We start from the raw sequence: 143,685 nt of genomic DNA, 5'->3' as shown, positions 1-143,685 counted from the left end.
TTTTAGACAGTACTTCGTGGATGCATGAAAATCTCATTCTTCTCATGATGTTTTTCAGATGTTTCTCAACCACTGGAGTTCAACGTGAGCCTGTTTTCAGATTTCCTGATACATGGAGGGGAGCTGGGTCTCAAGGAGATCTACACAGACTTGGCCATCTTTCTTCTGGTGGTATACATCATGGTTGTCATCGGCAACGCCATGATCATCACTCTGGTGTTGCTCGACTCCAAACTTCACACACCAATGTATATTTTCCTCTGTAATCTGTCTCTCATAGATATAGTGATCACCACCAGCGTTCTACCTAAAATGATATCAGTGTGTTTGTGGAATGATGTGTCCATTTCATTTGCAGGTTGCTTCTTGCAGATGTATACCTATTTGACATTCCAAACTGCAGAGGGATTTCTCCTATGTGCTATGGCCTACGACCGCTATGTTGCTATCTGCAATCCTTTACGCTACAACAGCATCATGACATTCAAAGTATGTGTGATCCTGGCCTCAACAGCATGGGCTTTGGGGATAATTCTTCCAGCATTGAATGTCATTCTTGCATCACAACTACCTTTCTGTAGTAATCAGATAATGTATTGGTTTTGTGATTATCCTCCGATTGTTACATTGTCTTGTTTGGACACAACACTGTTGATAGATCTAGCCCTCGCATGTGCTTTATTTGTGATGTATGTTCCATTCACTGTCATAATTTGGTCATATTGTAAAATCATCAAATCTGTTTGCAAAATTGCCACATCTGAAGGGCGGAAAAAAGCTTTCTCCACCTGCTCCTCTCATCTCATTGTTGTCCTTACCTTCTACACTGCTCATTCATGTGTCTACATCAGTGCTAAATCATATCATATTCATCCCAATGTTCTCATCTTGATATCTATTGTTAACTGTATTTTAACTCCTCTTGTGAACCCACTTGTTTACAGTTTCAGAAACAAACAGATAAAGGATTCTGTCCTGAAACTCTTGTTCTCCAATAAAGTTATTCCATAACGCACCATGTTTGGATTTTATTATTTAAAGGTACAATACAGCTGTTCTTTTTCATTCTTTTTTTAAAATCTCAAAATCAAATCATTTCTGGGTAACAATTAAGTACCTTACTGTGATTGTTTTCAATTAAAATTGTAAAAATCTTAGCAAAATTTCTCAAGCAATACTTTTGCTAGGACAGTCTGGGACTGGTCTGAGTGGGAAGGAAAAACTGAAAACTAGCTGTTATTGGCAGAAAGGTTTGGAACTCTCTTTCTTATAGGTCTATTAACAAATTTACTGCCTGGTGAGGTCACCAGACAGGCCAAAACTCCATCTCACCAGAACAGACTGAAATTTCAGGCAGTCTTTAAAAAAAATTCTTATACTAAAATGGCATTATCAATTTCACAGTATTATTCCAACCTCATTGTGTGGAAATATGTATACAACACAGGTAAATCACGTTTTCACATTTATATACACTGCTCAAAAAAATAAAGGGAACACTTAAACAACACAATGTAACTCCAAGTCAATCACACTTCTGTGAAATCAAACTGTCCACTTAGGAAGCAACACTGATTGACAATAAATTTCACATGCTGTTGTGCAAATGGAATAGACAACAGGTGGAAATTATAGGCAATTAGCAAGACACCACCAATAAAGGAGTGGTTCTGCAGGTGGGGACCACAGACCACTTCTCAGTTCCTATGCTTCCTGGCTGATGTTTGGGTCACTTTTGAATGCTGGCGGTGCTTTCACTCTAGTGGTAGCATGAGACGGAGTCTACAACCCACACAAGTGGCTCAGGTAGTCCAGGATGGCACATCAATGCGAGCTGTGGCAAGAAGGTTTGCTGTGTCTGTCAGCGTAGTGTCCAGAGCATGGAAGCGCTACCAGGAGACAGGCCAGTACATCAGGAGACGTGGAGGAGGCCGTAGGAGGGCAACAACCCAGCAGCAGGACCGCTACCTCTGCCTTTGTGCAAGGAGGAGCAGGAGAAGCACTGCCAGAGCCCTGCAAAATGACCTCCAGCAGGCCACAAATGTGCATGTGTCTGCTCAAACGGTCAGAAACAGACTCCATGAGGGTGGTATGAGGGCCCGACGTCCACAGGTGGGGGTTGTGCTTACAGCCCAACACCGTGCAGGCCATTTGGCATTTGCCAGAGAACACCAAGATTGGCAAATTCGCCACTGGCGCCCTGTGCTCTTCACAGATGAAAGCAGGTTCACACTGAGCACATGTGACAGACATGACAGAGTCTGGAGATGCCGGGGAGAACGTTCTGCTGCCTGCAACATCCTCCAGCATGACCGGTTTGGCGGTGGGTCAGTCATGGTGTGGGGTGGCATTTCTTTGGGGGGCCGCACAGCCCTCCATGTGCTCGCCAGAGGTAGCCTGACTGCCATTAGGTACTGAGATGAGATCCTCAGACCCCTTGTGAGACCATAAGCTGGTGCGGTTGGCCCTGGGTTCCTCCTAATGCAAGACAATGCAAGACCTCATGTGGCTGGAGTGTGTCAGCAGTTCCTGCAAGAGGAAGGCATTGATGCTATGGACTGGCCTGCCCGTTCCCCAGACCTGAATCCAATTGAGCACATCTGGGACATCATGTCTCGCTCCATCCACCAACGCCACATTGCACCACATACTGTCCAGGAGTTGGTGGATGCTTTAGTCCAGGTCTGGGAGGAGATCCCTCAGGAGACCATCCGCCACCTCATCAGGAGCATGCCCAGGCGTTGTAGGGAGGTCATACAGGCACGTGGAGGCCACACACACTACTGAGACTCATTTTGACTCGTTTTAAGGACATTACATCAAAGTTGGATCAGCCTGTAGTGTGGTTTTCCACTTTAATTTTGAGTGTGACTCCAAATCCAGACCTCCATGGGTTGATAAATTGGATTTCCATTGATTATTTTTGTGTGATTTTGTTGTCAGCACATTCAACTATGTAAAGAAAAAAGTATTTAATAAGATTATTTCTTTCATTCAGATCTAGGATGTGTTGTTTAAGTGTTCCCTTTATTTTTTGGAGCAGTATATATATATATATATATATATATATATATATATATACTTATTTTTTCACCTTTATTTAACTAGGCAATTCAGTTAAGAACAAATTCTTATTTACAATGATGGCCTACTGGGGAACAGTGTGTTAACTGCCTTGTTCAGGGGCAGAACAACAGATTTTTACCATGTTATCTTGTGTCACGCCCTGACCATAGAGAGCCCTTGGTTCTCTATGGTGTAGTAGGTCAGGGCGTGACTAGGGGGTGTTCTAGTTGATATTTTCTGTGTTGGTGTTTTTGTATGGTTCCCAATTAGAGGCAGCTGGTAATCGTTGCCTCTAATTGGGGATCATATTTAGGTAGCCGTTTTCCTACCTGTGTTTGTGGGATATTGTTTGTTTGTGTATGTGACACTACGACTTCACGGTCTTTGTAAGTTTTGTTGTTTTTGTTCTAGTTTCACTGAAATAAAGATGTGGAACCCAACACACACTGCGCCTTGGTCCACTCATTTTGAAGAGCGTGACAGCTTGGGGGTTCGATCCAGCAACGTTTCGATTACTGGCCCACCACTCTAACCACTATGCTACCTGCTGCCCCTTTATAATTATACTCAAATATGATTATGTTACTTTTAAATGGTAAAAGGTTACACAGCGAGGAAAAACCAATGTCTATACATTCCGGGTTGAGATTGACTGGAGCTTCCAGATTTTAAAACTGTCACACATATTTAAGTTCCATAGAGGTGTACAACTCCCTGCTGGCAACACAAGACTGTTTGCTGCATATCAGCGTTTGCAGTTAACACCTAGCTAGCCGATGGAGTTTGTGAAGAGTTTGTTGAGCATCTATCCATGCATATAAACATTTTAGAGGATCAAAGTGATGTGTTGGACATAATTAATCAGAAACGATTTGCCCCAGTCATAAGCCTACGTAATGATGCAACATGGGAAGGGAAGCACAGTAGAGAGTAGTAGTTATTATTATCCATTTTAGCTCTGCACTCGTTTGCCATGAATTCCATGCACGTATTACCAATCAATGCATGCTTGGGAGTTATTAGGCCTACTGTTGTGTGAAATGCTGATTGGCTGGAATAATCCCAGGAAACCAACTATGTTCTGAACTAGGAGAGAGTCTGCAGTTAGAGGAGGTGTGTGGAAGCCCCTGGGTACTGCAGGAGGGCCATAACATAGACAGGACAACAGAAACACAACACTTGGTGTCTAGATCAAGTCCACATGATGACCTGTACATTGAGATAAACTAGTCATATTGTCAAGTCACTTTCAGGAGATTGATATTTTCTTCTGTAAATGCAGTCTTGTTCATGTAATTCTTTTTGCAAACTGTATTAAGCATCATTGTTTTGTGCACACTACACAGACGGTAAGTGTTACTGTATGGTGGGCAGGCATGTCCAATCATTGGTGTTATTGGGCTAATTCAATACCAGATTCATCAATTCATCATTTGCATCAATGGCTATTCAAAATTGTTGATTTTAAATGTAGTGTTTGCAATAGAGATTAATGATTCATGTTTGTTTGACTTTTTAATGTGTCTTTTCACAGAAACAGTCCAAATAATATCCAAATCTGGAGTGTCTACAGCATAAATGCCCTGAACACATCTTTCACAATGTAGAATCTAAGTGTCTCATAACAAATAACATTGTCTCATAAATAATGTCTCATACCAAATCAGATAACTATTTATGTCTTTCTCAAGCAAATGCTGATATTGTGCACCTTTGTAAAATGATCTTCCTTGACCGCCAGGTGACTCTTGCCTTCAAGCCAATGTGACTGTTGTGACTGACTTCTTCTTTGTTGGGGGTGAGAGAGGGCTGAACATCTTCTACCCAGAGCTGGCCATCTTGCTATTGGTGGTCTACCTGAGGATACTGAATGGAAAGCTCATCATACTTACCCATGTGGCGACAGACCCAAGCTGCAGTCTGCCATGTACATTTTCCTCAGCAACCTGGCACTGACAGACACTGTGATATCAACCAGTGTTTTCGCTAAGATGATAGCAGTGTGTTTGTGGAATGACATAACCATCTCTCAGTGTGTTTCATCCAGTTGTATGTGTCATTTGAAACCATTGAGAGGGAGCTGCTGTGTGTCATAGCCTATAAGCGCTACGCCGCCAGCTGCATTATTGTAACACTTTGGGCTTCGTGGGTGTAGAGTCAGGCGCAGGAAGCAGGAAAATGTTTGGTACAATATGTAATTTAATAAGTACTGAAAACCGAGGAAATATGTCCAAACACAACAGGGCGAAACAATAACCCCGAAGTCCAAAATACATGTACCACAAAACATACAAAGTGACGACACGTAACAAGCCCGCACACAGAACAGGTGGAGAGGCGGGCTTAAATAATAAAACGAATTCCTAATGGGAAACAGGTGTAACTCATAAAGACATAACTAACAGAAAAATGAAAAAGGGATCGATGGCAGCTAGTAGGCCGGTGACGTCGACCGCCGAGCGCCACCCGAACAGGGAGAGGAACCGCCCTCGGCAGTAGTCGTGACAATACCCCCCCCCCCGACGCGCGGCTCCCGCAGCGCGCCGACACCGGCCTCGAGGTCGACCCAGAGGACGAGGTGCAGGGCGATCCGGATGGAGGTGATGGAAATCAACTAACAATGATGGATCCAGTATGTCCCCCACCGGGACCAAGCACCTCTCCCCTTGACCGTACCCCTCCCAGTCCACGAGGTACTGCAGGCCCCCCACCCGGTGTCTTGAGTCCAGAATGGAGCGTACTGTGTACGCCGGGCCCCCCTCGATGTCCAGAGGGGGCGGAGAGACCTCCGGCATCTCACCGTCTTGTAGGGGACCAGCTACCACCGGCCTGAGGAGAGACACATGAAACGAGGGGTTAATACGATAATAAGAAGGGAGTTTTAATCTATAACACACCTCGTTTATTCTCCTCAGGACTTTGAAGGGCCCTACACGCTGCGGACCCAGCTTCCGGCAGGGCAAGCGGAGGGGCAGGTTTCGGGTCGAGAGCCAGACCCTGTCTCCTGGTGCGAATATGGGAGCCTCACTGCGGTGGCGGTCAGCGCTCCTCTTTTGCCTTTCTCCTGCTTGTTTAAGGGATTCCTCCACAGCTCTCCAGGTGTCCTTGGAGCACTGTACCCAATCCTCCACCGCAGGAGCCTCGGTCTGACTCTGATGCCATGGTGCCAGGACCGGCTGGTAGCCTAACACACACTGGAAAGGCGACATATTAGTGGATGAGTGGCGGAGTGAATTTTGCGCCACCTCAGCCCAGGGTAAATACCTCGACCACTCACCTGACCGGTCCTGGCAGTATGACCACAGAAATCTACCCACCTCCTGTTTCACTCTCTCCACCTGCCCATTGCTCTCGGGGTGATAACCGGAGGTCAAGCTAACTGAGACCCCCAGACGGTCCATAAACGCCCTCCATACATGGGATGTGAACTGGGGACCCCGATCAGAGACGATGTCCTCCGGCACCCCGTAATGCCGGAAGACATGGGTGAATAGAGCCTCCGCAGTCTGTAGGGCCGTAGGGAGACCGGGCAACGGGAGGAGACGGCAGGACTTAGAAAACCGATCCACAACTACCAGAACCGTGGTATTCCCCTGAGATGGGGGAAGATCGGTAAGAAAGTCCACCGACAGGTGAGACCACGGCCGTTGTGGAACGGGGAGGGGTTGTAACTTCCCTCTAGGAAGGTGCCTAGGAGCCTTGCTCTGGGCGCATACCGAACAGGAAGAGACATAAAACCTCACGTCCTTAGCCAAGGTGGGCCACCAGTACTTCCCCCTAAGGCCTTGCACTGTCCTCGCCACCCCAGGATGACCCTGACGAAGGTAGCGTATGAGCCCATCGAATCAATCGATCACGAACTCCAAGCGGAACGTATTTACGACCGGTTGGACAATTTGAAGGCGCAGGCTTCATTTACAACGCCCACTCGATGTCCGCGTCCACCTCCCATAATACTGGTGCTACCAGCTTAGAGGCTGGAAGGATGGGAGTAGGATCGATGGGCCTATCCTCAGTGTCATAGAGGTGGGACAGCGCGTCAGCCTTAGTGTTCATAGAGCCTGGTCTATATGACATCCTGAACTGAAATCGGGTGAAAAACATGGCCCACCTTGCTTGACGCGGATTCAGTCTTCAGACTGCCCAGATATACTCCAGGTTCTGGTGGTCAGTCCAGATGAGAAAAGGGTGTCTAGCCCCCTCAAGCCAATGTTTCCACACAGTCAGAGCCTTAACCACAGCTAACAACTCACGGTCCCCCACATCATAGTTACGCTCCGCCGGACTGAGCTTCTTAGAAAGAAAGCGCAGGGGCGGAGTTTCGGTGGCGCACCCGAGCGCTGTGTTAGAACGGCACCCTCCCCAGCCTCGGATGCGTCCACTTCCACTATGAACGGCAAAGAGGGATCCGGGTGCGCCAACACGGGCTCATCAGTGAACAGCGCCTTCAACTGGTTGAAGGCTCTGTCCGCTTCAGCCGACCACCGCAAACTACCGGTCCCCCCTTCAAAAGTGAGGTAACGGTAGCCGCAACTTGGCCAAAACCCCGGATAAACCTCCGGTAGTAATTGGCAAAACCCAAAAACTGCTGCACCTCCTTCACCGTGGTGGGAGTCGGCCAATTACGCACGGTTTTAACACGATCACACTCCATCACCATCCCTGAGGTGGAAATGCGATAACCCAGGAAGGAAACTGCTTTTTTGAAGAACTCACATTTCTCAGCCTTGATTTATAGATCATGCTTCAGCAGTCTACCAAGCACTTTGCGCACTAGAGACACATGCTCGGCGCGTGTGGAGGAGTAAATAAGGATATCATCGATATACACAATCACTCCCTGCCCGTGCAGGTCCCTAAGAATCTCATCCACAAAAGATTGAAAGACGGCTGGAGCATTCTTCAACCCATACGGCATGACGAGGTACTCATAGTGGCCCGATGTGGTACTAAATGCGGTTTTCCACTCGTCTCCCTTCCGAATACGCAACAGATTGTAAGCGCTCCTGAGATCCAGTTTCATGAAAAAACGCGCTCCGTTAAATGATTCCACTGCGGTAGCAATGAGAGGTAGCGGGTAACTGAACCCCACAGTTTAGGATCAGGACATACAGTTCAGGATCAGGACATACAGATCAGGATCAGGACATGCAGTTCAGGATCAGGACATACAGATCAGGATCAGGACATGCAGTTCAGGATCAGGACATACAGTTTAGGATCAGGACATACAGTTCAGGATCAGGACATACAGTTCAGGATCAGGACATACAGTTCAGGATCAGGACATACAGTTCAGGATCAGGACATACAGTTCAGGATCAGAACATAGAGTTCAGGATCAGGACATACGGTTCAGGATCAGGACATATAATTCAGGACCAGGACATACGGTTCAGGATCAGGACATACAGTTCAGGATCAGAACATAGAGTTCAGGATCAGGACATACAGTTCAGGATCAGGACATACAGTTCAGGATCAGGACATACAGTTCAGGATCAGAACATAGAGTTCAGGATCAGGACATACAGTTCAATCCACCGTAAACAGAGAGTAAAGCCTGGTTTACAAAACAGCTAGTAATTAAAGGGATAATCTTTGTTTCTCTTAACATTATCACATGCATGTTAAAGTTAAATTGTCCCTTTTAGTATGTCAGACATACACTGGATCATGTACTGTGAGATATTGTGATGCTGTAATTTATTATTTAAATGTTTTGAAATGTCAGAATGGATTTTAATGTTTTATTAAATGTTAATAAATGAACTCAAAGAGCTTAAATCAACTATTCATTTCTGTTTAATCATTCCTGAATGGTAATTTAAAGGTATTGCAATTCCCATGTTCTAACATACACGACCTGTAGAGATGTAGGATCTAAATTTGATCAACCTTTTGCAGGAGAATTGCAGGACATTTACAACTGTGTATGTGTAACCGATGTGAAATGGCTAGTTAGTTAGCGGTGGTGCGCGCTAATAGCATTTCAATCAGTGACGTCACTCGCTCTGAGACTTGAAGTAGGGTTTCCCCTTGCGCTGCAAGGGCAGCGGCTTTTGTGGCGCAATGGGTAACGATGCTTCGTGGGTGTCAGTTGTTGATGTGTGCAAGGGTCCCTGGTTTGAGCCCAGGTTGGGGTGAAGAGAGGGACGGAACCTACACTGTTACATTGGTGCCGTGACCTGGATCATTGGTTGCTGCGGAAAAGGAGGAGGTCAAAGGTGGGTGAGTGTAACCGATGTGAAATGGCTAGTTAGTTAGCGGTGGTGCGCGCTAATAGCATTTCAATCAGTGACCTCACTCGCTCTGAGACTTGAAGTAGGGTTTCCCCTTGCGTTGCAAGGGCCGCGGCTTTTGTGGCGCGATGGGTAACGATGCTTCGTGGGTGTCAGTTGTTGATGTGTGCAAGGGTCCCTGGTTCGAGCCCAGGTTGGGGCGAAGAGAGGGACGGAACGTACACTGTTACATATGGGAGGTTTAAAAAGGCTTCTGAAGTTTGTAATTTCCACTTTGAAATTTCAGACTTGAGTTTCCATAACGAAAAATGTATCAATCCCTACAAAAATGTCAATTAATTATAATCCACATAATAATTCTATTTATTTTTCTGCTGTAGCAAACTTGCTCAAATTAAGATCCGACATCTTTAGGTAACATACACACATGAAAAGGATTTGGAATATCAAATAATTAAATAAAACTGGTGAAATCTTTATTAAATCCTTGTGTTCAGATTAGGCCCTCGTGTATAAAAACGTGGGAGGTGGAAACTGATCATTACAAACTTATTGCACACGTCGCTTTACCTGTTCTCTCATTTTGGTTATACTCAATAGGTGTAAAACAGAAAACATTTTGATACACAATTTCAGGTAACACCTCCTTAAGTTCAACATATTTTCTCCTGTTCCGTACCTAATGAACACAGCCCAGGTCTGAAGTTAGATGGCTTTCCCCATGATGAGCAGGCTCATGGAAAACACCATGAAGAAAAAGATCCACATGAAGAATCGGTCCAACACCTTCGCCACCTTCTTCCACTCCCCAGTCCTTTTCGCTGTGGCCCTCGTATCTCTGTAACAGTTGACAGTGTACTCAATATTTCGGAGGAGCTGCTGCTGCTTCAGGTTCACTGGGTGTTACACACCTCCTCTCTCCCTCTACTCTGCTGCTTCAGGTTCACTGGGTTTTACACACCTCCTCTCTCCCTCTACTCTGCTGCTTCAGGTTCGCTGGGTTTTACACACCTCCTCTCTCCTCTACTCTGCTGCTTCAGGTTCACTGGGTGTTACACACCTCCTCTCTCCTCTACTCTGCTGCTTCAGGTTCACTGGGTTTTACACACCTCCTCTCTCCCTCTACTCTGCTGCTTCAGGTTCACTGGGTGTTACACACCTCCTCTCTCCTCTACTCCATCCTACTCCGTTGCTCACTTCTGGCTCCTCCTGGCCGCGACCGGCCCTGGTGAGTCCCCACAGTCCATGCTCAGAAACGTGACGTTTCTCTAGGCGCTGTAGTGGTGGGTGGGGTTCCTCCAGATGGAGCCGGTGGGGCTCTTCAACTGATACTCTTGTCTCCTCAATTATTTTGGGGGCCATGCCGTATTTACCTTTTTCCACCTTCAGAATCAAGTCCTCTCGGACTACTTGTCCATTCATGGTGTAGTTGTTACTGCTCTGAGGTGTAGATTGAGGTGACGGGTCCTGTTTCTCAGGCTGGAAAGACATGCAGTTCTCCCCTACTTCATACACAAAGCACAGCCTGGCCATGTACTGCAGGATGAAGATCTTGGCCCACTTGGGCACAGGCTTGGCATCTGGGCCATAGTGGTGGATGTTCGTGATAAAGATGGTCAAGGCCGTGGAGGCTGTTATCATGGTCATGGTGGTTATGTAGTACTTTCCTGTGGTACGTTGACAGGGGAAGATACATGTATTACTAACACTATCCTGATGTCACTTTAAGGTCCTGTTTTCCCCTTGGCATAGACAGTGCATTGAGTTCAATCAACTACAGAGTTACAGACATGTTCATCACTAGCTATATTATTACCCTCAGGGGCATTTCGGGCAAATGTATTTATTTATTTATTTATTTCACCTTTATTTAACCAGGTAGGCAAGTTGAGAACAAGTTCTCATTTACAATTGCGACCTGGCAAATATCAGATGGGCTGGTCCATTTTTAGCCCAGTGGGCCTGTCTCACTTGGTGTTTTTTCGCTAATAATAGTGGACCCTCTGGAGGTCCATCTGGTTACTGTTGTAGGTCCAGGAACCATCGGTGAATCTGCACTGCTGGGCATCGAACGGGAAGAAGGATACGTCTACCTTTCAGGAGCTCTTGGTGATGACAGAGGAGTCCCACATGATCTGCCATCATGGCTGATAAACACATTAGTGTCCATGGAGCCTGTGAAATGGCTGTCAGCACTGAAATACATACAGAGAGAGTAAGAGAGCGAGGGAGTGAGAGAGAGAGAGAGAGAGAGAGAGAGAGAGAGAGAGAGAGAGAGAGAGACAGAGAGAGAGAGAGAGAGAGAGAGATAATTCTACTAGTTGTGTAGTATTGGTTTAGTGCTAGACCAACAGAGGCTGAAGTCCATTCATATGAAGACAGTGACAAACAATGTAAATAAGAAGGACATGCATTATCCTGTTAGAATAACAGACGGGCAACCAGGCATGACAGGATTAGCCAAAGGCACAAGAAAAGCAATGGAAGAAGAGGGAACTCCTCATGAGAAGAGCTTGCACTTCTTCGGTTGCCTCCACTTTGTTTCTGCATTTTATTGTCACATACACGAAGTTGGTTGCAGTGAAATGTGTTGTTCAGACAAATCTTTCAGCAGCTTCTTGGTATACTTCCCATGAGCACTCCAACAGACTAGGACAGGGCAGAAAGAAGAGTGTCTGCTAAATGACTAAAATGACTTATTAGTCATATAAAATGTATAAGAAAGAACATGGAGAGCAATGTTAAACATGGAGAGCAATGTTAAACATGTTCAACATCGTTCTCACCTAAACACACCAGAACACAATGAATTTAATTACATTTCATTTCATTTCATTAACTTGTAATTTAGTGAGCGCTTGACAATTTTCATACATTTATTCAAAATGACAATCTGTCACAATCTGATGTCATCCAGAGCAAATTCTCTGGGATATACAGATAACTGCCTGAATAAAGGAAACACCAACATAAAGTTTCTTAATAGGGCTTTGGGCCACAAGGCACCAGAACAAGTGTCTGGAGGAAGTGCGACACCATTCTTCCATGAGTAATTCCATCATTTGGTGTTTAGTTGATGGTGGTTAAAAACACTGTTTCAGGCGCCGCTCCAGAATCTTCCATTAGTGTTCAATTGGGTCTGGTGACTGAGACACACACAAACACACACACACACACACGCACACACACACACACACACAAACACGCACACACACAAACACGCACACACGCACACACACATGCACACACCCTTTAAACCCCCTATGCTGTTTTCAGACCCTTCTTTCAAAGTCACTGAGATCTCTTCTTCTAGCGAAAATAAAGGGCAACTGGGCAATTTTATACATGACCCTAAGCATGATGGGATGTTAAGTACTTTGTGGAAGCACCTGCTTTCAATATACAGTATTTTGTATCCGTCATTGTTTCCTTTATTCTGGCAGATACCTGTACATGGGTAAAAATCTTAATGTGAAAGGACACGTGAAGATTCAGATGATTCAGAACACTGCAATGATTTGGGAGTAGATTACTGATGCTATAGCAAGAGATCAAGCAAAGCTGCCATTAGGAGCCAGCAGATGCAACTGAGGACTTTAAGGAGAGATGTGTTGATACACACCCTAATAAACATGCAGATGGCTGTAGGGCCGCAGTCACACACACTAGATAGGTGCAACGTAATGTGTTATTTTACAGGGTCAGCCATTAGTATGGCGCCCTGGGAGCAAACTAGGGCTACGTTCCTTGCTCAAGGCTACAATCAACCATTTTTTCACCTTGTCGGCTCAGGTAGCAACCTTTTGGTTACTGGGCCAACGCTCTAACCACTTGGCTACCTGCCACCCTAAAGTCCTCTATCCTTGTGCTTTTATTCCCCCATTTGTGTAGAAAGATCTATCAACATTTGCATGAGCTTTCAACAAGATACATCTGGACAAATCCTCTGCATACTATGAATTTACTTGACCATTTCACTTTCTCTCCAGTCTTTGAACCGGTTTAAAATATATATATATATATATATATATTAGAGGATATTCCCACATGTTAAAGAATATGTTTTTTTCCAGGAATAAATGTCCAATTCTTAAACATAATGGAGTTCGGAACACTGCCAGAAGCAACTGTTTAAAGTGGTCTCAGTGGATTTGAGTGAGCCAGATGTTACCCTGCTTCGCTGTTTCAATAAAGCCGTTTTGAGAGGGATGCAGAGAAGGGCCACAGGATTACATTATATAAGACGACCCCTAAATAACTGGATCCTGCCTCCTACTTGGGAAACAGCGGTGAAGGTTATCTAATGAGAATCTAACTGGTATAGAGGAAATAATCAGTCACTGTCACAGTGATTCATCATTAACTCTTAACCTACAAAATCCGTCTCCTCACAAAATCGTATGTTGCACCCGAATGGTTTGGCCTAAAAACTATTACTATGACCATTCTATAGAATAGATGAGACTCCCGTTTTGCTCTAGGACGCCCAAACCTGAAAACCATTGTCTGAAGGTCTCAGGTACCAGTTTAAAAACTTAATGGAAGTATATAGAGAGATTGTTTAGTGCCTAAAATAAGGGGATAAATACACGTTAAAAAAAAATTCTCTCTCTCTATATATATATACATACACACACATACACAGTGGGGGGAAAAGTATTTGATCCCCTGCTGATTTTGTACGTTTGTCCACTTACAAAGAAATGATCAGTCTATCATTTTAATAGTAGGTTTATTTGAACAGTGAGAGACAGAATAACAACAAAAAAATCCAGAAAAACGAATGTCAAAAATGTTATAAAATGATTTACATTTTAATGAGGGAAATAAGTATTTGACCCCTCTGCAAAACATGACTTAGTACTTGGTGGCAAAACCCTTGTTGGCAATCACAGAGGTCAGACGTTTCTTGTAGTTGGCCACCAGGTTTGCACACATCTCAGGAGGGATTTTGTCCCACTCCTCTTTGCAGATCTTCTCCAAGTCATTAAGGTTTCAAGGCTGACGTTTGGCAACTCGAACCTTCAGCTCCCTCCACAGATTTTCCATGGGATTAAGGTCTGGAGACTGGCTAGGCCACTCCAGGACCTTAATGTGCTTCTTCTTGAGCCACTCCTTTGTTGTCTTGCCATGTGTTTTGGGTCATTGTCATGCTGTAATACCCATCCACGACCCATTTTCAATGCCCTGGCTGAGGGAAGGAGGTTCTCACCCAAGATTTGACGGTACATGGCCCCATCCATCGTCCCTTTGATGCGTTGAAGTTGTCCTGTCCCCTTAGCAGAAAAACACCCCCAAAGCATAATGTTTCCACCTCCATGTTTGACGGTGGAGATGGTGTTCTTGGGGTCATAGGCAGCATTCCTCCTCCTCCAAACACGGCGAGTTGAGTTGATGTCAAAGAGCTCCATTTTGGTCTCATCTGACCACAACACTTTCACCAGTTGTCCTCTGAGTCATTCAGATGTTTATTGGCAAACTTCAGACGGGCATGTATATGTATTCTTGAGCAGGGGGACCTTGCGGGCGCTGCAGGATTTCAGTCCTTCACGGCGTAGTTTGTTACCAATTGTTTTCTTGGGGACTATGGTCCCAGCTGCCTTGAGATCATTGACAAGATCCTCCCGTGTAGTTCTGGGCTGATTCCTCACCATTCTTATGATCATTGCAACTCCACGAGGTGAGATCTTGCATGGAGCCCCAGGCCGAGGGATATTGACAGTTCTTTTGTGTTTCTTCCATTTGCGAATAATCGCACCAAATGTTGTCACCTTCTCACCAAGCTGTTTGGCGATGGTCTTGTTGCCCATTCCAGCCTTGTGTAGGTCTACAATCTTGGCCCTGACATCCTTGGAGAGCTCTTTGGTGTTGGCCATGGTGGAGAGTTTGAAATCTGATTGATTGATTGCTTCTGTGGACAGGTGTCTTTTTTACAGGTAACAAGCTGCGGTTAGGAGCACTCCCTTTAAGAGTGTGCTCCTAATCTCAGCTCGTTACCAGTATAAAAGACACCTGGGAGCCAGAAATCTTTCTGATTGAGAGGGGGTCAAATACTTATTTCCCTCATTAAAATGCAAATCAATTTATAACATTTCTGGCATGTGTTTTTCTGGATTTTTTTGTTGTTATTCTGTCTCTCACTGTTCAAATAAACCTACCATTAAAATTATAGACTGATCCTTTCTTTGTCAGTGGGCAAACGTACAAAATCAGCAGGGGATCAAATACTTTTTCCCCCACTGTATATATATATATACACCACATGTTGCTGACAGGTGCATGAAATCGAGCACTCAACCATGCAATCTCCATAGACAAACATTGGCAGTAGAATGGCCTGACTGAAGAGCTCAGTGACCTTCATTGTGGCACCATCATGGGATGCCACCTTTCTAACAAGTCAGTTTGTAAAATGTCTGCCCTGCTAGAGCTGTCCCGGGCAACTGTAAGTGCTGTTATTGTGAAGTGGAAACATCTAGGAGCAAAAACGGCTCAGATTCGAAGTGGTAGGCTACACAAGCTCACAGAACGAGACAACGGAGTGCTGAAGCTCCTAGTGTGTAAGAAATGGTCTATCCTCAGTTGCAACAATCACTACCGAGTTCCAAACTGCCTCTGAAAGCAACTTAAGCACAAGAAATGTTCGTTGGGAGCTTCGTTAAATGGGTTTCCATGGTCGAGCAGCTTCACACAAGCCTAAGATCACCATGCGCAATGCCGAGCGTCAGCTGTAGTGGTGTAAAGCTCGCCACCATTGGACTCTGGGCAGTGAAAATGCGTGCTCTGGAGTGATGAATCACGCTTCATCATCTGTCAGTCCGACGGACGAATCTAGGTTTGTCCGTAGGAGAATGCTAGCTGCCCGAATGCATAGTGCCAACTGTAAAGTTTGGGGCAGGAGGAATAATGGTCTGGGGCTGTTTTTCATGATTCGGGCAGGCCCCTTAGTTCTAGTGAAGGGAAATATTAAAGCTACAGCATACAATGAAATTCTAGACAATTCTGTGCTTCCAGCTTTGTGGCAAAAGTTTGGGGAAGGCCCTTTCCTGTTTTAGCATGACAATGCCCCCGTGCACAAAACTAAGTCCATACAGAAATGGTTTGTCGAGATTAGTGTGGAAGATCTTGACTGGCCTGCACAGAGCCCTGACCTCAACCCCATCGAACACCTTTGGGATGAAAGAGGAGGAAGGGAAGCACTACTAAGGTACACAATAGTCCATTTTGGTAGACAGAATGTGCTCTTTGGTAAAAGAGCACCAATTAGGGCTAATTGGAAAAGCTGTTCAAACGAGGACATTGTATTATTTCTTTGTACTCCCTGACGAAGGCCATGCAGCCGAAACGCGTCGGATTTTTAAAACTTTGTTTCTATTGAACATTCCATACAAATAAAGGCATTTTAATTAATTATATGAAGAGTGCCTTGGTGCCCCTTTCTTTCTGATGACATTTGGGATGAATTGGAACGCCAACTGCGAGCCAGGCCTAATCGCCCAACATCAGTGCCAGACCTCACTAATGCTCTTGTGGCTGAATGGAGGCAAGTCCCCGCAGCAATGTTCCAACATCGAGTGGAAAGCCTTCCCAGAAGATTAGATGCTGTGACAGCAGCAAAGGGGACTAACTCCATATTAATGCCCATTATTTGGGAATGACATGTTCGACGAGCAGGTGTCCACATACTATTGGTCATGTAGTGTATATCTCTCAGATAGAGGACAGACAGTTCAGTACAAACATCCTTTAGATTTTCTAGGGGACTATCTGTTTTTCCATGTAGTGAATCTGTTATTTAATACGTTTCTTTTGGCTAATAGCGGTAATGCCAAATTCAATGTTTCCTCTAATAATTTCTTTATATATTCTTTTGATACCTAAAGGGGTCTTAAAATTAAAAATCAAAAAGCTAAATTATCCTTGGTATGACCATCTTAAAATAATTCCATATGTTAGCTAAGACCCCCCCCATCACCTCCCCCGGGAGACCAATAATAATGTAGTTTACATCAGTTACATCAGTAACCCTTGTGTTGTTTCAGAATCCCCCCCAGAGGGCACTGTGGGACTAATGTGTAGCGTGTGTGTTGTTGTTAATGTCTGGCTGAAGCCACGCTGTCTGACTCTCACCCATCCTCACACTTATCCCCCTCAGGTGAGAGATCGATATCTGGTTTCAGCCAGTCGGACAATAGCCATGTGTCTCACCCCTGTGCACACTCAAGCCACGCAGTCTCTCCAGGTCCTGAATGGCTAGCCAGCGTGACCCACACTCTCCAAGGGATTAAATATTGCCATACCTGAGCGGTGTTATTCCAGTCTGTGAGTGTGGGTGGACATATGTGCATGGGATGCGTGAACACAGAGTGAGTTGTTATTGTTGTTTAGCTTGGCTTTGTATATCACTGCGTATCTATTACAATGTTATATGCTGACGTTGTATTAGTATGAGCTACTATTACCTTTAGTGTAATGCTTGCTATTTATGTTGCCCATTTGTATAGACTCCCTGTATGGTATTTGGTAAGATGTTTACATTAACTCTGCTGTTGGTATTATTGTACTATTATGTCATTCCTGGTTATTAGATACTGATCTCACCTATTGTGCTGTTGCAGTTCTGTTCCATTTTTATTCTCTGTTGTAGCTCCTTTGATATGCATACATTCATCCTGCTTTACTCATTGCATTCCATGTGTATATTCATTATCTCTCAGTTTCTGTATCTTTACAGAACCATACATAATAATGGTGGGAACGGAGCAAATGGAATGGCATCAAACACCTGGAAACCATGTGTTTGATATATTTGATACCATTCCACCTATTCCGCTCCAGTCATTAACACGAGCCTGTCCTCCCCAATGAATGTCCCATACCTCTGAGATTCAAACCAGGGTGTCTGTAGTGACACCTCTAGCACTGAGCTGCAGTGCCTTAGACCGCTGCGCCACTCGGGATCATTGACTAAATTCAACCGTGGGCCGATTTTTTCTTGAGCGGATGGTCAGGTGGCTGGAACATACTGTACTTACAAATAAATTGCAAACTGACAGCAAGAAGCCCAAACAGATATATTGTTTAACGAAAACATAATCATTTCAAACCTTGCTTACATTTGTATATGATCACGTGTCTCTTTATTATGCGTGGGAACACTTGGGACTAGATTTCTTAAATAGAAATCACCTGGAGCTGATTTCCTGGTGTTTTAAACAGTCTTTTATGGCCAACAACGAAAATAAAAACACTTTTCTTTTTCTTTTCATTTTTTGCTCAGAAAACTCGGGAGGCCAAATAAAACTATCTCCGTGCCAAATTCTGCCCACGGGCCGCCAGTTGGGGAACCTTGGCATATACATTCCTAAATATGTACATTGTGAATTTACTATTTTCAACTGTGCATAGTTCAGCAAAAGAGAGAAACTATAGCCTACCTGGAATAATATTCAAGCAGAGAATTCAACTCAGTGAAGATCGAATTGCACAGAGTTTCATCTTGCTGTTACAGGTTACATTTATCTCGATCCAAAGATATGCCAAATGATCATTTGAATGACGAAGTTGCAAGCATGGATAGCGGTAGACTGCTCTTGTGCTATGACCAAGATGATTGTTAGCGTGCCATGAATACCGAGGTAAAGACAGATTCAGGTTGGATATTCAACGGATATTTGCCTGTAGTTTTCCTTTCGTCCACCAACAGCAGATAGGGACTGTCAACATAGTGACAAATCTAATTTATCAAATTTCAATAGCTCTTTAACCATTAATCCTAAAACTTTCAAAATTGGTTGTAGCTAACCCGATGGCAAAGTGCACACACTTTTTTTTTTGTAGATTTACTTCTCACACTATTTTACATTATTCATGTAAATTTCTGAATTTCAATAGCTCCTTGGTCATGTCACCTACTGACTGCAAACAAGGTTCAGAATGTACACTCAGTGGGCCTACACATTGCACACCCTTTAGTTTGTCTATTTTTATCTCACACGTTTTTACATACATTTTTCAAACTTTCACATTTCAATAGCTCCTTGGTCATGTGACCTACTGACTTCAAACAAGGTTCAGAATGTACACTCAGTGGGCCTACACATTGCACACCCTTTAGTTTATCCATTTTCATCTCAAGCAATTTTACATGAATTTTCAATGTTTTTCAATGTTTCTAATTTCAATAGCTCCTTGGTCATGTGACCTACTGACTTCAAACAAGGTTCAGAATGTCCACTGACTACCCTTCTATATTGCACACCCTTTAGTTTGTCCATTTTCATCTCACACGTTTTTACATCATTTTTTTTAACTTTCTAATTTCAATAGCTCTTTGGTCATGTGACCTACTGACTTCAAACACAGTTCAGAATGTACACTCAGTGGGCCTACACATTGCACACCCTTAGTTTGCCCATTTTCATCTCACACGTTTTTACATGAATTTGCCTGCTCTTTCCCCCTGAAGGAAATTGTCACTCACACACCTATTCACTAGGGCCTTCTCCCTGGGACCTTCCTGACCTCCAGGCAGGCCCCCATTGACCTGGTGACCTCTGACTCCTGGCCTCTAGACCTACACTCCCTGCCTGCCTGCCTGCCCTTTCCCTGGGCCTGAGAGTGTATAGCTTACTCCCTGGAACTACAGACCTCCAGTCCTCCACACCTACTCTCCCTACCTGGTCAACACCCCTCTCCCTTGGCCTTAGAGTATAGCTTACTCCCTGGAACTACTAAGATGTCTATAGTCCCGCTGTCAGGATCCACGTGCACCTGGTAACCCGTAACAGGCTCTGAACATGTGGTAATTCGAAACAGGCTTTGTGCACCTTTTAACCCGAAATAGGCTCTGTGCTTAGATCGAGGGCTGACTTTCAATAGATCGCAGCGAGTGAGCTGCTCTGCGACATATGACACCCTGACCCAGAATCAGGTCGTCTACGAGTGATTTAGCACCAGGTTCCCCACAAACATCCGGTGTGCATCAGGAGAGGGGCAGCATCTCATCCAGCCAAACCCCAACCCCGTCACGAACGGCCCTACTCTCCTGCCGCGGAGCTACGGTATCATTACGTTTAGGGGGATTATGACTTAGAGGCGTTCAGTCATAATGGATTTAGTCTCGTGAGCATAGAGGAGACCTCCCCACCTACAATGTGTGGAGCCGGCAAGCGCCGTAGCTGGGAGATCTGCGAGAAGGCCACGCCGTGTGTCCAGAGTGGAGGCCACCAACCGCCGGACCCAACCACCCACCAGTCCGCCTTCGTCCCGCCAACGGACACCACCCCGACTAACCCCCGCATGCAGCCTTTGCGAGATGGGCCGCACAACGAACTTCCAATGGTGGCGAGAGCAGGGCGACGGAGCGACTGCTCCCCCAGCCGCGGTTCGAGCCCAGCCCCACTTCGCTCCCCAGCCTGACCGACCCAGCCCTAGAGCCGATCCTTATCCTGAAGTTACAGATCTTTTTTGCCAACTTTCCTTACCTACATTGTTATAGCATACAAGGGGCTGTTCACCTTGGAGATCTGCTGCGGATATGGGTACTTCCCGGTGTGAGATTTACACACTCTCCCCCAGATTTTCAAGGGCCAGGGAGAGCTCACCAGACACCGCCGAAACCGCAATGCTTTGCAGGGCTTGGGCCCCTCTCTCGGGTGAACCCATTCCAGGGCTCCCTGCCCTTCACAAAGAAAAGAGAACTCTCCCCGGGGCACTGGATGCCTCGCGGTGCCCATCTCCGCCAGTCCGTGGACATTCTGAAAGTAGTTTGAGGTCAGTAGGTCACATGACCAAGGAGCTAATGAAATTTTAAGTTTGGAAAAAATGAATGTAGAATTGTCTGAGATGAAAATGGACAAGCTAAAGGGTGTGCAATATGTAGGCCCACTAAGTGTACATTCTGAACCTTGTTTGAAGTCAGTAGGTCACATGACCAAGGAGCTATTGAAATTCAAATGTAAAACAGTTTGCACTTTGTTTACGCTCCCTAAGTAATAAAACCAGGAATACAAAATGCTGCTCACATTTAAACATGTTTAGAAGCTTTGCAAAGTTGGAGTCTGTGGCTCAAGTGGTTTAAAAGCTATTGATGTTTGAAAGCGCGAATATCCGTTGAATATCCAACCTGAAACTGACTTTACCTCGGTGCCATGACTGGGGTTAGAGGCACGGCAGAGGCTCATCTTGTCCAAAATAATCATCCTCAACAACAAAAAACATTGATTTGAGTCCTTCCCAAATAACCACATTTTCTCAAAGTATAGTATGTCTTATGGTTATTTCATGAGGCAACTTGCATTGCCATGCTGTCAAAGAGTTGCCAGGCTGTCAGAGTAAACTACAGTCTTTGGTGATGGGTGAGATCAGCACCAAAGACACCTGCCGTGGTAGAAAGTTGTCTCATCAATGAATTCAAACAGTTTTACACTTCATCGTGGCACTTGAGCTACCAATGATTTTTCAGTGAAAGAAATCGCGTAATATGACTGGTTCTTGATATGTCCACGATTTGTTGTTATAGGCTCCTCCCACCCCCTCAGTACTTTGCTTTCTCTTCCGGGTGTCGAAATACATTATTATCCGATCTCTTCAATACATCTTTCGCATTCCATTGATACCACATTTATTTTCAAACATTATTGAAGATATTTATAATATGGTTGCTGGGGGAAGATTCAGGTTAAACGCGTTTTCTGCATCGTGTTCTTGATGCTCAGTGTTCATGTGCTGTGCTGAAGAGATCATAAACAGACGCGAATGAATTAGAGATCACATTACAAACTTGTGAAATACCTCATCAAGATACATCTGAACATAGTCAGTAGCCTATATGCGACGATGCACAGGCGTATGTAGTGACAGTCCAATTTCAAGCCAACAAAAGCCATTTCTTTCTCTGACAATGCAAGAGCTAGAAATAATTGACCTAGCTGTAGCCTACAAATTGGAGGTATGGAATCATATTCAGATCATTTTTATCCATGTTTCTGATTAAACTTAAATAAAGTCCTGCCTTATTGTCACTGAAAACAGCAGCATGATTTTGCAGGAAGCATGTCAAACTCTCAACCCTATTTATTAAATGCAGACTATTAGACTATTTCATTATTATAAATATTTTTGTTAATATCTAAACATTCTCACAGTTTTATTATTTAGTGATAAATATTGCCCTGATGTCCCAGTCTAGGATGCTGCAGGGTCCACATGTCCTGGGTCATGACAAGCCTCTGATCAGGCAATCATTTACCTCCTGTGTTGTGGGCACGTCAGTCTGCCACTGCTTGGCGTAATTACCTGCATCTTCATCTCCTCCTTGTTCCATTTTCAAGACTCCACTTACACTCTTTAGCAAGATAATCAATCATGTCCCTGTTATTAAAAACATAGCATGCAAATACATGGTCTGCCCCTCTTTTTGTTTTTGTTTTAGTTTCCCAATGATCTACATTCCACTAGTGCCTCCATAAGCCTGAGCCCAGAGTGCCATATCTGGCGTTTCTGCATTTACCTGCACTCTGCTCCCAGGCTCCTGGTGGCAGTGGCATATTTTAACTTCTATATATAAGGGCCTCTTCTCCACAAGGTTCCTAGAGTGGCTGCTCAGCTGCCTCAACTTTATCTGTGCCATCACTGAGAACTTTGGCCTCCTGCTGCTCACCTACGTGTCATCCAATGAGACGTACCGTGAGTGACATTTGACAATTAGTCAGCTGAAAATAAGTAGGCATAAGGCCTCCCCTACAGGAGTGGTTCCCAACCAGGGGGCTTATTCACAGGAGGTACTTGAGAAAACTCATGAGACCATAGGCCTACACATGAGGGGGTACTTCAGGGGTACCCTGGAGAGAGCAACATTTAGTTGGTGGAACAGTAAACAAAAAAGGTTAGGAACCACTGCCCTGCAACATACTATGCTGCTCATTTACATGGATTCATTTGCTGCATGATATACAATTAGGATTTTGAAAAAATGACAGAATTCCTGTTTCTTGCTGTTATAAATAGGGCCCTGAGTTTTTCCGGATACATGGCCCGACCAGGAAAAACTATGGACCCTAGTTATAAACCATAAAACCTGTATCAGTGACTGTTATGACTAATACAGTTGTACTTGTATGGTTTTAGCTTTTATGCCCTTCTTTGTCCCATAGTTGTCCACAAGGAAGGTTTTGTCCTGTTCATTGCCAGTTATCCACATGGTGTTAACTTCTCGACTGTGGCTGGTTATAAATAAGTGTCACTGATTCCTGAGGTAAGGCATCGTTCCTTCCCTTCAGCCCTGTACTTGACCAGGAAATGTAGAAAGTGCATGAAAGACAGAAATGTAAAGTGAAGTTAGTTGTTCATTCAACTGAATGACAAAGTGAACTAACTCTAAAATTGCAGGTTGTGCTCATTTGGTGGTATGATGCAGTTTCCTGTTAGTAGAGGGGCTTTTGGTGACTTAATTGTCTCTAATGTCGACAAAGTTGACACTAGAGCCCTCTAGAGTAAAAACCAACTGCTGCAGCCCAATGAAACTGCATTGTCAAGTGCAATTCAAAGCTGTGGTAGATTCTCAAATGATTTTGCTCGACTCCTCGTGTCTTCTCTTCCATCCTCGCCTCATCTCCTTTTGAGAAAAGTCAAAGGTAATCAAGGAGGGGAGGAAACGTGGAAACAAATGCACTTGTATGAAATTAAACTGTGGAAGGAGTTCTCCACTAGCACATCATTTGCAAATGACATTTACAGGGGTGGAATCCAAAAATGATTTAGCATTGTTGTGTGGGACATTTTACAGATAAAACGGTAAAAAGTATATCATTTTTAAATGTTTGTTTCTTCTTTGAGAAAACATCAGCTGATTCAAGGGGTGTGGCGGATTTCAAAACACTTTGCACTACACATGAGTATCCTCGACTGTAGGAGAGGAGCAAACTCTTCCCGTTCACCTATTAACGAATTGACACTCTCTTCAACATGGCGACTGCCTATCCGTTTGCGGGTCATGGAGGAGAGGAGGATGGAGGAGTCGAAGAGAGACGACAGACATACCTAATTGAGAAGCTTCCTGTTTTCTTTCCTTTCACTCACACTGATACAGACTACTGCCAATCTGTTGTATTTAGCCATGTCAATCATTTTAGCTAAAAACAAAATTACAATCTTATTTATAGAATCTTTCATTTTCAGTTTCTTACTATATTGTTGATGGACTTGGACCACTGTTATTCTGTGTTAGGACTCTAGGAGAAAGAGCAGCCTTTTTAGCCCAACCAGATCAGTGGTTCAGGGCGTTACTGAGGGCCTGTTGAGTCAGACTTGGAAGAAGCCTCGGGCTGTGTTCACCCTGTCAGGACCTGGGCCTCTGTCCTGGAGGAACAGCTGTTTCCTGACTCAGTCTGGGGCTGTGACCAACACACCCCTCCACACCACACACAATTCACTGGGAGTGTAGGCTGTCATGTTCACGAAACGTGCACACACACACATTGTAGCAAGCACAAAGACATTAACCGTGCTCGCCCTTGGCTTGCACTCTTACACTGACACATATTTATGGCATATAGAATATTCTTGCTGAGCCTGAGGACCAGTATCTTTAGCTAACATTCCACTCCTTGCCACTCGTTGTTATTGCCAAAGAGATTGTCTTTTCTGCCATCTTCAAATATGAACATTCTATCATTAATGAGTTCAAGGTGAACAGATGAGGGGATCCTGTTTGATAACCCTCACAGCTATCCCCCAATGCAAATATTAGAACTCATAACTTTTTTTTTCCAAAGAAGATGTTGGTAGTTTTTTGTTTTGTCCAGACGAAACCAGTCTCAAAAGTTGCTAGCTCACGTCTGAATTTTCAAACTAAATACATACTGCAATTCCAAACACAAAACCTATTTGCTTTGATTTTAAGCATCAAAATCCCAACACTTGCCTAGCTAACAGCTAAATGTTTGTTTTTGATTAATTATATTTTTTCTAGGATCCACATGTTGTCATGGAAAATATGAATGTTATTACCAACGAACAATAAGCAACTCTGCTGAAATCCAGCTTCATTGCGCACTCTTGGTCGTCACTAGTTACCACAGCCACAAAGTCATAATTCTACTATTTTCTTCTTAAATATGATTTTAAACCTAACCTTGACATTAACCACACCGATAACCGTATGCCTAACCCTAACCTTACAATTAAGACCCAAAAGCATATTTTTCTTTTCATGAAATAACACATTTTGAATGTGTGGCTCTGTTAACTAGTGGACTCCAGCAATTTTTTATTTTTCCTTTATTTAACTAGGCAAGTCAGTTAAGAACAAATTATTATTTTCAATGACAGCCTAGGAACAGTGGGTTAACTGTCTGTTCAGGGGCAGAATGACAGATTTGTGCTTTGTCAGCTTGGGGATTTGAACTTGCAACCAATGCAAAAGTCCAATGCTCTAACCACTAGGCTACCCTACCACCCTACCACCCCAATTACATGTAGTGGCAAGGTGGCAAGGAGTGGAATGTTAGCTAAAAAGACTGGTACCCATAAGGGTTGCTGGATATCGTTTGGAGATTACAAGCCTCATACAGAAGTATTAGGCTGCCACTACTGTATGTCATACACATTGTATTGGCAATTGCAGTTGGATAATAGTTTGATATGGAGCTTGTAATCGTTTTTCATGATAACCTACTGTGGGCATTTTAGGGTAGGACCAGTAAATCATGTCGCTTGTTACACATACTGCAAGTGCTCTGCAATATAAATAGTATTTGTGGAAGGATGTGGCTGAAACTGTTTTTACAGCAGCTGCAATGTGTTACTTGATGTCTCATCTCAACAGTTTCCCAGAAGGCTTAATTAAGCAGGTTCATTGTGTTCCTCATCAAGTCATACTAGCTAAATTAAATGTTTTAATTGTTCAAGTTATAAAGTAGGAAATTACAATCGCATAGTACAATTACACTGTAGTTAAGTCGAGCAAAAACTAAGCCATGAGGTCGAAGGAATTGTCTGTAGACCTCCGAGACAGGATTTTGTCGAGGCACAGATCTGGGGAAGGGTACAAGAAAATGTCAAATCAAATCAAATTGTATTGGTTACATAGCAGATGTTAATGCAAGTGTAGTGAAATCCTTGTGCTTCTAGTTCCGACAGTGCAGTAATATCTAACAAGTAATCGAACAATTCCCCAACAACTACCTAATACAAACAAATCTGAAGGGGTGAATGAGAATATGTACATTTAAATATATGGATTAGCGATGGCCGAGCGGCATAGGCAAGGTGCAATAGATGGTATAAAATACAGTATATACATATGATATGAGTAATGTAAGATATGTAAACATTACTCAAGTGGCATGGTTTAAAGTGGCATTGTTTAAAGTGACTAGTGATCCATTTATTAAAGTGGCCAGTTATTGGGTCTCAATGTAGGGAGCAACCTTCTGAGTTAGTGATTGATGTTTAGCAGTCTGATGGCCTTGAGATATAAGCTGTTTTTCAGTCTCTCGGTCCCAGCTTTGATGCACCTGTACTGACCTGGCCTTCTGGATGGTAGTGGTGTGAACAGTGGAAAAAGTCAAGCGGTCTGAATACTTTCCAAAGGCACTATATATTCATTAGCTCACCTTAACTGAGCTCTTTGAAACACCCATGTCAAGCAACTTGGATCCAGCGGACAGTGTTGCAATAAAATCCTCTCAAGCAAATTTGGTGATACACAAAGCAACTCACACATCCTTTTTTTTTATTTGAGCCTACAGTTTGGCATGTATCTTGTGATGCGGTTCACAGCATCACTGACAGATGTGTTGATTTGACAACTGCGTCAGGGTTTTGAACAACCCTTCCCCCCCTTTTGTTCCAGGCTGGTGGAAGACCTAGCTAGCCACTAACTAGCTAACACCAGACACAGATGAAGACCTAGCTAGCCACTAACTAGCTAACACCAGACACAGATGAAGACCTAGCTAGCCACTATAGCTAACACCAGACACAGATGAAGACCTGGCTAGCCACTATAGCTAACACCAGACACAGATGAAGACCTGGCTAGCCACTATAGCTAACACCAGACACAGATGAAGACCTGACTAGCCACTATAGCTAACACCAGACACAGATGAAGACCTGGCTAGCCACTATAGCTAACACCAGACACAGATGAAGACCTGGCTAGCCACTATAGCTAACACCAGACACAGATGAAGACCTGGCTAGCCACTATAGCTAACACCAGACACAGATGAAGACCTGGCTAGCCACTATAGCTAACATCAAACACAGATGAAATGGGAAGCATATAAGTACCTTTGCCATAGATGAATAGGGTAAACTTTTAATTATATTTGCTGACATTCTACAGTCACATTTTGGCACCAGTAGACTAGTTATCTAGCTATATAAACCACGCCCCTCTGCAAACACACCTTCTCCGATGTTGGTTACAAGGCGGTCATTTTTTAAATTAGGTAACAGAATATCATGTTACCATTGGTGTATTAAAATGAGAGGTAAGGTGATGTCACCTTTTTCCCTTAATAATGAATCCAAGTGTTTGACATGGGGAGGGGGCCAGTAACTTTATGATCATACTTTGGTGATCATACTTTGAACTGGTTTCCTTCAAACATCATCCAATTTCTTGACAAAGATTATTTAATAATCATTAGATACAAAAGTCTGTTTTCCTTTTATATGTTTTTGTTAAAGTGTTAGTCTCCTGTCTTTCCTAACCTCTACAGGCTACACTTTTTTCCCCCTCTTCAAGTATTGTGTGGTGTTCTCCAACATGGCCTTCCACCTAACAGCCTTCTGGGACTTTAAGAGCAGAGAGATGGTGGTCATCTCCCAGAGGAGGGTAAATACTTCAGACTGGGCAACAGAGGGTCAGGTGACAGGGGTTCAACCACTCAGGACACACCTAGCAGAGATGACACTGTTACTGAGGAGGAGGAGCAGGAAGAGAGCACCTTCTCCCATGTATTTACATGATGGTGGATGTCATAACTGTAAATAATAACTTTATTTATCTGGACTGCAACCTATAATTGAACCCCACTGTACCAACACTTTGATAATGTTGATATTTAACATACTGTATAATAAATGACATACTTAGAGTGCTCTATGATTTGGGACAGTGGGGCCACTTCGACTTGATCACCTTGACTTATGAGTATGTGCATATGTAGTCATGCTCACATGTCTATTACTTGTCACTTGTGAAATTTCAGAGATTTTATTTTTATGCCTCTCCTGTGAAGTAGTTACATGCGATATACATCTAGCTTTTTGAAACGGGTCACAAATGCTGACTGTTGCCAATGATGTGATCTGAAGAGTGTCTTCAGATCTTTGTAGAAAGGACTTTACCTGCATCATGAACTGTGGACAAATGCCAATATGAAATTGTATACTGAAAAAATAAATAAACACGACATGCAACAATTTCAATGAGTTTACTGAGTTACAGTTCATATAAGGAAATCAGTCAATTGAAATAAATTCATTAGGCCCTAATCTATGGATTTCACATGACTGGGCAGGGGCGCAACAGTGGTTACACGTCGTCTACGGTTGTCAGGCCAGTTGGAAGTACTGCCAAATTCTCTAAAATGACATTGGAGGCGGCTTATGGTAGGGAACTGAACATTAAATTCTCTGGCAACAGCTCTGGTGGATATTTCTGCTGTCAGCATGGCAATTGCACACTCCCTCAACTTGAGACATCTGTGGTATTGTGTCGTGTGTTAAAAAAGGCACATTTTGGAGTGGCCTTTTACTGTCCCCAGCACAAGATGCACCTGTGTAATGATCATTCTGTTTAATCAGATCCTTGATATGCCACACCTGTCAAGTGGATAGATTATCTTGCCAAAGGAGAAATTCTCACTAACAGGGAAACAAATTTGTTCACAACATTTGAGAGAAATACGCTTTTTGTGCATATGGAACCTCTCTGGGATCTTTTATTTCAGTTCATGTTGCATTTATATTTTTGTTCAGTATATATTCATAGGCAGAGAGAGATATCTTAAAGGTAATAATAGCCTAATAGTGATTTATTTTGCGTAAACATTTAGCTTTATTAAACAATTATTGCAGAAATGTTGAGTTCCACCATTACATGCTTAGTGAGTCAGTCAGTCAGTCAGTGAGGTCCACAACCTAAATTAAGGAAGTTACAAATAAGTGTTCTTCCTCATTTGTAGAGAGAGAGAGATTGAGAGAGAGAGAGAGAGAGAGAGAGAGAGAGAGAGAGAGAGAGGGGTGTGTGCGTGAGAGAGAGAGAGAGAGAGAGAGACTAGTAGATTGGGGTGTTGTATACAGTAACAATATATACTGTACTAAAACAGTAAGGAGATCTATCTGTATGTCCCTCTACTGTTCTCACACAAAGAAGTGTCTGTTATCCAGCACAGCATGCAGAGCACAGGCCTTATTTCACTGTCAAATGAGTCCAGTGGCCTGAAGTATGGGAGAGGACAGTGATGTTTGGGCATCACATGAAATAAATCTTTCACAACTCTGTAACAGCCAGCTGGATAATTTCACTTCCAAATCATTCTCAGGCAAATCAGGGACTTCATCGTTGTTCAGCACGCTGGTTCTATCACATCCCATGCCTCCCTTGGAAAGGTATTGGTATTCTTGAAGTATGAATTTAATTGTATGCATTGATCAATGGGTTTGTTTCTTTCAATTTGAGACACATTTATTTGCTGTTGCTTATGATACGAATAAAGATATGTCACATTAATCTACACTACAGTTTGTACCCAATTTCCATCTCTCATTTATAACAGTAGATGTAATAATAATCATTTGGTGGGTGCTTATATTTGTCCTATTTCACACATGTAAAATGTTGTATTAATAAGCATGTGTGAATTGGAAATGTGTTTTTTGCATATCCCAACTCTCCCTGAGAAACCCTCAGAGAGTGGGGTCACGGCCAGGCCTTCTCAACATAGTTACACAATCTTAAAACAACCAGAACCCCAAAATAACAAAATAGACGGCAAGCTATGGACTTTCAGAGGGAAGTTACAACCAGGTTCCCTTTTTTGATCTCTCTCTCTCTCTCTCTCTCTCTCTCAAACACACACTGACTAATGACCGCAATAGGAAAATCAGCCTATGCATTTCTTATCAAAGACCTCTCTGCATTTCCTCTTTTGTGTCCAGTATTCAACATAATCAGACAGAGTAGACAAGCACTATCTTGGTGGCTTGATAGTCACACACAGCACACAAAAAAAATGATGGTGTAGAAAAACCTTCTTCTATGTTAGCTTACAAAAAAAGTATGTTTTAAACCCACTATACAGTACATTGTAAAACAAATATAATGGGAGAATTGGTATGTAGCCCTTTCCTGCAGTCAAATGACATAGTGGCTTCATGGGAGGAATGATATAAATATTTTTCATAATTAATAAACATTCTTTTTTTTTAAAGTTGCCATTATTTTTAAAAAGCAGCCGAAAATCCAGTGTTTCTATGTCAAACGGTTTTGTTATATTCAGTCTTCTGTGATGTATATAAAATGTAATATTGGGAAGCAAACTCAAAATGTAATACATTTCAACTCTATATCTGCCATGGTACAGGTGTCTTCTTTTGTTAAGCCCATAACCATACTGTATTTGTGAGGTCTATACTTATGTTTGAAAGTAGATTGGTTTAAGACTACCAAGAAACACTGTGTGATCCTGTTTTCGCCCACTGCAGTAAATTAAATTCCTGATATCATCTTTTTACACGTGCATTATTTAATTATTTTTGTAAAGGCCATACATGTCCAAATTTGACAATTATTCGAACACAGATAAATGAGAGAATGTATCTCCCATCAAGTCTCAGGTTTTGTTTGTCAATTGCTTTAAAGGAAGAGGGTAAAATAATGGATATACAAAATAAAAGATTCTGACAGACAAAGTTTGAGCAAGGCCCTTCTCGCCTACCTAACATTGGGTCAGTTTTGAAGCATGCATCTTGAGCCAATGCCTCAAAGATCCCCTTTTTTCTTAATGAAGTTTTGATATCGCAGTGTGTTATTGGCAGTACAACAAAAACATATTTCACGATAAAATCAATTCCAATGGTTTACACACATTAAATTAATATTGTTCTATTGGATATGTATCTGTGATAGTATCTCTACTGCCTTTACAATAGCACATAGGGTTTCCTACTGCCTTTACAATAGCACACAGGGTTTCCTACTGCCTTTACAATAGCACACAGGGTTTCCTACTGCCTTTACAATAGCACACAGGGTTTCCTACTGCCTTTACAATAGCACACAGGGTTTCCTACTGCCTTTACAATAGCGCACAGGGTTTCCTACTGCCTTTATAATAGCACACAGGGTTTCCTACTGCCTTTATAATAGCACACAGGGTTTCCTACTGCCTTAATAATAGCACACAGGGTTTCCTACTGCCTTTATAATAGCATACAGGGTTTCCTACTGCCTTTACAATAGCACACAAGGTTTCTTGGTGGCGACAGGTTGTGGGTTGAGAAAGGCTCGCACACCCTCAGCGAACACTTCTTTGATTCCATCTTGGTTGAGGGCAGAGCATTCGAGGTACTTGATGGCTTGGATCTGCCTGGCCAAGGCAGTGCCCTGCTGTTGGGTGATGGTTGTCTGGTTCTGATCCTTAAGCTTCTTCAACACCTCTGGGTCATTACGCAGGTCCTTCTTGGTGCCCACCAGCAGAATGGGTGTATTGGGACAGTGGTGGGTGACCTCTGGGTGCCACTTGTGCTTGATGTTCTCAAAGGAGGGGGGGCTGGCAATGGAGAAGCAGATGACAAACACGTTGGTCTGGGGGTAGGAGAGGGTGCGCAGGCGGTCGTACTCCTCCTGGCCTGCTGTGTCCCACAGGTTGAGGCTAATAGTCCTGCTGTCCACAGTCACCTGGGCGCTGTAGTTGTCAAACACAGTGGGGATGTACTCCTTGGGGAAGGCGTTGGTGGTGTAGGAGATGAGTAGGCAGGTCTTCCCCACTGCACCGTCTCCTACCACCACACACTTGATGCTCTGCATTCTGGCCCCTTCACTGTCTCAGACACCTGGACATGAGAAACACAGGGAGAAATGCACTTTATGCTACAATGTTCAGATGCACTTTACACCAAAAGAGACACTGGCTAGGGCCCAACAAATGTAAACTGTTGAAAAGTAAGGTTTGTGGTTTAAATTGCTCTGACACTTTATCAGATACGTACATCACTTTCACACCCTAGATATCACAGTACAGTTTGACACTTTCTACCCATATCCGTCTTTGTTGATCTATTGTCTTTCATTTCGACTTGAAAATAATGTTTATCTGTGGGCCTACTTAATTTATAGTTACAGTATGAATTCAAGTGTTCCCCATGAATTCAAGTGAGAAAACCGAAACTACAAAATATGGGTGGAGACTGGATAGTATGAAATACATGCAGTAATTGTAATTCATTGTGAGAGAGGAGAGCTGGACTCTTCCCACTACTCTCTGAGAATGTTGGAGAAAATGTGAATATAGCTCAACCCAGCCTACAGGGACCTGAGACTGGGAGCACTGAAATGTACTGCTCTGCACACTGACTGGGGATATTATATCAAATCCAATAAACCTTTGTATTCATATCACCACTGCCACATACCATTGGCCTATCCACTGAATATCTATGATAGGTGCATTTCACAGTGTAGGCCATCAACAAGGCCATAGTGTTCTGATCACATATTTTTCTAATATAATTCACCTAGATTATTAGGCTACAATTTAAAAAAGCGCTATGCGTAAATAGGGCATAATAGTACCCCTGAAATTAGAAAATATTTCAACATGAATTACAGTAAATGTTCTTCACCATCATCATCATCATTTCATAGAAAAAGAGCCAAATATAATCACTAGAGACAGTTATAACTTTGAGCGGGCTAAATGAAACACAAAATAACTGTCACAAATAAGTATTACAATAGTGTATTTTAACACCGCTTGCCTATGGTAGGCCTTTAGTGTTTTGATATAGAATAGCGCCTTCCAAAATTATAACAGCAGTAGGCTACCTCACTTTATGTTGCGTCACTCAAGTGCTTCCATACGATTGTGTTCTCAGCCTACATATCTCTTATACAGTAGTAGCACATAAAAAATATGCAAAGGTTAAAAACAAGTCAGACTCACCAAACATACTATCTTCAGTGGCAGGGTTTGTATGAACATATAGCCTACAATCTGTCCGAGAGCGTCAAAGCAGTCAAGCAAAGTGTTGCTGTAGTGGAGGAAGTGTGAGTGTTCGCTGAAGAGGAAGCCGCTCGAGCAATAATAGCACTGTGAGGAAGTTTGTCTTCTCGCCATGACAGCCTGAGCTATTGTTTTAAATAGACGTTGCTGGTAGAATATTAAACAGCATTTTTACATACAATTGTTACCCAATGAATTACCTTATTTGACATTCAAATGTACAGAATAGGAAAAACCACATAGTCGTTAGAGGCCCATTGCAGTCAAAATTAGTTTTTTCTGTGTTTTTTATTATCTTTTACAACAGCTGATGAAACTAACACTGCAAACGTGTGATTTTTTTTATCAGTGTTATTCCTGATGTAGTTCCTGGTTGAAAATACAATCTACACAGGACCTTCTAATCAGCAGGTTTGCATGGGTGGGGATTTCTACTTGAATGGTGACATCACCAGTCTGTAAATTGGTTAATAGACAAATAACAGAGAGTTCCGAACCTCTCTGCCAATAACAGCTAGTTTTCAGTTTTCAGACCACTCCCAGACGGTCCTAGCAAAACCTTGCTTGAGAATTTTTTTGTTGCTAAAAAGCTATTTTTTGTACATTTTTATGGTAAACTATTACAGTAAGGTGCTTAATTGTTACCCAGAAATTATTTTATATTGATATATATATGGTTGCATTGGGCCTTTAAACTTAGAATTCGAGGATGTCTCATTTATGATATATTATCAGATCAAGGTGTATGATACACCTTTATTATAAAAAGTTGGGATTTAGCATGATAATGCCTACTGGCTATCCCCGTTAGGCTCAGATTTGTTCTGATGCGGGCATTAAGACCATCAGAAGATGTACCCCCCCTTCTGATGGTATGCCTCCCCATAAAATCATGTCTCCCCTCCTGTTTTACTGTTAGCGTTGTGTAGCCCACAGCCTCAAGGTGGCATGCTTGAGCTTAGTTGTGAGGAACTGATGAGTCAATGAGCTCCACCGTTCGTATGTTGTAATAGCCTACATCCACACACCTTTAGGTTGAAGTATAATATCAGAATCAGATTGAAGAAGTGAACAGCATAGGCAGCAGTCTTCCAGCTATCGTTAAAACGACCTTCCTGTAGTCGTGACCTTGGATCCAATGCGCTGCTCATCATGACTGCACTAACCATAGACTTAGACAGACATCGCATCATTGTATCTGTTCTTATATGGCATCTTTGGGAGCACAGGCACTGCCATTGAGGCCATATCCATTTTGAAGTAGTAAGTGTTCTTATTTTACAACTTCTAAGTTGGCAAACAAACTGAAAGGGTGCACACTGCCGTCTATAGTGTTTTGTTTGAACAAATATAAGGCCAAGGTTGGCGAAATACTGCCACCTGCAGTTATGGTTTCCTCACAAGTATAATTCATTGGCTGAACCCTCCTGGTGACCTGGATGGAATAATGTGATCCTTCCTTATCTCATACGAAAGTCCCACCCACATGCTAAAACCAAGTTTTGGGCACTAGAGCTCTCTATCTATCTCTATGGCTCAAACACATCCGAACTAATATGTGTTTGAAGCCAGCATGAGCAGCAGCTAGCAACATAAGGCCAATGCGATTTCCTTAAAAATAAAAAAAGTTACGTGTTGATATTGGTACAAATGTAGGATTCAATGGTCGGAATGAATTTCTTATATATTTATATATAAATATATATATATATATATATATATATATATAGAGAGAGAGAGAGAGAGAGAGAGAAAACGTTTAAGTAGTAGCACTAAATAAAATCAAAAACATGAAAAGTGCATTAAAGCCCTCCTGCTCTGCTATTTGTATCTATATATATGTATCTCTCTCTATATATATATATAGAGAGAAAACGTTTAAGTAGTACTGTGTGTGTATATATATATATATATGTATATAATATATATACATATATATAAATGTATTACTTAAACAGTACTACTTAAACGTTTTCTCTGCTACCGCACGGCAAGTGGTACCGGTGCGCCAAGTCTAGGACCAAAAGGCTCTTCAACAGCTTCTACCCCCAAGCTGAACAATTAATAAAAATCGCCACCGGACAATTTACATTGACACCCCCTTTTACTTGAGTAAGTTTTTTTTTTAAACGTTTACTCAAGTATAACAATTAGGTACTTTTCCACAACAATGCATATATATATATATATATATATAAGATGTATTATGTGAATATATTTTTACCTTCATAATTCGTTTACACCATTTACAGGGCGGTACTCTTATTTTGAAGGATTACTAAAAACACGTGACAGGAAGTGATTCACTAATATTGCTTGATTCACAGGTGAAGCAACCCAGTCCAGAGAATTGAACGAGTCAGCTCCAAAGCCAGGAGTTTAAGCTTTTTTGAGTGTGAGGGGGGGGGGGGAACCAGCTGTAGCAGACATGTAGTTAGTGGATGACAACCGCTCTGTGTTTGAATCAATCATAAGTACTTTTCTCCTTACTCGAGTGTATTTTATCCAGTAAATTGACGTAAGAGGACGGATTGGCTCGCGTTCTGTCATTGTGTATAGCTCGTGTGCTATGATTAGCTGCTGACAATGATCTGAAGCCTGCTGTGCAAGTGCGTTGGTGAGCTAGCTGAAGACGCGGCCCTAACCATTACGTTACTTAGTTATCTTTATCCTAGTGTCTGTGTTAGTCGACCACCTCGGCCTTGCCTTGGATTGCCATTAGCGGGCTAAACAGAGCGGAAAATCATTTGTCATATGCAGCTAGCCAACTAATTTAGCTCTTTATCCATGGAGTACAGAGGGGTTTCTCTTTACAGTTTGGACCTACGATTGATGACGTGCCTTTGATTCTACTGTAACCACGAGAGTTGTAATAAGAGCATCAAATGCAAAAGTCTTGAAAGGTAAATAACTACAATTGAATGCCTACTTAGAAAATCATGAAACAACCGACCCGATTATGATCGCTATTCAGGCCTGGCTGTCAAACTCATTTATGTTTTGATAAGGTTGGTTAGCCAGCCATTTTTTGCTGTTAACTATGATTCCTTGTGATCCATATCCAGCTAATATTGTCTTGTACTGATTTTATTGAAATAGCTAAACATGTTAATTGTTTGCTAGTAGTATTATGGTCATTTTGTTAGGGGCTGGCGGCAGATAGTACAGGCTCTGTGACTTCTATACTGAGTAACTAGCCAAGTTAATGTCCCAGATATGGGCTACCAACCCTCCTTGTCCGATGATAGTTTGCTTGTCAAGTTTCCGATGTGCTCTCATTTGACACTTTTTAGCTAGTTCTTTTAGATTGTAATAATAATTGAAGTCATTGGTTTGAAATCTGAAGTTCAGTCATAGTTAAATCACTAGGCTAGTACAGTATCTAACGTTATACATGTGAGATGTCACAAAAACTTTTCTTCTCCACCCTCTTCCTAGCAAACCTCCATTATGGATTTCAGCAAATCTTTGACCTTGTGGATTGTATGCTTATGCCTCCTGAGTGAAAGTTGGACGGTCCAAGCCAGCTCAGACCACCATCATATTGATAATGGTGTGTCAGGTATGTAAATATAATTGAGAAATGTCCAAACATTATGACACGCCTGCAAGTACAATACACAAAATGATCAAAATTGGTCACTTGTCAACTTTTGTTGCATTATCAGTGCACTAGAATCTCCTGTACCAGTTTTGTATTAAGAAATTGTGCCAGCTCTAAATGCAGCCATGCTGAGAATAGTTAGGGTATGCATTCTCCATTAAGCTCTGTCCTCGGGTGGTCAGGGCACAGTCACGTCAGGGAGTCGTGCATCTTGGTAGTGTTTTTTTTCTTGTCGATTTGACAAGTCAGTCAAAAATGTATTTTACTCATCGTCACTAGTTTTGCCACAGCATTCAATGTAATTCCAAGGTGGAATGTGTGAAACTATTGTCATAAGTTATTTCAACTAAACAAAGTGACACTGAAGATGTTTGGGACTTAGCAAAATGTAAGGAGCATCATATAGGTGTCTAAGCCTCATGTCGGCTACAGTAGTATGCTCCACCTAGCCTATTCATTGTTAGTTTTAGACCAAACCAGTCTCCTCTTCTGTTCCATTTTGGGCGCGTATGTATAATAAAGTCATATCATATTTATACAGCTGTGGGTGAATTGGGTGCCTGCCCATCATTTTATCATCACTGTTTATACAGGGCTCCTATGATTGCACATGAACAGTGTTGATGTTGAACTTGTGGCATTTGTAGTTTATCATGTAGTGCTATGCTTCCTGTCCAAGGAGCCCTTAACTATTGTAGGCCTATTCCTAAAAAATGGAGACATTTAGAAATGTATAACAATAGCTTTGAAGACAACTCTCGGCCATGACTTTTGAAAGTTAGCCTATTCTATACCACTTACAGTAATTGTGCCTCTACTTGAGAGGTCTTTTGATTTGACGTCATGCAATGAGGCCAGACTGTGTAAAGGCTTCAGCTGAATTGGACAGGCCCAGTCATGGAGTGATACATGTTGGCTGTCACAGTCACCCATCTCCAATAAAGATTTTATTTGGGGTAAAACATTGAAGACTGTTGTAGTGGTCTGCTGGACCTGTTGGTGGTGAGACATTCAGTGAACGTTGCCTAGCTACCCACATACATAATGTATAGGCTATTGTCTGTGCTCAGAAACAGTTTAACTAGCTTGTGGCATTTGTGTGATGAAGAGACTCGGGGCCTGGAGAGGGTTGTGTGATGAAGAGACTCGGGGCCTGGAGAGGGTTGACTACTGCCTGCTACAGTAAGCCTGGTTGGGCATCCTCGAGTCAGGACGGAAGCAGTGATTACACCAGTGGAGTGGTGCAGAGGGCAAGTGTGTGTTCAGTCTTCTACAAGTGAATACACAGAGGGTTAGATAACTTAAACCTCTTTGAAAAGGTAGTCTAGTATGTAAATATTTAATATCCATCTTGTTTGCAAACCAAATGAGGAAGAGGGGGTGTGAGAGCTGCAGGTGATAAACGTCATTCGTTTTTCAATATGGCCGTGTTTGCTGAAGAAGTACTGGGTTGCACTTCTGGAATGTAGACACTCTGGTATTTTCAAATGCACAAAAAACAACAGCCCAAAAAGTTACTTTTTAACCAGCACCACCACACCCTTGGGTTTTAGACTTAAACTTGTATCTAATAGGCTAGCTGTGTTCAGCATACTGACTTACGTGGGTTGATTTGGACCCCCCAGCAAGATTTATGCTGTTAGATTGTTGAATTAAAGAACAGGTTGACCTGAAAAGGCTTTGTTATTTGGTAATCTGGAGCCATATTAGCCAGGAGGCTTTCATTTAGAGCTGCATTGTTATTGTCTAAGTAGTAGGCCTATTAGCTTCGGTTACTCTGTTTGCTAAAGGCTGTACGCGAGCACAAGATTGCTCAGATAGGATACTCATTGCACCTGAAATGGGGACCGATAGGGGTGTGACTTTAGTCAAGCTGCCACTATAGATGTTTGAGATTCGGTGCCTTCCATTGCAGTTGTAGAGCCTAGTTATGGCAGAGGAAATACTGTTTTTGATCAGAAATGCTCCACCCCACTTTCTGCTGCAGTGCAGTGGCACATTTTTGTGCCATATGCTGCTGCCTGTATGTGTTGAAGAGAAGGCTTTACAGCCAAAGAATGTTAACATGTCTTAACAAGCAGCTATGGACAACCTGACAGAACATCAGTTGATGGATTAGCAGCTTGTTGTAGCCTACTTACACTTTTTGATTAATTTCTTTATTTTCTTGTTGGAGTTCCCAGTAGAGTGGGAGGGTGTGTAACTAAGTTGGCCGTACCCTCCTGCACATAAAGGCTTCTTGAAGTTAGGAACAGTTTTACTCCAAAATTGAGCATTTATTTGAAAAATAGATTGTTGTATACATCTATGGTTAACATCAGGATTTGAGCTAAAACAAGGATGAAAAGGTAAGAGCATAACATGTTCTCTATTCTTGCTTTCAACTACTCTCACTGCCTCTCAGAACCACATATACCTGTATTCAATCAACTTAAATGGGTGGGAGTGGCTACAATTATCTTATTCGCCAATCCTGACTCAACACATTTCTCACATATAATTACACACAACTGTAGCAGAATATACGTTTGACTGGTAGGATATGAAAAATGACTGCAAAACTGGGCGCTTTAACAAATAAACATGAACAGTCTCACACACACACACAATGGGGAATGTATGAGTCTTTAGGTGAGGATGTGCCATCATCCTCACAGGGTGTCAGCTGTGGTGCTTGTTGATATGCCTGGGTATTATAGAATTGATTCCACAATGGCCACCTGTCATAGCCTCTGGCTGGCTTGCTCTAGATCTTGACCGGTCGGGGTATAGTGACTTTTGTGGATCCAAACAAGTTTAACAGTTGACCACTTTTCTGTAGTTGCCTACAGCTAGGCTGCTTGATAGAGTGCAATTCCACAGCTTCACTTTTCTGGCTTTGTTGCCATTTTCTGTTCAGCCCTTGCTGCCTTAATTAAGTCTTTGTCATAAATAAATCTGCAGCAGTATTCCATGCCAGAGAAGCGCCTGGCTGCCTTGTCCTGTGCTGTGCTATGCTATGCTGACTCATGCCTGTAAGTTGCACTCTGCATGGGCCAATCGGGGTAGGTCTTGCCTAATGCCTAGTATTGTAATACTACGAGTTGCCTTGTGCAGCAAATGGGAGAGCAAGCTGGAAATAAACACACACATGCACTCTTGTGTGCTTCCTCATGATAGATTGCACCACACAGGAATAAACCTAATATCACGTTTCTTAGTGTGAGAACTGAAGACATTGTACTAATCTAGGCCATGCCCTATTTCATTTCTGTTTTGGGCTGATTTCTGGGCAGGATAACCCACAGTCATACAAGCAGGAATATTTAGCAGACTCTTTGTTTTGGGCTGATTTCTGGGCAGGATAACCCACAGTCATACAAGCAGGAATATTTTGCAGACTCTTAGCTTTGCTCTATCTGGTAAGCTTTTTCCCATTTAGGGACTATGCTATGAATTCTTTCAGCCATTTTGCATGCTTTTTAAAAATTATTTTTTTACCCTGCTGTTTCATCATGTAGACTACATTGCAAAGAGATAGAAGGTACATTCTTTTGACCTGAGATTGTGAACTTGAAACTTAGAACATTGACGCTTTCTGAAATGACACTTGGCTACACTGAAAATCTCTGTGGCTTAGAGGCAGCCTTGGTCATGCTCCTGCACACAGCCCAGAATGTCTGCAGACAGCAGCTCAGGCCAAACAAGGCTTTCCTGTGACTTGAAGCAAGGCCTTATCTGTGATCTGCTGAGGGTTTTTAATCCCCCAGGAGAGGGGGGAAGACTGCAGGCCAGGCAGGCTTAGATGCAACACAACAATTTCAGAACCATAACGACACCCAGAGATACTCCCAGCATGTAACACGATTTTATACAACTTTCAAACGACTAAGTTGTTTTTGGTGACAGGGTTTACGTGTTATGCTCTACAAGTTTTCCACTAGAAAGAGTAGAACCAGCTCAAATAACACTGTTATTTGTCTATTAGATGTTCAATGTTTCTTTTGAAAAATCATTTAAAAAAGGAATAGGCCTTGTCTCACCATATTAAAACCAGAGTTCAGTTCATGTAACAGGGTTGACCTTTAATGAGGGACGGACTTAATCACTATTCACATGACAAAGTTATTTCTGAAGATTATTATTTATCAAAGCAAGAACATAGCTTGGGCTTTACAATGAGGGTTAAAACTTGAAGATATGTTGGGGTTAAGTGCGTAAAAATCTTCCTCGTAGTCGGGAAAACATGACGAGGGACATTTTTTACACTTTCACAAGTCATGTATAGAATCACATTTTTATAGAATTTTTCCATGTGCTCTATATTAAAGGACACTTAATTTAATAGGCCTACTAGTAGGCTAGGGAAAGGAAAATGACGTCAGCCTAGTAATGAATCATGATTTGTATGTTTTGCCCTCATAGTTCCCCCTGGTCATTGACTTCCCTCACTAGAACTCTACTTCCCTACACACGTGTTGCACTGGGATTGATGACATATCAACACCCTTGTCACATTGAGTGTAGGCAACACTCAGGTTACACTGTTGAAAAGAAAGCAAACTCCTACCCTCACCACCATTCTCCAATGTAACCATACAGCTGGACACAGCCTGGTTATAAATAACCTCTTGCTAGGTTTAGTTAACGCTCAGCTAAATTTAGCATCCCTATGGTTTTCTGCTGTGAGCAGCAAAGCTCCCAGGTTACTATGGGTATTTGAACAAATGGCTTGGGATGGTTTCAAGGTGGACAGAGTTTTGGCTGTTGGCCTACCCATAAGCTGCGGTGTGTTACAGGTCGATAGCCACTAGTCCTACTGTATGATGTAGGGTTGGGCTCTATCCAGATGTTCATATCTTAAAACCGTTCCTGTACCATACCGGGGAAACGGTATTACCGACAGTACACATGTGGCACTGCTTATTTCCCCCCCAAAAGAACTATGTATTTTTGTTTTGACACACAAAACTAATTTAGGCAGCAGGGATCTTGATCCGGGAGGGTTGATTGTCTCTGCTGTAACCAAGAAGCTTGATGTGGATGCTAGGGCTTAGCTAGCAAGTTAGCAAACCAAATGCATAGCTGGAGCCCTGAGTTGGAGATTATTTATTTGGTACATCTTGGATAGTTAACTTGCAGTTATAAGCAGTGGCGTAGCTTTAGGGCACCCCAAACTGTCATACCATCGGTCTCTCAAAATACCCTGTTATACGGTTTACCGCCCTAGCCTAGTATGATGGAGAAAATATCAGGTGTTGTTGGGAGCCCTGTACAACTGCTATCACTTCAAACTTCAGTACGAGCTCTGACTCAGGTTGAATTTGTCTTTTCTCCCTCAGAACTCTGTCGCATCGACGAGCCTCGGTGCCACGATGAGAATACCATCCTCAGTTTCGAGGCGATCCGCAGTATCCACAAGCAGATGGATGATGATGCTAATGGCAATGTGGACGTGTCAGAGACGGATGGGGTGAGTAATACTACCAGGTTCCCTACTCAATGTGTTGTCAGACTGACTGGGTGAGTAATACTACCAGGTTCCCTACTCAATGTGTTGTCAGACTGACTGGGGTGAGTAATACTACCAGGTTCCCTACTCAATGTGTTGTCAGACTGATGGGGTGAGTAATACTACCAGGTTCCCTACTCAATGTGTTGTCAGACTGACTGGGTGAGTAATACTACCAGGTTCCCTACTCAATGTGTTGTCAGACTGACTGGGTGAGTAATACTACCAGGTTCCCTACTCAATGTGTTGTCAGACTGACGGGGTGAGTAATACTACCAGGTTCCCTACTCAATGTGTTGTCAGACTGACTGGGTGAGTAATACTACCAGGTTCCCTACTCAATGTGTTGTCAGACTGACTGGGTGAGTAATACTACCAGGTTCCCTACTCAATGTGTTGTCAGACTGACTGGGTGAGTAATACTACCAGGTTCCCTACTCAATGTGTCTGTCAGACTGACTGGGTGAGTAATACTACCAGGTTCCCTACTCAATGTGTTCTCAGACTGACTGGGTGAGTAATACTACCAGGTTCCCTACTCAATGGGTTGTCAGACTGACGGGGTGAGTAATACTACCAGGTTCCCTACTCAATGTGTTGTCAGACTGACTGGGTGAGTAATACTACCAGGTTCCCTACTCAATGTGACGTGTCAGACTGACTGGGTGAGTAATACTACCAGGTTCCCTACTCAATGTGTTGTCAGACTGACGGGGTGAGTAATACTACCAGGTTCCCTACTCAATGTGACGTGTCAGACTGACTGGGTGAGTAATACTACCAGGTTCCCTACTCAATGTGTTGTCAGACTGACTGGGTGAGTAATACTACCAGGTTCCCTACTCAATGTGACGTGTCAGACTGACTGGGTGAGTAATACTACCAGGTTCCCTACTCAATGTGTTGTCAGACTGACGGGGTGAGTAATACTACCAGGTTCCCTACTCAATGTGTCTGTCAGACTGACTGGGTGAGTAATACTACCAGGTTCCCTACTCAATGTGTTGTCAGACTGACTGGGTGAGTAATACTACCAGGTTCCCTACTCAATGTGTTGTCAGACTGACTGGGTGAGTAATACTACCAGGTTCCCTACTCAATGTGTTGTCAGACTGACTGGGTGAGTAATACTACCAGGTTCCCTACTCAATGTGTTGTCAGACTGACTGGGTGAGTAATACTACCAGGTTCCCTACTCAATGTGTTGTCAGACTGACTGGGTGAGTAATACTACCAGGTTCCCTACTCAATGTGATGTCAGACTGACTGGGTGAGTAATACTACCAGGTTCCCTACTCAATGTGTTGTCAGACTGACTGGGTGAGTAATACTACCAGGTTCCCTACTCAATGTGACGTGTCAGACTGACTGGGTGAGTAATACTACCAGGTTCCCTACTCAATGTGACGTGTCAGACTGACGGGGTGAGTAATACTACCAGGTTCCCTACTCAATGGGTTGTCAGACTGACGGGGTGAGTAATACTACCAGGTTCCCTACTCAATGTGTTGTCAGACTGACTGGGTGAGTAATACTACCAGGTTCCCTACTCAATGTGTTGTCAGACTGACGGGGTGAGTAATACTACCAGGTTCCCTACTCAATGTGTTGTCAGACTGACGGGGTGAGTAATACTACCAGGTTCCCTACTCAATGTGTTGTCAGACTGACGGGGTGAGTAATACTACCAGGTTCCCTACTCAATGTGTTGTCAGACTGACTGGGTGAGTAATACTACCAGGTTCCCTACTCAATGTGTTGTCAGACTGACTGGGTGAGTAATACTACCAGGTTCCCTACTCAATGTGTTGTCAGACTGACTGGGTGAGTAATACTACCAGGTTCCCTACTCAATGTGTTGTCAGACTGACTGGGTGAGTAATACTACCAGGTTCCCTACTCAATGTGTTGTCAGACTGACTGGGTGAGTAATACTACCAGGTTCCCTACTCAATGTGTTGTCAGACTGACGGGGTGAGTAATACTACCAGGTTCCCTACTCAATGTGTTGTCAGACTGACTGGGTGAGTAATACTACCAGGTTCCCTACTCAATGTGTTGTCAGACTGACTGGGGTGAGTAATACTACCAGGTTCCCTACTCAATGTGTCGTGTCAGACTGACTGGGTGAGTAATACTACCAGGTTCCCTACTCAATGGGTTGTCAGACTGACGGGGTGAGTAACTCTAATCCCCTGTCATCCACCAGCAGGGACTCCTTCCCAAGATGGGCAGAGATAATGAGATTAGTTCATGGCTGCCTGGTAATGGCCTTTATTTTGCTATTGAAGTAAGTGGTGGATTTGTGCTTTTCCTGGCCAGGCATTGGGCGGTCTAAGGCACTGCATCTCAGTGCTAGAGGCGTCACTACAGACACCCTGGTTCGAATCCAGGCTGTGTCACAACCGTCCGTGATTGGGAGTCCCGTAGGGTGGCGCACAATAGGCCCAGCGCTGTCCAGGTTTGGCCGGTGTAGGCCGTCATTGTAAATAAAAATATGTTCTTAACTGACTTGCCTAGTTAAATAAAGGTTGAACAAGAAAACATTGAAAGAAATGTCTGCAGTCAGAGGTCAGGGCTGCTAAAATGACTCCCATGTGGCCTGCCCTCCTCTACCGTCCCCGTAGCAGGCTTCTCTTCCACTGTAACCAGTAGTAGGGCAGGCTTGGAGAGGAGAGGCCTGTACGGCAGCCGGAGGTCTCTTCTTCTGCAGGGGCTGAGCAGTTTTAGAGAAGGAGACACTGGCTCTGGTTGATGATCCCTGAAGCAGCCAGTCTGTGAATTAAGCACATATTTCTGGTACCAGTCCTGGCTCAGAGCCAACACTGAGGAAGGCTGAACAAAACATGTGGAGCGTTCGGACCAAAGCAGCTCTGATGCCTGGGCACTTCTTAAAGAAATAATAGGTTTTTATGATCATGTTTTGGAATTTTATTCGGATCTCTAACTGTTGCGAAAGCAGCAGCTGCTCTTCCTGGGGTCCACACAAAACATGAAACATGACATAATACAGAACATTACTAGACAAGATCAGCTCAAGGACAGAATTACATTTAAAACAAACTAAAATAATTGTAACATCATGACACAACTTAACATGTTGAACACACCATACTAGGATTTTTAAAACATTAGCTATTTGGCTACATTGTCAAAGAAACGGTATGATAACAGCATGGGGGCTGGCTAGAGATGGATGAAACATAATGTCAGTTAAGCCCTGTCGCTGCACTGCTATGCTGTTGCTCAAGAGAACCGGAGACACTCAGTGTGTCTGGCATTACTTACAGTAGGCTCATTAGATTGGAATATTGGTCGAGTTTTTAGAGTAGAAAGAGGAACACCTGATTTCCTGTTTTGTATTCCTCAGCAATGGAGTTATAGGTTTGTACTTTACATCACAGGTTTTCAGGCAAGTAAAGCGTCAGTGGAAAATGACACATGTGCATGCTCAAACCAAAAGATCTTTTTTGACATTCACCTATTAAGACAATGTCTCGATCTTAATTGACATTCAGTCATAAAAGGCCATGTGTTTTCTAGCCCCTTCTCAGTGTGAGTAAAGCATGGGGTTCCTGGCTGTTCCACACAGCCTCCTCTACTGCTTGTCATGAACACTGTGATAATGTTACAAGGCCGGATGCACACTGCAGGCAAAGGGATGCACAAGGCTTGCTTCTCTGTTGGTTATTCTCTGAGCAAGCTAACACTTTGCAGTCTCCAAAGTCTACCTCAGCCTGGATGAAACTGTTTGATTCTTCTGCTCTGACATCATCCTATAAGTGACAGGCCACATAATCCTTCTGGCTGATTTGATTGACACCTCTCTTCCCTTCTCTCCCCCCCATGTGACCTCGGTGACCTCCAGTTCCTAAGGGAGGACCTGAACTACCACGATCCCAAAGCCAAGCACAACAGTTTCCACGGAGACGACCAGTTCATCAGTGTGGAAGACCTGTGGAATACTTGGAAGGGTTCTGAAGGTGCTGGAACTAACACCGCAGTGTTGCTACAGCCCCCCACTCTTCTCTGCTCTTTTCAGGCTAGCAGCACAAACAACCCTCCCCTCCAGGCACGCTGCCCCACTCAGTGCATCCGTTTGCATATAAGAGAGTCTCAGACGATGAATCTCATTCGGTACACTGTGTTCTCTTCTCAGAGCTCTGCCGGTTCAGCCCACCTTGTTTGATGTCTCACTGCTGACTGACACCGTGTTAGCTAGACTCCCTGTGCTTTGTCTGTTTTAGCGTACTGCATTGTATTTACGTTTTTATCTTCAGTAATTAGATTGAATGCTTGATGTTTTGTGTGGTGACTGTAGGTAAGGGAGAGTTCTTGCTGCCCAACCAACCCAGCTACAGCAGTCAAACTTATTAGCTGGTATGTCAGCCTTGTCAAGTAAAGTGCAGACCACTTAGCAGCTCAAGCATCCTGGCAGAGGGTGATCAGTGGCCCTGTCATCATAACATATACACACACAGATAGCAACCATCCACACTGACGTACCACCTACGCCTCCTTGTCCTGCTGGCAGTACTCTGTCACGTTTATTATATACTGTTCATGGCTTTTCACATCTACCTCTCCTCTTTTCTCTTCTCTTTGTCCCTCACCTCCTTCCTCCCGCTCTCTTCATCTCCTCTCTCATTCAACCTTTCCCTCTTTCCCCTGTTTCTCCAAATCTCTTTCAACCACCCAACCCCCTTTCTGGTTGTGTCTCAGTCTCACTGCATTGCAGCTTCCTGTCAGGGGGCTCAGAGTGGAGGTTGGGAGCCAGGAAACTGTCTTTGCTCAGGCCAGCAGCATGCAGCAACACATTAACCCACCCAGCTAGCTAGCAAGGCAGCAGCACATTAACCCAGCTAGCTAGCTAGGCAGCAGCACATTAACCCACCCAGCTAGCAAAGCAGCAGCACATTAACCCACCCAGCTAGTTTGGCAGCAGCACATTAACCCACCCAGCTAGTTAGGCAGCAGCACATTAACCCACCCAGCTAGCTAGGCAGCAGCACATTAACCCACCCAGCTAGCTAGGCAGCAGCACATTAACCCACCCAACTAGCAAAGCAGCAGCACATTAACCCAGCTAGCTAGGTAGGCAGCAGCACATTAACCCAGCCAGCTAGCTAGGCAGCAGCACATTAACCCACCCAACTAGCAAAGCAGCAGCACATTAACCCAGCTAGCTAGGTAGGCAGCAGCACATTAACCCACCCAGCTAGCTAGGCAGCAGCACATTAACCCACCCAGCTAGCAAGGCAGCAGCACATTAACCCACCCAGCTAGCAAGGCAGCAGCACATTAACCCACCCAGCTAGCTAGGCAGCAACACATTAACGCACCCAGCTAGCTAGGCAGCAGCACATTAACCCAGCCAGCTAGCTAGCTAGGCAGCAGCACATTAACCCAGCCAGCTAGCTAGCTAGGCAGCAACACATTAACCCAGCCAGCTAGCTAGCTAGGCAGCAACACATTAACCCACCCAAATAGCTAGGCAGCAGCACATTAACCCACCCAGCTAGCTAGGCAGCAGCACATTAACCCACCCAGCTAGCTAGGCAGCAGCACATTAACCCACCCAGCTAGCTAGGCAGCAGCACATTAACCCAGCCAGCTAGCTAGCTAGGCAGCAGCACATTAACCCAGCCAGCTAGCTAGCTAGGCAGCAGCACATTAACCCACCCTGCTAGCTAGCTAGGCAGCGGCATGTTAACCCAGCCGGCTAGGTAGCAGCACATTAATCCAGCTAACTGGCTAGGCAGCAGCACATTAACCCACAAAGCCAGCTAGGCGGCAGCACATTAACCCACCCACACAGCTAGCTAGGCAGGAGCACATTAACCCACCCTAGCTAGCTAGGCAGGAGCACATTAACCCACCCTAGCTAGCTAGGCAGGAGCACATTAACCCACCCTAGCTAGCTAGCTAGGCAGCAGCACATAAACTTACCCACCCAGCAAGCTAGGCAGCAGCACATTAACTAACTCACCCACCCAGCAAGCTAGGCAGCAGCACATTAACTCACCCACCCAGCCAGCTAGGCAGCAGCACATTAACCCAGCCAGCTAGGCAGCAGCACATTAACCCACCCAGCCGGCTAGGTAGCAGCACATTAACCCACCCAGCCGGCTAGGCAGCAGCACATTAACCCACCCAGCCGGCTAGGCAGCAGCACATTAACCCACCCAGCCGGCTAGGCAGCAGCACATTAACCCATGTTAACCCAGCCGGCTAGGTAGCAGCACATTAATCCAGCTAGCTGGCTAGGCAGCAGCACATTAACCCACAAAGCCAGCTAGGCGGCAGCACATTAACCCACCCACACAGCTAGCTAGGCAGGAGCACATTAACCCACCCTAGCTAGCTAGGCAGGAGCACATTAACCCACCCTAGCTAGCTAGCTAGGCAGCAGCACATAAACTCACCCACCCAGCAAGCTAGGCAGCAGCACATTAACTAACTCACCCACCCAGCAAGCTAGGCAGCAGCACATTAACTCACCCACCCAGCCAGCTAGGCAGCAGCACATTAACCTAGGCAGCAGCACATTAACCCACCCAGCCGCTAGGTAGCAGCACATTAACCCACCCAGCCGGCTAGGCAGCAGCACATTAACCCACCCAGCCGGCTAGGCAGCAGCACATTAACCCACCCAGCCGGCTAGGCAGCAGCACATTAACCCACCCAGCCGGCTAGGCAGCAGCACATTAACCCACCCAGCCGGCTAGGCAGCAGCACATTAACCCACCCACACAGCTAGCTAGGCAGGAGCACATTATCCCACCCTAGCTAGCTAGGCAGGAGCACATTAACCCACCCTAGCTAGCTAGGCAGCAGCACATTAACTCACCCACCCAGCAAGCTAGGCAGCAGCACATTAACTCACCCAGCCGGCTAGGCAGCAGCACATTAACCCACCCAGCCGGCTAGACTGCAGCACATTAACCCACCCAGCCGACTAGGCAGCCTGTGCCCACACCACACTGCTGCTGACTTCCTGCCAGTCCTGTTTCCCTTACCCTGTCTTTTATTGAGAGATGGCTAACGTGTGTAGCTACATTTAACAGCGTGTTATGATAGAGGATCCCTCTAAAGGATTTTGGATACACTCGTCTCACGGCGACACTTAAGATATAAAGCAGAATCACAGATGTTCTCTGTGTGTGGGTCGGCGTTGGCTCAAAGTTGGCGTACAACCAGTGATGGAGATTACTAAGGCTCATCTGAAACGGTCAGAGAGAGAGAGAGGTAATATCATGTTTGTGTATTGCAGTGTGCAACTGGACAGTGGACGATGTGGAGAATTGGCTCATCTACGTGGAGCTGCCGCAGTATGTGGACGCCTTCCGCAAGATGCACTTCAACGGCACTGTCATGCCCAGGTAAATTAACTCAGCTTCCTTCATACTAACCCTCCTATTCTCGCTCTCTTCCTCAATGTTCCTGTGACTGCACTGGAAAATCTCAATCTGTCTGTGTGTTCCCTCAGGCTGGCTGTGAAGAACGCCACTCTGACAGTGTCCATTCTGAAGATGCTGGATCGAAGCCATGTTCAGAAGCTGCAGCTCAAGGCCTTGGACACTGTGCTGTTCGGAGCCCCACTCAGTAAGTGGATTATTATGTTTTACAATTACATGACCTATTAGTATTAGTTTATCTTTCACCCAGACCGATAAAGGAGAATTTCTGTTGCATTCTGATGCGACTGTTTGTGAATGTAATTATAAGAGGAAGAACAGTGTCTGCTCTGTTTGTCTCTCCAATGGGAGACAGTTGGTTAAAAAACCACAACTCCAAACTGTGTTCATTAGTCTCAAGCAGCAGCTTGGCAGTGCTGGAAAATACTAGTTCTTATCAAGTTTCTAGTTTTAATGTCACATGCACCACAAATACAGTGAATGCCTTTCTTGCAAGCTCTAAACCCAACAATGCGGTAATCAATAACAATGTAATACTCAAAATAACAAGGTAGAACAAAAAAACACAAGAAAAAAATTAAAAAGCTTGTCCCACTATAGTTTAGCAGTAATCGTCTAGGACTACCTGCAGGCAGCCTTGTTGCTGCAGCACAGAATACAGTGAATCAGTATGACCCATTTCAATTCTGCTACAATGTCCTTTGATAAGTAACAAACTGAGTATCACCGGGGTTACTGTAAGGCCAGAAACTACCAAGCTTTCCCGTAAAGGAAGTGAAGCCCTCTTTAGGAAGGCTATAATTTGTGGTGCTCTGTGTGCCATACCAAAAGCCAGCCTGTTCCAGCCTCAGCAGAGAGAGAGCAGTACTATTAAAGAGGAGGTGAGTTGATGCTCAGGCTGAGCTACTCTGTATTCTAGGCACACCTCTCTGGCGCACTGAGACAAACACACCACACCTCTAGGGCCCTATATAATCACACCTCTCTGGCACACTGTAAGACAATAAGTCTATGCTAGGTAAAGCTCCGCCTTATCTCAGTTCACTGGTCACGATAACAACACCCACCCGTAGCACACGTTCCAGCAGGTATATCTCACTGATCATCCCCAAAGCCAACACCTCATTTGGCCACCTTTCATTCCAGTTCTCTGCTGCCAGTGACTGGAACGAATTGCAAAAATCGCTGAAGTTGGAGACTTTTATTTCCCTCACCAACTTTTAACATCAGCTACCTGAGCTGCTAACCGATCGCTGTACATAGTCCATCTGTAAATTGCCCACCCAATCTACCTACCTCATCCCCATTTAGTTTTTATTTTATTTACTTTTCTGCTCTTTTGCACACCAGTATTTCTACTTGCACATCATCATATGCTCATTTATCACTCCAGTGTTAATCTGCTAAATTGTAATTATTCGCTCCTATGGCCTATTTATTGCTTACCTCCTCATGCCTTTTGCACACACTGTATATAGACTTTCTTTTTTTCTACTGTGTCATTGACTTGTTTATTGTGTTATTGGCTTGTTTATTGTTTACTCCATGTGTAACTCTGTGTTGTTGTCTGTGTCACACTGCTTTGCTTTATCTTGGCCAGGTCACAGTTGTAAATGAGAATTTGTTCTCAACTAGCCTACCTGGTTAAATAAAGGTGAAATAAAATAAATAAACACTGAGACAAACACACCAAAACTCTGTCAAATCTGTGTTGAGGATGGAATCATGGAATACAGAGATTAAAATGGAATTCAACAATTTATTAAATGTGCTGAACGTAGTAGGAAATCAACTAATTGTATTGAACTTATTAGAAAATTCCTACATTTTCCCAAGTTACTCATCAGATATTATCAAAATGAATCAGTGATTTGTATTTTCCTGCAACGTTTTGAAATGGCACCGGTATGCCCGTCTGTCCGTGCCGTGCGTGTGTATCTCTACACTGTGTAGGCGTTAGCGATGATGCTAATGATAACCTTCTAGTAGAGATGGAAAGGCTTTCCCAGAATCCTTCTCAATTAAATGTTAACCTCAAAGTAGCCAATGCCTACCTGGCAGAATGATAACATGATTATTTTCATCAATCCAGTGGCCATTTTGTTTTGCAAATTCTGCAATCACATGAGCGCTATAGGAACATGGCTAACCAAACAACGGTCTCTTGCTGGTGCACACTTGCGTTAACAAGGTGCATGTCCCAACCTGGCACTGTCCTACCAGTTATGGATTTAAAGGACCCAACCTGGCATTAAGTCCTGCCAATTATGGAGTTAAAGGACCTGATAGGAAACAGAACATGTCAGTTGTATTTATGTGGAGCATCATCAGTCATTCCCACAGCAACCCTGGGCCTGGTTAAACAGGAAGAACATAGGACTAGGTTCCTGACAGCTGTCTCACAGTTACATATTTCAGCCTGTTGCAGCATGAATCTTTAGTACCCAGGGGCTCCTGCTGTGTCAGTGGTTGGTCATGTAGCTACACCTGTTTTCCCCCATTGTTTTCCTACTGTAAATGTATGGCATTCTGTTGGTCATACCCTGTCAGTGGGTCTGGGGCTTGAAAGAAACTGCTGATGTAGTCACCATCAGACAAGGGTTCCTGGGAACTAGGGAGGGAGAACCTGATGGCTCACATTCTGGGGCTGCACCACAGACAGATTGTGTACAGTGTGGTGGTGGCTCTATAAAATCTTGTAATATTCAAATTTCGTTTGTGGTTTTCACTCTCAAAATCACACTTTTCTAAATAGAACATCAAATTGTGTTCTTTGTGTTCTTCAATCAAAATCAAATGTATTTTTATATAGCCCTTCGTACATCAGCTGATATTCTCAAAGTGCTGTACAGAAACCCAGCCTAAAACCCCAAACAGCAAGCAAAACATGTGAAAGAAGCACGGTGGCTAGGAAAAACTCCCTAGGAAAAACTCCCTAGAAAGGCCAAAAACCTAGGAAGAAACCTAGAGAGGAACCAGGCTATGAGGGGTGGCCAGTCCTCTTCTGGCTGTGCAGGGTGGATATTATAACAGAACATGGTCAAAATGTTAAAATGTTAAAATGTTCATAAATGACCAGCATGGTCAAATAATAATAATCATAGTAGTTGTCGAGGGTGCAACAAGCACGTCCGGTGAACAGGTCAGGGTTCCATAGCCGCAGGCAGAACAGTTGAAACTGGAGCAGCAGCACGGCCAGGTGGACTGGGGACAGCAAGGAGTCATCATACCAGGTAGTCCTGAGGCATGGTCCTAGGGCTCAGGTCCTCCGAGAGAAAGACAGAAAGAGAGAAAGAGAGAATTAGAGAGAGCATATTTAAATAGACACCGGATAAGACAAGAGAAATACTCCAGATGTAACAGACTGACCCTAGCCCCCCGACACATAAACTACTGCAGCATAAATACTGGAGGCTGAGACAGGAGGGATCAGAAGACACTGTGGCCCCATCCGATGATACCCCCGGACAGGGCCAAACAGGCAGGATATAACCCCACCCACTTTGTCAAAGCACAGCCCCCACACCACTAGAGGGATGTCTCCAACCACCAACTTACCGTCCTAAGACAAGGCCGAGTATAGCCCACAACGATCTCCGCCATGGCACAACCCAAGGGGGGCGCCAACCCAGACAGGAAGACCACGTCAGTGACTCAACCCACTCAAGTGACGCACCCCTCCCATGGACGGCATGGAAGAACACCAGTAGGCCAGTGACTCAGCCCCTGTAAAAGGGTTAGAGGCAGAGAATCCCAGTGGAAAGAGAGGAACCGGCAAGGCAGAGACAGCAAGGGCGGTTCGTTGCTCCAGCCTTTCCGTTCACCTTCACACTCCTGGGCCAGACTATACTTAATCATAGGACCTACTGAAGAGAGAAGTCTTCAGTAAAGACTTAAAGGTTGAGACCGAGTCTGCGTCTCTCACATTGGTAGGCAGACCATTCCATAAAAATGGAGCTCTATAGGAGAAAGCCCTACCTCCAGCCGTTTGCTTAGAAATTCTAGGGACAATTAGGAGGCCTGCGTCTTGTGACCGTAGCGTACGTGTAGGTATGTACGGCAGGACCAAATCGGAAAGATAGGTAGGAGCAAGCCCATGTAATGCTTTGTAGGTTAGCAGTAAAACCTTGAAATCAGCCCTTGCCTTAACAGGAAGCCAGTGTAGGGAGGCTAGCACTGGAGTAATATGATCACATTTTTTGGTTCTAGTCAGGATTCTAGCAGCCGTATTTAGCACTAACTGAAGTTTATTTAGTGCTTTATCCGGGTAGCCGGAAAGTAGAGCATTGCAGTAGTCCAGCCTAGAAGTAACAAAAGCATGGATTAATTTTTCTGCGTCATTTTTGGACAAATTTCTGATTTTTGCAATGTTACGTAGATGGAAAAAAGCTGTCCTTGAAACAGTCTTGATATGTTCTTCAAAAGAGAGATCAGGGTCCAGAGTAACGCCGAGGTCCTTCACAGTTTTATTTGAGACGACTGTACAACCATCCAGATTAATTGTCAGATTCAACAGAAGATCTCTTTGTTTCTTGGGACCTAGAACAAGCATCTCTGTTTTGTCCGAGTTTAAAAGTAGAAAGTTTGCAGCCATCCACTTCTTTATGTCTGAAACACAGGCTTCTAGCGAGGGCAATTTTGGGGCTTCACCATGTTTCATTGAAATGTACAGCTGTGTGTCGTCCGCATAGCAGTGAAATTTAACATTATGTTTTCGAATGACATCCCCAAGAGGTAAAATATATAGTGAAAACAATAGTGGTCCTAAAACGGAACCTTGAGGAACACCGAAATTTACAATTGATTTGTCAGAGGACAAACCATTCACAGAGACAAACTGATATCTTTCCGACAGATAAGATCTAAACCAGGCCAGAACTTGTCCATGTAGACCAATTTGGGTTTCCAATCTCTCCAAAAGAATGTGGTGATCGATGGTATCAAAAGCGGCACTAAGATCTAGGAGCACGAGGACAGATGCAGAGCCTCGGTCTGACGTCATTAAAAGGTCATTTACCACCTTCACAAGTGCAGTCTCAGTGCTATGATGGGGTCTAAAACCAGACTGAAGCGTTTCGTATACATTGTTTGTCTTCAGGAAGGCAGTGAGTTGCTGTGCAACAGCTTTTTAAATTTTTTTTGAGAGGAATGGAAGATTCGATATAGGCCGATAGTTTTTTATAATTTCTGGATCAAGATTCGGCTTTTTCAAGAGAGGCTTTATTACTGCCACTTTTAGTGAGCTTGGTACACATCCGGTGGATAGAGAGCCGTTTATTATGTTCAACATAGGAGGGCCAAGCACAGGAAGCAGCTCTTTCAGTAGTTTAGTTGGAATAGGGTCCAGTATGCAGCTTGAGGGTTTGGAGGCCATGATTATTTTCATCATTGCGTCAAGAGATATAGTACTAAAACACTTTAGTATCTCCCTTGATCCTAGGTCCTGGCAGAGTTGTGCAGACTCAGGACAATGGAGCTTTGGAGGAATACCCAGATTTAAAGAGGAGTCTGTAATTTGCTTTCTAATGATCATGATCTTTTCCTCAAAGAAGTTCATAAATTTATTACTGCTGAAGTGAAAGCCATCCTCCATTTGCGAAGGCTGCTTTTTAGTTAGCTTTGCGACAGTATCAAAAAGAAATTTCGGATTGTTCTTATTTTCCTCAATTAAGTTGGAAAAATAGGATGATCGAGCAGCAGTAAGGGCTCTTCGATACTGCACGGTACTGTCTTTCCAAGCTAGTCGGAAGACTTCCAGTTTGGTGTGGCGCCATTTCCGTTCCAATTTTCTGGAAGCTTGCTTCAGAGCTCGTGTATTTTCTGTATACCAGGGAGCTAGTTTCTTATGACAGATGTTTTTAGTTTTTAGGGGTGCAACTGCATCTAGGGTATTGCGCAAGGTTAAATTGAGTTCCTCGGTTAGGTGGTTAACTGATTTTTGTCCTCTGACGTCCTTGGGTAGGCAGAGGCAGTCTGGAAGGGCATCAAGGAACCTTTGGGTTGTCTGAGAATTTATAGCACGACTTTTAATGCTCCTTGGTTGGGGTCTGAGCAGATTATTTGTTGCAATTGCAAACTTAATAAAATGGTGGTCCGATAGTCCAGGATTATGAGGAAAAACATTTAGATCCACAACATTTATTCCATGGGACAAAACTAGGTCCAGAGTATGACTGTGGCAGTGAGTAGGTCCAGAGACATGTTGGACAAAACCCACTGAGTCGATGATGGCTCCGAAAGCCTTTTGGAGTGGGTCTGTGGACTTTTCCATGTGAATGTTAAAGTCACCAAAAATTAGAATATTATCTGCTATGACTACAAGATCCGATAGGAATTCAGGGAACTCAGTGAGGAACACTGCATATGGCCCAGGAGGCCTATAAACAGTAGCTATAAAAAGTGAGTGAGTAGGCTGCATAGATTTCATGACTAGAAGCTCAAAAGACGAAAACGTCATTGTTGTTTTTTTTTTGTAAATTGAAATTTGCTATCGTAAATGTTAGCAACACCTCCGCCTTTGCCGGATGCACGGGGGGTATGGTCACTAATGTAACCAGGGGGTGAGGCCTCATTTAACACAGTAAATTCATCAGGCTTAAGCCATGTTTCAGTCAGGCCAATCACATCAAGATTATTATCAGTGATTAGTTCATTGACTATAACTGCCTTGGAAGTGAGGGATCTAACATTAAGTAACCCAATTTTGAGATGTGAGGTATCACAATCTCTTTCAATAATGGCAGGAATGGAGGAGGTCTTTATACTAGTGAGATTGCTAAAGCGAACACCGCCATTTTTAATTTTGCCCAACCTAGATCGAGGCACAGACACGGTCTCAATGGGGAAAGCTGAGCTGACTACGCTGACTGTGCTAGTGGCAGACTCCACTAAGCTGGCAGGCTGGCTAACAGCCTGCTGCCTGGCCTGCACCCTATTTCATTGTGGAGCTAGAGGAGTTGGAGCCCTGTCTATGTTCGTAGATAAGATGAGAGCACCCCTCCAGCTAGGATGGAGTCCGTCACTCCTCAACAGGCCAGGCTTGGTCCTGTTTGTGGGTGAGTCCCAGAAAGAGGGCCAATTATCTACAAATTCTATCTTTTGGGAGGGGCAGAAAACAGTTTTCAACCAGCGATTGAGTTGTGAGACTCTGCTGTAGAGCTCATCACTCCCCCTAACTGGGAGGGGGCCAGAGACAATTAATCGATGCCGACACATCTTTCTAGCTGATTTACACGCTGAAGCTATGTTTGCGCTTGGTGACCTCTGACTGTTTCATCCTAACATCGTTGGTGCCGACGTGGATAACAATATCTCTATACTCTCTACACTCGCCAGTTTTAGCTTTAGCCAGCACCGTCTTTAGATTAGCCTTAACGTCGGTAGCCCTGCCCCCTGGTAAACAGTGTATGTGCACAACAATGTTTAAACCACATCAGGAGACCACTTTTCTGGTATGTGAAAAATCTAAGACATTTTAATTTTTGGCCGTAGAACAAGAATCTGTGATCAGGTTATGTAAGGAAACCAGAATATTAATGTCGCCTTGGGCTTCCTCTGGCCTTGAAGTTCTGTCTGCTCTGCTCTCCATACTAGAGAACGGGGGGGGGAAATAAAGGAGAATTTGGGTTGTTTTATAAGAAGGTTGCAGCAGCATCAGGATAAGGGAGAGTTAGGGGTCTGTGTCTGGAATGTGTCATTGTGTTTGTTTAGGGAAGAGTCTCAGCTGGAGGAAGAGAGGGGGCCGTCTGGACATGACAGCCCCGGGCAGAAAGCCACAGGTCCTGCCGATAGTGGCACAGACTGTCTGTGCACAGCAGCAGCATTTTAAGACACCTTTCACAATGGGCCCCGTCAGAAATGGACACTACTCCTTGTCTTGTCTTAATGGCTGACACATTTACCAAAGGGGACCCATTCCCCAGCCCTGTTTACGACTTATTACATGCAACTGGAGTGTTCAACTGAAGAATAAAAGAAAAAGACAGGTTGGAGCCAAGTCATTCCCAGTCTAATGGTCAGTTAAACATGTCACTTTGGACTTTCTAGGCAACATTCCTGCTAATCAGCGACGTGTTTTCAGAGAAAGGAAAAGCTAATGGAATGTGTTAGAGGAAAGTACCTACATGTACAGTGTCTTCAGAAAGTATTCAGTCCCCTTGACTTTTTCCACATATTGTTACAGTACAGCCTTATTCTAAAATGTATTAAATAAATACAATCCTCAGCAATCTACATACAATACCCTATAATGACAAAGTTAAAACAGGTTTTTATACATTTTATGTTATCACTCTGCACGTCAGAGCAAAAACCAAGCCATGAGGTTGAAGGAATTGTCCGTAGAGCTCCGAGACAGGATTGTGTTGAAGCACAAATCTGGGGAAGGGTACCAAAACATTTCTGCAGCATTGAAGGTCCCTAAGAACACAGTGGCCTCCATCATTCTTAAATGGAAGAAGTTTGGAACCTCCAAGACTCTTCCTAGAGCTGGCTGCCTGGCCAAACTGAGCAATCAGGGGAGAAGGGTGTTGGTCAGGGAGTTGACTAAGAATCCGATGGTCACTCTGACAGAGCTCCGGAGTTCCTCTACGGAGATGGCAGAACCTTCCAGAAGGACAACCATCTCTGCAGCACTCCACCAATCAGGCCTTTGTGGTAGAGTGACCAGATGGAAGCCACTCCTCAGTAAAAGGCTCATGACAGCCCGCTTGGAGTTTGTCGTAAAGCACCTAAAGTCTCTAAGACCATGAGAAACAAGATTATCTCATCTGATGAAACCAGGATTGAACTCTTTGACCTTATTTCCAAGCGTCACGTCTGGAGGAAACCTGGCACCACCCCAACGGTGAATCATGGTGATGGTAGCATCGTGCTGTGGGGATGCTTTTCAGTGGCAGGGACTGGGAGACTAGTCAGGATTGGGGGAAAGATGAACGGAGCAAAGTATAAAGGGATCCTTGATGAACCTGCTCAGGACCTCAGACAGGGGCAAAGGTTCATCTTCCAACAGGACAACGACCCTAAGCACACAGCCAAGACAACACAGGAGTGGCTTCGAGACAAGACTCTGAATGTCCTTGAGTGGCCCAGCCAGAGCCCGGACTTGAACCCGATCGAACATCTCTGGAGAGACCTAAAAATAGCTGTGCAGCAAAGCTCCCCATCCAACCTGACAGAGCTTGAGAGGATCTGCAAAGAAGAAACACAAAATACAGGTGTGCCAAGCTTGTAGTGTCATACCCAAGAAGACTCAAGGCTAATTGCTGCCAAAGGTTCTTCACCAAAGTACTGAATAAAGAGTCTGAATACTTATGTAATTGTCATATTTCATCAAAAATATGTTTTTGCTTTGTCATTATGGGGTATTGTGTGTAGATTGTTGAAGGAAAAAATTCAATGTTTTAGAATAAGGCATAACAAAATGTGGAAAAGTCAATGGGTCTGAATACTTTCCCAAGGCACCAAAATAAAGGAACCGCCAACATAGTGTCTTAATAGGGCGTTGGGCCACCACGAGCCACCAGAACAGCTTCAATGCGCCTTGGCATAGATTCTACAAGTGTCTGGAACTCTATTGGAGGGATGGGACAACATTCTATCATTTGGTGTTGGTGGAAAACGCCATCTCAGGTGCTGCTTCCAGAATCTCCCACTTTAATAATGTTTACGTATCTTACGTTACTCATTTTTATTTATTTTATTTAACCTTTAACTAGGCAAGTCAGTTAAGAACAAATTCTTAAGGGGTGAATGAGGAACAGTGGGTTAACTGCCTTGTTCAGGGGCAGAACGACAGATTTTTACCTTGTCAGCTCGGGGATGTGATCCACCAACCTTTCGGTTACCGGCCCAACGCTCTAACCACTAGGCTACCTGCCTCCCCATATCACATGTATACACCGTATTTTATACCATCTATTGCACCTTGCCTATGCCACTCGGCCATCACTCATCCATGTACTTATTTGTACATATTCTCATTCACCCCTTTAGATTTGTGTGTGTTAGGTAGTTGTTGGGGAATTGTTAGATTACTTGTTAGATATTACTGCACTGTCGGAACTAGAAGCACAAGCATTTCACTACACTCACATTAACATCTGCTAACCATGTATGTGACCAATAACATTTGATTTGATTAAGTGTTTAATTGGGTTAAGATCTGCTGACTGAGACACATGCACACACACCTGTTAAACCCCCTATGCTCCTTTGAGACTTGTCTTTCAAAGTCACTGAGATCTATTCTAGTCATGGTAGCCGAATTAACTGGCATCTGGGCATTTTTACACATGACCCTAAGCATGATGGGATGTTAATTAAGTCATGAACCACACCTGTGTGGAAGCACCTGCTTTCCATATACTTTGTGTCCCTCATTTACTCAAGTGTTTCCTTTATTCTGGCAGTTACCTGTTTTATGCTGGCAGTTACCTGTACATGTTGGTGTGTGTTAAAATGGTTGTATTCAACCACCAGTAATTGGACTATAGCAACAGGAGATTTAAATGATTTAGTTGAGTATGACCTTAGGGATCATATATTCCTCTGCACTGTCTGGTCTTCCACAGATGACGAGTTGGATTCTAATGCTGCAGACCCACTGCAAATTGAGCATGAAGACACTGAAATGAAATGTCATGACAACAACGCGAGAGGGAGTTATTTTCCTGTGGGAGGGAACGGATGATTGGCCTGATGTATATAAAATCGAGCACACAGCCATGCAGTCTCCAAAGAAAATAATTTCTGGAGTGGTGTGAAGCTCGCCACCAATTGACTCTGGAGCAGTGGAACCGCGTTCTCTGGAATGATGAATCACGTTTCACCATCTGGCAGTCCGACAGACGAATCTGGGTTTGGCAGATGCCAGGAGAACGCTACCTGCCTGAATGCATAGTCCCAACAGTCAAGTTTGGTGGAGGAGGAATAATGGTCTGGTGCTGTTTTTCATGGTTCGGGCTTGGACCCTTAGTTCCAGTGAAGGGAAATCTTAACGCTACAGCATACAATTACATTCTTGACAATTTTGTGCACCCAACTTTGTGTCAACAGTTTGGGCAAGGCTTTTTCCTGTTTCAGCATGAAAATGCCCCTATGCACAAAATGAGGTCCATACAGAGATGGTTTGTTGAGATCGGTGTGGAAGAACTTGACTGGCCTGCACAGAGCCCTGACCTCAACCCCACCTTTGGGATGAATTGGAACCCCCGGCTGCGAGCCAGGCTTAATCGCCCAACATCAGTGCCGGACCTCACTAACGCTCTTGTGGCTGAATGGATGTTCCAACATCTAGTGGAAAGCCTTCACAGAAGAGTGGAAGCTGTTCTAGCAGCGAAGCGGCGACCAACTCCATATTAATGCCCATGATTTTGGATTGAGATGTTTTACGAGCAGGTGTCCACATACTTTTGTTCATGTAGTGTATATTAGATCATTAATAATATTATGAACCCTGCTATCTCTCCTCTGTCATACCACAGAGCCACAGACACACACAGCTCTGCTGTACTGTTACTGTAGGAAGCCCTAGTGCATTGTTCCCATATAGGCAGACCGCGGGCCAAATTTTTCCCACAAGTTATTTTTATTTTGCCCCCAATTTCTCTCAGCAAATCAAGAAACAAACAAATGTTACATAACTTTTAAAATCAAAAGGAAGTCAGTGCAAAGTGATTTTTAATTTACAGTATTCCCACGCCTAAATAGAGGCTTATGTGATTGTATCCCAATGTAGTCAAGGTTAGAAATTATTCTGTTTTTGTCAAATACTATATCTGTTTGGGTTTCTTGCGGTCAATTTGCAGTGTGCAAATTATTTATAACTATGTTCCGGCCCCCCGACCATCCGCTCAAGGAAAAATATGTCCACAGCTGACTGTAATTGAGGACGCCTGCCCTAGAACTTTATAGCCAAGCTACTTCCCCCTCGTATGTTTTTCCTGGTTGCTGTATCTTTGGCCCGACACCAGTCTAGTCATTCACCAGTATCCGGCCAAGTTCCACTGTCAATGGCCAACTGTGTTTGTACTGAATTGTGTAGGCAAGGCTACAAGAGCCCACACAGAGCTCTTGACTCATGACGGAGGGCAAGCAAATATTGCTTGCCTAATGATGAGCACATTACCCTATGTTGGTGACATTAAAGGGAGCCTTGTGTCAGGGGATGTTGTTTTTCTGTGAGACGGAGGGAGGTCTTTGTTCCATGTCAGTAACAGCCAGCAGAGAGAGCTTAGTGTGTAAGGCTTGTTTGTAAATTGACATGCCCTCTGAGCCTTTATAGAGAGGGATGCCAGGCCCAGGCTTTAGCTGACACTCCACTTCCTCTTTTGTTTCACTCCAGGAAATAAGCGCTGTGTTTGCTAATAGGTTATGCTATGTGTTTGCGTAGATCTTATCCCTTTCCAGGCCCTACGGCGGCTCACAGCTTTAAGAGAATGGGCTTTGTAATCCTTTGTCTCGCTGTGCTTTAAGGATGATGGATTGTGTCTAAGGCGTTGTGGCTAATTTTACATGAGGGTTAGTTGCTGCCTTCCTGGCTGGCGTGCTGTCGGTGACTGAGGAATGGGACTGTTCTGGATCCCTTAGGATGGCAACATTATGACAGAGGACATTCACACCTCTCTACCCGGGCCGAGTCAATCCCTCAGAGGACAGGAAGGGTGAGACGGTGGCGGCCAGGGCCGGGGGATTGATTCGTTGCCTCATGTAAATGTAAACTCCCATGTCCTCGTGTTCTCAATGTGTTCCTCAGCGTCTTTTAGCAGACTGAAATGGCGTGTTAATGTGCCTTTTATCTTGGTCTTTTGGCCTGGTGCCTCCTCAACCCCCCCCACACTACTATCACACATCTCTATTGGACTGACCTCGCCACAGTACAGTATCATGACTTGAATTCATTGTTTCACATTTTCACATCATTAGTTCACCACCAATGAGATGAAGGGACAATCCGAAAACGTTACCGCCATACAATGTGTGCTATTTTTTAAAGGATACATTTAGGCCTTTATCTACTTAACCAGAGTCAGATGAACTCATGTAGACCATTTTATGTGTCTGCATCCAGTATAAAGGAAGTTGGAGGTAGTTTTGCGAGCCAATGCTAACTAGGGTCAGTGCAATAACTGGAAGGCAATGGTATCCACTAGCATGCTAACAGTTACCATAGACTTCCAGTCATTGCGCTAATGCTAGGGGAAGTAAATAAAGGGCTTCTTTCCCAAAATCCTGAAGTATCCATTTAACCTAACACTTTTCTCTCTCCCCAGTGAACAGACATAACCACCTGAAGGACTTCATGCTGGTGGTGTCCATAGTGATCGGCATTGGAGGCTGCTGGTTCGCCTACATCCAGAACCGTTACTCCAAGGACCACATGAAGAAGATGATGACGGACCTGGATGGCCTACAGAGGGCTGAGCAGAGCCTGCATGATCTCCAGAAGAAGTGAGTTTGTCTTTCCCTTCAGCCACTGTAGCAGAAGGAAGCAGGCCAATGTAAGCCCATAGAAGTAGTGACTGAATTATGTCATTGTAGAATTCTAATGGCGCCTCATTTATCTGATGGTGTTTCATTGTATCAGACAGTTCCATGCTATGTTGTTTTTGGTACTAATCTAGGCTCTCTATTAGGCCTGCTTCATTAGCAGGTTAATCATATTGGTTTGCTGTTCTCATAATAAAACGTCTCCTACTTGATGTCGTGGTGGCTTGACGTCGTGGTGGGAATTTGGGGACAGTCAGTGTGCATTTAGTCAAGATTTAGCAGCTTTTTCAAGTTTGTCATGTTGAAAGGCCAATCCATAATCCAACGGAAACAGAAGGTGGAAGTTTAACTGTTCTGAGGCCATCAGTTGAGTTCCTCATTCTAGAGATGTAGTATTTATTAGGATCCCCAATTAAGCGGCTACTCTTCCTGGGGTCCAAACTTTTAGTGCAGTCATTACGCGAGGCAAAAAATCCTGTCTGCACAGAGTGGAGGTGACCTCTATGGAACAGCAATGAACATCCTCTGAACTAAGCCTCACAGCTGATCACAAGAGGAACTTGTTGTCACCTGTCCATGGAAATTATTTTTCTTAATGATTATTCCGCAAACACCTTTTGAAATCTGAGTTAGCATATGCGTGTGGTTTGACTTGGAGAGAGAAACTGAAGTCTTTGGTTTCTCCCATTGGGATCTAATGGAAATATAGCTCAACTCCCCTTCCTCTTCTGTGGCCCTCTCTCTCTGGCTTCTGTCCTGGTCACTAGTATTATAGCTCAACTCCCCTTCCTCTTCTGTGGCCCTCTCTCTCTGGCTTCTGTCTTGGTCACTAGTATTATAGCTCAACTCCCCTTCCTCTTCTGTGGCCCTCTCTCTCTGGCTTCTGTCCTGGTCACTAGTATTATAGCTCAACTCCCCTTCCTCTTCTGTGGCCCTCTCTCTCTGGCTTCTGTCCTGGTCACTAGTATTATAGCTCAACTCCCCTTCCTCTTCTGTGGCCCTCTCTCTCTGGCTTCTGTCCTGGTCACTAGTATTATAGCTCAACTCCCCTTCCTCTTCTGTGGCCCTCTCTCTCTGGCTTCTGTCCTGGTCACTAGTATTATAGTACCCCGCACAGCTGCTTTGGTGAGGTGTGCGTGGGTGGGTGTTTCTGTATCGTGACAGGGGAGCGGAAAGTATGTCTTGCAGCATGGTGTAGTGTGGCTGTTGAATACAGACCAACAGGCTCATTCGCCATTCCAGGGCATGGGGACAAGCCAGGAAGGTCAAACTCTTTCCCCTGCCAGGAGGCTCAAGCGCTTTCCCCTGGCAGGCAGACTGCCTGGCTGTCCTCCCCTTTTTTAAGCTGCAGTCTAGGCTTGGGCGATAAACCCTATACCAGGATATTGTAGAAATACAGACGACATGATTTTCAATACCTTTAAAAAAAAAAAAGGGCTACGCCACTGGTTATAACAAGAAGTTAACTATAAGAAATCTAAGATATGTCAAATAAATTATATCCAGCTTCATTGGTTTGCCCAACTTTCTAGCTAAGTGGCTATGTGTCAAGATCAAGCTTCTTACATTTTACATTTACATTTTAGTCATTTAGCAGACGCTCTTATCCAGAGCGACTTACAGTAGTGAATGCATACATTTCATACATTTTTTTTCTTTTCTTTCCGTACTGGTCCCCCGTGGGAATCGAATCCACAACCCTGGCGTTGCAAACACCATGCTCTACCAACTGAGCCACACGGGACCACAGCAGAGAGATTCAATCCCCTCCAGGATCAAGATCTTTGTTGCCTAAATAGTTTTGTGTGTCACTGTTTGTTATTTGTAATATGAATTTGAAATAGTGCCTCTTGTATGTACTTCTGGTAACGCCGTATCCCCGGTATGGTACAGAAACAGTATGAACATGTGTAGAACACTGTAGTTTCTTGCCTTGTAATTTCTGCCATTAGCACTGCCTATATTCATGCTTTCTGAAGACAGCATGGAGATGGATTATTTTCACATCCTCTTGTTCATCTATGGCTCAATCATGCTGACTCCGTACAGTGGCCTACTTGACGTAGACCACAGGAGGCTGCTGACTGGAGAACAGCTCATAATAATGTCCAGAACAGAGCTAATGGAATGGCATCAAACACCTGCAAACCATGTCTTTCATACCGTTGTACTTATTCCACTCTAGCCATTGCCACAAGCTTGTCCACCAGCCAACCTCCTGTGACGTAGGCCTACTGATCCACCAACTTAGCCTAGCCATAAAGAGGCCCCCATCTGCTGTCCTTGCTACCAGGTCATTGATTCTGCATGGGCGAGCTGTGTGTTCCATAGCCTTGCTAGCTGAGAGTTTTACCGGGGCTGTGTCCTGCACTGAGAGGAGAGGAGAGCAGCCCTGGAACAGAGACATGTTATGCCTCTCGACGTCCCTCTCTCCCCAGACAGAAACTTTGTATATCACATCCTGTCAGTTGGGAACAGGGGTTAGTAATGCCCTCCCCGTTCATTCACTGTGATAGTAAAACATCTCTGGCATTCCTCATGCCACCATGTTGACTGTGTTTAAACCTATCTCACCCACTGCTGTGGGACATTCAGATGAGGCTGCAACTCTCTGAAACACCTAGTGACAGTGTCTTATAAATCACAATAATTTCACGTGCCAATTGTATGTATGTATGTATGTATGTATGTATGTATGTATGTATGTATGTATGTATGTATGTAATGTATGTATGTATGTATTCTTGTTTTTTTCAGAGGCATTGCAATATCTCATGCGTACTAGGTAATGTGCATGCAGTTTTTGTATTGTTGCTGTTTTGTAGTTTGTACCTATGAGGGTTATAGACTTTCGTCTACAGTTGTTATACCACAGCAAACCAAAGCATTGACATTGAGATGCCTGCTACCCTCCTGTTAAACACTTGTTACTGTAACAGTGAATGGGAGCACACAGACTGACTGTCTGGACGTTAGGGGACAGGCAAACATGTCTCCTATGTGAGCCCTGTAATGGAAGCAGGGGAAGAGAACATGTAAGACAGGGTGACTCAGTGTGACTGGGTGGACAGGCTGGCAATGTCTCCTGTGCTCTCCCGGGGAGCTGGGGAGAGGGGTCATCTCCTCTGTGTCTTTAGCCGTTCCTGCTTCCTGCTGCCAGCTGCTGTCTGGCCAGACCTTCAAGGGAGATCCCGTCGCCGGATCAAGTCTCCTGGCCACGAGCCTCAGCCTTCCGTTTTAACTGCTGTGGGACGGATGTAGGGAGGGACGGATGTAGGGAGGGACGTAGGGAGGGAGGGGGCTCTCCGTGGAGCGGTAGGCCTATTTCACCTCGTTTTGTACTCTGGGTGTCTTTAACAACACCAGCTGGTGCCAGGCATTACCTCTTCACACGCTTTCCATGTCACCTCCACCACTTACTCACTCCTATGTGGACGGAGGTCTGCCGTAGTGTGTGTCTGCTGTAGTGTGCAGGACAAGGACACGTCTCTACTAAACAGGATCATTAGATGACGTGGGTGATGGATATTGTGTTTATACACCTCCCATATATGGCTCTTGATAGGTATATTTAAGTGATAATCCCAGAGAAGCCTGTGTTTGGAGCACATATTGGCACGGATGTTAGGCCCGAGATGGGTTACAAACATATTCAAATAATGATTGACATATTTACATTTTTGGGTGGGAATTTATTCATACTATTTCATCCTTCCCCAAGATATAGTCCCAACACAAATCTAGGGTTGCTACCCAAACCGCCTAGTTGTTCATTCTATTGGTTCCGTTGCCAGAGACGCGACCCACTCGTTCAGTCTTTTTGTTCTGTATCTATGGACGCGACCCAGGCGTTCGTTCTATATGTTCCATTGCGATACTGACTGGCAACGTTCTTATCCCTTGCTTGCTAGCTAACCAACTTTGGCTAATTTACGGTCACGTCAAATAGTGCAGCCAGAATAACAGCAAAGTAGCTACATTTGCATTTGTTTAAGCTGTTTAATGATGATAATTATTTGGATACATCCATAACAATGAGCTAATGAGGTGCAATTTCGCTTGGCATAGAAAATGTGCTCTCTCGTCAGGACACTGTTGTTCAGAGGAGCTAGCCAACAACACAGCTAACACAATCACTTCAAACTGAAGCTGGAAAGACTGCAAACTAGCTGCACTCCATTTCGTTTTATCTTTTTTCAATTGACATTTCTTTGTATGCAGTGCATACGGTATATCTAGTCCTCATACAGTATACAGTGTGTATTCAGACCCCTTCAACTTTTCAAAATGTTATGTTACAGCCTTATTCTAAAATGTATCAAATAAATGTATTCCCTCATCAATCTACACACAATACCCCATAATGCCAAAGCGAAAACAGGTTTGTATACATTTTTGCTGTGGAGATGGGAGAACCTTCCAGTAGGACATCCATTCCTGCAGCACTCCACCAATCAGGCCTTTATGGTAGTTTCCAGACGGAAGCCACTCCTCGGTAAAAGGCACAAGACAGCCTGCTTGGAGTTTGCCAAAAGGCACCTAAAAGATTCTCAGACCATGATAAACAAGATTCTCTGTTCTGATGAAACCAAGATTGAACTTTTTGGCCTGAATGCCAAGCGTCACGTCTGGAGGAAACCAGACACCGCTCATCACCTGGCCAATACCATCCCTACGGTGAAGCATGGTGGTGGCAGCATCATGCTGTGGGGATGTTTTTCAGGGACTGGGAGACTAGTCAGGAATGTGAGAAAGATGAACGGAGCAAAGTACAGAGATGCTTGATGAAAACCTGCTCCAGAGCGCTCAGGACCTCAGACTGGGGTGAAGGTTCATCTTCCAAAGGACAACGACCCTAAGTACACAGCCAAGACAATGCAGGAATGGCTTCGGGACAAGTCTCAATGTCCTTGAGTGGCCCAGCCAGTGCCTGGACTTGAACCCGATCAAACATCTCTGGAGAGACCTGAAAATAGCTGTGCAGCGACGCTCCCCATCTAACCTGAGCTTGAGAGGATCTGCAGAGAAGAATGGAAGAAACTCCTCAAATACAGCCTGTCATGTGGTCTGAATACTTTCCAAATGCAGTGTATCCATGAAAATGATGCCAGCTGATCCATAATTTAGACAGGCAGCATTTCTTAGCCAGTCTGTCTCGTCCCCACTCCCGAAACGTTCATTACTATGGGACAGCTGGAGATCAAATTTGAATATTAGAACAATGTTGCAAATGTTTGAGAGACAAAGGTTTATACAAATCTCCACTGTTGAAAACGAAATGTTACTCTAAAAGAAATGTAAGATAATGTCTAGATGCTTTTTATAGTGGAGATCAAGTGTATAAATTGCCTGGCTGGGCTGATGAGACAGTGGATTGCGCAGTCAGATGGAACAGAGTAAATAGGCATTTTAACATCATAGATTTAGCTGGTGGTAACTTGTGGAATAGACAGGCTGGAATGCAGTTTTAACCAATCAGCATTCAGGATTAGACCCACCCGTTGAATAAACAGATGTATATATATCTCCGCATTCTGCTGCTCATTTTCCAGTTGCTCATAAATGACATTGATTTAAAACTAGTCTCACTCGTAGGAATGCTATTCATGCAAATCTATATCAGCCCGGTTACAGCCTGTAGGTACTGAGCTGGTCCTGCAAATAGGCTTTGATGATGTTCGCTTGTACAGTACATAAGTCCTTTGTTGGACCCTGCAGTGCAGTGCAGTGGGGCTGAGTGTCCGCATTGGTCTTCTCTCAGTGGAGTGCCTGCCTGCCCTGCCGTTGTTGCTGCTGTGGCTAGTGAATGGTAGAGGTCAGGGTCGAGAGCATTAGTGGGAGGGCCCACTGCCCACATTTTCCATCCTCAGACCCCAGGATCACCTTTCACTGTTGCCTAGCTACCCATCCACATCATTCCAGCCAACAGATGTTTCTTCTCCATGATCAGTCTGGATTTGCCTCCCTCCCTGACAATTTCTACAATGTGCAACACATTCTGATTGGCCCCAGAAACTAATGGGTTGGGCCAGAGCCAACCTCCATGGTCATGTTGTCAACTTCGATACTTAGATTTGTTAGGCTATCGAATCACTGATGAATTTTTGCATAACACTCCCCGCATTTTGAAATGAAGTCACACAAACAACATATAGGATGGCAGATTCAGACAATGTATGTAATAGAGCAGCATAATTCAATTCAGGGTGATTCGTCAGGCTCCTCTTGACTGCAGCTCTACCTCCTCTACCTCTGGTGGGAGGAGGCTGCTCTCTGGTGGTGTAAAACCTGTTATCACTCTTACTCATTGATTTTGTAACTCTTGCGGATAGATACTCCATGAATTCAGGTTAGTTTATATAAATTGAAATTCTCTTAATAATTTCAATGCACCAATTCTAATCAGATATTGATAATCTGAAATATATGATGTGATCTCTTTAAAACATAGCAGCCTAGGTTGTGTACAAGCTAAAGCAGTCTCCCTGTGGATAACACGAATATCTACAGTCCTATCTCTCCCTGTGGGCCCTCTGTGTGTTTGAACTGTGGTCTTGTGACAGACCTCACAGGATAGTGTGACGTGACACTGCACTAGCCCAGCATGACAAAGCCAGCCATCCCACAAATGGACTCCATGTTGGTCTTGATATAGTAATGTCTGAGGCGCTGGGGACCACATGTTTATGACGGTAATACAGTACATTCTCATTCTACTGTGGCAGAAGAAGGGCACCATAATCCCAACACAGAAAGGCCATAGAGTACTGGGCTCTGTCACAACTGGGGCTCCCATTCCTGGCCTGGCCTTTCCAAGCCTTGATGTCATTCAGCGGTCTGACAGCTGCCCTCTACACGTTAGCCATTGTTTTCAGCCACGTACTGTAAGATGCAAGCCCCTCATTTTATCGTTACACACAGTCACTTACATACTTAGCCTACTGCTGGGCTGGTGTTAAGCCTCATGGCATTGTCTACAGAGTGAGTAGACTCTCTCTCTTGACTGCATGATCTGTGATCTCCCTTGCTTTAGTTCCACTGAATAATGCATTTATGTTATTTTGTAGTTTTTCATGAATGACTGTTCAGTTGTGTGTGTGTGTGTGTGTGTGTGTGTGTGTGTGTGTGTGTGTGTGTGTGTGTGTGTGTGTGTGTGTGTGAAATGTCAAGGAAGCGTGGAAATCCCTGTGATAGGCTTACATTCCGGAACAACAAACTAGTGCTCAACTGTTTGATGTAGTTACACTGCCTCCAGCAGCCTGTTGCCTTGTACTTCCACTACTGTAGCTAGCTCTTGAAACTGGACCCTGCCTGGAAAACAAACCATGTCTTTGTCTGCCCGGGGAATCTCAACTACATGCAGCATATAAATCAGAGGACGACAGAGACTCCTAGCTCTCCAGTGATGGATCCCTGCCTTCCTTGGGCTCTATAGTGGTCATTCTTTATAGCCAGGAGCATCAAGGTCCAAGGACAGCTGTTTGGAGGATGCTATGTGGACATGCCAGTCTCCCTGGCATCTAGTAGTAAAAAGATACAGGCACTTCTATTGTTTGCCCCTGTCATTGCTGAGTCACTGATTACTAGCACCTGTAACAAGACCCTAGAATTCTTCCTTGTCAGGCCATGTGTTCAGGAAAATAACAGATTACATCTCATGCTTTTCCTTGTCTGATTATTTCTCTCTTGCTCTCGCTCCCCCTCCCCCAGGCTGCAGATAGCCCAGGAGGAGCACCGTACGGTGGAGGTGGAGAAGGTGAACCTGGAACAGAAGCTGAGGGATGAGATTAACTGTGCCAAGCAGGAGGCCCAGCGGCTGAAGGAGCTCCGCGAGGGCACCGAGAACGAGCTGAGTCGGCAGAAATACGCCGAGGAGGAGCTGGACCAGGTACTGGGCTGTACCACTTTGGAGAGAGACGGGTGGAGAACCAATGCATGTGGTTGAGGGGGAATTATTCTTGTGGGATACTTGTTGAGAGACGAGATGTGGTTGAGGCCAGTAACAGAAACCTGTAGAGTAAAGCCCAAGAGGAGAGACACTCCAACTGACTGAACCCTGTTAACCAGTCTATATTCTAGGGACCAGCTATATATTTAGGTGGGTTAGATGCCGAATGCGATCAGTAGGCATAACTCCCACTTAGCTCAGGGAAGGAAGCAGCGGTCAGCCCACACAAGGCAGGTGAGCAGAGGGCTCATGATGTGTACTCTCTCATCAATCTGCTACTATCACTATGGTCTCCTGAGACCAGCAGTCTGCTGGAGGAAGCAATAGTCACTCCTTTATCTGATTTCAGTTCTCAATATATGACTAGAGAAAGTGCCTGAGATAGCTCCCTCTTTTTAGTCTTTTTTTATCATGCATGCCTAGGAAGAGGATTTATTTTATTTAGCCTACTTCCTGCAAAGGAACCACTGTGCTAAATTTCAGGAAAATCAAAAAATGCATTAATATTCTTGTTCCGTTTTCACACATAATCAGCCAGAGAATATTTTGAATCAGCTCTGAATGCTTTCATATGACATAACAATTAGATTCACAGCTCCTGACTGCAGGGCCCATTGCACCATATCCTAAACCATGGCCTAGTTCTTCAGAGGATTTGGAATGCTCATTTCATCTGGAGGGTTTCTCTGGAGGTTTGTTCTCTTGTTGTCGTGTCCCAGTGGAGGTCAAACCAGGTCAGCCCTCGTGCCTGCCTGATCAGACAGGAGAACCACTCTGATGTCACATGGCCCCATATACAGCCCTAACTCTCCCTGTGCACATGGCTTACAGGCCCTCTGCTCCCCTGGCTGGCCCAGTGCTGATCCATTAAGGCTTGGCAGTGATTGAGTCTAAGGGCGGCTGGATGCCTCTGTGGCTCTGGGCTCATTTGCACAGCTCTTAATGAGGCTGTCAGGAGACAAAGAGAGTGCTAGCTTTCACGAGCCAATGAGATCACGTTTCCCTCTCTCATCCCCACCTCCACATCCACACCAGAGAGACTTGTCACAGTGTGGGAATGACACATTTGTCCTGAATACTCAACTTGTGTGTTGGACTTTGACCTTAAAGTGTGGGCTTTGGTGTGTTCCTTTCGCTGCTGTATGGAGTCAATAAGAAGTTATGTGCTGTATGTTGACATTGTGTGTGTGTGTGCAGGTGCGCATGGCCCTCAAGAAGGCAGAGAAGGAGCTGGAGTCTCGCTGCAGCTGGTCCCCACCAGAGTCCCTCCAGAAGTGGCTGCAGCTCACCCACGAGGTGGAGGTGCAGTACTACAACATCAAGAAGCAGAACGCTGAGAAGCAGCTACTGGTGGCTAAAGAAGGGGTGAGATGCCACAGGACTGGGTATACCGCATGAGGACTGGATATACCGCATGAAGACTAGAGATAGCGATACCGCATGAGGGCTAGATACAGTGCATTTGAAAAGTATTCAGACCCCTTGACCTTTTCCACATTTTGTTACGTTAGTCTTATTCTAAAATAGATGAAATTGTTTTTTTCCCCCCTCATCAATCTAAACACAATATCCCATAATGACAAAGCAGGAACAGGTTCTTATACATTTTTGCAAATGTATTAAAATAAATGAAATATCACATTTACATAAATATTCAGACCCTTTAATCAGTACTTTGAAGCACCTTTGTTAGTGATTTACAGCCTTGAGTCTTCTTGGGTATGACGCTACAAGCTTGGCACACCTGTATTTGGGGAGTTTCTCCCATTCTTCTTTGCAGATCCTCTCTAGCTCTATCAGGTTGGATGAGGAGCGTTGCTGCACAGCTATTTTCAGGTATCTCCAGAGATGTTCAAGTTTGGGCTCTAGCTGGGCCACTCAAGGACAATTCAGAATCTAGTCCCGAAGCCACTCCTGCGTTGTCTTGGCTGTGTGCTTAGGGTCGTTGTCCTGTTGGAAGGTGAACCTTCTCCCCGGTCTGAGGTCCTGAGTGCTCTGGAGAATGTTTTCATCAAGGATCTCTCTGTACTTTGCTCCGTTCATCTTTCCCGAGTCTCCCAGTCCCCGCCGCTGAAAAACATCTCCACGGCATGATGCTGCCACAATGCTTCACCATAGGGATGGTGCCAGGTTTCCTCCAGATGTGACGCTTGGCATTCAGGCCAAAGAGTTCAAACCTGGGTTCAACAGAAAAAGAGAATCTTGTTTCTCATGGTCTTTGAGTCCTTTAGGTGCTTTTTGGCAAACGGGCTGTCATGTGCCTTTTTTACTGAGGAGTGGCTTCTGTCTGCCCACTCTACCATAAAGGCCTGATTGGTGGAGTGTGCTGCAGAGATGGTTGTCCTTCTGGAAGTTTCTCCCATCTCCACAGAGGAACTCTAGAGCTCTGTCAGAGTGACCATCGGGTTCTTGGTCACCTCCCTGACCAAGGCCCTTCTCCCCCGATTGCTCAGTTTGTCCGGGTGGCCAGCTCTAGGAAGAGTCTCGGTGGTTCCAAACTTCTTCCATTTAAGAATGATCGAGGCCACTGTGATCTTGGGGACCTTCAATGCTGCAGAAATGTTTTGGTACCCTTCCCCATTGTGCTTCGACACAATTTTGTCTCGGAACTCTGCGGACATTTCGTTCAACCTCATGGCTTGGTTTTTGCTCTGACATGCGGGACCTTTTTATAGACTGGTGTGTGTGCTTTTCCAAATCATGTCCAATCAATTGAATTTACCACAGGTGGACTCCAATCAAGTTGTAGAAACATCTCAAGGATGATCAATGGAAACAGGATGCACCTGAGCTCAATTTCAAGTCTCATAGCAAAGGTTCTAAATACTTATGCAAATAAGGTATTTTTGTTTTTATTTTTAATAATTTTTCAACATTTTCTAAAAACTTGTTCTCTTTATCATTATGGGTTATTGTGTGTAGATTGAGGGAAAACATTTTTTTAATCCATTTTAGAATACGGCTGTAACAATGTGGAAAAAGGGAAGGGGCTTGAATACTTTCCAAACGCACTGTATACAGTATGGGGACTAGATATACCGTATGAGTAGGGCCAGGAGATTTATCTGACAATGTGAGCAGGAGAAACTCTGGACCCTTAGTGTGACAGAGTTGACCGAACCTGGGAGTAATGTTTTATCGTGTGTGTGACTGCAGGCAGAGAAGATCAAGAAGAAGAGGAACACCATCTTTGGGACCTTCCATGTGGCACACAGCTCCTGTCTGGACAATGTAGATCACCAAATTCTGACAGCCAAGTGAGTTTAATTACAGATAGAGTATTTTAGGATTTGTCTACAGCCAATATGTTCTATATCTATGTTCAACGCCAGCATGGTGTGTGCAATGCCAGGGTTGTGGGTTTGATTCCCACGGGGGGCCAGTACAAAAAAATGCATGAAATTAAATGTATGAATTCACTACTGTAAGTCGCTCTGGATAAGAGCGTCTGCTAAATGACTAAAATGTAAATGTAAAAATGTAATCTGTGCTTGTATTCCTCTGCCCCCTCCTCTCCTCGGATCCAGACAAGCCCTGGGTGAGGTGACTGCTGCTCTGAGGGAGAGGCTGCATCGCTGGCAGCAGATTGAGATTCTGACTGGGTTCACCATCGTCAATAACCCTGGGCTCTCCTCCCTGGCCTCCACCCTGAACCTTGACCCCAGCCTCATGGGCGGCCGGGCCACACCCCAGCACTTCATTATGTCTGATGACATGGACGACATGGACGAGGACATCATATCGCCCGGTACTCTGCAATGTAAGGGCTGGTCTGACTCCCTCGGCCCCACTGTGGGACTCTGTAGCAAAATACCTCCTAAATACACCAAGGGCCTCCTGGGGAAATCCAAAAGTCAACCCTCATATGAAAATTAGCATACAGACACAAAATATTATCAACGATCATCTCAATTTATTCAAATGAGCAGCCCGGTTTGTGAAGGGATTCGGGGTGTTTGTCTGGGTTGTTTTGTCTGTGATTGAGAGTGTCCCACAGTGAGAGCCCCACAGTGGACCCCAGGAAGCGTAGCTGCTGCTTTCGCAACAGCTAATGGGGATCCTAATAAAATACCCCAAAATTTGATCCGTGTTTGTAAATCTGTAATGTATGAATTGTAATTTCACATTTTTTTGGTATTTTTCATATACATATTAACAGTTGGTTGGGGAGTTTTTATTTTCTCTCAATTTTGAAATGAGTGCCTCGATATATGGGAATTTCACTTCTGGGATGGAGTGTAAGATGAGAACAAGGTGCACAATGTTGATATCCATTGCTGTGGAAATTGAACCTCTGAAGAAATACATACTTCATGACACCAAATCTTTGTGCTGATCTATTTTTAGCAGTTGTCTCCTAGTCTGACCAATGGAATGTGCTGTTTGGACACGGCTGAAATGAAGGACTGAACATGAAGTAATAGTAAGCAATATGAAAGGCCATTGTCCTCCTATAAGCTTCATAAGGTTTAGCTTTGATCTAGACCAATTTGGGAAAGAGGAAGGCACAATGGTGCATGCACTCAATTAAAAGTCTCTCATAGTGCTGCCTGGAAGACCATTTAGTTTTCTCTCCTTACATAGAGCCTTGCTTTCTATTGTTGTCAAGTCATTCCCCTGGGGGTACACATTTATCACCTTGTTTCAGCCACTAAGGAATGAACTACTCAGGGTTTCTTCTTTTGAAATGGAGAACTACAGCTTTTATTAACCAGTTACGATCTCAAAGGGAGTTATGATGCGAACAGCGTACTTTAGTTGTTATTTCTAGTCCTTGTCTTGGCAACCTAAATCTATTATATTTATTGGAACATGTTTATTGACTTAATTGGTCAACATTGTGTTCTATGGTATCCTGGTAATCAGCTCTACTGAGCAGTAACTGAGTTCTGATTATAGCAGACCTAGAGAGAAGGGCTGATACTGTCTGAGTTCTGATTATAGCAGACCTAGAGAGAAGGGCTGATACTGTCTGAGTTCTGATTATAGCAGACCTAGAGAGAAGGGCTGATACTGTCTGAGTTCTGATTATAGCAGACCTAGAGTGAAGGGCTGATACTGTCTGAGTTCTGATTATAGCAGACCTAGAGTGAAGGGCTGATACTAACTGCAGCGGTAAGCTGAGCTCTAGTTCTGAAGTCTCCTTCTAGACCTCTGTCACTGCAGTCCTCTAGTAAGTATTCTAATCCACACTAATGACGTCCCCTCCTCCCTCACTACCCCTCTCCCTCCAACAACACTTCTCTTTGGCTGCGGCGGCCGTCCGTGTCTCTGGTCGACCCCCAGACACCAATTGGCTCAAGGACCAGCGAGCAAGTGATCTGTGGTCTGTGGGTTCGGCCAGCCAGTCCCTCAGGAAATACTCTGGTTGGCCTTTTAGCTACCCCTCGTCCTGACCTCAACCCTCTGTCTCCTAGAGTCACCCACCCCTGTCAAAACCACAGAGCACATACTGTAACACTATGGGCAGGGCCTGTAGATGGATATAGCTGTAACACTATGGGCAGGGCCTGTAAATGGATATAGCTGTAACACTATGGGCAGGGCCTGTAGATGGATATAGCTGTAACACACTAGCCTGGGACAGGGCCTGTAGATGGATATAGCTGTAACACTATGGGCATGGCTTATAGATGGATATAGCTGTAACACTCTGGCCTGGGACAGGGTCTGTAGATGGATATAGCTGTAACACTCTGGCCTGGGACAGGGCCTGTAGATGGATATAGCTGTAACACTCTGGCCTGGGACAGGGCCTGTAGATGGATATAGCTGTAACACTCTGGCCTGGGACAGGGCCTGTAGATGGATATAGCTGTAACACTCTGGCCTGGGACAGGGCCTGTAGATGGATATAGCTGTAACACTCTGGCCTGTGACAGGGCCTGTAGATGGATATAGCTGTAACACTCTGGCCTGGGACAGGGCCTGTAGATGGATATAGCTGTAACACTCTGGCCTGGGACAGGGCCTGTAGATGGATATAGCTGTAACACTCTGGCCTGGGACAGGGCCTGTAGATGGATATAGCTGTAACACTCTGGCCTGGGACAGGGCCTGTAGATGGATATAGCTGTAACACTCTGGCCTGGGACAGGGCCTGTAGATGGATATAGCTGTAACACTCTGGCCTGGGACAGGGCCTGTAGATGGATATAGCTGTAACACTCTGGCCTGGGACAGGGCCTGTAGATGGATATAGCTGTAACACTCTGGCCTGGGACAGGGCCTGTAGATGGATATAGCTGTAACACTCTGGCCTGGGACAGGGCCTGTAGATGGATATAGCTGTAACACTCTGGCCTGGGACAGGGCCTGTAGATGGATAAGGCAAACTCTCCATGCTGCGTCCACATACTCCTGGCTGTACTGTCTCCAGCTGTCCAATGACTTGCTCTTCTTCCTTAGCCTGATCCTCAATCTTCTTCCTCATCACCCAGAGCACACTTCCACTCACCAGTGACTAATGTTCTTAGACCCCCTCACAACATACTGCCACTGACTGATTTTACAAATAATGATCTACAATGAAGGGGGAAGGGTTGGTTATGATGAAAGATTTAACTTTCGTCCCCCCTGCAAGAATCCTCACCAGACAAACTTCTCACCAGACAGTGCCATCCCTCCTGTTTTCTTGTCAATACTGGCATAGCTAAGGCCCAGGTGTTTGAACATCAGATATTTTTCATCCATCACTTGCATTTCTCCCAGCCGAACATTACTGAATTGCTCAACACAAAGGTCAACAACACTAATTCAATACTGAAATGTCTCAAACACCCATGTCTTCTGCTAGTGCCCTCCCAGTCCAATTCCAGCCTACTCTTGTCCCTCACCCTGTGTTGTGTGTGTTGTGTGTGTAATATAATCAGAGAGTGGTTGTTGATAATGGTGGTGTTCTGTGTTGTCTCTATAGCTCCCAGTATGATGTCCCTGCGTCAGCGCCACATGGACTCCCAGCTGGCCATGGGCTCCCAGAGGTTGGTAGAGACCTGCCTGTTGGCGGGGCAGCAGGGAGACGGTACCTCCTACTCATCCAGGTCTAGGGCCACCCTCCAACAGTCACACAGCCAGTCCTTCCAACAGTTTGAGGCCCTCCCCCTGCCTCCCCTGTCCTCGGCTGTCTCGCACCCCGCGATCATCTGCTCCTCCTCCCCACCTCTTTCCTACCGTCAGCCCCACTCCTCCCACTTCCACTCCTCCTCCTCCTCCTTACACTCCTCCGCTCCTCATTCCTCCCATGTCTATCACTCGTCTTATTTTCAGCCCATGGACACCATCCCAGACTTCCAGCGCAGCAGCAGCTTCGGGTACCCCTCTGCTCTCTTCCCTCCACACGCACCGCATGCGCGTGGGATTTTCTCTCCGCCTATGTTTTCACCCCCCATAGTTTCATATATATATATTTTTCTTTTCTTATCTGGGTTGCAGTGTTCTCATTTTCATAAACGATTGTTTCATCTAACTATAACTCACCCATTTTGCAACCTGTGACATTTTACGTACATTCTTATGCATTATTACTTTTTCGTTAAATACATTTTTCTGCCTAATTCATCATTTCATATTTTAGTTTTTGCCATCCACTCCCAACTCTTGTCTTTCTCGATAGCCCAAACAACCCTTCCCTCTGCCTGCACTACTAACAGGATGTGGAGTTGCTGTTGGCGAGTAGAGCCCACTGTGTCCTTGGCTTTACAGGCATTGGATAGATTACTTCAAGCATGCAGTGGTTTAGCTTGGATGCACTTTTCAGTCAGGCTCAGTCCAGAACAGCCTGTACCCCATAGGCCTCTACCCCATAGTTCTGAAAGGATTAGAAATGTGTAGGCGTTCCATCTGATGGTAAAAAATCCACCTAGCCTATCAGAGGGGAAAATGGAGATACTACCATTGCTTATATCTGTCCAGTTCTTTCAGGTCTACTTGAAGTGCCTAGGGGGTAGAGGCTATAGAATGTCTCTGGACTGGGCCTCACTGTACCTCCGTTCCTCCACCGACTCTCTTCTGTTCTTCCACAGGGATTTGAACCGCTCAGACTCAGACTCCTCCCTGTCCCTCTCCCAAATCGGTGATCGTCTGTCCGCCTACAGCTCCAAGGGCCACCTGGTGAAACCCACCTCCTTCCTGTATGGCCAACCCGTCCGCTCCGCCTCCGACGAGCCCTCCCTGCATGCCCACACCCCTAACGGAGGGAACCGTGTCCATGAAGGAGGAGCCCTGGCCGAGCCAGTCCCAGAGAGCCCCATCCTGATGAAGAAGGTGTACAGCATCGAGAAGTCAGCCAGCCTGGGAGAGATGAATGTTGGTCTCGTTGGTATATCTATGTCAGAGTCCTCCCGCTCCCTCAGCCCCAACTCCACTGACGCTGACACCTCCTCCCCCACGGGGGGCCAGCCTGGGGTCGCAGGGACCAAGGGCAGCAGCCGCATCCCACAGCTCTCTTCCAAGAAGAGCCCTCTGGAGGAAGACAGTGGTTCCACGGGAGAAGACACAGACTCCGTCGCCAGCCGTAAGAAACACACCTTCAAGATCTTCAAAAAACAGAAGAAATAATAACGAGGGCTACTAAAGACTATTAAAGAGGTTTCACTTATTATTGTTTCTGTTTTGGAGAAGTTGTTTTGGGTTGTTCACTGGTCACACTCGATGGCACAAATCTTTGGCTTTATGGATTTGTAGGTACTTTCCCTGAGGAACTGTGGGAGCAACCAGCTATCTGATTATATGATTTTTGTCCTGATTATGTTGGGAATGGGTGGTATTGTATAGTGGAATGTAAAGCACTATTTATTTAGTAGGAAAGGGTGCCAGTCTCTCAAAGGGAAACAAGTCTCCTGGGTGGATGTCTTTTGGTTTACTTCAACCTGTATCAGTTTGCATGTCTTCACCTTTGTTTGACTGATATTCTCTGAATGCTTCTAGGTGTTTGCTTGGTTCTTATCCCTATTCTGCTCAGACAACACGTAACTCAGTTGTTTCTTTTGGTTAATCTCCAACCACCTTGTTATGTGTTTGACAGAAAATGGTGTCAGATGGACCTTTTAAGTACTTAATGGTAGTCAGTGTTGGTCAGTTGTGAGAGGGGGGCTGAAAAGGGCTGAACAATACTTGCAAAAACCTCCCGAGTCAATTGTGCTAACAAGAAATCTAGCAACCAATGTTGGCAGAACTCTTCCAGTACAACTGCAGACACAGCAACACACTAGGCAAACATTTCCCTAGGATGGTGCACCTTTTGGAAGTGATGTAGAAGTGCTTGATTTAAACCCCTCGAAGACCCCCCAGCACATACAAAGCTAGGTAGCCTGTGTCACAGTGCAAGAAGTAATTGTCCACGATCTAAGTTCCCTAATAGAGGGGAAAGTTATTCAAAAGGACTACTTGAACTATATGAATGTAATATCAATGTCAAATGTTTATTGAAGTAAATGTCTACATTTGCAAATTGCCAATTGTATCAATCTACTTTGCAGTTGTAAGAGACATCATGTGAATCATTAGGAGTAAGAGATATCATGTGAATCATTAGGAGTGCTGTAGGTGGATGTTGGAGATGCCAAAACAAAGACTCTGGTCCAGTGGCCTTTATTCTTCTCATCAGCTATATATGTACTGTACGTTAGAGGCCGCTTTAGAATGAGTAGCACTGCCTTCCATTTTTTTATCTGGGGACTCCAAACTAAAATAAGGTGATCAATTTGACATTGCTTGAAATTATGTGGGTGACAGAGAGTTTCAGGCAGCGTTTGTATTTCAAAGACTCCCAAGCTGTTTAGAGCATTCTGGAGGTGTGTTTGCTACTTTAGCTTGTACTGTAGACTACCCTGATCACCTATATTCACAGTATACAGATCCAAAGTCAAGCACACAATAACAGTAATGGTATCTACTGGTCACAATTATAAACTCACTTGCCATTAATGGTTTTGAGGGCACACATGGTTTAGAAAAGGATGTCACGATACATTCTGGTAGTAGGGACTATCCTATAACTTCCTAAACAATTGACTTGCTCGACTGCTCCTGAATCTGTAATAACCACAGCAGTTCTCCAGACGACGCCATCGCCCCCCAATGGAGGCCTCACACAGTGCGATTGATGGTATGGATGAAAAATTGAATTATTTTCTTTCATTGATCAGTTGAAAACATGAACTTCCTATTGGTACTTTTTAAAGTGTAATTTGTACCTCTTCTGCACGATGCAGCTGTAATATGAATTATGCCGTCTATCTGTGAGTGTCTGTCTGTTGCCAGGATACTGCACTGAGTTGTATTGATGCATGTCAGCTACTGTATTAACGTCTATAATGGGCTTGAGGCAGAGGTCAGCTCGAGCGTCATGACTCTCTCCTCCCCTACTTTAACCCCGACTCCTCCTTTTCAGCTTCTATTTATGAATACATATATTTGTACAGAGACAGAAAATGTTGCACCTTCTGTGACGTTCTCTAGACTTTTATGGCACTCCTGCATGATAGCAATAAACTATTTTGAATGAAAGACATGGCCTTTGTTTATCAGATACGAAGAGCTCTGTTTGGTGTGCTATAAGTGGCGATACTAACACACAAAACAGTAGCAAGGAGTAATTGGCACTGAATAATGAACAGACTTGGGTATTGCTATTTATTTTATGTACATTTTTTAAAACATTATTATCCCTCTAGTTCACAGTAAAACACAAGCGCAATATGTATTAAATGTGTAAACATTTCCGAATGCCGTAACACATTGAGGGAATTTAGGCGAGTTGGACTGCTCCGTATATCAAATAACCCGTCAATCTATTAGTCACGTCATGCGTCTGATTGCGCAGCTAACAGGTGGAGCTGTGTGTGCATTTATTCCAATATTTACATAAGCACTTGTTTCACTTGTGGACAAAGCAGGATATTAGTCCGGGTTCTCGTCATTGAAACTTTCTCAGGTTTCTTCCAGTCAAAACGACAGCAAACGCACCTTTTTTAAACTAGATTTGACTATATGGTCCTTTATTGGCGTTTTTACTGCTAACCTTTTAATTTGACATATTTTAGTGTTTGTCTTTCGTGTGCTTCTCAGCATGAAAACATTTAAACCGACTTTTTATTGAGCAGCCATCATCTTAAAGGAATTAAACACCCCCACAGTCGGACCATGAACCAGCATTACTTGGATAAGTGTTTATTACTGTTTCATCTCAGTTTACAGGTAGGCTATGTTGTACTATATCTATTTTCAAAATACCTGTCATATGCACACACAGTAATGTTTCAATTTAGGTGCTTAATTTTAAAGAAATGTATCAACTTTCGATGTACATACTATTTTGGTGGCTTTCCTCCTCTCCCTCCACACAGCTGGTTTGGGGTTCAGATGTGATGTTCCTGAACCCACCAGCTGAGCCAGTGCCTGGCTACTCTCTGAAAGTGTTGTACTCCTGTTCTAAACCAGCTGTGGTGCTGGTGGAGTGTCTGGTGTCTTATGACACTGGAGTAAGCTCCACGGTATTCCAGAGACACTGGAGCTGTGAGCCGGGTCCAGACCGGATTAGGACTCTGCTACTGAGCCTCCCTGACTGGCTGGTGTACCAGCCTGACTGGGTTGTGCCTGACACTCAGTGGGTGCTCAGTGGCATGCTGCGTGCCTCAGTCAGTGAGGAGGGATCTGAGGACGGTTACAGGTCAGGCCAGGCCACTGCGGTGGTCAGCTTGCAGCCCACGTCCCCTCTCAGTCGCCCCATGAAGCAGCATCAACTCTGCCCTGGCTGGGCTACACAGATGCTGTGGTTAACCCGCAGGACCACCACCTCACAATGCCCTGTGGAACAAGGTAATTACTGTAGTGTAGAGTTAGTTATTTAGAAAAATGTGAGTCCACAATGATACAATAGTTGACTATACAAAGTAAAGATTTTAAAAACCACATTGTGGTTGTGGTAGAGCATTGAGACACTAAAAGCAGTCATAGTCAAACAATGTCTCGTAGTGTAAGACAGCTCAGTCAGTAATTCATTTTCAACATATTTAGTCTATAAACTATAACAAACTTCATACAAACCTTTATATCCTAGCATTTCTCATTTTATCACAAAATAATCTCCCATTCAGAGACAGTCCATTTGTTGTCGTCCATGTATGCCTCAACTGGAGAGAACTTTGGCATCACCAAGACGTTAAATGCCTATAGCAACGAGGTCCTGGAGTACTTGCGACTCCAAGATATTTCTTTTCCATGGTAAGACCACTAGCTACATAGTCTGTATGTGCATGCTAAAAGACGTGGGCTTCATGTTGGGGATATTAACATAGGATAATATTTGATACTTTTATTCTCTCCTGTTGCCAGGTGTATGTTCTCCATCTGGGTGTTCCTGACCCAATCCTGCCAGGAAAACTTGTGTGCCGTTTTTCACCACATAGACTATCAAAATAACTATGCCACTCCCAATTTGTTCCTTAAAAGATCAGGTAACATTGCTCTTCTATTCTCACTTCTCAAATGGCCAGATGCATTATTATACCAGTATAATGCCTATTCCTTAGTTATAACGTCTTCTGCAGGCCAGCTGCATGTCCAGATGCATGGGGAGACTGGGAGGTCCTCAGCGTTCCTTTGCCCGTTTCAGGTGCCCCTGGCCCAGTGGTGCCACATCAATGTGGAGCTGCGTGGAAGAATGGTCAGTATTAAACCCATACCCACAGTAGACAGGAAATCAGTGTTTCAGGAGTCTAACCAGTAATGTCTCTTCTTCTGGATTCTTTTTAGGTGGATGTCACCATGGTGTGCATAGATGGGCAGCAACGTTTGGTTCATACTGCAAAACACATGTAAGGATGAACACAGAACAAAATAAAGAAATCTATAGCACAGGGGTGTGCAATTCTAGTCCTCGAGGGCCTGATTGGTGTCACAGTTTTGCCCCAGCCCCAGCTAACACACCTCAATCCAATAATCACCTAATCACGATCTTCAGTTTAGAATGAAATTTGATTAATCAGCTGTATTTGCTAGGGATGGAGGAAAAGTGTGACACCAATCAGGCCCTCGAGGACTGGAGTTGCCCACCCCTGCTATAGCATGTCAGAATCATTTTGAATATGGAACTGGTTTCCAACAGGTTCAGAGATCCTATACACCTGGATGACACGGAGGGCTACTTTGTGGTCAGTGGAGGTCAATTTATGAGAGGAATTGAAGGTTATTATGGACCGTTGGTGTACTATCGAAACAGAATACCTGAGGTCAGGCCGGTAAGAATCACATTCAGACACATCCAAATCCATCTGTAATTCAACAAAACATGTTACACCTGTATTCATTTGTCTCCCACAGTCTGAAGTCATTGTTCCAGACCCTATTAGGATTCTGAATTTGACTGGATGGCTACAGTCCTGTCAGGAATTTCAGTTGGAGCTTCATGTCAAATTGACTGGATATTTACTGAGAGCCAGAGAGAAACAAGAGTCTGGTAATGACTTGTAATATCCACTAGATGGCATGATGGTGTATAAAATATCACTCCATCCAAACTGAAACTACCTCTGTTTTCCAGAGAACTGTATGGATGCTTATCATGAGTGGACATTAAAATGTCGTCTAGCTGTGACACCACACTGTGAACCCTGGGAGGCACCCAATGCCCCTCAAAGACGCTATGCAATTCATCTGGCAAAGATACTGGCCACCAAGCATGGTAAGAGCTGGTCATAATAATACTCTTCTACAATTATTTTAACCTCCGACGGTGTCCCACCAGTTAACACCATTTCATGAGGATGTTGCAATCTCTCTAATGTTATTGTTTATACTGTATACCCAGGTGGCAGAAAGGTTGATCTGGCATCAGTGGGAAGGGCTCTGTACTCCTTGTCTCTGCGTAAGCTGCGTCAAGAGAGCACAGGATCCACTGGAGTAGTTAACAAGATAATGGCCCTTCTGCTGCAAGCTGGCTGTCTGGGGAACAACAGAGCTCTACACCTCTCATCAGTGCTCTACAGCAGTGGTGTAGGAGTGGAGAGGCAGCCCAATAAGGTGGGTGGATGAGTGTGTGTGTTCAGGTGTATGTCGTCATGACTACGGCCAGGAGTTTTTCATGGTCAGGAGAAACTCCAGACCTCCTATTTGTACTTTGCATGTCTCTTATTCCCCTCATCCTCCAGGCATGGCTACTGTCCCTGCTGTCAGCCCAGAAGGACTGGAGACTGGCCCTGCTGCGTCTGGGGCACCTGCACCAGCTAGGTGAGCATGGCATCCCCCCAGACTCTGACCTGGCCTATGCCTACTACTCTAACATCGCCAAGCAGACATCCTCCGACCATCACAACCCCTCACCTCAGCAGGTAGGCCTTTGTGCCTGAAGCAAGATAATCTTAGTCAATGCAAGTATTATACAATCCTAAAACATGTCATTTAATGAAACTGCTCCTCATCTAGTATGTCTGTTTTGTAGATGTTTGTAGAATCTATTTACCTGAACAACGAGGAAGTGCTTAGGTTCCAAACCAATGAAAACCATGATATCTTTCACTGGTTAAAACTCCAGGCCCGCAATGGAGCCGCAGATGCAGAGGTACTATACATCTGTCTGATTGTTTTCAGTATTAAACATAATCTCACTAAATCTTTTGTGATAATGGTTGAACTGCTCTTCTATAGCAAGCTGTGGCCCGTATGCTGTTCTGGGGCCAGCAGGGCGTGTCTCCAGACATCCAGACTGCTGTGAGACACTATGAGAGAGGAGCTGTCCGTCTGGGGGACCCAGTGTCCATGTATGACTATGCCATAGTCCTCATGCAGGTCGGAGGTCAATTACTCAGTTTGATGACACAGTCAGTCTCTATAGTTATTCTAAGTTCAATGATAATAATGTCTAGCCTATTTTGACAATACCATCAAATATGTTTAAGGGCCAAGGAGTCAAGAAAGACATTCCAAGGGCAGTCACTTTCCTGAAGAAAGCAGTAGAGCAGGTTGGTCAATATTATGTTCAGGACTTTATCATTATGCATGGGCTGTAGGACTACAATGACACCTTCAAAATTGCTCATCATACCATTTGATCCCACAGGGTTTCACGCCAGCGATCAACGCCCTTGGCTGGTACTATGAGCAGTTTGAGAAAGACTACCAGCGGGCAGTGCAGCTGTGGGAACAGGCTGATAAACAAGGCAGCTCAGATGCTGCTATGAATCTGGGTGTCATGTACTCCCAAGGCCTGTATCCTGGGAAAGCTGCAGACAAGGTCAGGTCGACTGTCAGTATACCCTGTGGTCTCCTACGTAGCTTACACACTGATCGGCATCTATTGGACTGAGATAATGAACCAACAGTGTTTTGTCTCTCCCAGTTCATGGCCTATACCTACTACCTGAACTCTGCCCAAAGAGGAAACATCGATGGCTCCATTCATCTGGCTGATGTGTGGACCACAGGGATCCCTGGCCGAGTCAAGAGGCGTCCAGCAGATGCTGTATTGTTAGTCTCTAAATTCATTTGTTTTTTAATGAATCTGATTAAAACATTACTTTGCATTGCTTGCCAATCACTCTGTTTTTACTACAGATGGGTTAAGTGGGCAGCTGAGCACAACGGACACCTTGGAATGGTCCTCAGGAAGGCCTTGGATTACTATTTTAAAGGGGATAGGTGACCATCTCTCTTGTTAGAACATTACATGATAACACTAATTTCTAATGTTTGTTATTGTATGAACCTAATGTCTCTACTGTTTTACAGCTTAATGGCCTTGTTGTATTACATGATGGCAGCTGAGTCAGGATTTGCAGCCGCCCAGTTCAATGTGGCGTACCTATGTGAACAAAACCCTGTGAGTTTGATTGATGAAACTTGTTTCCACAGTGATGATACAGTATATCAATGCATAACTATAACTATACTGAACAAAAATATAAAACGCACCATGCGAAAATATTTAATATAAGGAAATCAGTCAATTGAAATACATTTATTAGGCCCTAGTCTATGGATTTCACATGACTGGGAATACAGATATGCATTGGGTTTACAGATACCTTAAAAAAAGGTGACACGTCATACAGCGTGACACATCTCCTTCGCATCGAGTTGATCAGGCTTTTGATTGTGGTCTGTGGAATGTTGTCCCACTCCTTTTCAATGGCTGTGCGAAGTTGCTGGATATTGGCGGGAACTGGAACACGCTGTTTTACACATCGAACCAGAGCATCCCAAACATGCTCAATGGGTGACATGTCTAGTGAGTATGCAAGCCGTGGAAGAACTGGGACATTTTCAGTTTCCAGGAATTGTGTACAGATCCTTGCGACATGGAGCCGTGCATTATCATGCTGAAACATGAGGTGATGGCGGCGGATGAATGGCACGACAATGGGCCTCAGCATCTCGTCACAATATCTCTGTGCTTTCAAATTGCCATCAATAAAATGCAATTGTATTTGTTGTCTGTAGATTATGCCTGCCCATACCATAACCCCACCACCACCATGGGGCACTCTGTTCACAACGTTGTCATCAGCAAACCACTCGCCCACAGGATGCCATACACCCTTGTCTGCCATTTGCAAGGCACAGTTGAAACCAGCATTCATCTTCTCCAGCGTGCCAGTGGCCCTCGAAGGTGAGCATTTTCCCACTGAAGTTGGTTTACGACATTGAACTGCAGTCAGGTCAAGACCCTGGCGAGGACGATGAGCACGCGGATTAGCTTCTCTGAGAGTTTCTGACAGTTTGTGCAGAAATTCTTCAGTTGTGCAAACCCACACTTTCATCAACTGTCCGGGTGGCTTGTCTCAGGTGAAGAAGCTGGATGTGAAGTTCCTGGGCTGCGGTTGTGAGGCTGGTTGGACGTACTGCTAAATTCTCTGCAACATGTTGGACTTGGCTTATGGCAGAGAAATTAACATTAAATTATATGTCGACAACTCTGGTGGGAATTGCTGCAGTCAGCATGCTAATTTCACGCTCCTTCAAAACTTGAGACATTTGTGGCATTGTGTTGTGACAACTGCACATTTTAGAGTGGCCTTTTGTTGACCCCAGCACAAAGTGCACCTGGGTAAAGGTCATGCTGTTTAATCAGCTTCTTGATATGCCACACCTGTCAGGTGGATGGATTATCTTGGCATAGGAGAAATGCTCACAAACAGGGATGTACACAATTTGTGCACACAATTTGAGAGAAATAAGCTTTTTGTGCGTATGGAACATTTCGGGGATCTTTTATTTTAGCTCATGAAACATGGTACCAACACTTCATTTTGCATTTATATTTTTATTCAGTATATATAAATACGTGACACACATGTAGTTATAACTGACCTTTCCAATAGGGAGGTTTCCTGGATCCCACTTTTGCAGTGCAGTGTATGAGGAGACACTACAACCTGACCAGCCAGGCACAAGATCCTGATCCCTATGGTGAATTGTCTTTGACATAAATAGTCTGCATTGACTCCGTCGTTGCACTTTTCTCAGAAAGATTATTTTAATATTACCTCCATCCATCCTCTCCAGCCCTGATCAGGATGGGTGACCTGCTGTATGAAGGACATGAGCGGAGCCCGAGAGATGTGGCAGCAGCAGCAGAGATGTACAAACAGGCAGCACTAAGGAGTGACCCTCAGGTATGCCAGCCTGGTTACATACGTGTGATGTCATTGCCATCTCATTAAAGAAATGCCTTCCCACTCATCTGCAACACTTGTGTGTGTGTGTCTCTACATGCTTTTTCTCACAGGGCTGGTACAGTCTTGGTGTGCTTGTTCAAGAGGAACAGGGGTTACCGTTGTCCGTCCTGTCTGAACTGGGTCTGACACAGCATTACATGGCAGATAACACTGAGCTGGCGACTACACTTTACCGCAGGTGTGTACTGTGGTACTGTACACCATTAACAACAGGAGAATGCCATGCACACTACCTGAGGATATGATTTTTTTAGGATCTTGGCCTTATTTCTGTTACAGCATATTGGATGACTGTCATTAAGATTCCCTGTACCCAGCTCAATGTAACATGGATAGGTTTAGACTACTACATGATATTCTAATTTTCCCCATACCTATCATGAGGTTGCTACAACCTAGCCTATGAATGAAAGTTTACAACATAGGTGCACACAAGTTGTGATACATTTTAGTAATCAAGGTGACAGACATTGAAACATTCAATACTGCCTTACACAATCTTGCCTGCATCTAGCTGATATAGGGTGTAATCATTAGTCCAAGAGTTGCAAATGAGAGTTTGTATTGGAAGAATTCAGATATGTTTATCCCCGCTTCGTTCCGTTTGCTTCCGTTTAAGAAACCTTTTTCAACCGAATCGGCGGAATGAATACACCCCTGATCACATGTAAACACAGTTCACTTTCATAGCAGCCATATCATTGTATAATACCTTCTCGCATCTACAAGCTCTCTCACCTTTTCCCTTCACTTGTGGACATCAGTGCACAACATATCAGCTGTCTGTGACTGGGGAAAAAAATCTTTAACCTTTATATCAAAACTGCTAACCGCTACACACAGCCTTCATCGTTGTCACCATATTAGCTAACGTCAAGTCAACAACATAGCTACTAGAACTAATGCGTTAGTAAATCCACTACTATCATGCAGTACAGTGTACAGTTAGAAAGCAGTTTAGCGGTTACACTGCTGGCAATAAATTAATAAAACCAAAAGCTTACCTTGACTTGGAGGAGTTAGCCATAGCCAGCTAGGTAACATAGCATCCCTTTCTGTTTGAGTTGGGTGTTTGAATAGGCTAAACTAACTAGCTAGCTGCATTTGCTAGCTAAGTAAGTGTAAAAAAAATCTCTCTCGCGCGCTTCTCCTTCATTTTTGAATAAATGAATTTGTTCAAAACTGTTAAACTATTGTCTTTCTCTCTCTTTGAGTTAACTACTCACCACCTTTTATGCACTGCAGTGCTAGCTACCTGTAGCTTATGCTTTCAGTACTAGATTAATTCTCTAATCCTTTGATTGGGTGGACAACATGTCAGTTCATGCTGCAAGAGCTCTGATAAGTTGGAGGACGTCCTCTGGAAGTTGTCATAATTACTGTGTAAATCTATGGAAGGGGGTGAGAACCATGAGCCACCTTGGTTTTGTATTGAAGTCAATGTACCCAGAGGAGGATGGAAACCAGCTGTCCTCCAGCTACACCATGGTGCTACCTTACTGTTGAGGCTTTTGTAGACATTCATTGCAAAACAGTGTGTTTTAATCAATTATTTGGTGACAATAATATATTTAGTATAGTTTTATCTAAAAAGGATAACATTTATAATGTTTCACTATTTACATTTTTATGAAATTCACTGAGGAGGATAGTCCTCCCCTTATCCAGTCTGGTATATTATTGTCAACTGGTTAGGCTGTTCTCACTGTACAATTCCTATACTTTTCCATAGGTGCAGAGACTCCAACAGCACAGCAGAGTCCTACTTACCCTGCAGCCTTGCCCTATTCCATGCCTATCTGCAGTCTTTCCAAAAGGACTACAGTGCTACTATCAAGGTATGTATGATGTTTGAACATTGAACTTGTAGTATTCAACATTGATACAGTATGCCATGAGCGTTGATATTAGGCTGTCTTCTCTCCCTCAGGTCTCTGGTACTGTGGTCATGGCAGTTGCAGTTCCACCAATCCTCTTCATCATCCTCCGTGTTCTGAGGGGGCGTGGCATCATGTCTTATTATCACTAGGACCAGGAAACCCATCAGCACTATGAGGAAGACGACTTGATTGTATCGGGAGCAAAAACTTTTTTCACTGATTTTTTTTTATTTGACTGATTTTGTTTTTATAGCTAAAGGTAAATTGTTTTTGTGTTTTTATCTTTGTTTTATCTGGAATTAAGCACAATTTCTTAAATTGAATGTATAAAGTTATTTCAATGTTCTGTATGATCATGGTATAAAACTGTCTATTGAGTGAGCAGTATTAATAAAGCAAACTGATTTGAAAATCATTATTTTCTACTGACTGGGGCTCCAGTGTAGAACAGATCATCCAGGGGGTGGGGATTGACTAGCACCGTGGTGTCCCTGAACAGAGTCATTTTCCAGGCCCATGGAGAACCGTGCTGTGGGCCTCTGGGCTCCTGGTAATGAATGTCTAGTTATGCACCTGAGGTTCACCAGGCCTGGCACAAACAGCAGGTGAACAGCAAGTTGTCACCTATACACAGACAAACTGGAGACTGGAAAGCACACAGTTAGTTACCCTTCTAATTGAAACAACATGAAATGACTGAATCATGAGCTGGGTCAGTTGTCTGTTATTAGAGTGTGGTCTGTGGTAACGTCACAGTCAGATCTCGCAATACATTCATAAGCAGGCTGTACATTACTCTGTCTGTGTAGCACATGTTTTCTCATACCAGAGTTCTCTGTATAGAGATGTTAAGGTACAGTAAATGTAAATACTATATGATACTGATGATCAGGTTATTCATGCAATTATTTTGTTTTTTCTACTCATAAACATGCTTTTGCTAATTGCTACATTTTTATGACATGCATAATCAGTCCAACAAAAAATAAGTTAGTGTGGTAGGTTTCACTCTGAATTTGGCAACGTACATAAGCAAGCATAGGTGTTTTAAATATTTACAGCAGGCTATACACTGAGTGGACAAAACATTAGGAACCCATTCCTAATATTGAGTTGCACTCCCTTTTGCCCTCAGAACAGCCTCAATTTGTCGGACTCTACAAGGTGTTGAAAGGATTCCACAGGGATGCTGTCCCATGGTACAGCCAATGTTTCCCACAGCTGTGTCACGTTGGCTGGATGTCCTTTGGGTGGTGGACCATTCTTGATACACACGAGAAACTGTTGAAGGTGAAAAACCCAGCAGCGTTGCAGCTCTTGACACATTCAAACCCGTGCGCCTGGCACCTACTACCATACCCTGGTCAAAGATACTTACATCTTTTGTCTTGCCCATTCACCCTCTGAATGGTACTCATACACAATACATGTCTCAAATGTCTCAAGGCTTAAAAATCCTTCTTTAACCTGTCTCCTCCCCTTCATCTACACTGATTGAAGTGGATTTAACAAGTGACATCAATAAGGGATCACAGCTTTCCCCTGGATTCACCTGTTCAGTCTGTGTCATGGAAAGAGCCGTATGGAATGTTTTGTATACAGTGTATAAAGGTAGCCTATACTTTACAAACGATTTGTAAAGGGTTTGTGATATGAAAGGTTTATAAATTGATAGTAAACAATTACAACATAACATAGACCTAACGACCACCCAGATCATATGGAGAGAGTTGTAGAGGATGTTTGCTGGCAGGATGCAAACTCATCAATATACAGCTCCATGAAAATAGATTAAACTAGAAGGGAAATGATGAACCACAGGTATTTTCAAAGTCTTTCCAATCTAAAATAGAAACACAATCCTTACAACACATCTGAAAATAAACAGTCAGGCAATGTATTTTCCCCTAGGGCTGATTCAATCTGTTTCACGGGAAGTATGTAAAATGTAAAGGCAATTTCTGATTGAGCCGGCATATGAAGCGTTTACTGCGAATGTAGTCTCCGCGAAAAAGGGAACATTGCCTTTAAATTTAAATCAAGCTATAAACGTGTATCTTCCGCAATACTTCTGCGATATGGATTGAGCCCAGCCCCTACTCTTAGCTCACCTTGGATTTGGGAGCAACCCAGTAGTCCATACAGAGGAGAGGCATGGTGAAGAAGATCCCAAGAGACACCGTGAGTTTCCAGACCGTCTTGCTGCCCCTCCACCCCGAAATGTTTCCACACCAAATGGATGACAGCACTTGCTGGCAGATGGGATGACCCACAAACTAGAAGAGGAGAAGAAAGAGGTGAAAATAACATGCTCACAAGTTCTAAAAGTTACAATTTTTATTACTTTGAAGATAATTTAGTTTGAGTATAATAAAGGTAGTATGGGGTAGGTAAAGTAGACTGTTACCTGTTTCTGATTATAATTAACCGTGACAGGTTTGGATTCCCCTTCTCGAAGGTCTGCTCGTCCAGTTCATCTTCATCCTCGCCATCACATTTGTTCAGGATCTTTGTTACCTCACTCTGGTTGCAACACATAGCCAGCATCTCCACTGCAAACTCCTGACACAGCTCTTCCAGACTCGGGTACTGGGGCTGAGGAACACAAACAGAGACATACAGAGATTGAAACAACTACATACATTATCAGACCTTTAGATATTCTATTAACTTCATTTCAGCTAACATTCTACTCTTATTGACTTCATATGAGCTAACATTCTACTCAAATTGACTTCATATGAGCTAACATTAGACTCTTATTGACTTCATATGAGCTAACATTCTATTCTAATTGACTTCATATGAGCAAACATTCTACTCTAATTGACTTCATATGAGCTAACATTCTACTCTAATTGACTTCATATGAGCTAACATTCTATTCTAATTGACTTCATATGAGCTAACATTCTACTCTTATTGACTTCATATGAGCTAACATTCTATTCTAATTGACTTCATGAGCTAACATTCTACTCTTATTGACTTCATATGAGCTAACATTCCACTCTTATTGACTTCATATGAGCTAACATTCTACTCTTATTGACTTCATGTGAGCTACCAATCTACTCTTATTGACTTCATGAGCCATCATTCTACTCTTATTGACTTCATATGAGCTAACATTTCACTCTTATTGACTTCATATGAGCTAACATTCTACTCTAATTGACTTCATATGAGCTAACATTCTACTCTAATTGACTTCACATGAGCTAACATTCTACTCTTATTGACTTCATATGAGCTAACATTCTACTCTTATTGACTTCATATGAGCTAACATTCTACTCATATTGACTTCATATGAGCTAACATTCTACTCTAATTGACTTCATATGAGCTAACATTCTACTCTAATTGACTTCATATGAGCTAACATTCCACTCTTATTGACTTCATATGAGCTACCATTCTACTCTAATTGACTTCATGTGAGCTACCATTCTACTCTTATTGACTTCATGAGCCATCATTCTACTCTTATTGACTTCATATGAGCTAACATTCTATTCTAATTGACTTCATATGAGATAACATTCTACTCTAATTGACATCATATGAGCTAACATTCTATTCTAATTGACTTCATGAGCTAACATTCTACACATATTGACTTCATGAGCTAACATTCTACTCTTATTGACTTCATATGAGCTAACATTCCACTCTTATTGACTTCATATGAGCTAACATTCTACTCTTATTGACTTCATGTGAGCTACCATTCTACTCGTATTGACTTCATGAGCCATCATTCTACTCTTATTGACTTCATATGAGCTAACATTTCACTCTTATTGACTTCATTTGAGCTAACATTCTACTCTAATTGACTTCATATGAGCTAACATTCTACTCTAATTGACTTCATATGAGCTAACATTCTACTCTTATTGACTTCATATGAGCTAACATTCTACTCTTATTGACTTCATATGAGCTAACATTCTACTGTTATTGACTTCATATGAGCTAACATTCTACTCTTATTGACTTCATATGAGCTAACATTCTACTCTTATTGATTTCATATCAGCTAACATTCTACTGTTATTGACTTCATATAAGCTAAAATTCTACTCTTATTGACTTCATATGAGCTAACATTCTACTCTTATTGACTTCACATGAGCTAACATTCTACTGTTATTGACTTCATATGAGCTAACACTTTACTCTAATTGACTTCATATGAGCTAACACTTTACTCTAATTGACTTCATATGAGCTAACATTCTACTCTTATTGACTTCATATGAGCTAACATTCTACTCTTATTGACTTCATATGAGCTAACATTCTACTGTTATTGACTTCATATGAGCTAACATTCTACTCTTATTGACTTCATATGAGCTAACATTCTACTCTTATTGATTTCATATCAGCTAACATTCTACTGTTATTGACTTCATATAAGCTAAAATTCTACTCTTATTGACTTCATATGAGCTAACATTCTACTCTTATTGACTTCACATGAGCTAACATTCTACTGTTATTGACTTCATATGAGCTAACACTTTACTGTTATTGATTTCATATGAGCTAACATTCTACTGTTATTGACTTCATATGAGCTAACATTCTACTCTTATTGACTTCCTGTGAGCTAACATTATTCTGTTATTGACTTAATATGAGCTAACATTCTACTATTATTGACTTCATATGAGCTAACATTCTACTATTATTGACTTCATATGAGCTAACATTCTACTTGTTATTAACTTCATATGAGATAACATTCTACTCCAGTTGACTTCATATGATCTAACATTCTACTGTCATTGATTTCCTGTGAGCTTGAATGTTTTCTCAGTCAACTTACCTGGTAAAATCCAGTAAATAAATATAGTACTATGTTGTAATTTACACACAACATCAAACATCAAACATCAAACAAACATCAAACATTGCATACCTCCCAACTGAGTTTCAAGGCACTGAGCATGGCATCCTGTGCGGTGATGGAGAGGTATGCCCGGCTGGCCATGCCCTGGTAGGTGTTGATACGAGACAGAGAGAACTTCAGCAGATCATACTGATGGCCATTCCTGCACTCCAGACAGGTACAGGAGATGGAGTGAGGCAGAGGGATGGCATGGCCCTTCTTAGTCAATGTGGTGACGATGTCATACAGGTCCTTCTGATAGGCCAGGGTCATCGGGGTCAAGTCAGGGGCAAACTAGGAGTCATCAATGTAATGGTCAAATACTGCCATGGAGAAGGAGCCCACATCCATCTTGTTGCCCTTCCCTGATCGAGGCAGTCCAGGAGCCTTTTGACCACTTCCTCCAGTTGGTGTCCACAGCCACCAGCAGCGCCACGTAGATCTGCCTGAAGTCAAACTGACGCCCAGCATCAGAGCGGAGACAATGTCCTCGTCGCCCAAGCGGATGGACAGGTTCAAGCTTCTCTCCACAGACGGTCCTCAGACTCAGCCAGCTGGCAGATGATGCCATCCCCTGTGGACAGCAGGCTTCCCACCAGAATTGAGTTTTCCTTCTGAATGACTGCTATCAGCTCCAGGCGGAAATGTAGCTTTTTGTTCACAATCACCAGCCATTGGTCCGGCTGAGAGGGGATTTAATATGACATCTTTTAATGTACAGTAATTTAATACAATTTGCCAAAATGCTTTGCTATGAATGAACATCTTTACTCACAATACTGTTATTGACTTCCTTTCCATTCTCATCGACGGGGCTGTAGCGGAGCAGGTTGAGAGCTTCAAGTTCCTTGGTGTCCACATCACCAACAAACTAGAATGGTCCAAACACACCAAGACAGTCGTGAAGAGGGCACGACAAAGCCTATTCCCCCTCAGGAAACTAAAATGATTTGGCATGGGTCCTGAGATCCTCAAAAGGTTCTACAGATGCAACATCGAGAGCCTCCTGACTGGTTGCATCACTGCCTGCTACGGAAATTGCTCGGCCTCTGACTGCAAGGCACCACAGAGGGTAGTGCTTACGGCCAGCACATCACTGGGGCTAAGCTGCCTGCCATCCAGGACCTCTACACCAGGCGGTGTCAGAGGAAGGCCCTAAAAATTGTCAAAGACCCCAGCCACCCCAGTCATAGACTATTCTCTCTACTACCGCATAGCAAGCGATACCAGAGTGCCAAGTCTAGGACAAAAAGGCTTCTCAACAGATTTTAGCCCAAGCCATAAGACTCCTGAACAGGTAATCAAATGGCTACCTGGACTATTTGCATTGTGTGCCCCCCCAACCCCTCTTTTACGCTGCTGCTACTCTCTGTTTATCATACATGCATAGTCACTTTAACTATACATTCATGTACATATGTACATACTACCTCAATTGGCCCGACCAACCAGTGCTCCCGCACATTGGCTAACCGGGCTATCTGCATTGTGTCCCGCCACCCGCCAACCCCTCTTTAACGCTACTGCTACTCTCTGTTCATCATATATGCATAGTCACTTTAACCTTATCTACATGTACATACTACCTCAATCAGCCTGACTAACCGGTGTCTGTATGTAGCCTCGCTACTTTTATAGCTTCGCTACTGTATATAGCCTCGCTACTGTTTTTCACTGTCTTTCTACTGTTATTTTATTTCTTTACCTACCTATTGTTCACCTAATACCTTTTTTGCCCTATTCGTTAGAGCCTGTAAGTAAGCATTTCACTGTAAGGTCTACACCTGTTGTATTCGGCGCATGTGACAAATAAACTTTGATTTGATTTGAATACTTTCACCATCTTTATTACATATCAACTTCAATAGTTGTCTTTTTCATGTCATAGTAGGCCAGTTATATTAGAGTAATCAGTTATTGAAATATTCAAAAGTTTGAACCCAAAAGTTTCCTTTACATAAAACGGTACAGCAATATTAGAGCATAGGAAGTCTTACCATAATATTTTCCATGTTGGTTAGCGGGGGAAACAGAAATTAAGTCCTCCTTGTAAGTTATTTCATCTGTAATGCATAATGTAAGACCGGGAACGTATAATTAAGTGATAATGCCAGAGAAGCCGGTGTTTGGAAGATAAATTGGCACGGGTGTTGTTAGGTCCGAGACGAAGTCGAGAAAATAGGCATTTTAATGTCATAGATTTAGCCGGTTGTAACTTGTGGAATAGACACCAGCTGGAATGCGCTTTTAACCAATCAGCATTCTGGATCAGACCCACCTGTTGTATAATGGTCGCTAAATTGTACTTTTGGACGGCAGACTGAGACATAATGCTCCAGACAGGCAGTGCAGAGACCTGTTGCCTCTGTGCTGCCTACCTCTGCTTTTATCTCTGTTTCTGCATAGACCAGCACTGGGAATTTCCCCCGGATTTCCACCGGAGCCAATAACAGACGCCTCCCAAGAGGTGTTCACCAGTTATCACACAGCGCCTTATTGTGATCAATTTTGGTCAAACATTTTTATATATAATTTTCATTCCAAACTCAGACCTGGAAATGAGTATCTGTGGTGTATCAACAACGTATGAACTTTTAGATCACATCAAGGGCCCATGGCCTTGTAAAGTTGCTTATAGCCTAATGCTTGATTTATCGGCTGATATTCACATGGATTTCAGGTCACCATCTCCAAAAACAGGATATGTGCAAAATGATGAAAAATGTAAAGTTAAAAAGTATAAAGACATAATTTGCATAAACATCAATTTTTCTGATACACAATGAAAACAGGAGAAACCAATTACTGAGAGGCGCTAATCTTGTGCATAAAAGCAATGCACTTGACCGGAGCACTCACATAGGAGGTGGAGCAAGTTCACAGGGGTGGTGAGTGGAGACAGGTTGGTGTTTTTCCAAAAGAAATATAAACATTTCTATATAACTGGGAACCAGACTGGTGTTTGTTCTTTTATATGACTGATAATGTACAAATCATCTTTGATGGGACTATCGGTAGAATAGATACGTCAGATAGCAATGTTTGTAGCAAACATCTAGACTTGACGGTTTGTGCTAGTACATTTTGATGGAGGGAAATGTCTGACACAGAGGCGTCATACAGCCATTATTATAGAGGGGGCACAAAGTACGTCATAGAGCGGAGGGGTTTCTGGAGGAGGGTTGTGCAATTCTCTGCAATTTAGCATTTCAATTTAGCATTTTCAAACACCTGAAACAGTTTTTTCCTGCAATCTAGATCCATAATCATTATACCCAATTCTATGTTAAAAACATATATTTTCTGCATTAGTCATCTAAGCTTATCTCTTTAACTGTTCAATTGTCATTTTAATGAATTATGCACACTGAACTTTTATCCTTCAGGAGTTTACTACAACTGGCACTGGTATATGTGTCACGGAAAGAGCAGACGTTCTTAATGTTTTATTTTTTTACACTCAGTGTCGAGGCTGTCTGAAGAATGGGATCAAAGCGCAGTGTGTGTATCGTTCCACATTTTATTATAACTGTGAAACTATGCAAGACATACAAATAAACTAATGAATAAAACGTGACAAAGCGGTGCAACATACCCTTACTCAAAATAATGTCCCACAAAACCTAGTGGGATAACCAACAACTTAAATATGATCCCCAATTAGAGACAACGATGACCAGCTGCCTCTAATTGGAGATCATCTAAAAAACAACAACATAGAAATACAGAAACTAGACAAAATCTCCAACATAGAAAAAAGAAACTAGAACCAACATAGAAATAAATAAACTAGACAAAACCCCCTGTCACGCCCTGGCCTACTCTACCATAGAAAATAAAAGCTTTCTATGGTCAGAACGTGACACTCAGTGTATACTACTCACACCCTTTGTATTACATATTTGAAATATTTACCTGAATTCCTTCCCACCCCACTAAATGTGTCACTACTGAAACATAGTGGAAAAAGTTGCATCATTTTAATTAACCTATTACAATACATTTTTTAAATGTAATTTGCATTTAGAGAAATATCATATCTATTGTTCTCTGTAAAATGTTCAATGTTGGTGGTGTGAATCTAAAACTTGTTGATTGATTGTATTACTTATGCATCAAATTGATTATGTTAGATGTTTAAATTATCACTTTAACTGTCTTTATTTTGGCAAAATAACAGATGTTTTGGTGTTGTATAGAGATAAATAGCGGAATCTAGATGGAAATAATTTGTTTTGGTATAGATATTTCCATTGAGGGCTTCCACCATTTAAAAGTTGTCAACTGGGTGGGCATTCCTATGGGTTGGGAGGGATCTGCCAATGACCAGAGAGCATTGTCTTGAAATTGGGTTGCCTATGTTGTAAAAACCAAAGACTAAGCTAATTTCCAGGAGCCAAGACCAAGGTTTTTATCAGGACATTGGTCCCAAGATTAAAACCCAGACCGAGTTGAGACCATGACAAGGTAACCTTTTCCTGCAGTCAAATTACCTAGTGGCCTCAATTAATAAACATTCTTTTAAAAAAGCTGCCATTATTTTGAAAAAGTTTCATAAAATCCAGTGTTTCTATTTAAAACGGTTTTGTTATGTTTTAATCTACTGTGATGTGTATAAAGTGAAATATTGGGATCCAAATTGAATACATTTCATCTCTATATCTGACATGGTACAGGTGTCTTCTTTTTTTAAGCCCATAACCATAATGTATGTGTAAGGTGTATACTTTTATTTCAAAGTAGATTTGCTTAAGACTAGCAAGAAACACTCCGTAGGACCCTGATTTAGCTCACTGCAGTAAAAGGTTAAAGAATGAATTTGTGGTCTTGAGTGGTCCACAGAGCAGGACCAAGACCACTAGATCAAGAGTTCATGGGTCCATTCTTCAATTAAAAGAAACTGAAGTAGAGTAAACTTCAGTAGAGTAGAGTAGGGTACAGTAGAGTAGGGTACAGTACAATACATTACGGTAGAGCACAGTACAGTAGAGTACAGTAGAGTATGGTACAGTACAATACATTATAGTAGTGCACAGTACAGTAGAGTAGGTACAGTAGAGAAGAGTACAGTAAAATACATTATAGTAGAGCACAGTAGAGTAGAGTAGAGTACAGTAGAGTAGGGTACAGTACAATACATTATAGTAGAGTACAGTAGAGTACTGTACAGTAGAGTACAGTACAGTAGAGAACTGTAGATTAGGGTACAGTACAGTAGAGCACAGCACAGTAGAGTACAGCACAGTAGAGAACTGTAGAGTATGATACAGTACAGTAGAGCACAGTACAGTAGAGTACAGTAGAGTACAGTAGAGAACTGTAGAGTAGGGTACAGTACAGTAGGGTACATTTACATTTACGTCATTTAGCAGACGCTCTTATCCAGAGCGACTTACAAATTGGTGGATTCACCTTATGATATCCAGTGGAACAACCACTTTACAATAGTGCATCTAAATCTTTTAAGGGGGGGGGTTAGAAGGATTACTTTATCCTACCCTAGGTATTCCTTAAAGAGGTGGGGTTTCAGGTGTCTCCGGAAGGTGGTGATTGACTCCGCTGTCCTGGCGTCGTGAGGGAGCTTGTTCCACCATTGGGGTGCCAGAGCAGCGAACAGTTTTGACTGGGCTGAGCGGGAACTGTGCTTCCTCAGAGGTAGGGAGGCTAGCAGGCCAGAGGTGGATGAACGCAGTGCCCTTGTTTGGGTGTAGGGCCTGATCAGAGCCTGAAGGTACGGAGGTGCCGTTCCCCTCACAGCTCCGTAGGCAAGCACCATGGTCTTGTAGCGGATGTGAGCTTCAACAGGAAGCCAGTGGAGAGAGCGGAGGAGCGGGGTGACGTGAGAGAACTTGGGAAGGTTGAACACCAGACGGGCTGCGGCGTTCTGGATGAGTTGTAGGGGTTTAATGGCACAGGCAGGGAGCCCAGCCAACAGCGTGTTGCAGTAATCCAGACGGGAGATGACAAGTGCCTGGATTAGGACCTGCGCCGCTTCCTGTGTGAGGCAGGGTCGTACTCTGCGAATGTTGTAGAGCATTAACCTACAGGATCGGGTCACCGCCTTGATGTTAGTAGAGAACGACAGGGTGTTGTCCAGGGTCACGCCAAGGTTCTTAGCACTCTGGGAGGAGGACACAATGGAGTTGTCAACCGTGATGGCGAGATCATGGAACGGGCAGTCCTTCCCCGGGAGGAAGAGCAGCTCCGTCTTGCCGAGGTTCAGCTTGAGGTGGTGATCCGTCATCCACACTGATATGTCTGCCAGACATGCAGAGATGCGATTCGCCACCTGGTTATCAGAAGGGGGAAAGGAGAAGATTAATTGTGTGTCGTCTGCATAACAATGATAGGAGAGACCATGTGAGGATATGACAGAGCCAAGTGACTTGGTGTATAGCGAGAATAGGAGAGGGCCTAGAACAGAGCCCTGGGGGACACCAGTGGTGAGAGCACGTGGTGCGGAGACAGATTCTCGCCACGCCACCTGGTAGGAGCGACCTGTCAGGTAGGACACAATCCAAGCGTGGGCCGCGCCGGAGATGCCCAACTCGGAGAGGGTGGAGAGGAGGATCTGATGGTTCACAGTATCAAAGGCAGCAGATAGGTCTAGAAGGATGAGAGCAGAGGAGAGAGAGTTAGCTTTAGCAGTGCGGAGAGCCTCCGTGACACAGAGAAGAGCAGTCTCAGTTGAATGACCAGTCTTGAAACCTGACTGATTTGGATCAAGAAGGTCATTCTGAGAGAGATAGCAGGAGAGCTGGCCAAGGACGGCACGTTCAAGAGTTTTGGAGAGAAAAGAAAGAAGGGATACTGGTCTGTAGTTGTTGACATCGGAGGGATCGAGTGTAGGTTTTTTCAGAAGGGGTGCAACTCTCGCTCTCTTGAAGACGGAAGGGACGTAGCCAGCGGTCAAGGATGAGTTGATGAGCAAGGTGAGGTAAGGGAGAAGGTCTCCGGAAATGGTCTGGAGAAGAGAGGAGGGGATAGGGTCAAGCGGGCAGGTTGTTGGGCGGCCGGGCGTCACAAGACGCGAGATTTCATCTGGAGAGAGAGGGGAGAAAGAGGTCAAAGCACAGGGTAGGGCAGTATGAGCAGGACCAGCGGTGTCGTTTGACTTAGCAAATGAGGATCGGATGTCGTCGACCTTCTTTTCAAAATGGTTGATGAAGTCATCCGCAGAGAGGGAGGAGGGGGGGAGGGGGAGGAGGATTCAGGAGGGAGGAGAAGGTGGCAAAGAGCTTCCTAGGGTTAGAGGCAGATGCTTGGAATTTAGAGTGGTAGAAAGTGGCTTTAGCAGCAGAGACAGAAGAGGAAAATGTAGAGAGGAGGGAGTGAAAGGATGCCAGGTCCGCAGGGAGGCGAGTTTTCCTCCATTTCCGCTCGTCTGCCCGGAGCCCTGTTCTGTGAGCTCGCAATGAGTCGTTGAGCCACGGAGCAGGAGGGGAGGACCGAGCCGGCCGGGAGGATAGGGGACAGTACAGTACAGCACAGCAAAGCACAGTACTGTACAGCATAGTACAGTACGGTAGAGCACAGCACAGCACAGTACAGTATGGTAGAGCACAGCACAGCACAGTACAGTACGGTAGAGCACAGCACAGCACAGTACAGTATAGCACATTATAGACGTCTATGTTTTGGCAAAACAGATGTCAGTGTTTGGGCTCTTGGAGAGTTGGAGCCCCCCTGCTGGCTATACATCTCAATACTCTACATTTCTTCCTGAAGTGTGCACTAGTCCACTAGCCACCTGGTGGTCCTCTGTGGCTCAGATGGTTGATGATGGCGCATGCAACTTTTAATTGGAGATAGCCTCAATGGCGTGGCCCGTGCTGTCACAGACTCCATAATGGCACAGCTACAAAGATGAAGCCTCTATATATCTCTATTGTGTTAATTGTTTTGATTGTGACCGTTTTGGTTTGGACAATTCTGACTTATTTTGGACTTTAAAGAATCCCCATGGCTACAAATGGCTGGCTATCTTTCATTTGGACTGTATAAATACTCGTTAAAACTTATTAAACAACAAGCTATATAAAATGTCGCAATATTTTCAATTTGGCCTTCAGCAACTACAGCCGACTTGATAAACTCATTTCAGCAACAGAGATGGCTTTTAAAGAACAAAAGCTTAGTTGAGTCCTTGCAGTAGGCCTCTCGTGCAATCAGGCTACTTTTGGTAAAATCTCAATACTTAGTGGATTGAAAACGTTTAGGCCTGGCCTACTCATGAGTTTAATACTTTACACCTGTCTTACCCCATCATGATCTGAAACATTGGATTGTTTTAACCATGTCTTGTAAAAATAATGTAGCCTATAGCTTGTTAATACTGTAGCGATCCTCGTAATATGAGCAAAGTTACAATTAGGGTTACAATAGGTTACAATAGGGTTAACCCTATTGGCTTGATGATAGGGTGTTTGCCTTTCATGCCAGCGACCAGGGTCCCTGCCCTGCCTCTCCGTTCGCTACAATTCATTAATTTACATCCTAATCTCCATCTTTGCGTTGAGTTATGTATTCAGCCCCATCTCCAGCTTCAAACTGTCATGACGTGGTCCTTTCTGGATGTAGATCGTGGCTTCCCCCATCTCTCACTCTCTCCTACACCCAGGTTCTGTTATCTCAGGCCATAAATTCCTGCTGGACACTCTCTCCCCCTGGTCATGCAAAGAGCGAGAACACAGAGAACAAGGGATTTCACTTGGCCAAGCTCCTAAATCCCCAAAATGGGAGTTTTAAACAATATGTCCACCTTTGAGAGTGTGGGAATGGTCCCTGGACACTTAAAGGACAGTTATGTTGAGTGTGTTTCATTTAATGACCTCATGGAGGACAGGAAACACACATAACTATATATCTGAATGTGTACATTTCTCAATTATGGGGTTTGCATCTAATTCTTGTATAAAGTGAATGAGTAAAGATGAAACTATTTGTGAAATGATGTAATGTGATGTTAACTGTGAATAGTTGATACCCAAAACTAGAAAACCACACCATGTGGAGCATCGGGCTGGAAATGGTTCAACTCTGAGACTATCCATCCCTACAGAATAAGAGCAAATCTTAGATACTAATTACTAGTCTGCAGCTAGAAATTATGTAAACCTGGCATGTGAACACCGACAACCGCCGAAACATCTAATCTAAGAACAATGGACGCCTGACATATCCATTACAACAGAAACTATCAGGAGCCACCGATAGACCTACAACCACTCTCTGATGAACTAACTCTCCAGCAGACGGACCGGCGATTCCAACAGAGAAGACAACAACGACATATGGGTGTAAATATATTGGTTGCAATTAGTGTTCATGTGCAAAGAATTAGCATTTCAATGAATATAATGATCCATTAGTGAAGCCATTTTGTCTTTTCCGCTCCTTTATCGGTCTACACCCCTTTCCTTTGTCCACCAAGCCGTCATATCAGATTATCTCACTAGGGAATCTTCCCTATCATTGTTAGTAACCAATATCTACTGTTTGTTTGTTATGCATTTCTGTGATTATTTAGTTGGTTCGTAAATAAATTATTAAGCCAATTGGTGTATGGATGATTCATGGTTTAGGCTGGGTTCATGCAGATAACCAACAATTTACGACATTTGGAATGAGACTGACGTAAGGTAAAGAATAATTAATTAATAGAAGACTAATTGATCAGATTAAAATATCGGAAGATTTATATTCGGAAAGTTATAACTTTGTAATCTGAAGATTTTCCGTGGTCCCCTGACTTCCTAGTTAATTAAATTTACATGATTAGTTTAATCACGTAATAATAATTACAGAGCATTGATTTGATAAAATAACCGTCTTTAATGATGCCAAAGACACGCCAAAACAACCCAGTGGGGTGACTGCCTTTTGACTGAGAACAAATTATATAGCCTATTACTGTGCCTTTAATGTACTGTCCATAACACAATCCAATAAGCAGGACAGGTTTGTGCTGAGAGACATACATCCCAGTGCCCAAAATGAGTCAGTATTTTTTCAGTGAGATCTGCTAATATGATTCCATTGGAGGAATGTTGCGGGCCTCATTGATATTTGAGGAAACAGCACCTTGTATTTTACTGCTCTGTCACAAAAGCAATTTCCACATTTATTAGTTTGAATTTAAAGTGCATACTCAAATGAAACCCCTATAGATTTGGAGATAAAGTTTCCATGGGAGGCTGGGCCCAGTGAGAAACCATTTAGGACACAATGAAAAGTATGCAGCCTGGCTGTTAAAACAGGAGGCACAACTGTCTTCCCTTCAGCTGCCATATTAATCAAATGACCGTGACCTTCTGACACATTTTTTCAGACTAATTTTGAGAAGTACACCGCGTGTCTTCCGGAGCGTGGCATATTAATTACGCTGATGGACTCCAGTGGACTTTCCAGAGCGCCCGGAGGAAGCTGGAACGCTGGCCGGGCTGAGCTGCACTACCTTCGCAATTCAAATGAGAGACGCTGTGTCAGCCTTTGACAGGTATACATTTCATTCACTGTATAAATCTGCTGATAATATACAATAATACAAAAAACATGCTTGTGTCCTGTGCTTATAATTTACAGCTCAAGCAGGATACATTTGCCATGTCATGGAAGTAGATTTACTGCACAGATAACGGCAACAGGTTCAGCAATAGTACAGCAATACTACTACACTATGTACAGTATTCAGTTCTATTTGGCAGTCAGTGAACCTTTGTCTTGGGAACATCCCACAGTCTGTGTGTTATCATAACTGCCACAAATGACCACCAGACAAACAGACAGAGTTAGCGGTCAAGATACACTTCAGTCACACTAGACATACTGAAGTTCAATATGTGCTGTACACGGTAGCTGCACCAGACCACATGCTATATTTCGACAGTATTGTACCTGAAGATATTGGAGAGAAATAATTGGACTTTAACTCACATTAACTTCACAGCAGGGCAGGTTAATTTGTGGTCAAAAGCTGGGGAGCCAAAATATGAATAAATGAATGGCAAAGAAGCCATGCAGTTTAATGGAGGGAGACCAGAATCAAATCAGTTTAATTAAGTCTGGTGAGATGACAGAGGCTTTTACTCCACTTGGATTGGATTACCAGGAATGCAACCCTCCTATGGCAATGTGCATTATCAAGGCAATTTCTCTCCCACTCTCTCTCTTTCTTCCCTCTCTCCCCTCTCTCTCCCCCTCTGCCTACCTCCCTCCCTCCCTCTCTCTTTGCTGTACTTGGGCAACGGGAGAGCGCTTTACCAGTTGTGTGTGTGCAGGAGAGGCAGAGAGAAGAAACTCCAAGCTCTGTCAGGCAGAACGAGAGTCCTGATTCTCTCTCAGGCTTGTGGGATATACAGCAGTGACACAGTCCTGTGGTGCCACAGAGCCCACAGATCCAGGTAAGACAAATGTGTGTGTGTGTGTGTGTGTGGTTGTAAGGATGTACTGTATATAACTTGTTTACCACAGTAGGGTAGGCTCATGGTTACCCTCTCTGGACAGGTCTGTATTAGTAGGAACGTTGGAAGCACGAGAATCACTTTCAGTCCTCAAATGCCACTGCTTTTCTCTCAAATTAGATATTGATTAATTGAAGAACTGTTCAGTTGGAGATAAATACATTGTGTGTGATATTATGCTAGATGTATGAATTTAGGTTGATTAATACCCGTTTAGGGCACCAAAATCAGTCAACAGTGTTTTGAGTAAGGACTGTCGTTGTTACTGCCATATGTTTGTGTTTGTACAATTTAAACATAATCTCTGCTTTATTTCAGTCAAGTTTATTTTGACTGTTCTTTATTGTCCAACCTGATACAGTGACTTTGGAAAGTCTTCAGACCCCTTGACTTTTTCCACATTTTGTTGTATCACAGCCTTATTCTAAAATGGATTAAATAAATAAAAATCCTCAGCAATCTACATACAATACCCCATAATGACAAAGTGAAAACAGGGTTTTACAAATGTATTAAATATATATAAAAAAAAACATAAATACCTTATTTACATAAGTATTTAGACCCTTTGCTATGAGACTCGAAATTGAGCTCAGCTGCATCTTGTTTCCATTGATCATCCTTGAGATGTTTTACAACTTGAATGGAGTCCACCTGTGGTAAATTCAATTGATTGGACATGATTTGGAAAGGCACACACCTGTCTATATAAGGTCCCACAGTTGACAGTGCAGGTCAGAGCAAAAAACAAGCCATCAGGTTGAAGGAATTGTCCATAGAGCAGCATTGAAGGTCCACAAAAACACAGTGGCCAACGTCATTCTTAAATGGAAGAAGTTTGGAACCAACAAGACTCTTCCTAGAGCTGGCCGCCCAGCCAAACTGAGCAGTCTGGAGAAGGGCCTTGGTCAGGGATGTGACCAAGGACCCAATGGTCACTCTGACAGAGCCCTACAGTTCCTCTGTGGAGAAAGGAGAAGGACAACCATCTCTGCAGCACTCCACCAATCAGGCCGTTATGGTAGAGTGGCCAGCTGGAAGCCACTCCTCAGTAAAAGGCACATGACAGCCCGCTTGGAGTTTGCAAAAAGGCACCTAAAGACTCTCAGACCATGAGAAACAAGATTCTCTGGTCTGATGAAACTAAGATTGAACTCTTTGGCCTGAATGCCAAGCGTCATGTCTGGAGGAAACCTGGCACCATCCTTACGGTGAAGTATGGTGATGGCAGCATCATGCTGTGGGGATGTTTTTCAGCGGCAGGGACTGGGAGACTAGTCAGGATCGAGGCAAAGATGAACGGAGCAAAGTACAGAGATCCTTCATGAAAACCTGCTCCAGATCGCTCAGGACCTCAGACTGGGGCGAAGGTTTACCTTCCAACAGGACAACAACCCTAAGCACACAGCCAAGACAACACAGGAGTGGCTTCGGGACAAGTCTCTGAATGTCCATGAGTGGCCTAGCCAGAGCCCGGACTTGAACCCGATTGAACATTTCTGAAGAGACCTGAAAATAGCTGTGCAGCAACACTCCCCATCCAACCTGATAGAGCTTGAGAGGATCTGCAGAGAAGAATGGAAGAAACTCCCCAAATACAGGTGTGCCAAGCTTGTAGCGTCATACCCAATAAGACTCGAGGCTGTAATCGCTGCCAAAGGTGATTCAACAAAGTACTGAGTAAAGGGTTTGAATACTTTTGTAAATGTGTTTATTTTTTTTTGTAAAAAAAAATCTGTTTTTGCTTTGGCCTTATGGGGTCTTGTGTGTAGATTGATGAGGAAAAAATACAGTTAAATACATTTTAGAATAAGGCAGTAATGTAACAAAATGTCAATCAAGTCAAGGGGTCTGAATACTTTCTGAATGCATTTTACCAATAGAGCTATACCCACACCACCACCATGTTAATCTCTACAGTAAGCAGTGATTTATTTGGCTTTACCTTACCTTTATTAGGTAAATTACATAATCAATGCCAATGTATGGTTTTTGTAAAATCTAACTTGAATTTGGTGCTGAAGCAATGCCTCCCACTATGTTTAATGGCATGCCGATACCAAGAGGCCACTGAGGAAATGAGAGGTGGAATATTTCTAGTCACGGCATGGAACACTTTTTAATCACCTCACCTCCACTGAGAAAGCCATAATTGGTTTGTGACAATGTTACCCTGTAAAAGCTTTTTTATCTCCGGCCCCCTGCTGTTTAGTTTGATAATGGCATTCTGTGCTTCAGCACAAGATAGTGAGCGATGTTGGATGTGTGAGACAGCTTGCTGAATATTTTGCATAGGGTGACAACAGTATGCGTTCCAGACTTAATTTGTCCTCAGTGGCACAGGAGGGCTCCTACATAATTGCATTTTGACAGTGTGTCTGACAGCACCGCTGTCTGTACCTTGCCCATGGCCAGAGTAGTGTCTACACTTTACCCATGGCCAGAGTAGGTTCTACACCTTACCCATGGCCAGGGTAGTGGTGTGTCTTACCCATGGCCAGGGTAGTGGTGTGTCTTACCCATGGCAGGAGTACTGGTGTGTCTTACCCATGGCAGGAGTAGTGGTGTGTCTTACCCATGGCCAGGGTAGTGGTGTGTCTTACCCATGGCCAGAGTAACGGTGTGTCTTACCCATGGCCAGAGTAGTGGTGTGTCTCACCCATGGCCAGAGTAGTGGTGTGTCTTACCCATGGCAGGAGTAGTGGTGTGTCTCACCCATGGCCAGAGTAGTGGTGTGTCTCACCCATGGCCAGAGTAGTGGTGTGTCTTACCCATGGCCAGAGTAGTGGTGTGTCTCACCCATGGCCAGGGTAGTGGTGTGTCTTACCCATGGCAGGAGTAGTGGTGTGTCTTACCCATGGCCAGAGTAGTGGTGTGTCTTACCCATGGCCAGAGTAGTGGTGTGTCTCACCCATGGCCAGAGTAGTGGTGTGTCCTACCCATGGCCAGAGTAGTGGTGTGTCTCACCCATGGCCAGAGTAGTGGTGTGTCTCACCCATGGCCAGAGTAGTGGTGTGTCTCACCCATGGCCAGAGTAGTGGTGTGTCTTACCCATGGCAGGAGTAGTGGTGTGTCTTACACATGGCCAGAGTAGATTCTACACCTTACCCATGGCCAGGGTAGTGGTGTGTCTTACCCATGGCCAGAGTAGATTCTACACCTTACCCATGGCCAGGGTAGTGGTGTGTCTTACCCATGGCCAGAGTAGATTCTACACCTTACCCATGGCCAGAGTAGTGGTGTGTCTCACCCATGGCCAGAGTAGTGGTGTGTCTTACCCATGGCCAGAGTAGTGGTGTGTCTCACCCATGGCCAGGTTAGTGGTGTGTCTTACCCATGGCAGGAGTACTGGTGTGTCTTACCCATGGCCAGAGTAGTGGTGTGTCTCACCCATGGCCAGAGTAGTGGTGTGTCTTACCCATGGCCAGAGTAGTGGTGTGTCTCACCCATGGCCAGGTTAGTGGTGTGTCTTACCCATGGCAGGAGTACTGGTGTGTCTTACCCATGGCCAGAGTAGTGGTGTGTCTCACCCATGGCCAGAGTAGTGGTGTGTCTTACCCATGGCCAGAGTAGTGGTGTGTCTCACCCATGGCCAGAGTAGTGGTGTGTCTCACCCATGGCCAGAGTAGTGGTGTGTCTTACCCATGGCAGGAGTAGTGGTGTGTCTCACCCATGGCCAGAGTAGTGGTGTGTCTCACCCATGGCCAGAGTAGTGGTGTGTCTCACCCATGGCCAGAGTAGTGGTGTGTCTCACCCATGGCCAGGGTAGTGGTGTGTCTTACCCATGACAAAAGTAGGACCCTCATATTGGAACTGCGGATTCAGGACCTTGGACAGTCCTTTAGCAGTACTCCATTTCGACTAGAACAGATGATGATGAACCCCTTGGTGTGTTTTTTCAGCACTGCTGTTCCATTTGAGTGGGTTGGAGAGTAATTTATAACAGAATGCTGCATTACCACGTTGTGGTATGTTGCTCTTCCAGGAGGCAGGCAGGCAGGCAGAGGAATAACACACTGCAATGTCTGAATACCCATACTTGCGTTCTAAATAATAGGCTTTTTGGGATTGCGAAATTGAACTATTTTAGTACGTGACACTCTGAAAGTTGAGTATGTTATAAATGCTGGGATGCTATACTCACTTAGTTTTTTCATCTTGTAGAATTTGCTGCACGGTATTGAGGAAGAGAATTGTTTTTAAATCTAGTAGAATTTGCTGCATGCTATTGAAGAAGATATATATTTTTCATCTAGTAGATTTCGCAGCACACTATTGAGGAAGAGAATTGTCTTTTCATCTAGTAGAATTCGATGGACTCTTGAAGAGATAATTGTTTTTTCATCTATGAGAATTCGCTGCACGGTGTTGAGGAAGTTAATAGTTTTTTCATCCTGTACAATTTGCTGCACGCTATAGAGGAAGAGAATTACATTTTCATCTAGTAGAATTTACTGCGTGCTATTGAGGAAGAAAATAGTTTTTTCATCAAACAGAAACATCAACATCAAACAATAGATTTTTCACTCGTAGAATCCGCTGCATGCTATTGAGGAAGATCATCGTTTTTTTCATTTAGGAGAATTCGCTGCATTCTACTGATGAATACATTTGTTTTTTCATCTAGTAGAATTCGCTGCACGGTATTGAGGAAGAGAATTGTCTTTTCATCTAGTAGAATTCGATGCACTCTTGAAGAGATAATTGTTTTTTCATCTATGAGAATTCGCTGCACGGTGTTGAGGAAGGTTAATAGTTTTTTCATCCTGTACAATTTGCTGCACGCTATAGAGGAAGAGAATTACATTTTCATCATGTAGAATTTGCTGCGTGCTACTGAGGAAGAGAATTGTCTTTTCATGTTGTAGAATTCTCTGAATGCAATTGAGGGAGATAATTGTTTTTTATCAAGTGAAATTCGCTGCATTCTACTGATGAATATATTTGCTTTTTCATCTAGTAGATTTCGCTGCACGGCATTGAGGAAGATGATTGTTTTTTCATGTAGTAGAATTCGATGCACTCTTGAGGAAGATAATTGCTTTTCATGTAGTAGAATTCGTTACACGGTATTGAGGAAGATAATTGTTTTTCATCTAGTCGAATTCACTTCACGCTATTGGGGAAGAGAATTGCTTTTCATGTAGTAGAATTCGTTACAAAGTATTGAGGGAGATAATTGTTTTTTAATCTAGGAGAATTCGCTGCACGGTATTGAGGAAGTGAATTGTCTTTTCATCGAGTAGAATTTCCTGCATGCTATTGAGGAAGGGAATAGTTTTTTCATCTCTGAGAATTCGCTGCATGCTACTGAGGAAGATAATTGTCTTTTCATGGTGTAGAATTCGCTGCATGCTTTTGAGGAAGATATATATTTTTTCATCTAATAGAATTCGCTGCACGATATTGAGGAAAATAATTGTCTTTTCATCAAGTAGAATTTGCTGCATGCTATTGAGGGAGATAATGTTTTTTTCATCCAGTCGAATTCGCTGCACGCTATTGAGGAAGAGAATTGCCTTTTCATCTAGTTGTATTCGCTGCATGCTATTGAGGAAGATAATCGTTTTTTCACTAGTAGAATTAGCTGCATGCTACTAAGGAAGATAATTGTTTTTCATCCTGTAGAATTTGCTGCATGCTATTGAAGAAGATATATTTTTTTTTATCTAGTAGATTTCGCTGCACGCTATTGAGGAAGAGAATTGCCTTTTCATGTTGTAGAATTCGCTGCATGCATTTGAGGAAGATAATTACATTTTCAACTAGTAGAATTTACTGCATGCTATTGAGGAAGATAGTTTTTTCATCTAGTAGAATTCAATGCACTCTATTGAGGGAGATACTTGTTTTTTCATCTATGAGATTTCGCTATATGGTATTGAGGAAGAAAATTGTTTTTTCATCTAGTAGAATTTGCTCCATGCTATTGAGGAAGATATTGTTTTTTCATCTAGTAGAATTCGCTGCACGCTATTGAGGAAGAGAATTGCTTTTCATGTAGTAGAATTTGTTACACGGTATTGAGGAAGATAATTGTTTTTTCATCATGTAGAATTCGCTGCACGCATTTCAGGGAGATCATTTTTTAAAATCTAGTCGAATTCGCTACGCGCTATTGAGGAAGAAAATTGTTTTTTTATCATGTAGAATTCGCTGCATGCTATTGAGGAAGATAATTGTTTTTAAATGTAATAGAATTTGCTGCATTCTATTGAGGAAGATAATTGTCTTTTGATCGAGTAGAATTTGCTGCATGCTATTGAGGAAGAGAAATGCTCTTTCATCGAGTCGAATTTGCTGCATGCTATTGAGGAAGATATTTTTTTTCATCTAGGAGAATTAGCTGCATGCTACTGAGAAAGAGAAATATTTTTAAATCTAATAGAATTTGCTGCATGCTATTGACGGAGATAATTGTCTTTTCATCGAGTTGAATTTGCTGCACGCTATTGAGGAAGAGAATTGTCTTTTCATGTTGTAGAATTTGCTGCATGCAATTGAGGAAGATAATTGTTTTTTCTTCTAGTAGCATTTTTTGCACTCTATTGAGGGAGATAATTGTTTTTTCATCTATGAGAATTTGCTGCACGCTATTGAGGAAGAGAATTGTCTTTTCAGGGTTTGGAATTTGCTGCTTGCTATTGAGGAAGATAATTGTTTTTTCATCTAGTAGAATTCGCTGCATGCTATTGAGGAGGATAATAGTTTTTTCATCTAGTAGAATTCGCTGCATGCAATTGAGGAAGATAATTGTTTTTTAATCTAGTAGAATTCGTTGCACACAATTGAGAGTGATAATTGTTTTTTCATCTTGTGGAATTCGCTGCAAGCTATTGGGGGAGATAATTGTTTTTTAATGTAGTATAATTCGCTTCACGCTATTGAGGAAGATAATTGTTTTTTCATCTTGGAGAATTCGCTGCATGCTACTGAGGAAGATAATAGATTTTTCATCGAGTAAAATTTGTAGCATACCATTGAGGAAGATAATTGTTTTTTAATCTAGTAAAATTTGCTGCTCACAATTGAGGTTGATAATTGTTTTTCATCTAGTAGAATTCGCTGCATGCTAATGAGGAAGAGATTCGTTTTTTCATGTAGTAGAATTTGCTGCATGCTTTTGAGGAAGATAATTGTTTTTTAATCTAGTAGAATTCGCTGCACACAATTGAGGGAGATAACTGTTTTTCATCTAGTAGAATTTGTTGCATGCTATTGAGGAAGAGAATTGTCTTTTCATGTAGTAGAATTCATTACATGCTATTGAGGAAGATAATTGTTTTCCCATATAGTAGAATTCGCTGCCTGCTATTGAGGGAGAGAATTGCTTTTTCATCTAGTAGAATTCGCTGCATGCTACTGAGGAAGAGAATTGTCTTTTCATGTAGTAGAATTCGTTACACGTTATTGAGGAAGATAATTGTTTTCCCCGTCTAGTAGATTTCGCTGCATGCTATTGAGGAAGAGAATTGTCTTTTCATGTCGTTGAATTCGCTGAACGCTATTGAGGAAGAGAATTGTCTTTTAATCTAGATGGGCTCCCTAGTGGCACTGCGATCTAAGGCACTGCATCTCAGTGCAAGAGACGTCACTACAGTCACTGGTTCGAATACAGGCTGTATCACATCTGGCTGTCCCATAGGGCAGCGCACAATTGGCCCAGCGTCGTCCAGGTTTGGCTGGGGTAGGCCGTCATTGTAAATAAGAATTTGTTCTTAACTGACTTGCCTATTTAAATAAAGGAATATATATATATATATATATATATATATATATATATATACTGCTCAAAAAATAAAGGGAACACTTAAACAACACAATGTAACTCCAAGTCAATCACAGTTCTGTGAAATCAAACTGTCCACTTAGGAAGCAACACTGATTGACAATAAATTTCACACTCTGTTGTGCAAATGGAATAGACAACAGGTGGAAATTATAGGCAATTAGCAAGACACCCCCAATAAAGGAGTGGTTCCGCAGGTGGTGACCACAGACCATTTCTCAGTTCCTATGCTTCCTGGCTGATGTTTTGGTCACTTTTGAATGCTGGCGGTGCTTTCACTCTAGTGGTAGCATGAGACGCAGTCTACAACCCACACAAGTGGCTCAGGTAGTGCAGCTCATCCAGGATGGCACATCAATGCGAGCTGTGGCAAGAAGGTTTGCTGTGTCTGTCAGCGTAGAGTCCAGAGCATGGAGGCGCTACCAGGAGACAGGCCAGTACATCAGGAGACGTGGAGGAGGCCGTAGGAGGGCAACAACCCAGCAGCAGCACCGCTACCTCCGCTTTTGTGCAAGGAGGAGCAGTTGGAGCACTGCCAGAGCCCTGCAAAATGACCTCCAGCAGGCCACAAATGTGCATGTGTCTGCTCAAATGGTCAGAAACAGACTCCATGAGGGTGGTATGAGGGCCCAACATCCACAGGTGGGGGTTATGCTTACAGCCCAACACCGTGCAGGACGTTTGGCATTTGCCAGAGAACACCAAGATTGGCAAATTCGCCACTGGCGCCCTGTGCTCTTCACAGATGAAAGCAGGTTCACACTGAGCACATGTGACAGACGTGACAGTCTGGAGACACCGTGGAGAACGTTCTGCTGCCTGCAACATCCTCCAGCATGACCGGTTTGGCGGTGGGTCAGTCATGGTGTGGGGTGGCATTTCTTTGGGGGGCCGCACAGCCCTCCATGTGCTCGCCAGAGGTAGCCTGACTGCCATTAGGTACCGAGATGAGATCCTCAAACCCCTTGTGAGACCATATGCTGGTGCGGTTGGCCCTGGGTTCCTCCTAATGCAAGACAATGCTAGACCTCATGTGGCTGGAGTGTGTCAGCAGTTCCTGCAAGAGGAAGGCATTGATGCTATGGACTGGCCCGTCCGTTCCCCAGACCTGAATCCAATTGAGCACATCTGGGACATCATGTCTCGCTCCATCCACCAACGCCACGTTGCACCACAGACTGTCCAGGAGTTGGCAGATGCTATAGTCCAGGTCTGGGAGGAGATCCCTCAGGAGACCATCCGCCACCTCATCAGGAGCATGCCCAGGCATTGTAGGGAGGTCATACAGGCACGTGGAGGCGACACACACTACTTAGCCTCATTTTGACTTGTTTTAAGGACATAACATCAAAGTTGGATCAGCCTGTAGTGTGGTTTTCCACTTTAATTTTGAGTGTGACTCCAAATCCAGACCTCCATGGGTTGATACATTGGATTTCCATTGATTATTTTTGCGTGATTTTGTTGTCAGCACATTCAACTATGTAAAGAAAAAAGTATTTAATAACATTATTTCATTCATTCAGATCTAGGATGTGTTATTTTAGTGTTCCCTTTATTTTTTTGAGCAGTGTATATTTATAAAAATTCGCTGCGTGCTATTGAGGAAGAGAATTGCGTTTTCATCTAGACTAATTCACTGCACACTATTGAGGAAGAGAATTGTCTTTTCAGACCCACTTGTGTCTGACATCAGCTGATAATGACACCAAGTATGAAAATGAACGAAAGGGGGAAACAACACAGTTGGGCCTCAGATGACGCATTCTCAGTTCGGGTGAGCAGTATGTTGATGTTTGGTGTTTATTGCATACATTTTTACTAAACAGTACGTTCTAAATGGTTTAGTATATGATTAGTACACAGTATTACGTTTTAGTAAGTAGTAGGCTGAGACATATTTCGGACACGGCCGCTGACTAATGGATCCACATGGCTGGGGCTGCGCTCCTTTTCAATCTGTTTCCCCCTGGGACTGTGTCCAGCTCAGTGCCTCTCTGTCCAACCCTGGTCCTCTGACCACCCACTCCCCTCTCTGTCCAGCCCTGGTCCTCTGACCACCCACTCCATTCTCTGTCCAGCCCTGGTCCTCTGACCACCCACTCCCCTCTCTGTCCAGCCCTGGTCCTCTGACCACCCACTCCCCTCTCTGTCCAACCCACTTCCCTCTCTGTCCAGCCCTGGTCCTCTGACCACCCACTCCCCTCTCTGTCCAGCCCTGGTCCTCTGACCACCCACTCCCCTCTCTGTCCAGCCCTGGTCCTCTGACCACCCACCCCCCTCTCTGTCCAACCCTGGTCCTCTGACCACCCACTCCCCTCTCTGTCCAGCCCTGGTCCTCTGATCACCCATTCACCTCTGTCCAGCCCTGGTCCTCTGACCACCCACTCCCCTCTCTGTCCAGCCCTGGTCCTCTGACCACCCACTCCCCTCTCTGTCCAGCCCTGGTCCTCTGACCACCCACTCCCCTCTCTGTCCAGCCCTGGTCCTCTGACCACCCACTCCCCTCTCTGTCCAGCCCTGGTCCTCTGACCACCCACTCCCCTCTCTGTCCAGCCCTGGTCCTCTGACCACCCACTCCCCTCTCTGTCCAGCCCTGGTCCTCTGACCATCCACTCCCCTCTCTGTCCATGTCATGCCCTGATCTGTTTCACCTGTTCCTCTAATTGTCTCCACCCCCTCCAGGTGTCACTTATTTTCCTCAGTGTATTTATCCCTGTGATTCTTGTCTCTCTCTATGCCAGTTCGTCTTGTATGTGTAGTCAAGTCAACCAGTGTGTTTTTCCCGTACCCCTTTTGCTATTCTCCTTTTTCTAGTCCGCCCGGTTTTGACCCTTGCCTGTTTCTGGACCCTGTACCCGCCTGCCTGACCATTCTGCCTGCCTTGACCACGAGCCTGTCTGCCACTCTGTACCTCCTGGACTCTGATCTGGTTTTGACCTTTTTGCCTGTCCACGACCATTCTCTTGCCTACCCCTTTGGATTATTAAACATTGTAAGACTCCAACCATCTGCCTCCTGTGTCTGCATCTGGGTCTCGCCTTGTGCCTTGATAGTCCAACCCTGGCCCTCTAACCAACCACTCCCCTCTCTGTCCAACCCTGGTCCTCTGACCAACCACTTCCCTCTCTGTCCAGCCCTGGTCCTCTGACCACCCACTCCCCTCTCTGTCCAGCCCTGGTCCTCTGACCACCCACTCCCCTCTCTGTCCAGCCCTGGTCCTCTGACCACCCACTCCCAACTCTGTCCAGCCATGGTCCTCTGACCAAACACTCCCCTCTCTGTCCAACCCTGGTCCTCTGACCACCCACTCCCCTCTCTGTCCAGCCCTGGTCCTCTGACCACCCACTTCCCTCTCTGTCCAGCCCTGGCCCTCTGACCACTCACTTCCCTCTCTGTCCAGCCCTGGCCCTCTGACCAAACACTCCCCTCTCTGTCCAACCCTGGTCCTCTGACCACCCACTCCCCTCTCTGTCCAACCCTGGTCCTCTGACCACTCACTTCCCTCTCTGTCCAGCCCTGGCCCTCTGACCACTCACTTCCACCTCTGTCCAGCCCTGGCCCTCTAACCACCCACTCCCCTCCTTTTCCAGGCCTGGCCCTCTGACCACCCACTCCCCTCTCTGAATTAGACATGACTCTGACTTCTCATGGAAGATTTAATAACAGTAGGTTTTATAGCGGTAAATACACTGTACAATGAAGTGGGAATGCTAAATAGGGATCTCAGTGATTATTGTTTGTTCAATTCCATTAGGTGGAACATGATTCTACAACTTGGCTACTTTTCAGAATTCCATTAATAGATATTGAGTAGGTCTAAGTGAGTTACTAAACTGTTATTATCCTAGTGGTCCACTATTTAATGTGATAATGTATCACTTGCCTCCTCTTGCATAGTAGTGGAGCTGGCGTCATAATGATGACCTTGTAGAAGACTCTCAATGTCTTTCCACTTTCAGAAGTGAAATTGAACCAATTCTGTCCTATCATGAGAAAAATTATTGTATTTAATAACACACAGCAATTACACCGTCTCTCACAGGAAATTACTAGTTTATAAATTATCACTTTTGACAACTTCAGTTTGAGGTGAAGTGTATCTGTTCTGCTTAGACAGACTTTACCATCTCCTACTTCCTGTCTTTGGAACAGCTTTACCATCTCCTACTTCCTGTCCTTGGAAAAGCTTTACCATCTCCTACTTCCTGTCCTTGGAACAGCTTTGTGGTTGTTTGGCATCATGGAGGTGTATGTAAATGATTACACCTCACCAATAATGAATCTCTCTCAGGGGTGTCTGGATGGGAAGATAAATGGCTGAGATGTAAGTGTACGCCTATTGATTTTCCTCCCTCTGGAAGCTTGTTGTGAAATGTCAGAGTGACTGATAGCACTTCATGGACTGTGTCATGTGATGTAGTCCAACGTTGGTTATGAGCAGGACTGGACACGGCTGGACTCTCTACTTCGGGAATGAGTCCTACTTCACTGTTTGCTGAGGCTAAATGGTGATATCTTCATTCTCCACCCAGATGGAGACCTGCCCCAGCTCTGCCTGTCAGCACAAACAGATGAGGTAGTTGGGCTACGGTAACGTCTCTTTCACACTGCAGTGCTCAAAGTCATCCATATGGACCAGAGGAGGCTGGTGGTAGGAGCTGTAGGAGGATGGGCGCATTGTAATGGCTGGAATGGAATCAATGGAATGGAGTCAAACACATTGTTTCCTTGTGTTTGGTACCATTCCTTTGCTTCCATTCCAGCCATTACAATGAACCTGTCCTCCTATAGCTCCTCCCACCAGCCACCTCTGATATGGAGATAAAGAATAGTATCTATATCAGCTGGAAGCCTATAGTCTTTCAATAGATCTATGGAGACTTTTAGAACATACAGTACCTGTATATTATGATGTCACATTCACAGACCCACTCATTTTATTCCCACATAGTCACTTTAAAGAGCTCAGCAACTTCCGGGAGAAAAATGGCACCGTCCTTTTTTACAAATGTCAGGTGGATAAATTTCTCTGCTTCAACTTCCAACAACGCCATGGTTAGAAATTAGAATGGATTTTGTGTCTTTTGGGGCGGTCCTCTGACAGTTTCTCTTCAGATGGTAGATTACTATCTTATTTCTCATTAACTGGGGACTGTATCCAGACCTGGTACATTGTAGGTGTTATACTGGCCTGGGGAAGCTAATCTGCTTAATGAGCTCAGCCTCATCTATCATCTGACTTTTATCTCTTGTATACTGTAATTATTCTGGCCAGACCATTCTGCCAAGCTTACTACTTGTTCCACCATCTATCTGCTGGCATATTTTATTCACTCAGATCATGAAGAAATAATACTTAATTAAGTATAATGGTAACACCATAAATCTTGCCCCAGAAATGCATGGCTACAAATGTATCCTTAAGATTTGATGAATTGTTGGTTCATAAAAGCTTTGTGTTTAATGAGTGGTTCATTCAGGCCAAGACCTATATTTAGCAGTATTACACTCAGTGAATTAAAACAGGCTTGGCTGGGTATCTTTTTTTTGTTATGTTATTAAGATCCTCATTAGCTGTTGTGAAAGCAGCAGCTACTCTTCCTGGGGTTCACACAAAACATGAAACATGACATAATACAGAACATTTATATACAAGAACAGCTCAAGGACAGAACTACATCAATTTAAAAATGGCACACGTAGCCTACATATAAATGCACACACACACAAACTATCTAGGGCAAATAGGGTAGAGGCGTTGTGCCGTGAGGTGTTGCTTTATCTGTTTTTTTAAACCAGGTTTGATGTTCATTTGAGCAATATGAGATGTGTATAATACTGTACACTTTCTTGAATTTGCTGTGGATTTGAGGACTGTGAAAAGACCCATGGTGGCATGTCTGGTGGGGTAAGTGTGTGTCAGAGCTGTGTATAAGTTAACTATGCAAATAATTTGGAATATTCAACACATTAAAACTTCTTATGGCTTGAATCCCGTTAGCGGGATCGATATGACAACAGCCAGTGAAAGTGCAGGGCGCCAAATTCAAAACAACAAAAATCTCATAATTAAAATTCTTCAAACATACAAGTATTATACACCATTTTAAAGCTTTACTTCTTGTTAATCCAGCCACAGTGTCTGATTTCAAAAAGGCTTTACGGCAAAAGCAAACCATATGATTATGTTAGGTCAGCGCCAATACACAAAAAAACACAGCCATTTTCCAGCCAAAGAGAGGAGTCACAAAAAGCAGAATGATCTTCATCAGATGACACTCAGATGACACTCATATGACTTCATGTTACACAATACATGTATGTTTTGTTCGATAAAGTTCATATTTAAATACAAAAATCTCAGTTTACATTGGCGCGTTACGCTCAGTAATGTTTTGCTTCCAAAACAGCCGGTGATTTTACAGAGAGCCACATCAATTTACAGAAATACTCATCATAAATGTTGATGAAAATACAAGTGTTATGCATAGGATTATAGATACACTTCTCCTTAATGCAACCGCTGTGTCAGATTTCAAAAAAGTTCTACCCGAAAAAGCACACCATGCAGTAATCTGAGTACGGCGCTCAGACACAAAAACATGCCATACAATATATCCGCCATGTTGGAGTCAACAATAGGCAGAAATAGCATTATAAATATTCACTTACCTTTGATGATCTTCATCAGAATGCACTCCCAGGAATCCCAGTTCAACAATAAATGTTTGTTTTGTTCGATAAAGTCCATCCTTTATATCCAAATACCTCCTTTTTGTTCGCGCCTTCAGTTCACAAATCCAAATTCATGACGCACAGGTCAAACGAAAACTCAAAAAATCCCATTACAGTTCGTAGAAACATGTCAAACAATGTATAGAATCAATCTTTAGGATGTTTTTATCGTAAATCTGCAATAAAGTTTCAACCGTAGAAATCCTTTGTCTTCAGAAATGCAATGGAACTGAGCTACCTTTCACGTGAAAGCGCATGGCTGAGCCTCATGCCCTGCTGGCAGTCATTTGACTCCAGGAGCTCTTATTCATCCCCACTTCACAGTAGAAGCCTCAAACAAGGTTCTAAAGACTGTTGACACCTAGTGGAAGCCTTAGGAAGTGCAAAATGACCCCACAGACACTGTACTGGTCCTGTGTGGCTCAGTTGTGTGGCTCAGTTGGTAGAGCATGGTGCTTGCAACACCAGGGTTGTGGGTTCGATTCCCACGGGGGACCAGTATGGGGAAAAAAATGTATGAAAGGTATGCATTTACTGCTGTAAGTCGCTCTGGATAAGAGTGTCTGCTAAATGACTAAAATGTAAAAATGTAGTTTGGATAGGCAATCACTTGAAAAACTACAAACCACTTCCTGTTTGGATTTTTTCTCAGGTTTTTGCCTGCCATATGAGTTCTGTTATACTCACAGACATCATTCAAACTGTTTTAGAAATTTCAGAGAGTTTTCCATCAAAATCTACTAATAATATGCATATCTTAGTTTCTGGGCGTGAGTAGCAGGCAGTTTACTCTGGGCATGTCAGTCATCCAAGCTACTCAATACTGCCACCATCCATAAGAAGTTAATGTTTCTTATAATGTATCATCTCACATGACAGAGTGTCTGCTCAGGAACTACTTAGCAGTATTAACAGACCACTAGCAGTATGTTACTCAAATCTGTAATATATATTCTATACAGTGCCTTGTGAAAGTATTCACCCCCTTGGTGTTTTTCCTATTTTGTTGCATTACAACCTGTAATTTCAATGGATTTTTATTTTGATTTCATGTAATGGACATACACAAAATAGTCAAAATTGGTGAAGTGAAATAAAAAAAATAACTTGTTTAAAAAAATAATTTAAAATAAAAAAAAAGGAAAAGTGGTGTGTGCATATGTATTTACCTCCTTTGCTATGAAGCCCCTAAATAAGATCTGGTCCGACCAATTACCTTCAGAACTCACATAATGACTTAAAGTTCACCTGTGTGCAATCTAAGTGTCACATGATCTGTCACATGATCTCAGTATGTATACACCTGTTCTGAAAGGCCCCAGAGACTGCAACACCACTAAGCAAGGGGCACTATGAAGACCAAGGAGCTCTCCAAACAGGTCAGGGACAAAGTTGTGGAGAAGTAGAGATCAGGGTTGGGTTATAAAAACATATCTGAAACTTTGAACATTCCACGGAGAAGCATTAAATCGTTATAAAAAAATGGTAAGAATATGGCACAAAAACAAACCTGCCAAGAGAGGGCCGCCCACCAAAACTCACAGACCAGGCAAGGAGGGCATTAATCAGAGAGGCAACAAAGAGAACAAAGAGAACAAAGAGAACCCTGAAGGAGCTGCAAAGCTCCACAGCGGAGATTGGAGTATCTGTCCATAGGACCACTTTAAGCCGTACACTCCACAGAGCTGGGCTTTACGGAAGAGTGACCAGAAAATGACCCTAAGCATACTGCTAAAGCAACACTGGACTTGTTTAAGGGGAAACATTTAAATGTCTTGGTATGGCCTAGTCAAAGCCCATACCTCAATCCAAATGAGAATCTGTGGTATGACTTAAAGATTGCTGTTCACCAGCGGAACCCATCCAACTTGAAGTAGCTGGAGCAGTTTTGCCTTGAAGAATGGGCAAAAATCCCAGTGGCTAGATGTTCCAAGCTTATAGAGACATACCCCAAGAGACTTGCAGCTGTAATTGCTGCAAAAGGTGTCTCTACAAAGTATTGACATTGGGAGGGTGAATAGTTATGCATGCTCAGGTTTTCAGTTTTTTTGTGTTAAATAAAAAATATTTAGCATCTTCAAAGTGGTAGTCATGTTGCGTAAATCAAATGATATAAACCCCCCAAAAATAAATTTGAATTCCAGGTTGTAAGGCAACAAAATAGGAAAAATGCCAATGGGGGTGAATACTTTCGCAAGCCACTGTATTACATTGTTATGTTGTCATAGTTCAGGACCAACTGGCTATGTCACCTCTTCAGTCATCATAACGTGTATTGAGGGATTTATTGCTTCTTGTAGCCAAGTGACCTTATGGTTTGTCTTAGTTCTGCATGCCCCTCCCACAAAAAGGATGATATTTATTTTAAACAGCTAAAGAAAATGCAAGACATCAACTATTATGTTCTGATGATGTAATTTGATGTTATGATGTGTTCTTCTATGGTTTAATTCAGTTGGTCCTTTGTGTTCCCAGAATCCAATGGTTTGATGGCCCCAAGACAGGGCAGTGGGGGACTTGTAGGTCCTCCAGCAGGCGTGCCTCTCCCCTTCCTCCTACTCCTCCTCCTTTGTGGCCAGACACTACATGCCCAGGGTCAAGGTAAGACTTTGATTACTGTCAGTGTTACTTCCACATGGCTCTGTGGGGTTTGGATGTTCAATAGGATAACACCTTTGGGAGCAACATTGCTTGACTAGGGTAATTTCCAGCCATGTATCCAATGTGCATTTTGTTCCATCCAGTTGGACAGTTTGTATTCCCAGGGGACTGTGCAGCCAATTTCAGTGGTATTGCTTTCCTATGCACATCTTGTTTAATCTGGGAAACCAGTTTGTGCTTTTCAGTCTTGAACCGTTGTTCATTCATCACATAGACCTCTTCCAGGGGTAATACTGACATTTTGCATACATTAATTGGGTGCTTGGCTTATTACCTGGGTGCCATGTGGGCTGGGCTGGTTTTGGGTCCAGATTGAATGTGCATCTCCCATGGAGACAAGGTCACTGTGCCCTCTTCTGTCAGAACCCTCCACTGGCTGGCCACAGGGAGAGGTGGGAATTTTATTTATAGCATGGTGGGAACTGCCACACTAACTGGTGAGGGCACAACACACACACACACACCATGCTCTCTCACTCCAAACAATTGCCAAGTTTTGGGGTGGGGGTGTGCAGATGGAAGCAGCTACAAGGTTAATGTGTAGGAGTGGAGAGGAGTGAGAATTTTAACATTCAGCCCTCATACAATGAGAGCTGATTAATGGGACTCAACTGTGGCACATGCCAGGGTAAAATATACCAGCCGTAGAGGAGGATGGGCAAAAACCAGGGAGGAACTAGGGTGAGAAACACAGACCTTCACATTAATTCAAACCTAAGTCGCATTGAAATGGATATTAAAAGGAAACACAGGTATTATGTCAAAAAGCCTAATGCAGTCTAATCTTATTTCTGTTGAGTCATTTCTGATGTAGAAAGCTTATGTACATTGAAGGAACATTTCAGTATAGGGCTAGTTTTAAGGGAGAGTGGGGTAAGTTGAGCCATTTTTTACATTCAGCATCACTACATCAAGGGAAATATAGTATTTATATACATATATTTCATGAAGTTGTGTATGACTAGAAATAATCAGAACTTACGTAAACATAACAGTTTTGAAAACAGCTTGTTCAAAAACGTGGTCTATTGGCACAACTTACCCCAGGTATGCAGTAAATTGAGCCAAAGGGACAGGGTAAGTTGAGCTGCCTTGAGATAAGTGGGTGATGGTGTCCTGTGACAATGGGTGATGGTGCTGGTAGCTCAAAGTTGAATTCATGGAATGAGGGTGTGGTATATTGTATATATTAAATGTATGCCTACATTCAGATATACTGTAGATCTCTCTGTTCAGTATCACTTACCTAGTTGCCTGGGACAGAGATGTTGTTTCAATGTGTCAATTTGTAGGCAAGTTCTCTGCATTTGAGGCTACTAAGCCCACGAAACTGGTCTGTGAGATTCTTGATATGTTTAGCAAACTCAGACTCCATGTCATCAGATAAGACCTTGTGTGCCTCTGCTACTCTGTCACAGCCTCTCTTTAGCACAGGCTCATGTTCATTGGCTAGACCCCTGCTTGTTTTATATTTGTATAAACGGGGTATGATGATGTCTGCTCTGTAACAATAAAAATGCACAATCTTGAGTTCATATGTATCACACATTGCAACAATACCATGCATAATATATACTGCTCAAAAAAATAAAGGGAACACTAAAATAACACATCCTAGATCTGAATGAATGAAATAATCTTACTAAATACTTTTTTCTTTACATAGTTGAATGTGCTGACAACAAAATCACACAAAAATAATCAATGGAAATCCAGTGTATCAACCCATGGAGGTCTGGATTTGGAGTCACACTCAAAATTAAAGTGGAAAACCACACTACAGGCTGATCCAACTTTGATGTTATGTCCTTAAAACAAGTCAAAATGAGGCTCAGTAGTGTGTGTGGCCTCCACGTGCCTGTATGACCTCCCTACAACGCCTGGGCATGCTCCTGATGAGGTGGCGGATGGTCTCCTGAGGGATCTCCTCCCAGACCTGGACTAAAGCATCCGCCAACTACTGGACAGTCTGTGGTGCAACGTGGCGTTGGTGGATGGAGCGAGACATGATGTCCCAGATGTGCTCAATTGGATTGAGGTCTGGGGAACGGGCAGGCCAGTCCATAGCATCAATGCCTTCCTCTTGCAGGAACTGCTGACACACTCCAGCCACATGAGGTCTAGCATTGTCTTGCATTAGGAGGAACCCAGGGCCAACCGCACCAGCATATGGTCTCACAAGGGGTTTGAGGATCTCATCTCGGTACCTAATGGCAGTCAGGCTACCTCTGGCGAGCACATGGAGGGCTGTGCGGCCCCTCAAAGAAATGCTACCCCACACCATGACTGACCCACCACCAAACCGGTCATGCTGGAGGATGTTGCAGGCAGCAGAACGTTCTCCACGGCGTCTCCAGACTCTGTCACGTCTGTCACGTGCTCAGTGTGAACCTGCTTTCATCTGTGAAGAGCACAGGGCGCCAGTGGCTAATTTGCCAATCTTGGTGTTCTCTGGCAAATGCCAAACGTCCTGCACGGTGTTGGGCTGTAAGCACAACCCCCACTTGTGGACGTCGGGCCCTCATACCACCCTCATGGAGTCTGTTTCTGACCATTTGAGCAGACACATGCACATTTGTGGCCTGCTGGAGGTCATTTTGCAGGGCTCTGGCAGTGCTCCTCCTGCTCCTCCTTGCACAAAGGTGGAGGTAGCGGTCCTGCTGCTGGGTTGTTGCCCTCCTACGGCCTCCTCCACGTCTCCTGATGTACTGGCCTGGCTCCTGGAAGTGCCTCCATGCTCTGGACACTACACTGATTGACACAGCAAACCTTCTTGCCACAGCTCGCATTGATGTGCCATCCTGGATGATCTGCACTACCTGAGCCACTTGTGTGGGTTGTAGACTCCGTCTCATGCTACCACTAGAGTGAAAGCACCGCCAGCATTCAAAAGTGACCAAAACATCAGCCAGGAAGCATAAGAACTGAGAAGTGGTCTGTGGTCACCACCTACCGAACCACTCCTTTATTGGGGGTGTCTTGCTAATTGCATATAATTTCCACCTGTTGTCTATTCCATTTGCACAACAGCATGTGAAATGTATTGTCAATCAGTGTTGCTTCCTAAGTGGACAGTTTGATTTCACAGAAGTGTGATTGACTTGGAGTTACATTGTGTTGTTTAAGTGTTCCCTTTATTGTTTTGAGCAGTGTACATAAAACTAACTAAATGTAATAATAATTTATATGAAGAATAGTGGCCATTGGCTCAACTTACCCCATGGCCAATGGCTCAACTTACCCCAAGGCAAACATTTTGTCTATTAGCCCACACAGCTACAAGGATGCACATCCATGCTAGGACCTCATATTGTAGCTTATAGAGACCCCAACTGATGTATAGAACAATCAGAAAACAATCTACTTTGGTTTCTATACATGCATCAAGAACCGTATAATACCATGCATTCATTTGACTTTGTGAAAATCAGTTTTTTGGACCCAACTTACCACTTCTTCCGTGTGGTTTCTTCCTTCACAGACTCCACTAAATGATGACCTCTTCCTAAATCTTTGGTCACATGATTCATTTTGTGTATGGTTACCTAGAAACAAGGGGAGGCCCAACTAACTCTGACTCAACTTACCCCACTCTCCCCTACTGGATGAGATTAAGATCCCACAATAACCTTCAAACATGAAACTTTGTCAGAGAGGTGAATGCTGTCTTTCTTTTGGCTCTTGTTGCTTCAAAAGGCTATGATTGATTGCTGTGAAGGCTCGAGTCTGGGCGGCAGAGACCATAAAATGTTAGACAAGTGCCTATGTAGTTTGTCTTCTACAAGAGCAGTAAATTGTATTGAAAAAGGCAGCAGGACGGAGGGAAAAAGCCACAGAAGGTGAAAGGCCTGTATTATCCTGACCTGTAATATATGATGCTCCATGAGCCAAAATGTCCTCATTCAACCTCTGACCTTTGTGGATGTCGTATATGAATAATCAGAAATAGTATGGTTTGTCATATCTGTAGACACAGTAGGGCATAAACCTGAGGATCTATCCCACTTTAAATGTTTGAGGAAGTCTGGGTGTGCCCACGAGACCATTGTGTCATGGATACCACCATCTGCAGTGGCTGGAGCAGCTGCCTTGTGGACTAACCACATTACTGAAGATCCGTCTTCCTTACCTCATCTGGTTTGGTTCCTGTGGCTCTGTTCAACCCCCTGCTTCTTGGCAATGGGTTTAGGACTACCACACCTTCAATGGCCATATTGGACATCAACTTATAGTACCAGTCAAAAGTTTGGACACACCAACTCATTCAAGGGTTTTTCTTTATTTTTACTATTTCCACATTGTAGAATAATAGTGAAACTATTATTATGAAATAACTATCAAAGCTATGAAATAACACATGGAATCATATAGTAACCAAAAAAGTGTTAAACAAATCAAAATATATTTTATATTTGAGATTCTTCAAAGCCTTTATGACAGCTTTGCACACGCTTGGAATTCTCTCAACCAGCTTCATAAGGTAGTCACCTGCATGTAAATTAACAGGTGTGCCTTGTTAAAAGTTAATTAGTGTAATTTCCTTCCTTCTTAATGTGTTTGATCCAATCAGTTGTGTTGTGACAAGGTAGGGGTGGTATACAGAAGATAGCCATATTTGGTAAAATACCAAGTCCATATTATGGCAAGAACAGCTCAAATAAGCAAAGAGAAATGACAGTCAATCATTACTTTAAGACATGAACATTTGTCAATCCGGAAAATGTCATGAACTTTGAAAGTTTCTTCAAGTGCAGTCGCAAAAACCATCAAGCGCTATTATGAAACTGGCTCTCATGAGGACCGCCACAGGATATGAAGACCCAGAGTTACCTCTGCTGCAGAAGATACATTCATTAGAGTTACCAACCTCAGAAATTGCAGCCCAAATAAATGCTTCACAGAGTTCAAGTAACAGACACATCTCAACATCTCAACTGTTCAGAGGAGACTGTGTGAATCAGGCCTTCATGGTCGAATTGCTGCAAATAAAAAACGACTTAAGGACAACAATAACAAGAAGATACTTGCTTGAGCCAAGAAACACAAGCAATTGGCATCAGACCGGTGGAAATATGTCCTTTGGTCTGATGAGTCCGAATTTGAGATTTTTGCTTCCAACCTCCGTATCTTTGTGAGACGCACAGTAGGTGAACGGATAATCTGCGCATGTGTGGTTCCTACCGTGAAGCATGGAGGAGGAGTGATGGTGTGTGGGTGTTTTGCTGGTGACACTGTCAGTGATTTATTTAGAATTCAAGGCACAGCATGACTACCACAGCATTCTGCAACAATATGCCATCCCATCTGGTTTGTGCTTAGTGGGACTATCATTACATTTTCAACAGGACAATAACCCAAAACACACCTCCAGGATGTGTAAGGGATATTTGACTAAGGTGAGTGATGGAGTGCTGCATCAGATGACCTAGCTTACACAATAACCAGACCTCAACCCAATTGAGATGGTTTCGGATGAGTTGGACCGCAGAATGAAGGAAAAGCAGCCAACAAATGCTCAGCATATGTGAGAACTCCTTCAATACTGTTTGAAAAGCATTCAAAGTGAAGCTGGTTGAGAGAATGCCAAGAGTGTGCAAAGCTGTCATCAAGGCAAAGGGTGGCTACTTTCAAGAATCTCAAATATAAAATATACTGTATGTTGATTTGTTAAAAAAATATGGTTACTACATGATTCCATATGTGTTATGTCATAGTTTTGATGTCTTCACAATTCTTCTACAATGTAGAAAATAGTACAAATAAAGAAAGACACTTGAATGAGTAGGTGTGTCCAAACTTTTGACTGGTATTGTATGCCATTACTGATGTATAGTCCTCTTGGAGAGAAAGCCCTTCAGAAGATGAGTTGTAACCTTCATAGTGGTAACTATCCTCCTCCCTCTCAGTCTGTGGTTGGTAACTATCTTCCTCACACTGTCTGTGGTTGGTAACTATCCTCCTCCCTCTCAGTCTGTGGTTGGTAACTATCTTCCTCTCAGTTTGTGGTTGGTAACTATCTTCCTCCCTCTCAGTCTGTGGTTGGTAACTATCTTCCTCCCTCTCAGTCTGTGGTTGGTAACTATCCTCCTCCCTCTCAGTCTGTGGTTGGTAACTATCTTCCTCCCTCTCAGTCTGTGGTTGGTAACTATCCTCCTCCCTCTCAGTCTGTGGTTGGTAACTATCCTCCTCCCTCTCAGTCTGTGGTTGGTAACTATCTTCCTCCCTCTCAGTCTGTGGTTGGTAACTATCCTCCTCCCTCTCAGTCTGTGGTTGGTAACTATCCTCCTCCCTCTCAGTCTGTGGTTGGTAACTATCTTCCATCCTCTCAGTCTGTGGTTGGTAACTATCTTCTTCCCTCTCAGTCTGTGGTTGGTAACTATCTTCCTCCCTCTCAGTCTGTGGTTGGTAACTATCCTCCTCCCTCTCAGTCTGTGGTTGGTAACTATCCTCCTCCCTCTCAGTCTGTGGTTGGTAACTATCTTCTTCCCTCTCAGTCTGTGGTTGGTAACTATCTTCCTCCCTCTCAGTCTGTGGTTGGTAACTATCCTCCTCCCTCTCAGTCTGTGGTTGGTAACTATCTTCTTCCCTCTCAGTCTGTGGTTGGTAACTATCTTCCTTCCTCTCAGTCTGTGGTTGGTAACTATCCTCCTCCCTCTCAGTCTGTGGTTGGTAACTATCCTCCTCCCTCTCAGTCTGTGGTTGGTAACTATCTTCTTCCCTCTCAGTCTGTGGTTGGTAACTATCTTCCTTCCTCTCAGTCTGTGGTTGGTAACTATCTTCCTTCCTCTCAGTCTGTGGTTGGTTACTATCTTCTTCCCTCTCAGTCTGTGGTTGGTAACTATCCTCCTCCCTCTCAGTCTGTGGTTGGTAACTATCCTCCTCCCTCTCAGTCTGTGGTTGGTAACTGTCTTCCTCCCTCTCAGTCTGTGGTTGGTAACTATCCTCCTCCCTCTGTCTGTGGTTGGTTACTATCTTCTTCCCTCTCAGTCTGTGGTTGGTAACTATCTTCTTCCCTCTCAGTCTGTGGTTGGTAACTATCCTCCTCCCTCTCAGTCTGTGGTTGGTAACTATCTTCTTCCCTCTCAGTCTGTGGTTGGTAACTATCTTCCTCCCTCTGTCTGTGGTTGGTAACTATCTTCCTTCCTCTCAGTCTGTGGTTGGTAACTATCTTCCTTCCTCTCAGTCTGTGGTTGGTAACTATCTTCTTCCCTCTCAGTCTGTGGTTGGTAACTATCTTCTTCCCTCTCAGTCTGTGGTTGGTAACTATCTTCGTCCCTCTCAGTCTGTGGTTGGTAACTATCTTCCTTCCTCTCAGTCTGTGGTTGGTAACTATCTTCCTTCCTCTGTCTGTGGTTGGTAACTATCTTCCTTCCTCAGTCTGTGGTTGGTAACTATCTTCCTTCCTCTCAGTCTGTGGTTGGTAACTATCTTCCTCCCTCTCAGTCTGTGGTTGGTAACTATCTTCCTCCCTCTCAGTCTGTGGTTGGTAACTATCTTCTTCCCTCTCAGTCTGTGGTTGGTAACTATCTTCCTCCCTCTCAGTCTGTGGTTGGTAACTATCTTCCTTCCTCTCAGTCTGTGGTTGGTAACTATCTTCCATCCTCTCAGTCTGTGGTTGGTAACTATCTTCCATCCTCTCAGTCTGTGGTTGGTAACTATCTTCCTTCCTCTCAGTCTGTGGTTGGTAACTATCTTCCTTCCTCTCAGTCTGTGGTTGGTAACTATCTTCTTCCCTCTCAGTCTGTGGTTGGTAACTGTCTTCCTTCCTCTCAGTCTGTGGTTGGTAACTATCTTCCTTCCTCTCAGTCTGTGGTTGGTAACTATCTTCTTCCCTCTCAGTCTGTGGTTGGTAACTGTCTTCCTTCCTCTCAGTCTGTGGTTGGTAACTATCCTCCTCCCTCTCAGTCTGTGGTTGGTAACTATCTTCCTCCCTCTCAGTCTGTGGTTGGTAACTATCTTCCTCCCTCTCAGTCTGTGGTTGGTAACTATCCTCCTCCCTCTCAGTCTGTGTTTGGTAACTATCCTCCTCCCTCTCAGTCTGTGGTTGGTAACTATCTTCCTTCCTCTCAGTCTGTGGTTGAATCCAAACCTTTTAGGCATTCAAATCCCTCAAACGTTCATTAATCTTATCAGTGATAAAGGCTCTTCCTCTTGCATTAGGAATGACACTACAGTTCCACTTGCACAAAATAACGCTGCTTTCTCACTCGCTTCATTTCATCATATTGTTCCTAGTGGGACCATCAGGACATGGTGACCAGTCTGACTACTTAGCCATGCACTCAAATTGTGCATTTTGCCCAGCAACTGCTAGAAATGTACAGATGTGTTATAGGTACATTCAACTTATTAGTTCAGCCTAGTCAAACCCATAGTGTCTGTTTCTGCCCTACCACGCTGGGAGCACAGTACAGGGAACACATGACTGAGGATCAACCTCTATGGACTAAGTTTTAGTTGCAGGGGTGGGATTAATTTGCTAGAGTATTATAAACTAATTTGGGCAACCAATCAAGCAGCCTTTGAAGTAGAAATTGAAGCCATGCCTTTTAAGAATGACAGAGACAACTTCACGTCCCTCTGCGTTGGATACATTTAATCATATCCTTTACATAAACCAATAAGATCCAGCTATGATGTACGGTATAAACATGTAGAATGGGCATTGTACAGATAGTATAGGAACTGTGGTTTACAGCCTACAGCACCCGTCCTATGTGTTCGTCATAAGGATGTTGTGTTCGTCATAAGGATGTTGTGTTCGTCAAAGGATGTTGTGTTCGTCAAAGGATGTTCTGTTCGTCAAAGGATGTTCTGTTCGTCAAAGGATGTTCTGTTCTTCATAAGGATGTTGTGTTCATCATAAGGATGTTCTGTTCATCATAAGGATGTTCTGTTCATTATAAGGATGTTCTGTTCTTCATAAGGATGTTCTGTTCATTATAAGGATGTTGTGTTCATTATAAGGATGTTCTGTTCTTCATAAGGATGTTCTGTTCTTCATAAGGATGTTCTGTTCATTATAAGGATGTTGTGTTCATTATAAGGATGTTCTGTTCATTATAAGGATGTTGTGTTCTTCATAAGGATGTTCTGTTCTTCATAAGGATGTTGTGTTCATCATAAGGATGTTCTGTTCATCATAAGGATGTTCTGTTCATTATAAGGATGTTGTGTTCATTATAAGGATGTTGTGTTCATTATAAGGATGTTGTGTTCATTATAAGGATGTTGTGTTCATTATAAGGATGTTCTGTTCATTATAAGGATGTTGTGTTCATTATAAGGATATTCTGTTCTTCATAAGGATGTTGTGTTCATTATAAGGATGTTGTGTTCATTATAAGGCTGTTGTGTTCATTATAAGGATGTTCTGTTCATTATAAGGATGTTGTGTTCATTATAAGGATGTTCTGTTCTTCATAAGGATGTTCTGTTCTTCATAAGGATGTTGTGTTCATTATAAGGATGTTGTGTTCATTATAAGGATATTCTGTTCTTCATAAGGATGTTGTGTTCATTATAAGGATGTTGTGTTCATTATAAGGCTGTTGTGTTCATTATAAGGATGTTCTGTTCATTATAAGGATGTTGTGTTCATTATAAGGATGTTCTGTTCTTCATAAGGATGTTCTGTTCTTCATAAGGATGTTGTGTTCATCATAAGGATGTTGTGTTCATTATAAGGATGTTGTGTTCGTCAAAGGATGTTGTGTTCGTCAAAGGATGTTCTGTTCGTTAAAGGATGTTCTGTTCTTCATAAGGATGTTGTGTTCATCATAAGGATGTTCTGTTCATCATAAGGATGTTCTGTTCATTATAAGGATGTTGTGTTCATTATAAGGATGTTCTGTTCTTCATAAGGATGTTCTGTTCATTATAAGGATGTTGTGTTCATTATAAGGATGTTGTGTTCATTATAAGGATGTTCTGTTCATTATAAGGATGTTGTGTTCATCATAAGGATGTTGTGTTCATTATAAGGATGTTCTGTTCTTCATAAGGATATTGTGTTCATCATAAGGATGTTCTGTTCATCATAAGGATGTTCTGTTCATTATAAGGATGTTGTGTTCATTATAAGGATGTTGTGTTCATTATAAGGATGTTCTGTTCATTATAAGGATGTTGTGTTCATTATAAGGATATTCTGTTCTTCATAAGGATGTTGTGTTCATTATAAGGATGTTGTGTTCATTATAAGGATGTTGTGTTCATTATAAGGATGTTGTGTTCATTATAAGGATGTTGTGTTCATTATAAGGATGTTCTGTTCTTCATAAGGATGTTCTGTTCTTCATAAGGATGTTGTGTTCATCATAAGGATGTTGTGTTCATTATAAGGATTTTGTGTTCATTATAAGGATGTTGTGTTCTTCATAAGGATGTTGTGTTCATTATAAGGATGTTGTGTTCATTATAAGGATGTTGTGTTCATCATAAGGATGTTTTGTTCATTATAAGGATGTTGTGTTCATTATAAGGATGTTCTGTTCTTCATAAGGATGTTGTGTTCATCATAAGGATGTTGTGTTCATTATAAGATGTTGTGTTCATTATAAGGATGTTCTGTTCTTCATAAGGATGTTGTGTTCTTCATAAGGATGTTGTGTTCATCATAAGGATGTTCTGTTCTTCATAAGGATGTTCTGTTCTTCATAAGGATGTTGTGTTCATCATAAGGATGTTGTGTTCATTATAAGGATGTTGTGTTCATTATAAGGATGTTGTGTTCATTATAAGGATGTTCTGTTCGTCAAATGATGTTCTGTTCTTCATAAGGATGTTGTGTTCATTATAAGATGTTGTGTTCATTATAAGGATGTTGTGTTCATTATAAGGATGTTGTGTTCATTATAAGATGTTGTGTTCATTATAAGGATGTTGTGTTCATTATAAGATGTTGTGTTCATTATAAGGATGTTGTGTTCATTATAAGATGTTGTGTTCATTATAAGGATGTTGTGTTCTTCATAAGGATGTTGTGTTCATCATAAGGATGTTCTGTTCTTCATAAGGATGTTGTGTTCATTATAAGGATGTTGTGTTCATTATAAGGATGTTGTGTTCATTATAAGGATGTTGTGTTCATTATAAGGATGTTGTGTTCATTATAAGGATGTTGTGTTCATTATAAGGATGTTGTGTTCGTCATAAGGATGTTGTGTTCATTATAAGGATGTTAAACAGTGTGTAAGTGTCTTAATTGTGGGTCTCCTTGCTCTCTATGTCCTGTTATGTATCGATCTGTCACACTATCAGGCAACTCACTGCCCTGCAGACAGCTGCCCTGGCAGATGTGCTGTCTCCCCTTGTGCCATGCTGATACGCTGACACACACACACACACACACACACACACACACACACACACACACACACACACACACACACACACACACACACACACACACACACACACACATCTCAGGTGTGCAGCAGGCAACAGCTGCATCTTATTTACGACCCCTTTCAAGGCAGGACTTCCTTCTGTATTTCATCATGACATCTACATCTGCTGTCAGGCTGGTTTTACTGCCTGCGTGAGCTGGTGGTCCCTAGACAGGGGGCTGCTGATGAGTAAGTCAGAACTCATCAAATTCAGGAAACAGGTCGGAAGGTCCATGTCAGCAGCAGAACTTGCCCAGAATCTTTGTTCCTGTTTCAGAGCGCCCTGTTTGCAAAGGTCTCAGTTGAAAAAGATTAGATCATTACTTCTCTGCATCCTGTAAGATTTCTTAGGTCTAGATTAAATCCAGACTGCGGAATATCCGCATTATAGCACCATTGAAATGTAAATGGTAATTTCCCATTGAGACGACATATGCAAAATAATGTCTTAATATGGTCTCCGCGAATGGAGGTTGTCTTTAAAACATGTTTCGAGGACAAAACACGATCGGAAAAATGTGGCCCTTAAAACCCTCTAGAGTCTAAACCCTGTCTAAGCAGATCTTCTTTATAATTAAACGTTGAATTTGGCATTACTGCTATTAGCCCATAGAAACACATTGAATAACAGATTCACTACATGGAACAACAGATAGTCCCCCCAAAAAACACCACATTCCTGTACTGTGTAGTTGTGTTATTCCTATACTGTGTTGTGGTGTTATTCCTATACTGTGTTGTGGTGTTATTCCTGTTCTATGTAGTGGTGTTATTCTTGTACTGTGTTGTGGTGTTATTCCTGTACTATGTAGTGGTGTTATTCCTATACTGTGTTGTGGTGTTATTCCTGTACTATGTAGTGGTGTTATTCTTGTACTGTGTTGTGGTGTTATTCCTATACTGTGTTGTGGTGTTATTCCTGTACTGTGTAGTGGTGTTATTCCCATACTGTGGTGTGGTGTTATTCGTATACTGTGTTGTGGTGTTATTCCTATACTGTGTTGTGGTGTTATTCCTGTACTGTGTAGTGGTGTTATTCCTATACTGTGTAGTGGTGTTATTCCTATAATGTGTAGTGGTGTTATTCCCATACTGTGGTGTGGTGTTATTCCTATAATGTGTAGTGGTGTTAGTCCTGTACTGTGTAGTGGTGTTATTCCTGGTCTATGTTGTGGTGTTATTCCTATAATGTGTAGTGGTGTTATTCCTATAATGTGTAGTGGTGTTAGTCCTGTACTGTGTAGTGGTGTTATTCCTGGTCTATGTTGTGGTGTTATTCCTATAATGTGTAGTGGTGTTATTCCCATTGAGTGTTGTGGTGTTATTACCGTACTTTGTAGTGGTGTTATTCCCGTACTGTGGTGTGGTGTCATTCCTGTACTGTGTTGTGGTGTCATTCCTATACTGTGTTGTGGTGTTATTCCTGCACTATGTAGTGGTGTTATTCCTGTACTGTGTTGTGGTGTTATTCCTATAATGTGTAGTGGTGTTAGTCCTGTACTATGTGGTGGTGTTATTCCTGTACTGTGTTGTGGTGTTATTCCTATAATGTGTAGTGGTGTTAGTCCTGTACTATGTAGTGGTGTTATTCCTATAATGTGTAGTGGTGTTATTCCTATAATGTGTAGTGGTGTTAGTCCTGTACTATGTAGTGGTGTTATTCCTGTACTGTGTTGTGGTGTTATTCCTATAATGTGTAGTGGTGTTAGTCCTGTACTATGTGGTGGTGTTAGTCCTGTACTGTGTGGTGGTGTTATTCCCATACTGTGGTGTGGTGTTATTCCCGTTCTGTGTTGTAGTGTTATTCCTATACTGGGTAGTGGTGTTATTCCTGTACTGTGGTGTGGTGTTATTCCTGTTCTGTGTTGTAGTGTTATTCCTGTTCTGTGTTGTAGTGTTATTCCTGTACTGTGGTGTGGTGTTATTCCTGTTCTGTGTTGTAGTGTTATTCCTGTTCTGTGTTGTAGTGTTATTCCTATACTGTGTTGTTTTGTTATTCCTATACTGTGTTGTGGTGTTATTCCTATACTGTGTTGTGGTGTTATTCCTGTACTGTGTAGTGGTGTTATTCCTGTTCTATGTAGTGGTGTTATTCCTATACTGTGTTGTGGTGGTGTTATTCCTGTACTGTGTTGTGGTGTTATTCCTGTTCTATGTAGTGGTGTTATTCCTATACTGTGTTGTAGTGTTATTCCTATACTGTGTTGTGGTGTTATTCCTGTACTGTGTAGTGGTGTTATTCCTGTTCTATGTAGTGGTGTTATTCCTATACTGTGTTGTAGTGTTATTCCTATACTGTGTTGTGGTGTTATTCCTGTACTGTGTAGTGGTGTTATTCCTGTTCTATGTAGTGGTGTTATTCCTATACTGTGTTGTGGTGTTATTCCTATACTGTGTTGTGGTGTTATTCCTGTACTGTGTAGTGGTGTTATTCCTGTGCAGACAGACAGTTGCTGGGGCGTTTCTTTGTGACTCCTGGCTGCAGTTCTGTCTGGTTATTAGCGCCTCTGCTTCCCTTAAGCAACTGTTTCCATCTTCCTTCCTTCCACCCAGCCGTCCACCTGGGGTATGGCACACTGTCAAGGTGAACTGGCTGCTGCTGGGCAGGGAGACAGAGACTGACGTGATGCCAGGCCAGAGGAGCTCTAGCGTTATGACCTGTTACATGGCTGGTAGAAGGGCATGAGTTATTATTACACTAACAGTGGAAGTTAACAGGTAAATAGCATCACATACACTGAGTGTACAAAACTCTTTCCATGACATAGACTGACCAGGTGAAGCCAGCTGAAAGCTATGATCCCTTCTTGATGTCACTTATTAAATCCACTTCAATCAGTGTAGATTTTGTATTTGAATTTATTAGAGATCGCCACATATTAAATCAATTGTGTTACATTTAAAACAGAAGATATAACAGTACATCATATAACATTATTAAACCACTACATATCTACAATACAAAATGTATAATACCACCATACAACAATATCACAATGTATGCATATGTGTGTGTCTGTACCTTTGTCAGTGTCTCTTCACATTCCCCGTTGTTCCATAAGGTGTATTTTTTACCAGTTTTAAAAAAAAATCGGATTCTACTGCTTGTATCAGTTACCTAAAGGGGAGGAGACAGGTTAAAGAAGGATTTTTAAGCCATGAGACAATTCAAAGGGTGAATGGGCAAGACAAAAGATTTAAGTGCCTTTGAACAGGGTATGGTAGTAGCTGCCAGGTGCACCGATTTGAGTGTGTCAAGATCTGCAATGCTGCTGGGTCTTTCACACAGACATTTGTTGTTTATCAAGAATGGTCCACCACCCAAAGGACATCCATCCAACTTGACACAACTGTGGGAAGCATTGGTGCCAACATGGGCCAGCATCTCTGTGGAACGCTTTCGACACCTTGTAGAGTCCATGCCCCGATGAATTGAGGCTGTTCTGATGGCAAAAGGAGGTGCAACTCTATAGTAGGAAGGTGGTCCTAATGATTTGTCCACTCAGTGAATGATAGGCATTGCGCTGCTTCTGATATTTATTGTGGATGTTTTCTTAGACATTACTTTAATCTTTGACAGCAAGAATAAGAATTGCAGGCTTTTGCAACAGTTATTTCCTACCTGAAAACGATTGAGATTGTGATTCCGTAGTGGCTCTGAGAGTCTCTAAAGGAGAAGTCGTCCTCTGTGAGTGGATGTGTTTTATTCCCCTGCTCAATGTTCAGCTATTGCTGACTGTCAGACTGAGCCTCGGTCTGTCATTCCCTGCTCTAACTCATCTCCAGCTAATTCCCAGAATGCATCATGGAAATTACTCAGGATTGGCCATTAGGTGTTTTGTATTTTTCCTCCCTGTGAAACTGGACGACTGACTGATATTACAGAGAGACATTTCAGATCAAAAACGAGTGAAATTACCAGAACCAACATCTAATAGATGGCACGAGTGAATTTGTAATGAGTAGTGCTTTTGACAAATGCATGTCACAGAGACGTTCTTCAAAGTGTTTGTGTCCCAGGTGGCTTCATAGACTCATGCAGCTAACCATAAATACATTTTTCCTCATTAGAAGGGGTAGAGGTCAGGACTAGTTATCATGACAAATGGCAAAATTACACTCACCCTTCTCCCAGAATTCTGTTTGAGCCAAGAGTCATTTTAACTTAATAGAATGTGATGAATTCTTTGGAAACATCCAAACATTATTGAGCCTTTAGCATCACAGTCCCCACTGGGTTCAGGCCTTTAGCATCACAGTCCCCACTGGGTTCAGGCCTTTAGCATCACAGTCCCCACTGGGTTCAGGCCTTTAGCATCACAGTCCCCACTGGGTTCAGGCCTTTAGCATCACAGTCCCCACTGGGTTCAGGCCTTTAGCATCACAGTCCCCACTGGGTTCAGGCCTTTAGCATCACAGTCCCCACTGGGTTCAGGCCTTTAGCATCACAGCCCCCACTGGGTTCAGGCCTTTAGCATCACAGTCCCCACTGGGTTCAGGCCTTTAGCATCACAGTCCCAACTGGGTTCAGGCCTTTAGCATCACAGTCCCCACTGGGTTCAGACCTTTAGCATCACAGTCCCCACTGGGTTCAGGCCTTTAGCATCACAGTCCCCACTGGGTTCAGACCTTTAGCATCACAGTCCCCACTGGGTTCAGACCTTTAGCATCACAGTCCCCACTGGGTTCAGGCCTTTAGCATCACATTCCCAACTGGGTTCAGGCCTTTAGCATCACAGTCCCCACTGGGTTCAGGCCTTTAGCATCACAGTCCCCACTGGGTTCAGGCCTTTAGCATCACAGTCCCAACTGTGTTCAGACCTTTAGCATCACAGTCCCCACTGGGTTCAGGCCTTTAGTATCACAGTCCCCACTTCCCAGGCTGGTGCTGGGTGTACTCCATTAGAGGTGAGAGGGAGTGTTTATCTCTGGTTCCCTTGAACCTGAAGTCACATACAACTTTTACACACAGTACAGCCCCAGGACCTACAGTGAGGGCACGTCCAGCCCTTCAGGATGTGCCAAGATCCAAGATCCACCTGCCAAACACCATGGTAGATTTTTTTATTTCCAAGAATAAATGGATATTGAATCTGAGTAATGGAGGGGCCTTGCGATGAAGACTCTAATGTTTCCAAGCCCAGTGTCAGAGAGTGCTGTTTGACGGCCAAGCTGATTCTATTGGGGGCAGTGTTTTACATTCACTCAATGGAGGGCATTATTATTGGCAGTGGACTAAATACATCACATTGCATCTCCTTTTCCTTTACCATATATATGTAGTGTGAACACCTGGAGCTTCTAAATGTATTTCAAAGGTTTCACTCATGTAGTTAGAAACATGAAAAAATATATCTTACACACTGAAGCAATATAGAAATGTGGATTATGAGTCCTTAATGAGATCTATTCAGGTTGAAACTTCCTACCTACTGTACCTACTGGTAGGTCTATTCAGATCTATTCAGGTTGAAACTTCCTACCTACTGTACCTACTGGTAGGTCTATTCAGATCTATTCAGGTTGAAACTTCCTACCTACTGTACCTACTGGTAGGTCTATTCAGATCTATTCAGGTTGAAACTTCCTACCTACTGTACCTACTGGTAGGTGAGTTTGACAAGAGAAATGCTTTGTGACTGAGGCCCCCTTGTGGGATGAGGATGATAAAACAACTCAGTCCTCTGATTATTGACTAGTATACGTGACAGGTTTAGAGTGCTCAGTGTTAGGAACCCAACATAGTGATGGGATACATAACTAGTCATCATAGGAGATTAAACTGAGTGTGACCACAGATCACATCTGTCCTATTGTATGTACCAGACCAGTAGATGTACTAGTCACTAAGACATCTCATGGATTTTATTGCCGGGTGAAACTCATTGAGACTTCCTACAGATCTTTGTTCTACACCCCAGGATATCCATGTTAAGACACAGACTGGGGTCAGAATGACTGCGTGGTTCCATTTTGTTTTGTGGATGGGGGGTGATGAAACCCAATGGTAGAGCAGAAATACATGCGCATGTGGGAGTGACACTAACTCTGCACTAGATGGCACAATTGCTTTGTGTTGGACGTTGTCTCATATTGCCAAGAGTAGGAACAAAGACCTGTTTTAAAATCGTTGTGTAAGCCTATGGACATGACTGGTATGATACTAAATAATAGGGTCATGATTTCCTGTTATGATACGTTGCTATTGAATACGTAGCTGTATTCACAATGCCTGTGCACAACACCACCGGTATGACACATCTTTAGCTTACTGATTGCAAACAGTTCAACCTTCCTGTGAAATGGACTGTATACATCGTGTTTATCTCTTGTTTTCCTACTGTTTGTGCGACTCCAGTCAGTCCTGTGAGGCCGCAGGAGGCCGTGTTCTCCTTCCTCTCACAGTGTAAGTTCTAGTAGAGTCATCTAAGATTTACCAAGGCCGTGCATGGCTGGGCTGTTGTAGTCAGAAGCAATAAGGGCACAACACAGCAGGATGCATTGCCGCTCAGCCATTAATACATTCAGAGGCATTTTATGAGAACCACTATTTAGACAGTTCATTTGGTTTGCCTGGTTGTTTTACTTAGACTAACTTGTTGTCACTGATTCAGGAGACGGCATGTGAATGCATGCTTCTCTGGTAAGACTTTTGTGGTTGTAGTGTTATGGGCTGTTCCACTATAGCTTCTCTAGCTTCAGCTCTCTTTCTCTCCCTGATGTCTGGCCATAGATGGGCTCATGAAACATTATAGAGGGCCATAAACAGCGTGGCTCTTACATGGCCCAGCACGGACGAGGCAGGGGGAGAGATGCCCTGGTGGACCACAACCACATACAGCCTCATATCCCCGCACTGACTCCCAACACAAGGCGAGGCCCATTAACTCCACACTCAGCTCTACTACCTCCTCTTTTGAATAGAATTGATGATGGTCTTTATTTCTATTTAAATGAGGAAACTGGCCGAGAAGCTGCATAGAGAGACTCATAAGTGAACATTATGAGGTTGTGTCCTCTGCAATCTGTTTTTCCTGATGAACTGGAGAGACCAGATAAATGGGAAATATTATCTTGATTCCACTGTTTTTATAGATGGGGCCATTGTCAATATTATATTGCCCATTGTTTAATGTTGAAATAGCAGATTGTCTTGGATATTTTTGCATGTGCACTAAACCAACCTGACTTGATATCAAGGCACATTTTAGAACAGAAAAATAATAATACAAAAAATAAAAATTGTTTCATTTTTTTCAAGGCATGTTTTTTAAAGGCTGTGTTTGGTGTTATAAATCCAAAGTACACTGAATACAAATATAAACTGTGGTGGTTCATTTCTTTACTATCAAATGAGGAGAGACAAACTTATCACACAAGTCAGTGTTACACTTAAACTAAATCTTTAATAATGAGAGCTTTGCAATAGCAATGACTTGTCAACGATTCACCATTTCTAATGATCCGTTGAAAGTGTCGAGACAAAAGTACAAAGGTCTTTTATAGCCAAGATACACCCCTTTCAACCTACATGACGAACAACAGATATATAGAATGGGTCACAAGGTGAGACTCTTTAAATGAGAAAGGAGTATCCCGTAGCCAGATTGCATTCGCTATAAATTATCGTTCAGTATGGTCCCTAAGACGAGGTTCCTGTCTCGTTCCTGTTACTCCTAGCACAAAAA

General features: G+C 43.5%; 4 protein-coding genes and 2 pseudogenes across 10 annotated transcripts in view; 4 read left to right on the top strand and 2 right to left on the bottom strand.

Annotated features, from left to right (window-relative positions):
* Nucleotides 1-1,015, top strand: part of LOC106581379 (olfactory receptor 6N2) — a 2,463-nt gene extending 1,448 nt beyond the window's left edge. The window contains exon 2 of the mRNA XM_045703406.1: nt 59-1,015. Within this exon, the coding sequence (XP_045559362.1) occupies nt 59-1,011 (953 nt within the window). The 3' untranslated portion in view covers nt 1,012-1,015. The remainder of the gene's footprint in view (nt 1-58) is intronic.
* Nucleotides 1,016-22,501: 21,486 nt separating this feature from the next.
* LOC123729189 (post-GPI attachment to proteins factor 2-like) lies at nt 22,502-23,557 on the top strand (annotated as a pseudogene).
* Nucleotides 23,558-29,361: 5,804 nt separating this feature from the next.
* rhog (Rho-related GTP-binding protein RhoG) lies at nt 29,362-33,781 on the bottom strand. Of its 2 annotated transcripts, NM_001141308.1 has the most exon segments (3): nt 31,063-31,563; nt 31,781-32,384; nt 33,494-33,607. In NM_001141308.1, a coding segment is annotated over 1 exon segment (576 nt). In that variant the 5' UTR covers nt 32,359-32,384; nt 33,494-33,607; the 3' UTR covers nt 31,063-31,563; nt 31,781-31,782.
* Nucleotides 33,782-35,865: 2,084 nt separating this feature from the next.
* stim1a (stromal interaction molecule 1a) lies at nt 35,866-82,008 on the top strand. 3 transcript variants are annotated; one of them, XM_014163418.2, is made up of 13 exons: nt 35,866-36,456; nt 36,992-37,115; nt 42,479-42,609; nt 46,517-46,631; nt 49,922-50,030; nt 50,138-50,253; nt 63,338-63,515; nt 71,265-71,442; nt 72,700-72,867; nt 74,659-74,759; nt 75,030-75,262; nt 78,419-78,542; nt 79,524-82,008. In XM_014163418.2, the coding sequence occupies exons 2-13, from the start codon at nt 37,004-37,006 to the stop codon at nt 80,056-80,058; spliced, it is 2,100 nt and encodes a 699-aa protein (XP_014018893.1). In that variant the 5' UTR covers nt 35,866-36,456; nt 36,992-37,003; the 3' UTR covers nt 80,059-82,008. The 3 variants fall into 3 exon arrangements, with proteins under 3 accessions (XP_014018893.1, XP_014018892.1, XP_014018894.1); XM_014163417.2 differs by having other exon boundaries at nt 78,419-78,812; XM_014163419.2 differs by having other exon boundaries at nt 35,867-36,456; nt 78,419-78,482.
* A 372-nt stretch (nt 82,009-82,380) lies between these two features.
* si:dkey-24p1.6 (protein sel-1 homolog 3) lies at nt 82,381-91,469 on the top strand. Of its 4 annotated transcripts, none has more exons than XM_045703989.1 (23): nt 82,381-82,698; nt 82,848-83,319; nt 83,598-83,724; nt 83,836-83,957; nt 84,033-84,166; nt 84,256-84,317; nt 84,608-84,731; nt 84,823-84,958; nt 85,043-85,183; nt 85,310-85,521; nt 85,650-85,829; nt 85,940-86,059; nt 86,146-86,286; nt 86,397-86,459; nt 86,558-86,731; nt 86,837-86,964; nt 87,052-87,135; nt 87,226-87,316; nt 88,818-88,905; nt 89,002-89,111; nt 89,225-89,352; nt 90,907-91,012; nt 91,086-91,469. In XM_045703989.1, exons 1-23 carry the CDS (start codon nt 82,645-82,647, stop codon nt 91,227-91,229), a joined length of 3,141 nt encoding a protein of 1,046 aa, XP_045559945.1. In that variant the 5' UTR covers nt 82,381-82,644; the 3' UTR covers nt 91,230-91,469. The 4 variants fall into 4 exon arrangements, with proteins under 4 accessions (XP_045559945.1, XP_045559944.1, XP_014018889.1 ...); XM_045703988.1 differs by having other exon boundaries at nt 84,608-84,740; XM_014163414.2 differs by having other exon boundaries at nt 82,382-82,698; nt 84,051-84,166; nt 84,608-84,740.
* A 205-nt stretch (nt 91,470-91,674) lies between these two features.
* On the bottom strand, nt 91,675-97,969 carry LOC106581377 (short transient receptor potential channel 2-like; annotated as a pseudogene).
* Nucleotides 97,970-143,685: the final 45,716 nt, after the last annotated feature.

This window comes from Salmo salar, chromosome ssa20 (assembly GCF_905237065.1).
Source record: "Salmo salar chromosome ssa20, Ssal_v3.1, whole genome shotgun sequence".
NCBI lineage: Eukaryota > Metazoa > Chordata > Actinopteri > Salmoniformes > Salmonidae > Salmo > Salmo salar.
Note: the sequence above shows the minus strand (reverse complement) of the source record. Positions and strands in the feature narration are given on the sequence as shown.

What these genes read in the sequence shown, in the direction of transcription:
- rhog (XM_014163394.2), bottom strand. Translation starts at nt 32,358, where the DNA reads ATGCAGAGCATCAAGTGTGTGGTGGTAGGAGACGGTGCAGTGGGGAAG.
- si:dkey-24p1.6 (XM_045703988.1), top strand. Translation starts at nt 82,645, where the DNA reads ATGAACCAGCATTACTTGGATAAGTGTTTATTACTGTTTCATCTCAGT. An exon ending in TGTTTCATCTCAGTTTACAG is followed by an intron (nt 82,699 to 82,847) that starts GTAGGCTATGTT and finishes CCCTCCACACAG; the next exon opens with CTGGTTTGGGGTTCAGATGT. An exon ending in GAATACCTGAGGTCAGGCCG is followed by an intron (nt 84,741 to 84,822) that starts GTAAGAATCACA and finishes TGTCTCCCACAG; the next exon opens with TCTGAAGTCATTGTTCCAGA.
- stim1a (XM_014163417.2), top strand. Translation starts at nt 37,004, where the DNA reads ATGGATTTCAGCAAATCTTTGACCTTGTGGATTGTATGCTTATGCCTC. An exon ending in GCTGTTCGGAGCCCCACTCA is followed by an intron (nt 50,254 to 63,337) that starts GTAAGTGGATTA and finishes CTCTCTCCCCAG; the next exon opens with TGAACAGACATAACCACCTG. An exon ending in ATCGCCCGGTACTCTGCAAT is followed by an intron (nt 75,263 to 78,418) that starts GTAAGGGCTGGT and finishes TTGTCTCTATAG; the next exon opens with CTCCCAGTATGATGTCCCTG.